Raw genomic sequence first — 134,060 nt, 5'->3', positions numbered from 1 at the left:
GGCCACCAGCTGATTAGCGATTATCAGTACGGCTTTCGTCGTGGTCGTTCGGCTGGTGACCTTCTAGTATACCTTACACATAGATGGGCAGAGGCAATTGAGTCCAAGGGGGAGGCGCTAGCGGTTAGTTTGGATATAGCGAAAGCCTTCGATCGGGTGTGGCACAAAGCACTGCTCTCGAAGCTTCCAGCCTACGGGCTTCCCGAGAAATTATGCGACTGGGTCTCCAGCTTTCTGGCCGATCGGAGCATCAAGGTCGTCGTCGACGGAGCATGTTCCGACCTTAAACCCGTGAATGCTGGGGTCCCACAAGGCTGTGTTCTATCCCCGACCCTGTTTCAACATGTTGCAACTTAGCAACATTCATTGCTATGCGGACGACAGCACTTGGGATACTCGTTACACTGGCCGGGCAGGTATTTCTCGGGCAGTTGTCGATGAGTACCGGAACAAACTTGTGTCTGAAGTCGAAACTCTACTACGTGGAGTCTCGGACTGGGGTAGACTAAACCTAGTCCAATTTAACCCCAAGAAGACACAAGTTTGCGCGTTTTCCGCGAAAAAAATACCCTTTGTCGCTACTCCTCTTTTCGAAAACACTCTTCTTGAAGCCACAGCCAGCATCGGAATACTTGGCGTTGACATATCGAACGACGTTCAGTTTCGCGGTCATTTGGAGGGAAAGGCTAAATTAGCCTCCAAAAAGCTTGGTGTGCTCAGTAAGGCGAGACGGTACTTCACTCCGGGCCACCGCTTGCAACTCTATAAAGCGCAAATACGGCCCCACATGGAATACTGTTCTCACCTCTGGGCGGGGGCTCCCCAGTACCAGCTCCTTCCACTTGACCGTATCCAACGAAGAGCGGTTCGAATCGTCGATGACCGATCCTTCTGCGAGCGGCTCGATCCTTTGGCGTTGCGTAGAGATGTGGGGTCACTCTGCATCTTCTACCGCATTTACCATGGAGAGTGTTCAGAGGAGTTGTTCGGATTAATACCTGCAGCTGAGTTTCATCTTCGGACATCGAGGCAGAATACAAAATTCCACCCGTATCACCTCGACGTCCGCCGTTCCACGACTGAGCGTTTTTCAAGGCAATTGTTGCCGCGCACCACCGCTATGTGGAACCAGCTGCCCACTGAAGTATTTCCGAACCAATTCGACTTAGGGTCCTTCAAGAAAAGAGCGTACAAATTCTTAAAAGGCCGGCAACGCACTCGCGAGCCCTCTGGCATTGAGAGTGTCCATGGGCGGCGGTATCACTTAACATCAGGTGAGCCTCCTGCCCGTTTGCCCCCTATTTTATAAAAAAAAAGTATAATAAAATAATTAAAACATTATAGACAATGTAAACACATAGACATTTATTTACCTATTTCTATGGCCGTATTCCCAAACGTCAATCAAACTAAAATCTAGTTTCAAGATCTATATGAAGATTGACATATGTGACAGCGTCCAAAACTATATTGTGATTTGAGATACAAATTAGAATGTACCCAAGAGGAGTTAACACGTTTATTCATTACAAATTACTTAATATTAACTGAACGCTAATATTCTCAATTCGTTCTTTCTGTCTTCGAAAAGATGGAGATAGCAAAAAAATATATTTTTTTGTGATGGTTAGAACCGGAACCCCCGAAAAACAACATTGTGTGTTCACTATTAATCTTATCTGTATGTGTATTTTTATGTAATAAATTTAATCTTTAGTGGGCAAACATTACCTGTACACATCGTATCCCTAACTTTCGTACTAACTCATGTGAAGCTGATCGAAAATTATCGTGATTCATGTGCAATTTTTTTACATGTGTGCTTTTTTAAATATTCCTTTGTTTTGTTCCATTAGTTTTGTCCAAATAACTATGTGTTATGTATTTTTGAACTCCTTCCTTACTTTACCTAAAAAAAATTTATTCTCACAGTAGTGGCCTGGTAGAGATTGCTCGAATGTAATAGCACCGCCAATTGCCCTCCTTTTCATTTAATTATGTCAATTCTATACTTATTGCTTATTATGTAAAAAAAAATATATACTAGAACAATAAGCCTTTAACTAAAACCCTTCAAATTATAATATAATAGCAGTCCCTTTATGTAAGGTTCCGAAGATACTGGAAGCGTTCCCTGTTTAAATAGCTAGACTAATGATTTGTCCGAGGTAGCTGCCAGCTCTTCGGTCTCCTGTTACGTCGACTAACCTTTTTGCTATTCCCTTTAAAAGCCTTTTAGCGTTAGGACCCATGGACCAAGGGTCTCGACACCGCATGGGACAAAATCATATTCGAATCCTAGACTCTACATGTCCATGCTTTAGCTTTTTAAGCCGTTTCACAAGCCGCACCAGCTCTGTTCTTGGTTCGGCTAGCATTTCAATTGTATTATATATCTGTATGCAACAAAGTGTTAATAAATAAAAAATTAAAATAAAGCTATATTATTATTATTATTAGTAACTGTTTGAGTTAGCGCAAGAAAGTGAAAACAGTTGTATCTTGTAGAAATTTGCGGGTCATTCTTGCTGTAGATAAAATTATTTTTAAGGTGTCTAACTATTTCATAGATTCGTGTAACTGTTTTGGGATTATTATTACTATTCTCAGTTCATATAATTTTGTCTCAATGTCCTTGGATATCCAAAAAATTGGAATAAAAAATATCAGATCCATATTACAAATGAGTGAGCTGCAAAAACCATTCAGCAAATGACTACATTCAGGCTACGTTCGCGCGATCAGAACAGATCTGATGAGGGATTGTCTCATAAATCTTTTTTTATATTTTATTTGACGTATCAGTCTGCTTTCGACTTTGAGGCTACAACGGGACTTAAAAAAAACCATAAATCGTTTGTATCAAATCTCGATTTATTTTGTTAACCTATACCTAGAATTAATAACTAATAAAATAACACGCAACTCCATTGTGAAGTAAGACTTTATTGGTCAGTTTCCTTAATAACTTTTGTTGATATTTACGAGGTGAAAAGGCAATCACACTACTACTAAGATGGGCCCAGGCGTTCAACCGCAGAGGCAGAATACGAAACACCAGTCGTATTATCTCGACATCCATAACTGAGCGTGTTTAATGTTAATTGTTCTGCTATGAGAAACCAGCTGCCCACTGAAGTATTTCTGAACCAATTCGACTTAGGGTCCTTCAAGAAAAGGGCGTACCGATTCTTAAAACACTTGCGAGCCTTCTGGAAATGTGAGTATGAGCCTGGTAAAAAGACCATGAAGGTTGCTTGACCAACCAACAGTGTTACTTGCATAATTATTTTCCAAAGCAAATACCAATATAGTAAGATATATATATAGTATACATCGTTATAGAACTCGGACGTAAAACTTTACAACAGAATAAACTTGATTCACTAAAATAAGGCAATTCGTACAATTCACTAGAGAGTGATGCCGCACACAATCTCCTCAAAACGAAACCTGCGTACGGAATACGAAGCGACAAGACGAAATGTCGAATCCGAAAAACTGCTTATTTTATTGGGGAAAAGCTGTTACAGGGTCAGACCTTAGATTGCTGTATCCAATTAGGTGTTCCTCTCTCTCGACATTTTCGTTTGGCAATATTAATCTATTCTCGTCTCGGGATCAGTATATCGAAACAATTTATATACTATCGTTATAATAATTATAAAAATACATTTACATTTCTTAACCTACATAGTAATATTAATTAAAAATGGATAAATAGACAATTCAAACAAATTTTTAAAAGTTTGGTCCCTAAGACTGTAACGCTGGAAACATTTTCTCGCTGTATTGCGATACTTATTCGTTGAGTGAGGAAAGCATCAACTCTGTGGTCACTGGTCATACTTAAACCCTTAATTAGTGCCCATGCACTTGAACCCCACGGCCCAAGAGTCCACTCCAAAGGTAACAAAATCGTAATAATTATTTTATAATAATAAAGCCTGTAGCAACAATTTGAAATTATATGTATAATATACCAAATGTATGTTAATGGATACGCTATATAACAAAAGGGTATGAATTATAATTTTAAATATATTATGATTCGTATCGCAAAAGGCCATTATTGTTTCCTAATATTTCCTATCCAACCAACTTCCACTAAATAAAATAAATAAAATTTCATCTTGTTTAGGTCTCTAATCTAAAACGTAGATCAGACCTAAAAGGTGTAGCGTCACTGGTTTGTTTGTTTTTTGGCACAGGTCCAGGTTTGATTTCCGGTGAATCACGCCCCTTGTGAAATTAAAATTACATTTAAAACTTGAAATAATATAAAATACCTAAGTTAAGGTCAAGTATTAAAAATGGCTAGATAATGTCCGAGGCATTCTTTATGTAATAAGAGGCAAACCGGCAGGAGGCTCACCTGATGTTAGGTGATAACCATGGACACATTGCCAGAAGGCTCGCAAGTGCGCTGTCGGCTTTTTAAGAATTGGTACGCTCTTATCTTGAAAAGCTTCAGCTTCAAACTTGTTCAAAAATTTGAGCGCGACAAAAACTGCCCTAAGAAACGCTCAGTTGTGGAACACGGACGTCAAGGTGATACGGATGGTATTTTGTATTATGCCTTGACGTCTGATAATGAAACTCAGCTGCAGGTATTAGTCCGAAAACTCCTCTGAACACTCTCCAAGGTAAGTCCGGTAGGAGATGCAGAGAGATGCGTCTCTACACAGCGCTAAGGGACGGAAAGTTACTGGTCGCTGACGATTCGAATCTGTCTTGCAACTGTAAAATTGTCTAAACCGCGATAGATTGATAGCAATGAAGTGAATTATAATAGTAAAAATTATATCATAAACTTATCCCAACGATGTTAGCCCTCTTAGTTGGGGAAGTACGGATAAGGTAACAGCTGTGTTGTACACGTTGCCGTACAATGTACATAAATTAAGCAACTCATATGAACATGCGTTACGGTTTACATAATTAATTAAGGATTATTAATTTATCTAATGTAAAATTGCACCTGAAACGATGAAGTTCTTCCTTTTTAAAGTATTTTACTTTCGCTAGGTAACTAGGCTTATTAACAAAGTTTTTTTGAGAAAGCTGACTCTACGAATGTAATTGTACGGTTCCTGATTGAGGATTTTAGTTTTACTCAATATTAACTACTGAAATAATGAAATGTTAACTGCTATTTAACGCATAAATGCAAAGTAACAGTTGAAGGGAGTGCTTACGTCCAGCTAAACTCTCGGGGTTTCCGACGATTTACTTATACTTCCTACGACTTATACTTATATACTATACACATATATACCATATAATACTTATCAACTTTTCTAAAAGATAACTACGAAGTGAGCAAAATGTATAGCCTTGGCTCGTATAATAGCGAAGATAATGTATGTTTACACGTTATTATATAATATTACAATATTAATCAAAAGCTGACAGTATAGTACTGTTGAAAGAAAACACATTTTAACCGGATTGAAGCTACGAATAACTTGTAATTATTTTACATAATTTAAAATAATTTCTTTAAAGTCTTTTTTTTCATTGTGTAAAAGCTATGTTAACAAAAGACAATACTAAGTATAGTACTGTATTTTAACTTTCTAAAATATCCCGAACTGATCAAAGAAAGCTATGCAGAGGCCAAAAACTATGAGGGGTTGTAGATTGTGATCTTTATAATTCCGACAACAAACTAAAATTATTTTTCTGCAAAAGTCAAAGAGATTTTGTTAAGTATACTTTTGAAATGTTTTATTTGATATTGGCCCCGTTATTCTCACGAGCCGAGTTTTATTTCAATTACTCAACTTCTTTACTCGAGTACTTTGAAACTTTCTGCGGTTCGCCTTTACTTAACGTTACATCGTTGTCAATATTTTATGAGTATTAAATATGAGTATTTGAGGTTATCAAACACAACATTTTAAATATAATGGATTGCAAAGCTCGCAGACGACTGATCCAATTTGAGTAATTATTTTCAATTCCTTCAACTCTGAGAAAGGTTTTTATAGAGAGAAATTTAAAAAAAATTATAAAGAATTTAGTTACGTAGCCACTAAAATGGTAGTCAAAACTCATATTAAGGCGAAACGAAGTTCGCAGGGGCAGCCATTTATAAAACAGAGCTTTTTTGCAAAATACCAAAGAGATGTAGACGGTGTACTTAACAGATTTGGTGGTAAATAAAATATAATTTACGGCTGTAAATGACGAGATTAATTCTAAATTAAATACTACTGTTGGCGAGTTTTTTTATCTAGGAGTAAAAATATATTATCTAAACGGTAAATAAATTTTGGTTTTTAAAATATTCGATGATCAATACTAGTTTAGCTGTATACAAAATCTTTGAATACTAAATTGCAAGCGTATATTTATTATTATTGGTAAGGGAAAAATGAAGACAGAAGTATACACAGAAAAAAAGCCAGAGATTACAGGTAAGACGTTGGGAGGACGATCAGGCGTATTGGTATAAAATAGCAAGGGACAAATCAAAATGGCGATTGGAGCCGGCCTTTATCTAGAGACAAGCTCAGTGGCGTAACAATGGATGGCAGGGCTGGCAAAATGCTACGGGCCCCCGACCCAAGAGGGCCCCTGTCCAAGAGGCCGCGAGCTCAAAAAATTGGTATTGTTATTTCATTGTAAATGTATGCAGGTTTCCTCACGGTCCCCTTAGCGAAAAGCTAGCGAATAGATGATGAATGCATTGAGATATTATGTTCTATGGATGAATGCAATACGCATTGGGCTAGCGCGGGGACTACAAACCATTCCCTCTCACCTAAGAGAGGAGTTATTATTGTGGCATTAGTGGGACATATGCAACGTATAATTGAGTACGCTGAAAATCTAGAAGTTTATTAAAATTAACCTGAGTACAACGTGACAATTTTTACTGATAGGGCCCCATCAAAAGAAATTGCCACGGGCCCCAGATGGTATAGTTACGCCACTGTCGAGATATAAACTTTATTAACTTGAGAATTAAAGCTTATAAAAATTGAGATATAAGCTTTATTAATTTGAGATATTTTTTTTTAAATATACATGTGTCTTTACTACGACATCATGGAACATTACAATCTAGCCTAATTTAAGACTAATAAGTAATTTAAGTCTAACCTAATTTACTAAAAAGGATTGTAATAAGTAAGTGTCCAATAACGCTACTTATAGTCTCTATTAAAGGGAAGACACTCTGTTCTTGTGTTTTCATTTTTTCATTCACTGTTTAGCACTTAATATTAAAGTACACTAACACTAATTCAAATGGTTTTGTCCTTTTCAATCTTCTCACTAAGCCCGTGGTGTCAAGGATTTGAATAGCCTCGACATTCACGTGATGGTGAAGCCTATGTTCGTTTCGTGTGCTCCAGCAGTCTTTTTTATTAATGTGGAGACGTCATTAAGGTCCCGAAGGAGGTCGTAATTGCGAATGTACCAGGGAGCATTGATAATTCCCTTGGGCACTTTGTTTTGGAATCGTTGGATTACTTGGATATTACTATTACTGGTACAGCCCCACAGCTGGCAACCATAAGTCCATACAGGACTTGTTTGTAGATCAATAATTTATTTTGTACTGATAACGTGGAATGCCTTCCGAGCAACCAGTACAATTTAGAGTAACGGAGATCCAACTCTTCGCGTTTCTTTTTAACATGGACCTTCCATCGGAGTTTGGTGTCTAGCGTCATACCTAGGTACTTAGCTGAATTTTGGAACGGCACTTTGACGTTATCAATATATACTGGCAGGTAATTTGATGTTTTGTTGGAAAAGTTTATGTGAACTGATTTAGACTGATTTAGTTTTATCCGCCATTTTTTGGTCCACAAGCCAACAATATTTATGGCTTTTTGTAATTTTACTACCGCTTCCTTTTCAGTAGTCGCCGTAGACATGATAGCAGTATCATCGGCAAAGGTCGCGATAACGTTATCTTTTAGATCAGGAATATCGCATGTGTATAAGAGGTACAGGACCGGACCTAATACACTCCCTTGCGGCACCCCAGCTTTTATTTCTTTTGGTTCTGAATAATCATCATCTTGTCGTACTCTAAACATTCTTTGTGTTAAATATGACTCAAGGATATTTAAAAATTGACGAGGCAGTAATTTCCTTAATTTATGAACAAGTCCTCGATGCCACACTTTATCAAATGCTTGAGCTACATCCAGAAAGACAGTGGAGCAGACTTTTTGTTCTTCTAGTGCTTTTTCAATATTATTTGTGATTCTATGAACTTGCTCTATGGTAGAATGTTTTTCTCTAGAACCGAATTGGTAATCTGGTATGAGCTGCTTTTTGACAATAATAGGGTTAAGACGTTTGAGAAAGATTTTCTCAAATAGCTTTGCTATAACAGGTAACAGTGAGATTGGCCTGTAAGACGTGACTTCGTGTGGAGGTTTTCCTGGCTTGGGAAACATTATAACTTCCGCAACTTTCCACATATTGGGAACATATTGAAGTCGAAATGAGGCATTAATTAAGGTTGTCAATTTAACTACGGCTTTACGGGGGAGATGCTGAAGGACTTCACCCGTAATTAGATCAAAACCTGGTGCCTTCTTTTTAGTTAGACATTTAATTTCACTTAAAACCTCTTTTGGTGTGACTAGACGGATGTTCAGCTCTTCTGACGTTATTTCTTCGAAGTTAAGTAAATCTTCTTCATCGATTTGAAATATATTTTCTAGATGATCAGCAAACCTCTTAACTTTTTGTATGTTACTTGCAACCCAATTCCCATTAGACTCTCGTAAGGGAGGATGTTGTAGGTTTTTTGATATTCCTTATCGCTTTCCAGATGGAGTAATCGGTGGAACCATCAGAAGTTAATTGGTTTAGGTATCTCTTTATTGAAGTATCTTTATGTATTTTAATCTCTCTCCCCAGTTGTTTAGTGAGGTTATTCAGATGTTTTTTGTCTTCTGGACATCTTGTGGAATGCCACCTTTTTCTTTGAGTTCGTTTTGTATTTATCAAATTTTTAATCTCTTCTGGGAAGTAGTTGCTTTGTACCTTTTTCTTAAATTTTGGAGTATTACTCCAAGCAGCTTGTTGGATGTTCTTTGTAAATCTATTTACTTCTAAATCTAATTGTTCCTCAGTCTTTAAAGGTACTCTAAGGTCTACCATATTGACAAGATAAATTTTGAAGCTGTCCCAGTCCGTATGCGTGTTCACGAGAGATGGATTCAGTTTTCGCTTTATAGGGTCTTCGCCAATTGTGAGTAAGATTGGTGAGTGATCTGAGTTCATATCATAGGCTTCCTCTATTTGGAGAACATTTGGTGATACTTCTCTAAATATGAAGAAATCTATAAGATCTGGTATTTTATTCTTGTCTGTTGGCCAGTATGTGGGCCTTCCTGTGGAAATTGCATCACATCTCAAATTTTTCATAGCATTGAACAGTTCTTTTCCTTTGGTCGATATTAATCTTGATCCCCAGTAGGTATGTTTTGCATTGAAGTCGCCTCCCAACACAAATCTTTTTCCAAGACTTTCTAGCATGGTTTTGTACTGGTCGTACTTAAGTGCATGTCTTGGTGGGCAGTAAATAGATGATATTGTTAATGGATACCGCTTCATTGATAGGCTCACAGCCACAGCCTGTATATGCTCTTTTTCATATTTAAAGACCTCATGGTGTTTTAAGCTATCCTTTATTATAACTGTACTTCCCCCACTGGATTTATTACTTGGGTGAAGGGCATGGTAGGCATTATATCCTTTAAATTTAATGTATGACTCCCTGGTTAAATGTGTTTCCGATACCAAGCAGATGTCAATGTTTTCATGTTTAAGAATTATCAGAAGTTCTCTTTGATGTTTTAAAAGCCCATTAGCATTCCATGCCATTATTTTTAAAGCCATTATTGCTTAAGACGTTTAGGAGCAGCTATTTTGCGGCCGCTTTCTAGTTTTTTAAGTCTTTCATCAAAGGATGTCAATAATGAAAGTATGGTGTTAATCTTTTCATCCATGCCTGTGCTAGCTATCTCATTTTGTTGTGTTGGGGATGGAGTCTTAGGACCTTTAGTTACCTCGGCAAAGGAAACAGTTTTGGAAACTAATTTTGCTGGTTTTACCGATGTGTAATTTGAGATATAAACTTTTTTTTTATATACAGGGACCCCTACATCCTAGCCTATCGAGCACGCAGGCAGATATGTGACCAACTTGCTAAGCAGCAGGGGAGTGTCGAAGTCTCCCCTTTCTAAAAAAGGGACATCATTAACTAAGAGGGTTGGCGTTTCTCGCTGGGCCCGGGCAACAACTTCCCAAAAATATTGTCATGATATGTGTGGGCAAGTCAGAGCCTGCTGCTCGGTGCTACCCACGTTACCTCTCGTGCTATTAATGTGAGTATGTCACTCAATCAAGTATGTTTGACAATCTTGCCGCAAAATTGTTTCAGCTGCGATCTGTGCTTAAGCAACATGTCGGATAGATAGATAGTTAGTAACTTGAGATATATACTTTATCAACTTGTGAAACAAACTTAATTAACTTGAGAAATAAAGCTATAAACTTGAGATATAAACTTTATCAACTCGAGATAAAAACTTTATTAGATTGAGATATAAACTTTATTAACTTCAGATATAAACTTTATTAGATTGAGATATAGACGGCAGTTATTATTGTGGAATTAGTGGGACATATACAACGTGTAATAGAGTACGTTAAAAATCTCGAAGTTTTAGACTTATTAAAGGCTTATCTGATTTATTATATTTTTTTATTCGTCATTCGATAATTGAGGTACATTAGTTTGCGTCGAATTTCAATGACTGTATAGTTCCCGTGAATAATATCAATATTTTTATAAATCTGCGACAACCCTAGAAGAGTGCCTTAGGGAAATACCATGAGGTTTGACAAATCCTCATACAAAAGTACAGTTGCCATTCATAAGCAAATTATTCTATAAAGCAACTTTTGGAGAAAGTGAACTTCAATTTACGTAATGGATACTGCAATTGGGTCACTTCAAACTTTGTCAAAGGAAATTTTATCCGTTTGTTAAAAGCCACATGAGAAAATGTATTTTTATATAATGAATCCATTTCAAAAATTATATGTGGATACGAAAAATGAATTGTTTGTAAATTTTATAATATTGGCCTAGTGGCTTCAGCATGCGACTCTGAGGTTAGGTGGACAATAGACTTTCTGTTAATGTGCACTAACCTTACTTGCTGGAGGTAAAGTAAAACGCCGTATGGAAATCGGCATGCCTTAGACCAAAAGCTGAAGCTCAAGCACGGAAAGCTTCGTCCACTTGTCTATTAGACAAAATCAGACCAGACTAGATCTTAGAATAATGTCTTATTTTTTGAATAATTTAAAATATCAGCTTAACATTAAACGTCTTTCTTGCTTCCTTTGACTTAGCGATGTGTTGTGAGATTTTATCTATCGATAATAATCTATGTTACGAGGAGTCAAATAAGATTGAAATATTGCAAAATATTCAGCATGATATTGCGGGGTATAATAATACGGTTGGAAGAGATTTAGAGGCACGATCGAGGCGAGGCGGACCAATCCCGGAAAATATGAAAATTGGAAATACCTACTTTATTCAGCCAAATAAATTTCGATTCCATTTGTAGGTTTGATGCAGGTACGCCGCACTTACATTTCAATAAGCATTTTGATATCATATTGTCAGGGTAGTTAGCAAATGTTAGGGTAGTTACAAAATTATTGTGACGTCATCTGATGAATTGTATATAAGCAATGTAACATCACAAGGTAGGGTAATGTCCCTCAGACACAAGGTGACCTTGTACAAGGCCTGCATCCGACCTTGCATGACTTACGCTAGCGTTGTCTTTGCGCATTGTGCCCCCTCCTATATCCACCGGCTACAGGTGCTTCGTTCTACGTGAGAAACGTAGATCTCCACCACGACCTGGAGATCCCTACCATAGCCCAATGGATGAAGTTGGCGTCCACACGCCACTACGACAAGGCTAAACACCATCCCAATCCGCTGGTGCATCAATTTAGTAATTGAGGGGTAGTACCCCTTCCTGACAAAAAAGGCTCGTAGGAGGCCTCGACTTACACTAAAGGATCCGGACGATCCAATTACCGTAGCTAACAATAAATTAAAAGCCGCCCGCGCGGCTGATAATACTAAAAATAGCCAAACACAGATTAGGGTAAAAAACCGCCTTCATCGGGGAAGGCGAGGACCTTTACTTCGCAATTCGCTCACTCCAGTGAGCTTCCGTCCTGACCTTCAGGCGATTGACCACCCCGCGACGGCCCAAGCCGAGGTTCGAGTCTCACAGGAGACGCCCTTGCGCTAGCCGCGGGATAAAACGCAATTCTGGCCGAGCTATGCTCGCCTAAACAGCCCGAGTTGAGCTGTAAAGGCCCTTAAGGCCAACAGCGGGGTTCCATTAAAAAAAAAAGGTAGGTAATTTGCTTTCTGGCGTCTGGAAAGGTTGTAGTAGTGTCGGCATTAAATTAACGGCTGTTTGTAATTTGTTATAATTGATTAGAAAAGTGTTCTAAGTTTATTATGAATTATATGTTGTAGTTTAGTGTTTAAATTGAGTTTAATTGCAAAATGATAATTAAACAGTGTAATTTGTGTAAATTGTTTTGTGCGAGGTGAAATACTTGGCTCAAGATCGAACGCGATGGAGACATGGAGAGGATGTGGACACCCTGTTTGCCATCTAGGAGTTATAGGACTTTAAGGTAAGTAAGTCAGGCTGAGAGGTCCAGGTAATAGTGAACCTGAAATCAACTTTAGTTTTGATTTTTGATTGATTGACATACATTACCGAGGAAATCCGGTCAGAATTATAACAATAATATCTTGTAATGGTAATGGACAAGAACAGACACATTTCTGTGACTGATATTCTTTCAACAGTATTTTAGTAGTTTGGTATTTGGAATCTATTATTTTTTTAACCGGCATTGAACCCTACTGTGCACAGGACGCATACAAATCTCTCGATTAAATACTTAGCGGAATTAATATACGTATATTTTATTGTAACGTCGGAAAAGGATCAGCCAGTTTTCAGTTGGAGATTTCCCTTTCCCAAAGTTTAATATGTTTCCAAAGCTATTCCGCCTGACGCATTTTGTAATTAGACCTTCCGATACATTTGGGTTTCATTCTGTTTTGCTTAATTGTTTCGACGTATACTTTCTACTAAATGAGTACAGTTTAATTTACTATGATTTGGTCCTTCTATTTGACTTTATATTGAAAGGCGCTTCGTGCAATATTCAATATATTTTGTACTAGCGGACCCGATAGACGTTGTCATGTCTTAACTATGAATATTGATTACGAATTGGTATAATTAACGAAAACTGCTTTATGATAACATTCTTTGTTTGTTTTTATGGCGTATATAAATAATTTTGTTGGTAAAAAAACATGGATTTCCAAGATTAATGCCACAAATAATTAGCGACTGGAATTATTTTACATGTATTTTATCAATAAAATAACTCCAATCGAAGCATAATGTTTTAAACGATATTCATTTTTCTTACATCCTCTTTGACGTTATTTGTAGCACGCATTCTGTCAATGCTATGTCAAACGCCATAAGGTTACATTAAAAAAAGTTTGAATATAATGAAAAAAAAAATTGTTATTGTAATATAAGTATTCTTAAATTTTCTAATTTTCCGCGCAATTTTCTTATTTTTTCTCTTATAAGAACCTTTTACTAACAATAACAAATACAACAAGGTATAAAAGATGTTCTTAAGATTGTTAGTGAATGTATTAATGTATGTTTAATCGATATTTTTTATCGATAAAAATTGTTTTTGAGAAAGTGCTTAAAGAAAGGTCTCTTTTTGGGCGTTAAAAATAAAGTACGATTTTTGGGCATTTTGCCAATAAGTATAGTGGACTAACCGTTAAAAATTTTCTTTCATCGTACAAATTCGAGTTATCAAAATAAGTATTTTTAAACAACTTCAAAAATACCGAATAAGGGAGAGCAGGACATGTAATAGTTATGTATATCAAAGCTTCAAAGCTTCTTCCCATTTACAGGCTAAGAAATTAAACCTACAAACCGAGCTTCCGTCAAGGAAAATTAACCGGAGAAAAGAGGTCATTACCTTATTACACGCCTTGAAAATTCTTCTAAGAATTAAGGCGCTTGGTATTTTAAAGTTATACCTTTTCATCAGTTTTCAATACAGATTATTGCAAAAATTCTTAAGGTCCTATGTCCCCCAGGTGGGCCAAAAAACTAGCCTGGTCCGTCCAGCTCTCTTAATTTCACTCTACGTCACTCCAGCTTCCTTCGTTTCTGCAATGATGCTTCGTTGCCAGATTTGTTTTGGGTGGCCACGTTTCCTTTTGCTTTGAGCGTTTCAGTCGAGGACCTGCTTGGAAATGTGACTTGGATCCCACCGGAGCGTAAGGACCACTCACTTCTACTTGCGGCGTTTAGTTTAGTCCTATTCATGGTGAACCTCATTGAACTGAAGTTGTTGCTTGGTGCTCTTGATAACTTGATAACTTATTAAGGTTTTGCAACCATACAACAACACGGTCTTTATGTATATTTTTTATTTACACCAATAACCATATAGGTTAGGTTATATATTTATTTGAAATAGAATAGCAAGTATGGGAACAGCCTTCTGTGGCTAATACAATAAGTAGACGATTTTGGTCTTAGGGTAAGATTCTGACCGTGTGTCAATGAATCATGATCATCATATCATTTGTTCATGTAACTCAATGTACCAGTTATCAAACTGAACGGACGAGAAGAGCTGGCAATAAGCTCTCCATTAGTCCTTAATCGCCAAGGTTTTTATATCAAAATCTTTGTTAGCAACCTAATGGTTGCTAACAAAGATTGCGTTGTTGTAAGAAGCAAGATGTAATCATCTTGCTTCTTCATACGTTAAAGTTACTTATGATAATTGAAAATTAACATATAAGAAAAACAGATGTTTAAGTTCTTACTATAGAAGTAAGTGTTAATTGGCGACTATGAAAAAAAAAACAATTGTAAACCCAGGGTTATCCACGTACCTTAGGGTTGAGAATTGGTATGTTACAACGCTATCGAATTGATTGAATATGTCTGTTATATTAGTGAGATAGCAAAAATGCATATTGGAATCGGCAATGCATAAACCGTGACTCGGCAATCTTTTGCGGCAGCTTTTAGAGTATTTTCATCAATATTTTTATAAAAAAATTTATTCGAACGAATTTTTCCAATGCCGGCGAGAATTGAAAAGATATTATATTGATAATTAAGGCCGTGAAATTCTGCTGTATATATATATTGTAAATAAAAAATGTTAATTGGGATTTTGTTCTCATTATTTGATTTAATATGTTTTTCTCAAAATGCCTAGAAAGACTTTTTGTTCGCGGATAGATATTACTCGATAGATGTACTGTTAGATATTTTCGATAGTACAAATGTTTGTCTTATTAAAAAGTATTGTTTTAAAATAATAGGCTTTTTAATATATGTTCTGCTGGTGGGGTAGTAATGCTAATATATTACAAATTAACCTTTATTTTTTTATAAATTATTTTATATACTGTTACTCTAATAGTATTTATCTAAAACGTTTATAAGAATATTGTACTATACATAAAAACGACTAATAAAACATTTTGATTTTACAAAGATCTAAGATTTTCTTTGCCTCAAGTTATTCGAAATAATCGAAATGATTTATTTCCTGATGAAAGTATGACGGCTTATTTATTAACTGCCCTAGGCTTTTTTTGGGAAGATGTGATCCATCATCTTCAGGCGTCAAGTTTCGATCTTGAAAATATTTGTTTATTCCTCGATATACATTATTATGATAGTAATTTAAAGGTTGAATTGATTTCTGAAGATTATAACTATTTGGTGCAATTAGTGGTGGTGGTAAATTTATCTGTGGATTAATGGTAAAATCTTTTGCAGGACTCCTGCCAATGTTTTGATTAAACGTTCGGTTGTCTCTTTTTGATGTTAGTAAAGCAGTGACTCTCTGTATATTATGCATACTGAGAGCTTTAAGTTCTGGCATCTTATCATTACCAACAGCTACATTGTTTTGTAAATTAGGTGCATGTAATGGTTTCATCATTGCATTATCGTGATTCTGTAATTGATTTTCCGACGGCCAAAGTTTGAAGTTAAGGTTATCATTAGATGGCTTATACTTATTTAAGTCTCTTCGTTTTTGTACCATTTTGCTTTGTGCTTTCTCCATAATGTTGACGATGTTTTCAATCTCTTGCAAAGATAGCGTTGGTGCTGTAGATGCAACTATAGACACTTTGTTCTCTATATTAAATAGAACTTCATTACTTTTCTTTAAGTAGTCATATTTATTTTTATTTGATTTTAAATATTTTAAAGGTGATCTTACGGAGCGTTCCCAAAATGATCTATGCGAGTTATCGTTAATGAAGAGACTTTTATCGTTATTTTGTCCCGATGGCTCTATTTCGATGTCAACCTGATTTTGTGAATCAACATTACGTATGATAGATGCGATTTGTCGTCCGAGGTTTGTATAGTAGGAGTCATCGGAGTTTAGTCTTCTTGTTCCAATAGGTGGATTAAGACCTGGTTTCCTCATTTTATGTGCCTTTCGTGGCTTATAAAATTCTAATTCTTCTTCCTTAGAATTATACTCAATAGGAGGCAAGTCACGTGATTTGTTAAGGTCAATGTGGTGAATAAGTTCACTGATGTACTTAAAATCGACATTATCTGCCTTTGCTGCATAGCGTTGTGGGTTCGACTGGATTTCGTTATTCAGGGTTTCGTCATACATGTTTTCTTCTGCGAACGGTGTTTCAACAATTTCGTCATCATTGGCATTTTGGGGTCCATAGGGAGCCCTCAACATATCTGCATTGTTTACCTGTTGCCGTGACTTCTGTAAAACCATTTTTTAACTTAATTATTACTAATCTAATACTAGATTAGTCACAGTCTGCTTATCGCTAGCTTTGGTTGAATACAAAAGGCTATCGATTATTAGACACAATAAAATAGTTGTAAGGAAGAATCGATGTCTAATCATATTTATTCCTAAGGGAAAAAAATATACACATTTTTCTTTATCTATGTAAAAAAATAAAAGAACTTACCATCTTTTGCCGGTAAGGTTGCATTGGTTTTCTGTTATTTACACTGAAAACAAAAATGTTACAGTGAAATGTTTAAAATACAAATTACATCATAGTTTTTTTGGAATAATAATTATTATGGTTAACAGTATTCTTACCCCATGAAAGGCCTACTTTGAAAACTTGGCTTTGGTTTTTTTCTTTGTCTATAGTATCCTGCTCTTTCTCTGAAAATGTTTTTTTTATTTAAATTTTGTATACGTTTTATTAATATGTTTTATTACTACAAGCGATAGTGAAGTCACCAATTTTCCCAGATGAATCCGCGAATTAAAGTTTTCTTACGGTTTTGCTGGATCTTGAGGTGTTTTAGCGGCAGCTTCTGTTGCTGGCTCTGCTGTTGTGTCTTTTATAGGAATCTCAGAAGTACCTAATTTAACTTCAGTTGTTCCGTGATCGGATATGTGTGTTGTTGCTTTCTCTATTGTACTTTCTTTCGCGGTAGTGATCGTCGGAGCCCTAGTAGGCGATGTAGCACTACTACCATCTTGTTCTGAAATATATGATTGCATTGACGAAACATTTCTTGATAACTTTTATTTTGTTAGTATCAAAAAACTTACCAGGACAAGGAAAGACAGGCATTGGCGGTACAGGTACAAGGGGATACATAGGCATAATAGGTGGTGGTGGAAGTCCAATTGGAGGATAGAATGGAGTGTCCATATTTGGCAAGAATATAAAGGATGGCAACGGCGGTCTTGGTTTCTTATTTATAATAACTATTTTTTTGTGTCCATGCTCTTTGTCATCTTTGTGTTTGTCTTCCTTATGTTCAATTTCGAAAGATGAGTCACTTTCTTCAGAACTACTGGAGTCGCTGGAGTCCGAGTGTCGTTCCTCAGAAGTATCGAAAGCACTATCGTCTGCAGTGATTCGGAGTAATTTACGCCGCAAACTTGATTTCCTGCGCTTTTGTTTTAATTTTTTATTCCTTTTCGTAGACGATCTTCTTAAGTCCATATTTTTAATAGGTGTCCCACCGTTACGGCGAGTGGGAACAGCTTCCTTCGTATTATTAATTACTTCGTTTTCAATTGTTTTAAAGAATTGATTGTATAACCAGTCACCCAAATCATCGGCAGTTTTTGTTATTTCATCAACTTGGTTATTAATTGGGTCCATTCTTGTGACTGGTGTGAGTTCAGTTACTCCCATTGTTACGTATTCTATATCCGTCTGCGTGGGTTCTATATTATAACGTCTTCGATAATTTTGAGTTAGTTTTACGCTGCAAAAGAAAAATGTATTCAACATATACCAACAACATAAATAATTATTTACAAGTAATCATAAAGTATACCTAGGTTCACATATTTTAGTATCTGTATCAAAATAATATCCAGGATGACAGTGACATCCTATGACACATCCGGGAATTTCGTCAATGCAATATTCAAACCTTCCGTGCTCACCACATTCTAGGTAACATGAAAATTAAGTCAACCAAAATTTAGGAAATGGTGAACCATCTAAGAAAAACTGTTAATTAAGTTAAGGAACACTGCGACAGGGATCAAACTTTTCAAATATAATATAATTTTATTATTACTATGTAGGTTAAGGAAATTGTAAATACTATATATTTGATTATCCTTACTAATAAATCTAAAATTAACTGAATAGCAACTGTTCGTTTGAGAAAGAAAGTTTAATGAAGCATGTAATTTGTATTAAATTACGTTCACCAATTAAATTCCAGTGACACACAATGCCTAATTTTTAATGACACAACTGAGTCTATTTTAATGTTAAGAATTATTCGATTCATGTAAGTGCCTGTAATTTGTAAACATTTTGATAAAATTTGTTGTGGCTTTCTAACGTAACGCCGCGCGACATAACACCTACACGTAATAAAATAGATGTACAATAAAACGAGAAAGTGCACTAGAATTCCCTGTGTCGTGGGCAGTTATTCTCTTTCATTTGACACACTTATTACTATAGTGAAGTATTAAATTATACACAACTATTATTTTACTAATGTTTGACAACACATATAGTTTTAATTACAGCATAATAGACGTTGCTTAGGATTGTTAATGAGATGAGAAGTAGAGGACGTTAAGTCAAGTAACACTTTGTACTTACCATATTGGCCTTCACACGTTACACAATTTAACCACAAGAATAATAAACTAAATCCTCTTTTCTTTGACATTATATGCAAATATCAAATCTAAAATAGAATTAAAAATGTTGAATATCGAATACGGTTTGTGAGCCCGTCAACATGGTAGAGTGACGTGCACAATGAAAGTTTTGTTACTTGTTGCAGATTACTAAACAATAGTTTCAGTACAGCTGCAGTAAAAAACAATTTTTCTGAGTGGTTTTGAATGGAAACTACATTTTCTACTATGCCATTTTACTTTAAGTACTATTCACTAAAATAAAAAGTATTTTTTGATCTCTTATTTATTTCATTTATTTTTACACATCATCACCCAAGTCTGGTATGCCTTTCAAGCCCCTGAAAAAAAGATTCCATAATAATTAAAGCTCATTTTCACGTAATCCCCAGATTCTTTACTTAAAATGGAAGCTATAGAATCAAGATGTGAGGTGGAGTTCGTCTCATGGCTCTTACTATTCTGAGTTCGATCTCATAAAGTGGCGGTTTAAAATTTTCACTTTTTTCAACGGAAATGTACCATATTCTGAATATAATTTTACGTACTTAGTGCAGTCCTCAGGTAGGACACATTTGTGAGTTCTATCATCGCGTACATATGGTTGTGTACAGATACATCCGGACTCACAGAACGGATAGCAAGGCCGGAGTCTTTCTCGTGGATTGTCACAGGTTATAGCAGCGCAACCAGAAAAACATGCCTCGTACCTATATGTGTTACAATATAAATTAAAAAAGTGAGTAACAAAATAAATGTAAAGTGAAAGTCGTTAAGTCGAAAGAGATTTTTAATTTGATCCAATCAAATCCATAAAATAATATAAAAAGACCGATCAACTCCTAGTTTTAAAGAAAGAAAATTTACTTGAATTTACTGATTTTTGTAATAATAATTTATTGCAAGGATATGGTACAAAAATGTGGTACAATAGTAATTTCGCATATTCTGCCACACACAATGGCGCGCAAATTTGTCTTTAAAGGAGTTTTAAATTTTACGTTACTAGTCATATGAATTTGTCAAATCTCATATTATTTTTATCGTACCTACCATATCATTAAATTTATATCAACTATAGTGTCTCACGCAAATAATCATTTATTGAATAATACATTTTTTCCAAAAGTAATACACCAGGTCCACTCTTAAAGATCTTTTAATTCTTTGGGTAAATTATTGTAAACCTTAATTGCCATACAAATATATCATGTATAAACTACTCACCGTTCGTGAGGTCTTTCACAATTCATTGAATATGGCTTCCTTTCTATCTCCTTGTCTCTGTCAATGTGATATCATTAATATTTTTATAAATTTAGACTTTAATAGTATTAAAAAAAAAACATATTACGTTTGTAAGTGACCAATTTCAGTACTCCTATATCTTGCTTTATCTGTATCCTCTAATTGTTTACCAATTCCATAACCAAAACTATCATATTCCTTTCTGTTTAAACCGGCCTTGTCATCTGTATCATCCAGATATCTAGGACTTTCTTCATATCTTCGTCTTTCATCCCAGTCCTTATGATCTTGATCAAAAGATTTTAAAAGTGCTTTCTTTCTCCAATTTCGTCTATCGTCTATGAATGAATGTCGTTTACTATTGTCTATGTCATCGTAATCATAGCTTAGTCTATTCGCATCTATAACGTCATCTGTAATTAGTTTGTCAGGTTAAGTTCAATTTGAAAATAAATATTTCGTATCGTGGAATCGTTTTTTAAAATTAGAACTTACAAAATAAAAGGGCAAAGAAAAGCAGCTTCCTCATGTTACTTGCTTATCACAAACTGGTAGCGTGTTTGTGATTACTGTAGCTAACTGCAATGTGTTTATTAAAGGAGAAAAACCAACGGAAGTTAAAGCATAAATCGTATAAAACTTTTTTTTATAGTTTTGGAAAATAAAATAAACAATATTTTACGATGTAAAGCTTGTTGATGAGAATGAAATACAAAGATAAGATTCACTATGTATTTTAAATTATATTTGGACATTTATATAGTTTTGGTAGCCAATCGAAATGCGTCTCCCGGTACTAATTTCCTCGGCTGCAATGCCCTGATTGGTGGAGGTGCAATCACGATGTTAAAGTAATTCCCCATCCTGGATACATCAGGTTTTTGTTTCTCATCAGGATGTGGAGCTTCAGTCTCGTTTAATTCCATTTCATCGCCTCTACCTTGTCGTCTTTGAGACTGAGATCTGCTATATTTCATAGAAGATTTACCAGATCGCCTTGTTGGCACTGGTATACCCATTTGAGTTCTGAAATAAAACATATTTTTTTCTATTGAATTTTGATATTCCCGTCACGTCATGGCTTGTGTTGGAGGGTTATGTGGAACTTGCTATGGTGCATACCCTGAGTGGGTACCACGCGGTGCCACCAGCAATCGCCCGAGGCTGAACAAGGTTACTTCGTAGCCTTGTCTGTATACTACCATGTGATGTCACCGTCACTATTGGCCTTTAAAGGTGTGGGGATCATTCAACCCATTTACAGCAAAAGTTGCAACAAAATTTTGTGTAATACTTCCTAAAATCGTGTCTACTATACAATATTTATTCAGTTCACACATATGAACTCACGGTGAACAATCGTGTGGTAGAACACATTGGTGGGTACGGTCATCCCTCACGTAAGGCTCTTCGCAGATACAACCAGGCTCGCAGTAAGGGTAGCAGGGTCGTAAGTGGTTTCGAGGGTTGTCACACGAGATCTCGGCGCATCCACCGAAACATGGTTCGAATACTTCGTTGGGCCAGTAACAAGCTACAAAATACTAAATGTGAAGTTATATATATGACTCGATGTATCTATTAGGAGGTGATGGTGGTAACTATTTGCGGTGTTTTAAACCCTTATATGCAATATGCTAAAGTGATTATAATAATAATCATAATTAGCTTTTTTCAATACAAGTTAAAGTAAATTAAATTGTTTTTTTCTTCTTCGGATTGTTAAAAACGATTGAACATAATTTATCAACAATAAAATAACGGTACAAACTTGGAAATTGTAGACGAAACACTACATTATTTTTAAAAAATCCCGTAAAAATCGGTATGAAACTTGGCTTGTAGATTGGCTTGGCTTGTCTATTTGGTACGAAAAAACTTAAAACAATCAAAGGATTTTTAATGGAAATCGTTTATAATGTCGCATACTTTAGAAAACATTTTACAGCTAATATACTTAAACATTAATTATTAAGCTGTCCAGACGGATAGACAGTCACTAAACGTAGTGGTAGAATCAATGAAATCTCATTTACAAACTGACGTTCCATTAAAATAAATGTCTATAACATCACATACATATTCGAAGCAAACAAGGAACAACTAGCGGCTCATTTAACTAACAAAACATCTGAATAAATTAGGCTTCGATTTTGAACATATTTCTTATATTTAATACCGACAAAGATCATAATATAATTGTCAATACTCACCCTTCATTATCTTTTCCTCGTCTCTGCAGTGAACACTTAAAAACCCCATAAAAATAATGTACGCCCTCATAATTAATATTTGTTAACTAGCTCAAATAAATGTCCTTAATACCTCAGTCATATGAACTAAAATGGCGTTCAAAATTAATAATTAAGACAGTATGATAAGGGTACGTGTTTGGTAAACACGACGAAAGGCTATTTAAGCCGCTTTTGATTGAATTATAGCCTTTGCTACCTGCCTCTAGTACGGTCACGTTTCGCGAAATTCCGAGATAATGTGAACATAATAAAGAGCCACAAAATTTATAAGGTAAACGTGATGTTTACTGGCAACATTATATTATAAGAATATTGTCGTTGTTTTAACATTCATCTATTTTTGCTTCTAGCTTTGAAGACTATGTTAGCAGTGTATCAGTGTTGAAATTGAGTACATTAAAAACCTCGACTACTGCTGTTTCAGCATAGAGGACCGACACACGTAGTCTTGAAATGCGTGGCTGTGGCGTTCCAACGAGCAGACATCTTTGGGGCAGTGAGGTGTCTCCGTGAAGCCTGTGAAGTGCCCAGGAAACTTCTGAGCTTCTAAGGAGCTAGACTGAGTTAATTAGCCAGGACTTTACGCACATCGGACCACATATATACTTGCCTACGATCATTATAAATTCATTATTAAAATAAAAACTAATTGATTTCTTTAAAAAAAGAAATTGCCTTTAAATTTTCAAATGACCCAAAATAAGCAACAAAACACAGAAATGTTAATGAGTTTCGTGAGACGGGGTTTCTGTCATCGATTTTTTGCTATCTTGCCTATGAACTATTTCAGGCAAGTTCGTAAATATCTGTAAATTTTAGTAAGTAAAAAAGCAAACATTTTGCGAAATTGCTTACTATCGTTCGAAGAAAATGTGTTGGTCCATATCTTTACTTTTATGAGTCGTCGTTGCCGTGTTGGGCCCAAAACAATGAAATAAAAGGACGTAAAAATTATGGGAAAGTAATTTTTATATCACGATATTTTTGCAATGGGATCTTTCCTGAGCGATATGTCACTTATACAGTAGTAATAAAAAATGGTGGCGGCAAACTTTGTATTCAATAGCAAGCAAGCCACGACCTCTATATTATGTGAAAACCCATATAAAAACAAAGTTTTATTGAATAAATTAACAATATATATGTTAAGTCGTAGAGATAGCTGTACTAAATGGAGGTATGGGGTAAAAAACAAAAAAAAAAGGTTAACCTCTAAACAAAAATCGATCAGCAGTTCAATATTTTCCCAAATACAAGGAAGTGAGAACTTAAGCAAAATATTAAAGTTATCTACCTACTAGCAACTCAGTAACAAGATTCAAAGAAATCTACAACTATTTAGATTCTTATATCTTCAAGCAGATGAGAGAGAGAGAGAGCAAAAACAAAATTGAGACTTACATTTAGACTACTGAATCAATCATAAATTTCGATGGCCGTTATTGATTTGTTTATTAAACATAACTCAAAAGACTTCCAATCAGACAAAGATAGACCAAATCCAATATATTTATGTTAACACGTCGTTTTATGTTGGACGATGGAAATTGAGATATTTCCAACCGTATCCGCCTGCGCAAAATAGCCTTCCCGATAAAATATGATTGCCCGAGATCTTTTTTATTACTTACACCATTCTCAGTGAAATATTCGTCCTGTTGTTACTTCCGGTTCGCTCGTAAATACGTAGTAACAATTTTGTATTTATTGAAAAGTTACTACTTGATATTGTAGAAAAACAATTGTTTTCTTTTATTTATACGTAAATGCCTCTGTTGTATTTAACTAAGATGTCTAAAATGTAACCTCCAATAGGGCTTCGGAATCCTAGAAGAATTTTGGTGATTGTACGACTTGCGAGCTAGTAGACTGTGAAATATGTATTTAAATTTAAATGTATTCAAGAGTATCTGTATTGTAACTACATATACGTAGTTTATAAGCCAAGCTGCACTAGAAAACTGAATACATATATGAGAACGTAACCCTAAGCCCTACAGATGTATAAAAATAGTGTATGTATATAATGTATAAACAAGTATGGGATGTTTGCACCAAGAGACCTACTGTAACAGACGGAGCCGAACGAGTAGGATGAAAGGTTCAAGGTTGTGGGATTATCTTAAGGCTATCGGGCAGAGTCACCAAGATAATTAAGGGCTTGAAGAAGTCTTCACCACTTTGAAAGGAAGCGAATTAATAAGACAGGGCACTTAGATCTGATTTATTGTTATAAAACAATATCTAAAAAACTACTTACACCTACTCACATACACATAATATTTTACTGATAAGAACAACCAAGTAAGCTCTATTATACAAACTGTTCAAGTGAAATCTGAATAGTTATTAAACTTATCCTTGACACATGTGTAATTTATTTTATCTTATAGTTGAAAAAATATTGCTGACTCAACAGCTTCTCTAGTGCATTATGTGTTGACAGTTGAATCGCGACTTAATACGTCTTAAATATTTGTCCAATCACAATCAAAAGGATGCTTTCATTTGATTAAGAACAACACAATAACAACAACAGATGCATGTAATACTGATGTACCAGAAAATTTGCCGTTTGAGGTAGACTTTCATTTATTTACAGGGTGTAAATAAACGTGTGTGAAAAACCCACATTGTAACACCCACAATCACTTTAATTTTATTGTGCTTATTATTTTAATTTAGTCATAGTTATCTTATATATATCGTATATTTTCAATCTCAATAATCTCATTATCGTCCACGACCATTCCCTCGTTGCGTTGGCGTTGCATAGAGAAGTTGTGGAGAGTGTTCAAAGGAGTTGTTCGGAGTAATACCTGCAGCTGAGCTTCATCATCGGACGTCAAAAATACAAAATACCACCCGCATCACCTTGACGTCCATCGTTCCACAACTGATTGTTTTGTTAGAACCAGCTGCCGACTGGAGTAGTTCAGAAACAATCCGACTTAGGGTCCTTCAAGAAAAAGGCGTACTAATTATTAAAAGGCCGGTAACGCAACTCGCGAGCCCTCTGGCATTGAGAGTATCCATGGGCAGCGGTATCACTAAGCACAAGGTGATCCTAATGCCAATTTGCCTCTTGTTCTAAAAAAAAAAATGTTCTGTCCGGGGTGGAAGGCTGTTACCACAAGACATATACGAGAGGCTTCTCAAAAAGATTGTGAATATGCAGCGCGTTAACCAGTAAATGCAATTGTGAAGATTCAAATAAAGTTTATAAATATTTATTAATACGATTATAACTCATAATAATGCTTAATGACTAGGCTACTATTAGAAATATTTTAATTTAATGAACATAAATCTTAATATTATACTAATTAATTTTTTCTTCAATTGTATTCTTATTTAAATTTCCTCATTGCAAAATGATTTATAATTGCTTTTAGGTTTATACGTGAGTAAAACACAAAACTTAGGTAGGTTAGGTAGTCCAGCCATAAGTTCTGTTACAAATGAAAATGCAATTTTTTAAATTGAATTAATGTAATATTTTTAAAACGTATACCTACATATTTATTAAAGTTTGAACAATAAGTCAAACAATATTCTATAAGAGATGCCACTGCTTGTTCCGAAGATTCTTTAACAGACGTGATCCGCAATAGGATGTTGATTTTTTGGTTCAGGCCTTCACGATTTTTATCTTAACGGTTTTTTTTTGTAACATGAGGCATGCGGGCAGGACACACATTGCCAGAAGGCTCGCAATTAGTACGATCTTTTATAGAAGGACCTTAAGTCGGATTGGTTCGAAAATACTTTAGTGGGCAGCTGGTTCCTCATAAAAAATGTCCACATTAAAAGAAGATTTTATTGATTAAACATTAATACTGATGTTCATAGTTTCCCAATATCTTCAATATAAACATTTCTTAACCATCCTTCACAATCGTGAGTTTGTTAATACTTGTATTTGAAAAAAAAAAACACTTTGTTTTATTAAAGCTTTGTATTATTATAAACTTATAGATATGATTTGTCACCGTGACCGTGCACGCTGTAAATGACGCGGAAAAAAATGAAAAATAATTCTAAGCTTATAATAATACATAGCTTCAATCCAGTAAAAAATGTGTTTTTTTTTCATTGTGTAAAAGCTATGTTAACAAAAGACAATGCATTACATGTATTTGTTATTCTTTTGTATTGCATCGGAATTTATTCATACGTGAGATTAGCTGTTTAGTTTTTAGTTTATTTCATTAATTTGTTTTGTATAATTTAAGATTAAGGCTGGTGATTCTATAATATGTTTTATATAAGATTTGGTTATGCACTTTACCCAAGTTTTTTTCCTTACTAGGCTTGCCTGGATGAGATCGCTTAATATTGATAAGGCCGTACCGTATCATATTAATATACTTTGTTTTTCTATAAACGTAACGAAGTGTAAATAAATAAAAATTATGGTTTTAATAATTTAATCGGAAATTTAAGCTCTTAGATAAACAATCTCATATAAATACTGGCCATTTTTATTCGAGAATACAATTTAGATTCTAATCTAAACTGTCAACAGTCGATTTTCATATGAAAATCAGACCCAGATGCAATATTTGACAAGTGTTGTATTATTCTTAACACGCTCCACACAAATTACTCGTAAAACGATGTATGGTCCGGCGGATATAAACGTTGATAGTTCGTTCTTACCAAGTTGTTTTTAACGCAATTCGTTTTGAACCTTATTGAATCGTATTAAAGACAGTTTTTATACATCGAACAAGAATTTTTGTAACCACGCACTTTTCAGTCTCTTGGGCCTAGGATGTCCAATATATTGGGAACCTGGCAAGCGTTCAAGATAAGTCAGCGAATTGGGGAATATTTCGTTTAATATAATTAAAATATATATTGAATTATATAGTTCTTTGAAAAATATGTTTAAAGCATTATATTGAGTTTTAGATTATTATTTTACAATGTACCTATACGTAGGCGTGTTATACATGCTGTGTTGTTCATCTTTATGATTAATTTTTTCGATAAAGAATAATAATAAATGAACGTTTATTCTTTTTAATCACTAAATTACTTAAAATCAAAATTTAACCAAAGTTTAATACAATTACTACGAATATATTTTGATAAATATCTCTAGAAAAAAATATTTATTTCCCAAAACACTTTCACAATTCATAAATTAATTCAATCAACGTCAAAAATATTCAAGCGAAGAAAGCCGGTTTAAATAATGAGGCGAAATTATGGGTGAAAATTAACGGGAGATAACATTAAATTGGTCCTGAAGGGAGGTTGCGATAAGGCTCCACACATTTCACACCTCCAAAAGAACGGAATTCGGAGAAAATACTTCAAGAATTGTGGGTTTTATCTTAATGTTAGCGATTGCAGACCGCGGGATGTTTCTATCTCGGGCCTACATTTGTTATTTGAGAGGACATTCAAAACATTTTGTCTTCTATTGTCTGACTGAAGTATTTCGGTTCTCTTGTTTAATAGAATAACATTTATAATCGTATTAATGTATGTATATTTATCAACAGATAAATGTTACAAGAAAATTATTTATTTATTTGAGGTATGAAATACATAACATTTTTATATGCCAAATAATAAATTATGGGTTTTATGACACAATGTGGGTCGCAGAGTCAGCGGATTGTATGTATGATGCGACGTTTACTACATCTCATTTAACTTCCTGTGTTTCAACGGTCTATTCGTGCAACAAACGAAACACACTTTGTTTCTAAATTAGGCATATGGATCCCCTAGCATTACTCCACAGTCAATTATATGACTCGATCCCGTGATACAGTTGGCATCTTCACTGGCCAAAAACGAAATGAGCTTGGCCACATCATCGGATTTTACAAGTTTCTTTAAAGGTAAAAGTTCACTTATTTTTTCAAGGAATTGCTCTTTCTGATCGGGGCTGAGCGAGTTAGCAGTGAACAGGTTCGTATTAACTGGTCCTGGATTTACCATATTCACTCTCACACCTTTCGGGCCAAGTTCCAAAGCTGTGCACTTGGTGAATATATCCATGGCTCCCTTCGTCATGGAATATGCCATCATACCGGGTACAGGCTTCATAGAGACGACGCTTGATACGTTTACAATGTTACCTTTGGTTTCCAGCAAATAAGGTACTGCCTTCTGAGTGAGTAGATATGTCCCACGGATGTTTGTTGCTATCATTTTGTCGAAGTTCTTTATATCGCCTGTAATACCTGACATGATGAGAATTCCGGCGTTGTTAACAAGTACATCTAGCTTTCCATAGCGATTTATTGTATCTACAATAATCCGTTGGACATCTTCATCTATGCTAATATCAGCTTTAATTGTAAGGGGTCTATTTCCTTTTAATTCTTCACATTTACCAGCAACGTTGTTAAGATTTTTCACGTTCCTACCGACTAAAGCTAAGTTGGCATTTAATGCAGCAAATCGAAGAGCACAAGAAGCACCAATGCCGCTGCTAGCACCAGTTATTAAGACAACCTTATTAGTGAAGACCATTCTGCTGAGCGTCAGGATAAAGACTGAGTCGTTTGTGCTTCAATACTGCGCTAATAATTGCGAATAAAACACAGAGAAGGATTTATATAGAGGTAGACAAATGAATTTATATCATTTAGATTTTTTACTTTGCAATACTGTAGTCAGTGCAATATTAAGGAAGATGAGTATTATGATTGCAATCGTATAAATTTTCTTTTTCATGAAATATTTATTTATTTTTCTTTAAAAAATATATAAATTGATAATTTGTCTGTTGAGTTACCTGATCTTTGCGGGAGGCCGCACTTTGGCATTGGCGGTTAGCTTCATATTTCAGTAACTTATATGTTTGGTTATATTTGGCATGATTTAAATGATTTAATTCTCTCCATCTAAATAGAAATATAAATTTATGTTATGTAGATATTGTATAGGTAAATACAGTTTATATGTTAAAAGGAAGAGAGTGGCTGCCCACAACACAGGGAATCCTAGTGTGGGAGCCAGTGCATTTTACCTAAATATCCTGTATATTGTGAAAAATAAAGTTTTTCTTTCTTTCTTTCTACAATTTTAGTTTAATTTTTTAATAGAGCAGTGTTGGCCTAGTGACTTCAGCGTGCGACTCTCATCCCTGAGGTTGTAGGTCCCCGGCTGAGCACCAATGGACTTTCTATGTGCGCATTTAACATTAGCTCGATCGGTGAAGGAAAACATCGTGAGGAAACCGGCTTGCCTTAGATAAAAAAACGACGCACAGAAGGCTGATCCAGGCCTACTTGCCTATTCGATTAACAAATGATCATGAAACAGATACAAAAATCTGAGGCCCAGACCTAAAAAAAGGTTGAAGGGCCATTGATTTATTTCATTTTTTATCTACAATTTTTATATGCATACAATTTGTATACGGAGTAAATTTTAGTATTGTCTTTTGTTGAAATATAATATAATAATTAAATAGCTTTAATCCGGTAAAAAAAGTGATTCCTTTCAATGAGTAAATTTTGTTATTTATTTTTAAGTTATACACAACGTGTATTCATAAAATTGTACAAGAAATTTTGGCATCACAAATTTTGCACACGTACACACACATACACTACATGTCTTATATTAGAAAGTAAGCAACGGAAAAATTAAACAAGCAACGACAAACTAAACAGAAACTAAAACCTCATCAAACCCATTCTGTTCTATAATAAGTATGGGTTTAATAAAACTATAAATTTTATTGTACGTGGGTTACACTGAAAGAGTTTAAAACTGGCCAGTTAGAAACATTGCTAATGAAAACTTTTTTTGAATTTCAATTTTAGAACTATTTGGTAACCTAATGTAGTATATTGCATTCATTTGTCATTTGTTTTTGTGAATTGGCGGCAAATCTAAAACTCTTGTTACACGTGAAAATAAACCTAACGCGAGAAAATTTTCGGTCAATGATTTATTATTACTTTCGTTGTGTAAGCCACTCAACAAAAAAGCTATGATAGGCTGCTATTAGCATTTTTTAATGAAGCCGCATCTTGTGCCACTATTTACAATTGGTTTAACGAGTCTAAGCGTGGACGTAGCAATTCCAATGACGATCCGCGTGAAGGACGTCCTTCAACAGCGACTACTGAAGATGACATCAGTGCTGTCTGACGCATGATAGAGGAAGATAAGCTTTGTACCGTTGTTTAACCGGTGACCAGAAACACCTTCGCATGGACTGGTGTCGCCAAATCTTAGATAACTTCAACGACGGTGACTCAAATGCTGTATTTGACATCGTCACAAGTTACGAAGCTATATTGCTACGTACCCGAAATCAAAAGACAATCAGCTCAATGGGTGTTTCCTTTCGAGGATCGGCCAACTAATGTAAGCAAAGGAAGAAGTCAAGGAAAAAAGATGATTGCCTCATTCTTTGGTCGGAAAGGTAATTTCACGTCAGTTGTGCTAGAAGATGGAAAGACAGTTAACGCAGACTGGTATGTCAATCGCTGTTTGCCTGTTGTCTTGGAAACAATTTGACAACAGCACCCTCGAAGCAGATCCTCGATCCTCCTTCACCACGACAATGCTTCAGCGCTCTCCGCTAAACGGACTGTTGAATATTTGACTAAGGCAGGTGTCCAGATAATGAGTCATCCGCCATACAGTCCTGACCTAGCGCCCTGCGACTTTCATTCATTCCCAATAACTAAAGATAAAAGTCGAGTTATTCGCTTTACGGGCCCTGAAGATGCGGTGAAAGCGTTCGCAAATGCCATGGAAGAATGGGCCCACCGCTTTTCTCAGTGGTTCCATCGAATGCGACGATGTGTAGAGAGGAACGGAGATTACTTCGAAATACAATAAAAGTATTGGCAACTTTCTACATTAAGCCGTTTATCATTTTCTTAACATTTTAAGTGTTGTCTAGGTATATGACGCGTTCAAATACTTTAGCGAAAGTGTTTATAATTTAACTAAAATATTCGAGATACAAAACGAGTATGTAATTGCCCAAAAAGAAATAAAGATTTGATTATTAAATCAAATTAGATACTCATAGGTAGCATATCTTTTACTTAATATCGAAGTCATCTATAGAAATTATAAAGATTTAAGCTACTTTAAGACTGAGGTCTAATTCGTAGGCCAAGACACTACTTATTCTTGAGCGCCGTCAAATATGTCAACAGTCATGGATAGTTCAGCAACTTCAAATAAGAAACAGTGAGCCAGGTGGTTTGGCATCCCTTCTCACCAATCCCAGCAAGAGTACATAAAGTAAATAAAAGATATAGTTTAAAGCTCTTCCGAGTTAGGGATGCGGTACAAGTAATAGTTAATGAAACAAATCTTATTTAACGTAACCATGAATCAATATTGGGAGGCAATATAATCATGCTAGATTCAATATTGCATAGTTCCTAAAATAGGTTGGGGCAAAAGTTTCTTCGATTTTTTAAAGAAAATTCACAACATTGCTTAATATATTTTATTTACATTTAACTAAAGTATGTAAGTACCATTTTGTTCGATAACTTTTTGCCATCTTGTAGGTAGGGACATGATCCCATTGCTATAGAAATTTTAGGGCTTGTGTTCAAAATACCGCGACAATTGGTTTTGGCAGTCCTCTCGTGGTGTTAACCGGACACTGCCTTAAGAATTCTGAAGAGACCGAAACAGGTGGAAATCTGAAGGTACAAGGTCAGAACTATACGGCGAATGCATTAATACCTCCCAGCGAATATTATCGGTTATAGCGGTTATATATTAACGGTTTATAGACCGGCAATGCACTCGCGAGCTTTCTGGCATTGCGAGTGTCTATGGGCGGTGGTATCACTTATCATCAGGTGAGCTTCCTGCCCGTTTATATTTAAAAAATCTAACCGTTTCTTTTCTGTATAACTGTTGACATATTTGACGGCGTTCGAAAATAGGTTGTGGGATGCGAAATATAGAAATCAGTCTAAGAATGGCTTTGGGTAGATTAAAATCTTAATAATTTCTACAGAATGTTATCATTTCGACCACTACATTGCTGTAGATCTTCGAATTTTACGTGCTTTTTTCTGTCCGGTTTACAATTAAGGTTAAATAAAACTCATTAAATAAATGAAATATTTATTACCTTACGTATTAGTTGAAGCATTTTATATTACATAGGTATGTACAATTTTGACACATTTAACATCCAAGCTCCTAAATTGGCACATCAAAAAAAGTTAAACTAGTATACTAATTATTATTATATTTAAATAAGCTACTACAACCTTACTTTCGCCCAGAATTTATTAAAAACTATTCAATCAGTTACAATACGTACACATTCTTATACGTAAAACAAACGATAACATTTTCGTCTTCGTCCAATGTACTTTAAAAGTGAAACACTTTTTTTAAACTTGAAATGTGTCATCATGTTTTATTTTCATTTTAAAATCAATTTTCTAATCTTTAACAGTATTCGTAGACCCCTCGGTCAGGTTGAGTTCGCGTCCATGTAAAACAAAAGAACATAGTATTTTGTTTTGTACATTGCATTATATTTAACATAATTACAAAAATGGTTTAATTAAATAAATAATAAGTAGGAAAAGGGGCGCTCATCGATTATTTCCAGGCAATCTTTTTGATATGGACAAATATAGTTATTAAAAAATGCTCGTACGTTTTAGATTTATATTTCTGCTACATCTTTACAACAGTTTTATTTAATTTGTTAATTGTATTGCAACCTATATGGGTATCAGTTAGAGACTTCTATAACCAAGTGACATGAGCTCCTTGTGATGTTTTTGGATTGACGAGTCGTTAAGACACCAGGCCAAAAATGGTTTCACTTTATTTCCAACGTACATTCTCTGTACACAGCATGGAACAAACTGCAGTATTGGAAAGACAATTAACGGCCAATTACAATAACTGCTTCAATTGAATAAGTGGATCTTTGCCAGTTGCTGTCGCATTTTTTTTATTAAGTTTTCTTACATTATCGCCCTTATAGTAATGTTTTCTGGACATTGAATAGAATATTCGCTGAGGACGTTAAAGTATTACGTAAGCACTGTAGCATGGGTCTTTGATATTCTTATTTGGTGATTACGTCAAGAGTTATTATTTACTTTTTACTCATATTATCCACACATGCCTATCTATACTTGAAAACTAAATGCATTTCGAGGATTATTACGTTTATGTATTATTGAGAGCTTTGTTTACTTTTTATAAATTGCAGTAAATATGCTTACGTTATACTTGAACGGCCCCAGTATCAATTCCAGCTTTATTAGCGAATATGATTTACATAGTTTAGGTTTTTCGATTTATATAAACAATACTTTACTGGCTACCTCTGAGAAAGAGCAGTGTTTGACGAGTGGCTTCAACGTGCGACTCTCAGCACTGATGTGCATCCCCGGCTGTGCATCTATGGCTAAGGAAACCATCGTGCAAAAACAGTTGACAGTGTGTATTAGCCCAGACCTAAAATGGTTACTGTTATTTTTCTATATGTTTTTCTATAGCGCTTACAAATATTGAATTGTATTTAACCAATGAAGTAAATTAATTAGACTAGTATCCACTTTATTATAATTATGATACCTAATTATACTTAATTATAAATATGACCTAGCTAGGCTAGACTTAGCGTGAGCGTGATGCAATACGTTTTGAAATACCTGTCTAACGTCACCTTTCCGATACAAACTGTTGAAACGCATGACCGTATAAACTTCTTGTTTTATGTATATTTTCCATAAAATGATACAATTTAAATAACTAAGAACTAATAAAAATGTGTAGCATAAAACGATTCAATTTCTATAACTCTTTTTTAACATTATTTAAGCCTATAAAAGAACTCGGTAATAACAAATACAAATGCATATGTTAATGATAGTTCATATCACACATCATCAAAATTCAAACATATGTTTTCAGGCTGAATTAGCCACGGGCTCATCTCTATTGAGGCTATGTTTGAAGGAAAGAAGATAGTGTACAAATGTCTCTCTCTCGTATCTCTCTACGGTGGGAGACGTCCGAGTATCACGGCAGCGAGTGACTAATGACTGCGACAGATGACATGAACTACCAAATGTAGGGTAATTTACTTTCGGGATTTCAACCCGAGGTAATATTAATGAAAATATGATAACAAATGAACACGATAACCAATGAGACAAACGTTTTGGCCTCTGTAACCTAACATTGTAACGGAGGTTGACTTTGAAGTTGGTGAGATTTATCATAGAAAGATGTATTTACAGAAACTCTACTTCTAAACATCTAGAGAATCTAATAATAATAACAATCTAGTTGCGCGTCATAATTAAATTTTAATTTCATAGAGAAGTAGGTGTCTGAAACATCGTTGACTTTTCACGATGTTTTCCTTCACAGTAGCAAGTGGTGTAACCGTGGTTCAAGCGCACAGCCGCTAGTTTCAGGTCGCATGCTTAAGACAGTATCAACACTGCTTTTCTCATAAATCTACTATAACGAATAATAATAAATTAATAAAAAAACCGTCGAATTGTGAACCTCTTAACAGCGTAAAAATAAATAAAATTAATCAATGGCGCTACAACCTTTTTAGGTCTGGGCCTCAGATTTCTGTATCTGTTTCATGATCATTTGTAAATCGAATAGGCAAATAGGTTGCCTTCTGTGCCTGACACACGCCGTCGACTTTTTTGAGTCTAAGGCAAGCCGGTTTCCTCACAATGTTTTCCTTCACCGTTTGAGCTAATGTAAAATGCGCACATATAAAGAAAATCCATTGGTGCACAGCCGGGGATCGAACCTACGACCTCAGAGATGAGAGTCGAACGCTGTAGCCACTAGGCCAACACTGCACTTAACAGCGTGAACCTTCCAGAAAAAGACGAACAACTTGAACAGTACAAACCTGAAGAATTTTATATGGATAAATGTGGTTTAAAATATTCACCAAACATATTTTACGATTTCTACCGAATACTAAAGATTTTAGTATAGAAGCTTAGCGTTTACTTAGATGCTATATGGCAGCGAAGCCTTTCTTTGTACAAAACGTGTAAAAACACTGGAGGGAGTGCGACACTGGACGTTTGTGTTATCCTAGTTATAAATTAATTTAATTAACCCACAAATCCTAAAAGCAAAGAACTATTTAATTGGTAAAGTTAATAATGTTCAATATTTGCTACTGTTTAAATATTCAGGATATGAAAATATCATCGATTATTCAATACAGAAATTACTTATAAATCAGTTTTATTATACTGTTTTGACTGGTTTCTTTCCTTCGTGAACTAAAAAAAAATTAAATTAGTAAAAACAGTTTAATGAGACTCATCTTTTCTAATATTATTCTATTTTAACGCAGCAATACAGTTTACGAATTATTTTCACAAATCTACTAGATGCAGTACTTCCTACATACGTATGTTTCATAAAAGCCTTTCTATTTATATAATTGGCAGTTTTGTGTTATTTATTATATACTAACTCCATGCCAACACCAATCTCCATATCAAATACCAATTTATACACTCCACTATTACACATTTGCACAATTACAACACAAAGAATTTTGGATATTGTGTACCGCAAGTATTTTACTTTGTTACACTTTGTCATGCATTAAATTTTTTTTTTAATAAACCATATACCAGAGGTGTTGCATTCCTCGCTCAACGAGTAAATATCGCTATACATCGATACAATGTTGCCAGAATTAAAGATACACTGCCACTTTTTAAATTTGTATAAAATTTTTTTAGACTATTTTTTTTTAATCACAAAAGTTCAAGTAACAACACAGATTAGACATTCAAACATACTCGGTACAAGTTTTTAAATTTATAATTACGTATTATAAACTGTTTGTTTTCGGTAATTTTGGTAGTAATACCACTATTACACTATCTTACGTTATTCAACAGGTACATTTGACTCTGAATACAGCAGCAGTATAAACATACTAGCTTGCTCGACTTCAATACGTTAACATCGAAATTAGTATAGCAGTGCAATAACAAACGCACCACACATACGGGTCTAATTGAAGCAATCTAATACCTACGTTATATAAAAATAATTATCTACATATCACTACACCTACAGAGATTGAAATAGTACGACTAGAAATGATCGGAAAGCCTTATTTTAAATCACAATATCGCTTGGCAATATAAAACCTTAACCTATTTCGATAGAATCACATTTCTGCATAAAAATATTTTTGCTCTGTGGTTTTGATGGCGGCAATTAAATTGTGACAAAGGCTTTGCATGAATAATACGAATTGAATACGAACAATATACGAAACTTATTTCGAACGGAAGCCCAACTGCATTCTTTAGTAATTTTAGTGAAATATCAGCATTGGGGAAGTCAAAAGAATATTGCATTGACGTAAATATTAATTAAGAACTCGTTCGTATTAAAGTTATCAAATGGTTTACGTAAAAAGGGCGGATGCAGGGATACGTGGTCATGTTCCTTCTTTGGACAAAAGGAGAAAGAGTCCAGCTGTATAACGAATCTTTGATATTATTACAAAATAGTTTGAGACACAGATTCTGTACAAGTACGATCCCAAATAGTTACTTTTCTAGTATAAAAACACAAACTTGTAATTCGTTTGAATGATTGTATGATTATGGATCTGCTCGTCGTGAAATAACACTTATAGCGCCGTTTTTTTTTTGTTTTTGGCCAATATTTTTTTAGTGCAAAACTAAGACTTCATACAAATGTTTGGATACAAAAATACTTCGCCAAGCACAGAGCAACAATGAAATAATAAAACATTTTAAAGCTTTCTTTTGCTTTTTGCTGATAACTACTGTTTTAATATATGATACAAAAATTATACTAGCTTATCATCGCCGAACCAGCTTAGTTTAGTAAGCTCAAAAATAAGCTTTGGAGTATGGCATAAGAAAATATGGTATATCACGGAACAACGCCGTGTTATGCGGTTTTCAAATGGTGTGTTTCGTGGTCACACCGGCGTAGGACAGCGAAATGCGTCATTTGGAAGGTGTTTGTTGAGCGGCTGCCTCTCTCCAGGGTGCCTGTCATTGTGTAACCCATGTTGAAGTCCGCCTGGGTAACGTTGGTTGTTAGGTATAGCTGGAAATAAAAGAAAAGCTGTAAAATGTATATGAATATCCGAGATTATGATGCGGTCTAAGTGTGTGTGTAAAACAACCTCCTAATAATATCTAAAAACTATAGTTGTTTATATCAACTTTAATAGAAGAGGTTCTTTTAAAAAGTGGCAGTGTGAGTCCATGGGCGTGTCAATCACATAAAATTTCATGATATTGTGTTTATTAGTTCATAACTATCACATATAAAGTATTTACAATTTTCTTAACCTACATAGTATTAATACAAATTGATAAAAAGGAAATTAAAACAAATTTAAAAGTGGCAGTGTATCTTTAATAATAATAATAAAAAATAAGTGGAAAGCACAAGCTCTGCGGTCTCCGGTACTATACATCAGTCGCCAATGTAACTCTTTAATCAGTCCCTGTGCACTTGAACCACCAAAAAACAAAATCGAAGTTAAAGAAAAGACTCTAATATTGGAGCCGTTTATTATTTTTCACCAGCTCTGTGACCTCCTCAGCTTTTTTTCTTGTTCCAGGGAGGTGAAACGGGCCTAACGTGTCCACATAAGTAGCATGATTAATTTCATAATGAATTATAATTTATTATATAAACGAAATATAAAATGTTTAATCTTATTATAATGACCCTTTTCCTTACTACTTAGTAATAATTGGTTAGCCAGTAAAGTGCCTTAACAATCGCTAAAGTAAATGGTACTCAAAGCTCATTGCAGTAATATTATTTTATTGTAACGGTGTACGTATGGTAGGAGAATTCATAAAACTAATAATATCAGAAATATTGCCTGAGTACATACATTATATTTAGTGTCCTTTAATAATTATGGATTGAGTCTGAAGGAATGGAAACAAGCATCTTAAAATTGAGAAGAAAACAAAACATTCGTAACAAACCAAAACTTAAAGATACGCTTGTACACGCTCTAAGGCTTAATTGGAAAGGAACATATATCTAGAGCGCGGGATAAAAGATGGACACTTGAAACAACAAAATGGGCTGGACCTACTGAAACGAGATGTATAGGACGACTAAAACGATGGACAGCTGATTTAATAGAACAAGCGGGGGAAAACTGGATGAATGTAGCTCAAGGCAAAGTGAAATGGAATATGTAGGTGGATTTTAAACTAGAGGCAAAATTTTAGAACTTATACTATCACAACTAATGCTTGTAGTAAGATATGTAAAGTTAACAATTATTGTATGTAATTAATAAAGATTTAATACAAAAATTTATGTTACACACGGGCAGGTGGCTCACTTGATTGACACTCACATTGTCAGAGAGGTCGCAAGTGCTTTGCCGGCCTAGAATTAGTACGCTCTTTTCTTGAAGGACCCTAAGTCGAATTGGTAAAGCAACAATTTGTTTCGTTTATTGATACAATTTTAGTATTAGTTGTATACTCAATAGTCAAGGATGGGTAACATTGTTATTTATGTAACAGGCATACAGACAGAAGGCACATAAGAAGGTGTTAAGTAATACCGCTGCCTCACTCACATTGGCAGAAGTCTTGCAAGTGCATTGCCGGCAAAAACAGTAGACAGCAAATGTCAATTTTCAGTGGCAGTCAGGTATTTTATGTATGAAACCTGCCAATTACCAAGTCGTGACGTCTCAATTCAATATTAACGTACTTGCAGTATTTGTTTGTGGAACTAGTAGCTTGGTATTACAGGTCACTACAACAATATAGCCTATAGTGTTAAGTATTTGCGTGTAGTTATCGATAGTAACTTGAGTTTTAATTCCCACGTGGATCTTCTCTCATGCAGAACTCGTAAACTCATTTACATCTTTAAAACTTTAAGACTTATAGCAGACAATAGAATTGTTAAAGTAGTATATCAGGCTTTATGTCAGTCAATTTTAAGCTATTGTATCACTGTGGGGAGGTACTTTCAAAACCAATCTACTAAAACTTGAAAGAGCCCAACGAGCAGTGTTAAAAGTAAGTCATTCCTTACCGTTTCTTTTTCCCACTAAAGAGCTTTACGCCCTAGCCGATGTGTTAACAATTCGTCAATTATTTATTCTCAACACAGTTTTAAAACAACATTATAAAACTAGTTACGACCCCGAATTAAATATAAACAAGCGGATTAAACATAAAGTTTGCTGTCGTATTACACGATGGACAACTTCTTTCTCGCAAAGATTCTTTGGTTTCCTAGGCTGTTACCTGTATAATAAATTAAATGAAAAAAATAACATTTACCCACTATCGAAATATGAATGTAAAAAAATGGTTATCATCTTAGTTTAATCATAATAACCTTCTATGTATGTATATGTGAGAGAAGAAATAAAGATTATTATTATTATATTATTATTATAATAAACGCGTAAATAAATATATAATCCTTAATAATAAATAAAATTATTCACACAAATAATTACTTATACTGGCTGCCCCCGCGAACTTCTTTCGCCGTAGCCTACCTGTTTAGTAACTACATACCAACATGCTATGCTATGCTATCTCATATTTTTCAAATTTTTCTCCCAGTAGTAAATAAACAAATTGAATTGATCGAGCCGTCTTCGAATTTTGCAACAACAACATATTTTGCGAAACGTTTTTATTGAACTAATTGTTAAGCGTTTAGCACTTCAGGTACTGAAAGCAAACCCTTTGTCAATTGACAATTCAAAAGGTCCGTTATTTTATGTATTTATTGTAACATTGTATGTAATTTTTTTACAGTATGGAGTTAATGTGGATTTATTATTATTTAATATAGAACATATTCTCTCAACATACGGCCACTCTGTAACAACGCGAACTCATTGAACGAGGCCCAAGGGTGAGATTATTAGGTGTAGGAAGAAATTCAAGACGGAATTCTTCGTATCGATCGGATGATGAATAATCAACTCAGCCATGTTTGCATCAGTGTGAGAAGAAAAGATGGTGTGGTGGAAACACAAACTGGACACAGTTTTTCTATCCACCAGGAAGAACTTATTTAAATAATTAACGTATATACTAAAGCCATTTACACTATAATATTATAACCATCAAAATTGCACGAAAAACGTCACAAACCAATTGAAACATTGACGCTTCACAGATAGCCCATCCAAGAAACCCGTTCTTGACGAGAATTCTCATTCGAATACAGGATGTATTGCTATATTCGAATGCATCATATCATTTAATGTGTAATCTTTCATTTGACTGAGACATCTGAAAATATAGATACCTTGAAATCAGCATCGGTCCCAAGATGTTTAAAGGTTCCAACTATGTAGACTGCGTTCACGCCGCTGACCACCATTCTCGCTTGGGTGCTGTGTCTGCAAAGATAAAGATTGATGAGTGTTCGGTGTCTCAAGTTCATCTTAGCGTTTAGGACGATATTCTGGTGAACGTTTAGGGTCATACAATTTATTAGTTTATCAGGAAATGGCTCAAATATAAGTCTTTCCTCCAATTTCGCTTGAACTCTTTTTGGAGTAGAAACTCTTTGGCCGTGAGGTTCAAGTGCACAGGCGCTAATTAAAGATATCAGTTGGCGCCTGGTAGTTAGTCACTGTGACCACAGAGATTGTGCTTTCCTTGCTCAACGAATAAGTAATCGCAATACAGCAAGGCAATGCTGCCAGCGTTAAAGATACACTGACACAGGGACTTTTTAAAAATTGTTAAAATTTTCTTTTTATTAATAGTTATTTATTTTTAGTATCATCTACTATGTAGTTTACCTTAACCTACATAGGAAATAAATTGTAAATACTGTATATTTGATAGGTATGTTAAGGTTTCATAAATAAAAATTAATCACAAAAAAAATAATACATCACTCATGTGATGTTAAGTCATTCCGCCGCCCCTGGTCACTCACATTACCCGAAGGCTCGATTCACAAATACCACAGTAGGCTTTGGTTAGTCTAACCCGGTCGAATTCTGTTATCTTTTCTGTTGGCTGGATCCGCGCTTGTCAGCGTGCTTGATGAGTGCCTTGCACGTCGTTATATAGCAGTTATTTTTTTTTGAGCCAAAACGCATCCACTGTGCCCTTTTTGTGCGTCCCATATACTCGTTTGCCCCAAAAAACGTGATGGGTTTAAGGGAAAAAATGAAGAAAAAATATATTCTTATCATTGATGTTGAAGATACATTTTCCTTATATCATTAAGACATTGTATGTAAAATAGTCGAAAAATTATACAATAAACGTAATTTTTTCCTAATTTTTCATTGTGACCTTATTTTTATTTTTTTTCGATATTTTAATCGCATAACTTACCTTATAGTAATTTTTTTATGCAAAACAGGGGGCAACCGGGCCAGCTCATCTGATGTTAAGAGATACTGCCGCCTTTAGACACTCAATGCCAAAGGACTAGAAAGTATGTTGTCTTAAGAATAGGCACGCTCTGTTCGTGAAGGACTCTCATTTCACAGTAAAAACACGATTCGTATCTTGTAATACCAATTTAAGAAAATCATTCTGCGCACGTCCAGCACGTACACCTAACATAATAGCCCTCGTAACGGCCCCAAACATCTTAACACATCACAAATTAAAACCTTTGTTCCCTTCTGTACTTTGCAGGTGTAATCGACCCATAATGTTTGCTTTCGAAATGTACGCTAAATTAGGTTCTATTTTAAGATTGTGTAAAGGAAAGAGCTAAGGAAATTGTTTTTATAATGTTAACGGTGTACTCAATATTACCAGCCCTATTTTTAACCTACTTTGCGTAATTATCATGTAATAGTAACAAGTAGTGTAGTATGTTTAATAAAACAGAGACACAGAACAAGACAGAGAAACAAATGTTTGATATTCATCACAATACAAATCAGGGAATTTTCACTGTAATGCGTGAAATATATATATATATATTGTATTGTTTGTATATTGCAATAAGCCATATGGTAACAAACAGATGGCGTTTATATGTAGGCCGGTAAATTTATAATTTGGTAAATAAATAATTTTCACCACTATTCAATCAACCCCTATACGTCATTTGTTAATTAAAAAATTATGACTTGAAATCGGAGGTTTGTATAGAGAAAAATTCACAGAAAAACCTAATAAGTTTTCATTCTGGAAAATCTAAGTCTCTGGGGTAGCATAGCGAAATGTTCCATGTTGGTATATACTGAGAAAGTAGGCTAAGTAAAATCACAGTAAGGAGAAATGAAAAGTTCGCGGGGGCATCTATTTATTTATATATTAGTAGTATTCTACTTTAAGAAATGGACTTTAACCTCTACACATACTATTTTAATAAAACATAAGCTTCACTATATTCCTTTGCACTGCCGTAAGTACTCCGAACTTGCAGAAAGAGGAAATGAGCTTAAACTGAAATTGCTACAGAGAAAACCTTATACCGCTGCTGTAACTTAACACTGTACCACAATTTTATTTGTGAAAGTTCTTTATTAAAACACTTACGGTATTGCATTTTGAAATCTAGTTTTTGATTAGTTTTATTATCGTTTTTATTATGTTTGTCGTGCTGTTTTTTTATTGAAAATTTAATAAAAGGAATGTTCCGTTCTTATGAAACCTTAATGATATTTCGTGTAATTGAATTAAACTTCACTTTTAACTTTTAATCGAACAGGCAAGTAGGTCAGCCGTATGTGCTTGACGCACGCACTTACTTTTTTGGGTCTAAGGCAAGCCGGTTTCCTCACGATGTTTTCCTTCACCGTTCAAGCGAATGTTAAATGCGTACATAAAAAGAAAATCCATTGGTGCACAACCGGGGATCGAACCTACGACCTCAGGGACGAGAGTCGCACGCTGAAGCCACTAGGCCAACACTGCTCTTATAAAAGTAAATAATGAAAGTCAAAATTATAATTGGATAGAATAATATCTGTATTATCATGAAATACGGGTCGTTTAGGCAAAACAGCCAGTAATCGTTAGCGCTAACAGTGGCACTTTAATCCTCCTATCGTTTCGAATCTTTTCCCCTAACGATACTATTAAGCTTGAGGGAAATTGAAATCACCTCTAATGCTACAAGCCAAATCGCCATATTAATGACACGATAGTTGGCGTCTATTATTTTAGTCGTAGCGTTTAAGTGTGATAAATTTTGTGAGTAAATTTAACGTAAACTAAAAGTCATTATAGTGTCTTGTCCTATATATCCATATTCCATATCTATATATGTCGCAGTCAGCTTAATTAGCCGTACAACTAGCAGCCTAAAAAACGTGTTCAATGCGTAGCGCATTCAATGACTTCTAGTCGATGTCTTAACATTACTTGCCTATCCTGTTTATTTAAAGATTGTTCTACTTTTAGTCACGTACTATAAATTTAATGACAAGTAGTATGGAAGAGTGTCACACAAAGCATAAGGACACTAATAAGTTACATTTTAAATAAAGAATATCTTATTTTTTTTTATTTCTGTCACATGTTCGCACGAATGACCTAAGCATTAGCCAGCCAGTATTTTAAATGTTGTAACAAATGCTACGGCTGAATATAATTCAGGCCGCTAGTTGAACTGCGCTATTTAGTAAAGAGGCTAGGGTGTTGATTGAACGGCTAATTAAGCTAGTTGGCTGCGACATATACATATTCCAATTTAGGTTACAATTTGAGTTCAAATTCTGGTAGTTATGAAATGATTTTAAATGATGCTAATCCTTGGGATTGATTTGCTCCAGTTCAAACAATTTGTATGACTCAAAAGTTAGCGATTAAAAAGAGTGGCGGAGCTACTTGCCAGTTCTTCTTGCCTGCTATACGCTTTTCACTTGCGAACTAAGCAAATGTAAATTTACAATTAATTTAACTTCTTTTCTGACGTTCATAAGTGTACTTGATTTCCTACATGAATAAAGTTATTAAAAAATCGACGCCTTTCTGCCGGTATTTAGGTAATGTCATTTGATTGACATTGAATGTTTACAGGCGTTTGAAGTTTAATAATACAAAATTACTTTTATGAACTGGTATAGTCATATATATTTATAATTAAACTAATTAAAATTTATTACTTATATATGTATGGTAGAACTTGGTAGATCACCTGTGCGTTATAATATTGGTCGTTAAATAATTTGGACTAAACGATTGTTAATTTATTTATAGAATAACATTAAATCGTTTTTTAATAAATATTAACGTTTCATTCTAATGCACTTCATGTTTCTATTCTCTGCAGGTTTGAATTCCTGGTAAAGTTATTGTTAGATGCCAAAACAAATAACATTCAACGCTTTTTGGCGGGAACTTGATTTTTATTGGCGTCACGTTGGCGCCACTTCTCCGAACCTTGATATTCGAAATTTGAATGTTGACATGCCATTACCATAGAATATCAATGTATGGAAACAGATAACGTTTAGAAACATTAAATAGCGTTACTCATAGTTAGTAAATCCTCTCACTGTAGGCGATCATAGTAAATCAGTTATTTTCATGCGTAAATCATATATAAGCAAAATAAGAACTATGATAAATTATAAATCGAACTATGTTTTGAATTAAATCCAATTTATTGCATTAGAATTCACAATCCCAATTACCAATGTTTCAGCGTAAATACAAATGTTACAAATGATACATTTATATTAGTTAAGGCACTTTCCCTAATTATTAATTCATAACAAACGCCATATCGTTTTAATCAGAAATTTATTATAATAGCTAGGTAATTCGGGATTTCTCGTCCCATTTAAGACCCGTCTTCGTTAATTACGTGATGCTAATGTTTTACTTAAACCTAAATGTTGATAGACTGCTTCCTTTAAGCGAATGTTTATAATTAATAAAAATGTTTTATTTCTAAAATAAATTTCGGAATTTAAATGAAGAACGTGAACGCGATAACTGTTTTGGGTTATTAAATAAACAGAGATGATTTTATTATTGAACGTCTTTGACCAATAGACTTGTAACCAGGTCATGTAAATAAAAAAAGTCATACTTTAAATGAGCAGTGGTAGCCTACTAGTACAGCGTGTGACTCTCATCCCTGAGGTAGAAGGTTCGATAACGGCTGCGCAAGGACTTTCTTTCTATGTCCGCATTGAACATTTGCTCGAACGGTGAAGGAAAACATCGTGATGGAACGGGCTCGCCTTAGACCCAAAAAATCGAACGTGTCCTAGGTGTGTTAGGCACAGGAGGCAGATCCCCTACTACCCTGTTAGTATAACAAATGATCATAATACAGTAATCGGTAATCCAGGTCGGTAATCAGGTCCAGACCGAAAAATATTGTAGCGCCATTATTAGTATAGTACTTGTATTCCTAAAAGTTTTATTGTGTGTGTGTGTTAAATGTGTGTGTGTTAAAAGACTTACAGATCTTAGTGGCTATGATTTCGTGTTTAGGGGATTAATTAATATAAAACAATTTACCTTCTAGTTCCAGCAACTTCCACGACCTTGCATCGAGACCGGCGCCACCAACACGGCTGCAGTGTCCAATAAGATGAAGAGGCACTCCTCGCCCACCCTTCTTCAGGGAATAGTAGAACCTGTTGGTAATTGACATGTTAGTTCTGGTTGATACCAGATGGTGTCCGCAATTGGAAGCAGATGCTAATGATCACATTATTCTGCAGCACCTGCTTCCAATTGGGGACTCCAATTTATTCATAACCCAAAGGTACTGATCTATGGCTTAGTTATATGCAGGTGTAACATGGAGGTCCTGCGTTTGATTCCTAGCGTAACTATTTCACTTGAGAATACGTAGATGGATTTATTTAAGAAATGGGTAAGAAGATATAATATGTATTTATTTTTAGCTATATATAATGCGATATCCTTTACATTATATATGATAGTCCTTAAAAAAATATGACACCATGGCCTTCATTGCCAAAAGAGTGCAGGTCGTTTGTCTCTCCATGCCGTGCCTCGAACGACCTCAAACGCCGCTCTCTTGCCTCTGTCAATGTTTCAGCCAATTTGGAGCCAACAGTCATCTCTAGAGGGGATGGAAGTTTACCGACCGCCTGGTCGGTAAACTTCAGTGGGGCCCATAGGGTACACATAGAGATTCCTTCGAATAGGCTGAACTCTGCAGCATATGCAGTAAAGAAAATCCGACAGTTTAGTGGTAAGGAAACGGCTTATATTGTGTACCATAGCTACTTCTACTTATCTACTAGCCACCGCGTCATGGCATACGGTATTCTACTGTGGGGTGCTGCTGTAGAGCTTCAATCCATATCGTGGTATTTGTTCTGTTTCCTCAAGGCAGTCGAAATAAGTTTAAGGAATTAAATATTATGACACTATCTGTTTAATGTATTCTTGAAGCCTTGTTGTATGTACAAGAAATTATAACAACTGGGGACTTTCACCGAATATAAATAATACTGGGAACAAAACTAATTTCAGAGTACAACCAACCAGGCTCCAGAAGATAAACCACTCTTTATATGGAAATTGTATTCGTTTTTACAACAAACTCACAAGCGAAATTAGATAATTATCACTAAATAAATTTAAGGAGTAAACGTAAATTAATCAATAAAGCTTTTTATACATTTAACGAATACCTAAATGATCCTAATCCTTGGGATTGATTTGCTCCAATTCAAACAATTGTATGATTAAACTTAGCGATTAAAAGAGTGGCGGAGAGTTTCTTGCCAGCTTCTTCTTGGCCGCTCTACGCCCTTGACTTCCAAACTGGTACTAAATGTAAATTTAGAATCAATTTAACATCTTTTCTGCTGACGTTCATAAGTGTACAGCTTTACTTATATTAATAAAGTCATTTTGAGATTGAGCTCGCCTCTTTTGGATAAGGAAAAAAGCTGACGCGGCCGCAGCGCAGGCGTAAAATAATAAACAGCTCAAATATAAGAAGTCTCATCTTCGATTTTGTTCCCAAGCGCTAATTAAAGATTTAAGTTGGCGCCTGGTACCGGTGACCACAAAGCTGGTGCTTTCATCGCTCAACAAATAAGTAACTCAATTCAGCGAGAAAATGCTGCCAGTATTAAAGGTACATTACCACAGTTTTCTATTTATTAATTTTTAATTATTATAATACAATTTTGTTAACCTACATAAGGTTAACAAAATTCTAGATACTGTATGTCTGTTTGGAATAAAATATTTTAACAAAACAATTGACGTTAGACATCCAAACTGAAAACTCAAAATCATTTCCAATGACATTGTAAAGTCCATTATGTTAAGAATAAACTTAAATCGAAGCCCGGAGCGTCTCACGAAACGGAGAGAAAATTTGCTAAATTAGAAAAGTTCGAAGGCGTTTCGCGGGTTGAAAAATAGCTTTTTGCCTAAAACTAATATTGCCAGAAACAAAACAGTGGAAGTTCTTAACCGCGGGCGGGTTATCCTTTTGCCAACGTCAGCGGAACGGAATATTGCCTTGTACTCGATTGGCTTTCGACATTCTGCAACCCCGAGATGAGCGATTTATTATTTTAAAGTAACGCCACTATGTAACGGCCATTTTAAGGTCGATATTTCTGAAGTCAAGTAAAAAAAATCAATGGCGCTACAACCTTTTTAGGTCTGGCCTCAGATTTCTGTATCTGTTTCATGATCATTAGTTAATCGAATAGGCAAGAAGGTGATCAGCCTTCAGTACCTAAGGCACGCCGTCGACATTTTGGGTCTAAGGCAAGCAGGTTTCCTCACGATGTTTTCCTTCACCGTTCGAGCTAATGTTAAATGCACACATAGAAAGAAAATCCATTGGTGCACAGACGGGGATCGAACCTACGACCTCAGAGATGAGATTCGCACGCTGAAGCCACTAGGCCTAAAGTAAAGGTTTAATAATAAGTAAATAGGATATTACACGTTACTTGCATTTTAATTTCTATTATTAAACTAACCTTACTAATTCTTTTAGTAAATATTTAATCTAGGTAAATAAATTATTATGATTAAATCGTATGATATCGTGAATGTAAAAACAACAGGTATTTTAGAGGTTTGTTTAGTTTTATTAGTCAAGATTGTTATTTGTAATTTATTACTTTATTACTTTAGTTATACAATTTGTATGCAGAACTTCTTTCTACTCATTATGGTTGCATGGAAGAGAATACTTGGTAGCCGCACGTGGGCGCCTTAGTCTTAGTCCTTGCCGTTTAACTAAGTCCTAGAAAAATTATAAATAATACCTTTATACTGTGTTTGTCTTTATCATTGAATTTGAGCCAGCAAACTGCACCAGGACACAGTCAATCTTGTGTATGTCATCATACAGAGATATATATTAACTCTTAGAGTAACATTTAGTAACTAAGTAACGAGCCTAAAATTGATAATGTACTTGATTTGACAAACGGAAGTTATACTTTACCACTTGTTAACTAATATTTTGAGAAAAACAGTCTGTAAGAATTCAACAATTTCTCAATCTCGTACTTCTAAAAATAACGTTTCACAACATTTATCAATTGTTTACTTAAGTCTCACGAATGTCTCAAGCCGACCATCTCATCGTGGTTAAAGTATAAGAAGCCTTCAATATTGCGGTAGTTTCAAAGGCTCTGGATGAAAACGGTTTCACGTTGAGTGAACACACTAATGATTAGGTTCCTGTCTGTACGTATGTCAGGATGCAGGTATTGTCCCCTTGGACTCGTTAAACGAGCTTAAAAGCTTTTCGCTGTACTGCTTAAAATGCAGTGCATTTTTTACGTTTTTGAAATTGGAATTATTTTGATTCAAAGTACGCAACTACAAATAGATTTTAATTATAAAAAATAACTGTGTAAAGTTGTTGGTCGAATTGTTAGTTTGGCAGCACTGGGTTACAGGGGCTTGAGTAATAGAAATACCTATAAAACATAGTTCCTAAAAATTGTTACAATTGAGGAGGTCTATATATATTTGTGTTTAAAATGTATTATTATTAAAATTTCCTTTTTTTATCTTAGCTCAGGATCTCATGCTTTGTTGTTTCCAGGGCTAACTTGGGGCACTATCTTTTTCATAAATATCTTATTCGTGCTGTATATATTGTAGGGTAGCTTGATGGTTCGGGATTATTCTAGTATAATTTATGGATAGTTTGAATTTGTGCATAACTTTTGCCGTACGCGTAAAGTTTTTTTGCACAAATAGATTCAATCAAACCCTCAGTGTTGAACGTCACTTTGCACTGCTTGACCAACACTTTAAATTAGAATTATTTTATTAACATAATGATTAATATAATACAAGTTTTAATGTAACAAACTCATATCGATATATCTATCTATATGTATAAAAATGAATCCATATTTCCCTTGGTCACGGCATCACGCATGAACGGCTGGACCGATTTCGCTAATTATTTTTTTGTTGCCTTTGTTATTGTCAGGAGAAGGAAAATGAGAAAATTTAAAAATACCTAACCACCATATTAAATAATCGTGACTTTTGTTACGATAGAATTTTTTTTCAGATTATAGAGTTTTTACAATTCAAACTTTTTCAAGTTATTATGGCGTTTGATATTACATTGACAGAATGCTTGCTGCAAATATCGTCAAGAGGATGTCGATTCGATCGGAGTTATTATATTGGTAAAATACATAGAAGATAATTACAGTCACTAATTGTTTGTGGCATTAATCTTGAAAATCCATGTTTTTCACATGGCCAGTTATTTGTCGCCTGTTCCAGTGTCGGAATGCCAACAAAACTATTTATATGCCCGCCAGAAAAACAAACAAAAAACATAAAGCTTTAAAATAATAAACACTTTTTTTTGAAATATTTTTTAGATAATTATACCAATTCGAAATCAATTTTCATAGTTTTTTTTTTCGGAAAATTCGGAAGGAATTGGCAAATTCAAAGTTTGAGGGGAGTAACTGTGAATCTTCAGACGTAGGTCGTTTATCAGATTGCTCAATCTGGATGTGGAGTTTTGGCCAATTATTTTGAAAGGTATGACAAATGGGATGGTATGCGGCGATGGCGAAAATTAAATTCAATTAAAAGGTTGAGGCAATCAATCCTATTTATAATATCCTGCAAACATTTCTGCGATTCTCCAATTTCAATCTTAATGTATTATAACCTAGTGTCGCATGTTGGCAACTCTTTTTTAGAGATGCCACTGGAGAAAATTAAATGCCAGGTCATACTTTTCTATAACGCTCGAGTCTTCTAAATTTTCCAAATAATCACTAGTTCTCGACGAAGTTTGGGATATTGTATCAAGCACATTCGAAACAATATGCATTGTACTCTATATATTAAAAAAGCTCTTAAATCACCAAACATAGCCTCAAACAATTAAAACTCAATTCCATAACAAAGGTGTTGTGAATAAAATTATTTAATATTCATTATATTTCCAGACGAAAACTCTCCATTTAAAATTCAAATGCCATCGAAAACCTTTTACCACGTTATCACCAGACGTCAGATCGAGAGTCATCCAATTACAACCCATCATATCGTCAATCAATTAAACGGCAAATTGGAAGCGATTCAAATGACAAATGAAAAATAACTGTTTAGAGAATGTATGATAAATCTCACGTAACAGTAATGGTGGACTCTGTACGTAACTGCGTCAACACTTGGATTGAAAAATACATATAAGGTTTAAGAAAACTAAAAAAGGATCAATGTTTTTGTTGTTAATTATTAAGTAGATTTTATAACTTAAAAGCCTTATAAATTGAAACTAGTTAAAATAACAAACAATTTACATTTTTGTAAACATGCAATTAACTGTTTATGTTGAGTGGGACTTTTATTTAAAAAAACACTCCTGCCCTAACAGGTGACCCTAAATTGAAAAGAGTGAACAATAAGTGAATAAATTTTATAGACGAAACAAAAAAAAACAAACCTACGAAGTTAATTAGGAAAAACAAAATTACATACATACAAGAAACTAACTTACTACTATAGGCACTAACAAATAATATAACTTTTGCCAGTTCTCTCAACGGACAATGAAAAAGGTCCGTTAATCTATGTATTTCGTTAACTAACTTAATACACCGAATCATATGTTAACTTTTCAGAACGTTAGTACTAGCGGACACATGAACTAACGGCGGACGATGTCGCTTTCTGACGTACTCATCATAGAAGCTAAGATACTGAAGTACTGCTAAATTGCTTTCCTTGCCATGTAACAATTTTATGAAGTACATGACAAGCGCCTACTCTTACCTCGTTGTAGCCCACAGAACCAAGAATAAATAAGATCGGATACATGAATGGATAAAAAGGGTACACACTGTACATCCTAAGATAGATAAGACCCGCTCCAACATTACCTTATACTTTATTTGATATGGAGCCCAAATCGCTGAATTATCCTCCATATGACTTCTCACAAGTGCATCATATAAGACTGCAGTAGTGATGTTCATGAAGTCCTTGACTTCTCTTAGTACAAAACAATGTTTTTTATAAGATTTTCGACAAATCTGTCTTATGTAGTCACGAACAAACACAACGCTGAGATCGACTTGTATTTATCTATCAGAATATAAATGTATCTTCTTATATCTAATCGAGGTCTAGTTTTTTCGAATACTAATAACTCGAGCACGACTGGACCTTTACGTGGTTTATGATTTGTTGTATATGTATTTTGGTGAGCGTTGCGAAATTCTATACAAAATATTTACGGGTGTCTCAGTGAAACATTTAATTTATCGTCGTTGCACATAATATAAAAAGTCAACATAATTAAATTAAAAAGAGGGCTACAGACGGCCTCATCGCCTTCGAGTGATCTCTTCTAGACCATCACTGAGAGAAGAGAAAAAATAATGTATTAAATTAGATAAGGTAGGCAAGATTTGCAAAAATACATAATTATTAAGACATAACTAAACAGGAACAAAAAAAGCAATTAATATTCATTGATAGGGTAAACTCAACTCTTAAATTAAAGAGCGTATTCAAATAAAGGTTTCGAATCAACAAGATATGTGCACAATATTGGGATAATAGTGTATTTTAAGATTTAAAATTAGGAAAATCATTTCAGTGAAAAAGGAATGAAAAATATATTAGTTCTAAAAATATTTTTAGGCTGATTAAAAACTTGAGTAAGTACTATATAACACATTAGATGTACTTAATAAAGTAGTGAACATAATATTAGTTTTGTGTTCATTGTATTACTTTCATAAATAAAGTTTAGCCAATTCGTAAAACGACGAATTGACTTTTAGACGGTACGAAGTTCAGCTGTCCCAGCGAGTACTTTTATAAATGCCTAGCGTTGTAGAGTTAATAATTGGATTCATTCATTATATTTTGCTCTATTGTCAATGGCAGATAAAGATTTTAATTGTTTAAAGATATGAAGACATATCACAACTAATTAAGTGTTTAATGTCTTATTATTAGCATTAAACTGGTGTTTTTCATAGTCGTTTTAAGGGAAAACTTTTATGTTGTAACAAGTAGGATGACTAGACAACAGTTGATAGTGAATTCGGGTTGGGTAGTCCTTGTCAGCAATACCTAGACCAAACCCAGAAGGTACTAGAGAAGGGATAAGTTATGAGCTTCTATAACTGACAAGTATAAATGGTGAATGTCACATGCGGATGAAGCGAGAGAGGTATGAGGTAGTAAGTGGATATCAAAAGTGTCTGACTACCGCTTCAGAAAATAGGTGTGAAAGCCGCCTTGAAATTTCATAAGTTCCGATTAAAACTTAAAGCCTTGTACCGATGGTTTGAAAAAATACCATAACTTACGGACATAGGTTCGTAAGGTGCTGGCAGGCGGTTATCAAAAGTATTAGATTTATAAGAAGATATATAGATTAGGTTTATAAATACAGGTGTTAAAAGTACAATCGCAAAGGGTTTCAGTCTGAGTTCGATCACGTCCCACCCCTCGACACCACTCATGCTGGGGACTTGCATTCAAGACTCTTACGCTAAATGATCAAAAAGGAAGTGCTTATGTCTTTAGTTTTCATTATATTAGCATTTTACCTTGACTAGTTTTGACTGAATCACGAATGATCTAGAAAATTACTTCGTGGTAATTTATGTTAAAGTAGCAAACCTAAAATAAATTGTGCTGTCCCCGTACACCTGTACCACCAGAAAACAAGATCTACAACATTATAAAAGTTTTTTATATTCCAATTTGTGTGGTCATAATTTTGTATGGTATTTGCTACAAACCACCTGCAACGCCGAGGCCTTTGAGGACATGGTGCACTCTTTCATCGAAGGCCCATAAATGATATCAGTTCTGTAATAACTCTTTTGTTAGTTTCATAAAAAGATGGTGCAGTAAAAACCAGGCGTCAAGTGCTGCGAAGGACTTCTGATGATGAATTCATCCCAGAATCCTTAAAAGTTAATCCGGAAGTAACACATCCCTAAACGCTATATCTGATAAATGATATAACAGATTAAATTAATTATTTAGCTAGCGGTGTCTCTTTCAGTTCGTTGGTCGTAATTCCGCGTCAGCAGCTAGCATGCGGCCTTATAATTGGATTATGGATTTCGACTGGACTATGAATACGCGGGGATTAACTGTTGGTACTATATGACTGATGACTGCGATGTCTGCGTTAAATTAGCGTTTAATAGTCGTTTAAAACATCGAACAGCATGAATTACGTACAATATGTATTCTTTTTCATTAACAAATAAAACCTGGAAGAGATCGCTCGTATGCGATAGCCGCCAGTTGCCGTTTTCTTTATTTAATTGTTTAAATTGTAACGCAGTGTAAATAAAAAACGCATTAAATAATATTTATATTCGGATAACTAAAATTACTACACGCTACTTTGCGTAAATATTTAATATTTACAGATTAAATGCCAATATTAATGTAAAATAATTCTAATGTTATTGGGATTAAAATGAATGTATTCAATAATTGATTCTTATAAACGTTCAAAGCGTAGCTTCGCAGTATATATATATATAGCTATTACGAGATAGTACACAAAGACTCACATTATACTCTTATATTTTTCGAGGCAGAATACGAAATCCACCCATATCATCCTGACGTCCGATAATCCACAACTGGCAGTTTTTGCCGCTCACAACCTCTATGTGAAAACACCTTTAAAGGCCTACCATGCACAAGCGAGCCGTCAGACATTGATCATGTCCATGGGCAGCGGTATCACTTAACATCTGATGAGCCTCCTGCCCGCTTACAGCCCTGATCCATAAACAAAAAAGAAAATACTCGTAATATTCTATATATATAGTTACTTGTTAGCTTAGGACTATATCGTAAAACCTGATCTATTGTGTCATACATGACAGGTCATTAATTATATTTATCAAGTTTGATAGTAAATATGCTTGTGGGATCCTTTGTGTAGTCTGTGCTAACAGAACAGTGCTGTAATAGATCTTATAGTCAAGATTTTCGACTACGCATAATAGTTGTATGTAGTTCTTTGCTTCACCATCAACGCTGTAGGACGTTTTCATCAGACGCAAGAAATTTGTGTATATCCGGGAAAAAGATGAAGACATGGAATATTACGACTATAAAACTAATAAGTTATTTAAGCATAACACAATTTACTGATAAGTATATTTAACATAGGAAAGTGTTCAATACTAACAGTCTCTAATAAGAGGAAGATATTTTCTTGTGTTATATTTTTTCACTTACCACTACTTCACTAATTCAAATGGTTTTGTCCTTATCAATCTTCTCGTTAGGTGTCAAGAAGTTATACGTTATAAGACAATATACTCACATATAGTAAGACCGCCGCGGTTCGATATAAACGCGTTTACGTTAAAACTACTGAAATTTAAATTAATTGATAATGTAATTATATTATTTTTGCTCTGAAGTATTACACATGGAAATAATGAGATACCTATTTATGAAAATATCTTATAGAAAGGATATACATGTGTAAAAGTAGCATGAGAACTTATGAAGGCGCATCACTAACCACATCCATGCAAGTTGCATAATTGACTAGCCCGCGATAGCGCAGCCTACAACTAACGAGGGGATTCTTTTTATTAGAAGTTGCATGGGTCCACCAAGCGTCGCGAATGTACAATGTTAATACATAATTATGTAGGAATAAATAAAGTAAAAAAAGCAAAAGTGTCCAAAAAAGTAATTATTCATAACAGTTTTTTAATAAATTAATATATAAATGTTTAAGGTCCATTTTCATATCTCAAGTCACAATCTCATAGGCTGTAAAATATCTCAAACCTTATAACATCAAAATGGTTCCTTGCTCTTGAAGCTAGATTTAAGTTAGACGTTCTAGAATTAATGAAATAAGACGATTGTTATTCAAGAGGCCGCAAAACATATTTTACAAATAAATGATGTCTAGATTGTACAAAGATGTGCTTAGATATATGTCTTGTATAAATCCAAATTATTTAGGTATAAACCACGTAACTTAATTAATTAATATATTTATTTATTAAGTTCCAAAACGGGGGAAAATAATACAAGCAACTACAAAACAATAACTGAAAAAGTTTTAATAATAACTAAAATTAAATAAAAACTTAAACCTCATTAAGATGATAAACAAAGTTTCGGCAAGCTCGATGACTGTTGTAAAAAATATCAATATTTTTAATAATCCGCAATAAGCCTTCTAAACATTATCACCATTGTATGGTTTATATAGAAAAGATTTTAATGTAGATGATTTTCTTTAATAATGAATCGCTTGGGGCAAAAAAGTTTCTTAATTATAGATTTTTTACAAAGCTCTCTCCAATGAGATAAACAGGAAGTATCCAAATGAATCCTCATTTTCGTATCTTTTCAAAGATGACATTTCTGAACATAATTGACAAATGAACACAACGCAACGTATTCAAAATGTTTTTCACTGGGACGTCAATGATATTTACAGCGCTAACACGTGGCTTAGTGGTTATTGTTATTGCTTCTATACCCGGCCAAAACGTGTACGTACTAGTAAACTTCTGATAGAGCTGATAATCTAATTGGAGGTTAACATAACAAATTATAAAGTCAACTGACAACAGATTTATAAGATATATTTTTATTTTGAGTACAGAGCAGTGGTCGGTAGTGATCTCAGCGTGGGACGGGACGCTCAATCCTGAAGTCTTAGGTTATATTTAACATTCACTTAAACGGTGTAGAAAAACATTGTGAGGAACCGGCTTGCCAACGACCCAAAAAGTCGACGGCCGCCTTGGACAGGAGACTGATCACCTACTTGCCTATTAGATAGACAAACGATCATAAAACAGATACAGAAATCTGAGGCCCAGACCTAAAAAGGTTGTAGCGCCACTGATTTATTTTTACAGAGAAGTGGGACCGGACTATACACAGGGTTTTTTCATTTTACCCAAACTGGCGCTAAAAGAAAAATGTGGAGCTTTCCCTAATCGTTACCTTTATTGCCACTGAAAAAAAAATGATTTCCTTTTCAATTTTGGCGTGAAACGGACGCCCGCAGCGTTCAACTAAACTGGCAATTTGTAGTCTGATGACACGACAAAGGGTCAGCCAGCATATCATGAAAGTAACTCGATTCCTCATACTCGTAAATTTCAAAGACCTGTGTCTATTGTTTTCTTTCCACTAAATATTATTCTCAACTTTATTACGAGCAAATTTGATATATTATTTATATATAAAAATCTGTTACTTTAAATAAATACATTTATTTTTTTCTATAGTGGACCTAAATTGCACTTTAGAACCAAAGTTCTTACTAAAATTGATATTCAGATGTACATAGTCAGAAAGTTCAATACGCACGTGCGCATCTAAATTTTTACAAAGTCTATTTAAGAACATAAAATAATGTCAAAGTTAAATTATTTACAATCGTTTTCAAATCTATGGTCCAAATACTCGCCTACGTTATAAAGGCAGTTTGCCTTTAAACATTTATTTACCCTCCCCTTGAAAGAATTACACCGCAGTCTATAACTTCTAGGAAGGTGATTAAACAGTGTTATAGCCATGGCGTAACAATTTTTTGTATACATCGTGGTGGAGCATGCGAGGCCACAGCCGTTTTGCACCCCTTGGTATATAAAGGCAAGTTTCTTTGAATGTAAATCAAAAACAAAAAAATTACCTTTTCAGTTTTTTTTAATATTTTCTTCCCGGTCATGTTATTAATTTTCAAATGTATATTAATTAACATGTTATGCGTATTGCACGCATTAAAGCATTTGTGTGAAAGCCAGACTTCAAACACGTGACTAATATTTTCACATACCATGTATTTTTTTCACAGAACAGGGGGCCAAAACGGGCAGGAAGCTTACCTGATTTTAAGTTATCTGTCATACTGTCTGAAGGCTCGCAATTGAAGGACCCTAAGTTGAATTGGTTCGGAAATACTTCAGTCGGCAGCTATTTCCACATAGAGGTGGTAAGACAAAAGTGCCTTAACGCCCAGCTTTGGTACGACGGACGTCGAGGAATTTTGTATTCTGCCTCAGCGTCCGATGATGAAAGTCAGCTCCAGGTTAATTTGAACAACTAATCGGAACACTCTCCATGAGATGAATGCTGTAGAAGATGCAGATAGACATATCTACGCAACGCAACGGATCAAGCCGCTCGAACGACCAATTAGTCGTCAACGATTCGATTCGCTCCTTCTTGAATACGGTCAAGTGGAAGGAGATGGTACTGAGGAGCTCACGCCCAGAGGTGAGAACAGTTCTCCATGTGAGGCCGTACGTGCGCTTTATATAGTATTTATAATTACAATCGCATTTGTAGTGTAAAAAGATTCAAAATGTAAAAATTGTCGACTACTCAGTATGTAACTGCGTAGTCCGGAATAACACTCAATTTTCTGATAAAGCCTGTCACCCCTGTCAAGTTAAACATGTTATCCTCGTTGCCATGGCAACGCCGTAAGAAAAATACTTAATATACGGGTATTTTCTGTACCAATCGGAAATTGGGCCGCAAATTAAATTACTCTCCCATATAACTCGGTCTACTTAATAACCTAAAAATAATTAAATTAACTTATTAATGTATAAATGTTTTAAACGAGCTATAGTGGATAACACATCATATCATATTTTTCTTAATATACATTTTGTTAAAAAAATAAATTAACGTTCGAAAAATCAAGATGTATTAATATAAGATAATTTTTTCTAGCAAGGAATTTTCACAAATAGATATTTTGTTTCTTGCTAAAAGGTGTATCATTAGAATTCTTTAGGTGATGTTTAAAATTGCTTTAAGTTTTTTAAATAGTGTAAATGTTTGACTTATAATAATAATAAAGGCAAATAACATCATACGTATTCAGATGAACATCCAAATTTACATGAAACAGAGATATTATAATGATTCTACAAAGCAACGCCTTGGAGCGAACTGAAAACTAATATCGACTCATCAGAAATGCATAAAGTTGCCAAATAGTGGGGTCTCGCGAGGATTATACACTTATTCCTATTAGGGTTAGAATACGGTCATAGAAAACGCGGTAGCGAGTTATATTTCTTAACTATAAAAAAGTAGTATAAACAAAAATCTAACTTTTTATTAGCATAAAAAGTAATTCAATGAAGAAATTTTGCTAGGAACCTTCGTCGTAAAGCGATTTGTACTAAAACACGAATAAAACTCGTATAACAAACTCAATACTAGAAATAACTGTAAGCATCACAAATTATACGTAAAAGGTTGTTAAAACCTAACTGTTTTAACAAGCTCTCTGCTTATTATTAGTATTACTGTAAAATAAAATATATTTTTATCGATATTCTTCTACCTAGAGTAGAAGACCCAAGGGTCTCGACCAAGGTCCGGCTAGGACCCCACGGACCCCGCTAAAAGGCTTTTTAAGGAAATAGCAAAAAGTTTAGTCGATATCACAGGAGACCGAAAAGCTAAAAGCTTCCTCCGACAAATCATTAATCTAGGTATTCAAAGGGGGTCTCTGCCAGCTAAGGATGTTAACATGTTTTAGTTATTATATTTTAAGGTTGCAGTGTTGGCTGAAGCCACGGCGTGCGACTCTCATCCCTGAAGTCGTAGGTTCGATCCCCGGCTGTGTACCAATGGATTTTCTTTCTTTGTGCGCATTTAACATTAGCTCGAATGGTGAAAGAAGACATCCGAGGAAACCGGCTTGAGGAAACCTTAGACCCAAAAAGTCGACGGTGTATGGCTGATCACCTACTTGCGAATACAATTCACAAACGATGCACGAATGGATTTTCTTTCTATGTCCGCATTTAACATTAGCTCATGAAACCGATACAGAAATCTGAGGCTCAGACCTAAAAGGTTGTAGCGCCATTAATTTATTATTTATATTTTAAGGTTAGATTTTATAATTAGTTAGATGTAGGAATACTTTATTAAAAATCCTTGTCACAAGCTTTAATAAAAATATGTATTAAATGATGGCCCATGAGATTTAAATCGCTGCTGTTGAAGCCACGCCCTTACTCTACTTTGTATTCTACTAAAGTTTCTTAACTAGTACGGATGAATTTTAAGCAAGTCTATATGAAGATTATTAGGAATAATTATAATTATAATTGTTTTGCGTGTGCGTATCATTGTTATTCTATGTACATTCACTCGTATAACAATTTTGGATATCTCTGAATAACTTGAAGTAATTGAGAGTATCTTAATACTTATTTAGTATCTCCAACTTAATATAACCTGAGGTTTTACCTGTTAATAACACGGGTCGTCACAAAATTTGAATTTGACTTTAAACGATATAATTTCTGTATTTTCGATTGTAAAAAAGTCATGAAAAATGCTCTATTTAGATCTGATGGAACGATATTTTTTCAACATCTGTGGTGTCAAAAATTTACATTATATACTATAACTATCACAAAAGCAAACTTTATACCAATAAAAGGCATTTTATTTTTATTCATCTTAATATTGGAAAAAGGCTTCCGTGTCCTAATATAAAATATAGGACAAAGAAGAGTCTTTGAATTTCTCTTCTACCACAGTATTACTTCTACCATTAACTACCGCGAGGCAATATCTTTTATACTATGAAATCATTATTTTATTGTATTCATTATAATAATAATAATAATAATAAACACCTTTTATTTATTATATTATATTTTTTTTATTGGGGGAAGAACGAGAATACGGGATGCCCAAAAAGGGCAGACATCGCAGCCCATACACCATTTTAGTTTTAGTTTTTTTAGTTGCGTTGCCGGCCTCATGGTCCTCCATCAGGCCAGCAGGAGCGGTACTCCTGTACTACTTTGTTCCCTTTTTCACTCCTCCAAATCCCGCCATTTCTGTCTGCACTGTGCCACTATGCCTGCTGTTTCCTTAATTTGGCCTATCCACCTTGTAAATTATCTTCCTATTACCGTATCTTGAACCTTGGTCACCAGTTTAATACTCTCTTGTGTCACTTTACTGTTGTGTAAATATATACGAACTAATATTTATTCAGTGGAGTGAGGGCCTCAGATTGTATTTCTTCGTTAATTTTTATTTTATAGACAAGTAGATGATCAACCTTGTGTGTCGACGCATGTTATCGATTTTTGGGTTTGAGACCGGTTCACTAATAGGAAGTGCTAATTGCACATTTAGTAAAAAAAACGTTATTAAATATTTCTTACCAAGCCTTTTTCTTTTCAATTATATTTTTGTACTTGTCGGACCTCGAATCCCGAATCGCTGGACGACTCTTAACCGCATCGATAAGGTTTTCAACGTGTTTTTTAACTCAATAATATAAACTGATGCGAGGCCGCCTCTGCCACTGGAGACTCTGCCACCGCGCCGTAAACCCTGATCTACTATAACCGTACTATACATGTTAAATAGATAGATTTCATATATCAAGGATATCGGTGAACATCTATGAATATACAGAAACTTCAACGCAACCAACGGGGATAGTTTAAAGTTACCATCATTTAGTGTATAATATCATTGTTCTACTGCAAGTAAAAACACAGACGGAGGCTAGTGAATTACACTTTTGCAAGGTGTTAAGACTGGGGTGGATACCCCACGCCCGAGGCATCCGGGCGTAATGCATAAAGGGCGTAAACTCGAACCGCATCGACATGTACAGATATTTCCGATTTTCAAATATGGAAAAGGATTATTTAGACATGGGTGTAAGGATGTTAGCGGAGAGTATACTTGTTATACTACGAATGTGAAATCTTCTAAACAGAGAGGAAAGATCGCGATTGTGATAATGTGGATGTAAAATAATGCATATCTAACTGAGGATATTTATAAATGGAACCACAATCATCTTATCTAGTTTTGGTTTATCCTACAAATCTTTTAATTATTATCTTATTGTTATTTTATTATACTAATAATTGGTCATCTAATTTGAGGGCATATGCCGGAGCTAAAAATACATTTCAAAAAACTTCACAACAAAATAAAAGTAAACCCTAAAATAATAATTAAAGAAAATATACGCTCACAAAGTTATAACATCCCAAAATTTCATGCAACACAAGGAACAATTTATAACTCAAAAGCAATCACCGATCATATCTGTCGTTTTGCCCCTATCCTCAAGCTATTAAAGGTGAGGCGTATATCAAATCACAGGTTTTAACACTAGGTTTCGCTTGAGACGTGTAAATACTAAGTCCCTCATTTGAGCACGAAGGCGTTTGACGAAACCCTTGTAAATTAATTTCTACCTTATCTGGCACTTCATACGGCAGCTATTTCAATGCACAACACGAAATATTCTCAAACGTGAGCCTATTATAACACGTCGTTGCAAGAAATGCATTATAACGAAAATAATTAAATAATATGGAGTACAACCGGATACCTTATCGCTTTCACATGTGATTTTCCAAGCAACCACTGTAAGGAAAATTAACTAAGTAAGATGTGCGCGTGCGCGAGGTATGAATGGATAACATACCTAGTGGTTACAAGACATTATGTTCAGAAAAATATATTTTATAAGTAAAAGTCCTCGCTTGTAAATTTGTTTTATTCAAGAAAATTACACCTTTGACAAACGTTGATCATGAAATTTATCTTTAATAAATATGGTTCTTAGAAAAGTATTTCATGCGGCATATGTCAAAATATCTTAAGAATTAAGATGTTTGGTTGGGGCACATGCATATATCAATATCACCTACGTCATGACCGTTTATCATATACATTGTAAATTAATACGGATTGATTAATATTCAAAGACTTACTTTCATTGCGTATAAACTATATATGTATATGGCTTTATTTTGTTATCGCGTTTTACACATGTACAACGCCATCTGTTGGTTAATAAATGAAATTAAATTAAGACTTCATCAAGACTGTAAATTAAAGGGGCTTATCAAAATACATATACCATATGTGCCTATTACTTTGACCATTGTATGAACATCAGGCAGTTGATATGAGGAAATTGGAGGAGGAGGATACATACAGAATTGATCGTTCATATGTCCGAGACGATGTGAATTGAACAGCTCGACAATTGAATTATGCCAGTTTGCTAGACTATGAATCTGTATACAATAATTTCATACAATTACGTCGCCTACATATCACATGGTCAAATCACAAACAATGTTCTTGCTTAACTGCACTGTTATAAGTCTCATATTATCCTTCGTACGTACGAAAGTAATAATTTTTAAATTGCTTATATTTCTACATATCACGCCGTAATTCAATTTTGTTTCCTAAAATAAATTACAATTATTAACACCAGGTACCCACCAAAGTATTTCAGAACCAATTCGACTTAGGGTCCATCAAGAAAAGAGCGTACCAATTCTTAAAAGGCTTAATTATTTTAATGTGATAGGATGCAAACAGGAATAACAAACGAACGAAACAGGAGTCGCAAGTGCGTACCTGCCTTTTAAGAATTGGTACGCTCTTTCCTTGTAGGACCCTCGCTTAACATCAGATGAGCCTCCTACACGTTTGACTCCTGTTATATTTAAAAAATAAAAGTAACCTTCAGGTCAGCACCAGTATACTGTCAATCCCAATAGTTTGTAGTGTATAAAATATGTAACTTTAATACTGATACTGACCTTCTTGCAAAATTTTCCTTAATTATTTTGCGTACTTTGAACGGTGCGTAGTATTGACAATATAATAAATATTTATAATAATAATAATTTGTTAAAAATTATAGGAATTATATTTTTTTGTCTATTATATTTAACGACTGTTAGTATTACTTAATTTATTTAATCTATTTATTGACGCGAGCGGCAAATAAAATGATATAGGTATCACGACTAACACGAGCAACTAACTAAAGAAACAATGGTATGCTCGACGATACAGTGTTCCTCGGAACAAAAATGAAGTAAACGCCAATTTTTTATTTAAATAACACGTAAAATCGCTAGTAACAGCTCTCGGCCAAACTAATTTTCTGGTATTCAATGAATTTTTGTCTCCATAATACACGCCATGAATAAAAACAAAATTAGTCAAAAGTTAGAGATGACTTGTTTATTTTTTGTATCGAGGTTTTTATATTTTATTATGTTTTTAGTTAGAGTCAACCATTGAATTTATAGTAAAGAATCAATATATATGATTTTTGATGTGAAACATCTATAGCCGCACGTAAAATCGATTTCGCCACACCGTACACACTACTGCATAGACTGTATATATATACCATCGTATATATATATCGTATATATTGTTACAATAATAATTATTATTGTAACAATTAACAAAGAAATTTATTGTGAAACATTCATTATTGATACTTATAATTTACGATTTTAGTAATATATTGAAATAACTAGCTAAGATTCTTGAGTTCACTAATATATTGAAGCCAATTAAAATTTACTAATGTTATGTCCAATACTTTTGTAACATACTTCAGTTACCATCGACCAATTGTCTCAGAGGCAACATCGAATATAACTATTACCGAAGTCACTGATTAAACGAATTAAGTAGTCACGATTTGAAATAAATTCGTAAATTTTTGTATTTAATGAAAATAAATGTTTATTCAATAAATAGTCATCGATATCTGGAAAAAAATCGTAATATTTTATTTTATCATTATGACATATTTACTTCCTATCACAATATGTACTTTTCTGCATATTACTTTTACAAAATAATGTCGATGTTTCACATCTGCCAGGCGTCCCGTGACGGCTCACTTTTTTTTTTAAATTCAATACACATAGACTGACCAAATCAAATCTACAATGAATAAGACTCGCTCGAACATTAATGACAATATACACACACTTACAATAATTTTGCCTTACTCTTAAGGAGGTTTATGTTTCTTTTTAGTTTTACTATTTGGTTGTGTTTTTTCTGTTAGTTTAAAATTTGTATGTCCTTATAAAATGTGTTTGTATGTTAAATTTGGGACGTCATATTTTCTTGTATCTTACAAGAATACGTGTTTTATAAATATATAAATAGCGATATCAAAAATAAGCCTCAATAAAGGACTTCATTATAAAGAAGCTTTCTCTGCTCTGGAGGAGTGTTGGCCAGAGGCTCGCGCTTGCGCCTCCCCAAGGTCATGGGTTCGAAACCCGACTGTGCACCAATTGTATTTAAACATTACTCGTACCGTGAAGGAAAGCCTTAGAATCAAAAACGTCGACGTCGTGTGTCAAGCACAGAAGGCTGATCGGCCACTGGCCTATTAGAAACGTGATCACGAAACAGACACAGAAATCTGAGGCCTAGACCGAAAAAGTTATAGCGTAGAAAAAACATGTTCTAGTTAATCTCACAGCCTAACAAGGCCTTGCACTCAGATTCTATCTTGAGGCCAAGAGCAAAGGTTGTAGACCATTTTTTTCTGTAATACAATTGAGTTTGTTATTTTATTTACATCGCCAATCAAATGTACGAAGTATACTCCCAGACAATATCATTAGTGGCGCTATCATAACAGAATTGCCGATGATGAATCAAAATATTCCCCGCTTGAGGAAATGTAATGATCTCTCATTTCTATTTCAAATAAAATTTTCTCGTATTGGCAATGCGGGACCCCTGGTGGGCAATTAGCGTCTTTCAAAATATTTGTGGCTCAACATATGAAATGTGTTGCAAAGAAATCGTGTGTAATGTGTAAAAGTAATTTACGGATAAAGTATCAACGCACTCGAAAATAATGTCAAAGACAGGGCCGAAAAGCGAGGCCCCCACAATAGACTTCGGAAATAAAAATGTTTAAAATTTTGACTAGAAAACACTTTTGATAGGTTTTATAAATATCAATAAAACCTACTTCGTTTCACAATATTTGATTAAAAATCTCGACTGAATTTTTTTTTTGTTCATTCTATTTGGAGTATAATTTGGCCCAAGGGTCCACTTCTTAATAATTCCCTGAGCCTTCCGGACCTCTTAATCCGGGCCTGATCAAAGGCAAAACAATTGTTGACGTTTCAGGTTGAAAAATAATAAAACTGTATAACTAATATGAACGTATTATTTTATTATATCGATATAAACACTAACTATAACTATAACATAGTTTTGTATTTTCTATAGAACTGGGGGCAAACGTGCAGGCGGCTCACTGGATGTTAAAAGATACCAAGGACACTGAGTGCCAAAGAGTTCGCGAGTGCATTGCGCAGAAGAATTGGTACGCAATTTTAAGCTGGTTCCAAATAGTGGTGGCGCGGCAAAAACGCTTAGTTGTAGAGCGACGGACTTCGAGGTACAGGTTGAATTTCGTATTCTGCTTCGTTATCCGATGATGACACTCAGCTGCAGGTTAATCCGAACAACTCTTCTGAACACTCTCCATGGTACATGCGGTAGAAGATGCAGAGTCAACCCTCATCTATACGCAACGACGAGGGGCTTGATCCCTCGTCGTTGCGTATAGATGTGCTCGGATAGTGACTGGTCGTCGACGATGCGAAGCGCTAGAAAATATAAGAGAGAGAACTGATAACTACAGGAACTAAAAATGGAATAATAGAAAATTAGAATATGTATTACGTTTTACATGAATTTTTATTTAAAAATGTGTGCGTGTGTACACACGTAAGAAGTCAAACTTCTTAATGACCAAATTTTTCGAAAAATGATATATTATATGCAACTTTACAGAAATTGGTTAAATAAAGTTAAATTAGATAAAGTTTAACAAAATGCTTTTATTATCATAGACATGAATATAAATAATACAATTATTCCATTTTACATTATTACTGGAAAGATTATTACAAAATGAATGAATTAGGGTGAGGGCACGTTAGTCTTAAGTTTTAAATAGTGGTGAGTGGGTGAATGGGTGAACACAAGAGCAAAGTGTCTCCATTAATAGAGGCTGTAACTAGTGTTATTGAACACTTACTTGTGTTAAACAATTAAATTAGTAAATTACTATGATTACTTATTAGTCTTAAGTTATGCTAGATCGTAATGTTAAATTTATAAAATCAGAATCTTGGGTCTACCTTGTTAGATCAGTTCACAGGTCAGATATATATTTTAACTGTGTAATATAAATATGAGTAAACATAAAACAATAGGATTGAACGGTTAGTTAGGCGTGCAGCCCTACGGGAGGTGTAACGAGTAATGTCCAATTTACAATTCACGCGTTCCTAATGACATTTGTACCCCTTTGTGACTCGAGTACACAATTGAGCATTCCCGGAGGTGGTTTTTGTGCAATTTATGAAATGTACACTGTATTGTTAAGTAATAAATATATATTTGGACATTTAAAAGCCGATACCGAGTAAAATCTTAGGCGTTTTCGGAACGCTTTTTCTACAAACAAAATTAATTTGACGTATATTTAAAAAAATACATATTTCCCTACACTATACACAGTATTAATGGCAGACTATCTCATCATATATTAGATAAAAATAGGGTATTATATTACATAATAATGAATTAACTTTTGAAGCAAAGATTTCCTTATTTAGTTATTAGGTACTCTGAGTCCGAAGTACAAATTAATATAACCGGAGACTTGCGGGTACATTTTCTAACTTGCCGAGGATATTTTAAGTAATTTTATTGTCTCGATTAACGAAAGCGCCACTTGCAACGATCACTTCATTATAAAGATAGAAAACTAATTAGATAAAAAGCTAAATTAATAAAGAATTGTTCATTCACAGCAAATAAGCTATTAAATATGAATAAAAATGTTATATTACTTAATTGTTTACAAAAAAACGTGAGGAACATATAAATATAAATTAATGAAACTGTTTCAGAAGTCTAAGTATGCTTAACGTAGCTTAACTTGTATGGAACTTGTTCCATATTCTAATAATAATTTAAACTATTACTAACACTGATGCCTATATTTTTAGGCCATATTGGACCGGTTAGAAATAACAATAGTCAGTTTATGAAACTGATGTCCAACTAGGAGGCATTTGAGGAATATTATGAGTAAATATGAGAAAGTATGAAATTCCAAAATATTTGGGCAAAGCTTCCGTTTTAAGGCACGAGTGGAATTCGATTTTGTCCCCTCGTAGCGTCCATTGCGAATTCAAATTAGAAATAAAATACCATTTCATTCAGTTATCCCTACATTTGCCAGTTCTAATTCCATTTTTAATTTTTTTCAAAATGAGCTTTAATAAAACTATTTATAGACTTGTCGCGTTCATTTATTTTCAGTGTCACGAGTGTCAATGCGTGAAGTTAATACCTGTTATAGTAGTACATTTACGAATTACGTAATTCCATTTTTAAAATTTTTCAAAATGTGCTTTAATAAAACTATTTATAGACTTGTCGCGTTCATTTATTTTCAGTGTCACGAGTGTCAATGCGTGAAGTTAATACCTGTTATAGTAGTACATTTACGAATTACGTAATTCCATTTTTAAAATTTTTCAAAATGAGCTTTAATAAAACTATTTATTGACTTGTCGCGTTCATTTATTTTCAGTGTCAATGCGTGAAGTTAATGCCTGTTATAGGAGTACATTTAGGAATTATGTAATTCCATTTTTAAAATTTTTCAAAATGAGCTTTAATAAAACTATTTATAGACATGTCGCGTTCATTTATTTTCAGTGTCAATGCGTGAAGTTAATGCCTGTTATAGGAGTACATTTACGAATTACGAGGTTTAATTACATACAGTATTTATTGTGATGTCATTCGGGTTTATTTAATTTATTGACTTCTCGGCTTTTCTTAATCCATCCATTTGCAAACATACTCGTACATATAAAAATACTTTGCTTAGCTACAATTATATTTAACTCTATTTTGTCAGTAACTAAATTTATTAATTACATAAAATGATGATTTATTTCAAAGATAAGCTACATAGGGGATAATTGTTGGTGTTAAATTCCGTTTTTTTCTGAATACTTATCGTGATTTTTTACATTTTACAATTGGCTTTATATATGACTCTTTAATGTATATAAATTGTAATTTATCACACAGAATTGTATTATTATTTAATCAAATGTAACTCAGCATCAATTTAAAGTTATTTCAATAGAAATAATAAAAAGCTTTTCAAAACATATTTTCGTTCTTGGTACCCGTAATAACCGATGTTTTTGCTAACATTGAATAGAACAAACATGTTTACAAAAGATTCAAATACGTCAAATAACATCTTTATTGTAAAATTGTGAATGCAGCAATTTGGTGTTTATCCTCTGTCTGATGAAATTTGTATTTCGAGACAATTTAAGCGGTTCAATTCGAAGGCTTGTCTGGGTTTATGCTTGCGATTCAATGTTATCAACTAAGTAATATTTTTCTTATATGTATCACTTATATATTTTCGGGCTTTATTTTATTTATTTAAAAGAAGAAAACAAAAATTCATGTGATGTGATGATGGAACATAAATTGGTCATAATTTTTCATTCCAATGAAGTGTCTATATTCATTACATTTAGTTAATGGACTGACCTTTGTTTCCAATTGACAAATAGTGATGGATGCCCATTTCCTTATATAAATTCCGAATATTATAAATAATCTAAATTTGTGTGTTATTAAAGAAAGACTTGTTTATTAGTTAAGATAAATAGATACTGAAATCAGTCTCCCACATTTAATTTACATGAAAAACAAATATTTTTTACGGCATAATGTCACTTTTAAAAAAGTTAATATCGATATTGACTAAATATTTAATCAAAAATTTCTCGATCCGTTCACATCCGGCTCGAAGGACTAAACCACTCTTCAAGAATTAAAAAAAAAACTATCAACTCGAAACAATTCAATCAAATTTAAAGCAAGACAGTTACACACAGCCTGGGTATTTTACTTAATACTTTAAACACAAATTCAGACTTTAGAGTTCCGGACTCCAGTGCAATTCGTGATCCAATTATGGACTCAAGGTAAATAAGGAAATCTATTTAGGTTAATCAAATTAATTAGCAAGTCTTCAATGGCATGAACTGTCGATACTTTTCTTTTGTTCAACTCGTATTCGCTATAGCCTCCATTGAAGTGCAAAGCGGCGACGTCCTGAATACATTGTTTGAATTTTTCGGATACAAATTCATCTCACGTGGCGACCGCTAATGAAAGACTTAACTGAAGTAGAGAATTAAGTTTGAAATACAATGTAGCCTTGCGAAGTTTTAGACGGTAAAGTGGAAAAGTTGGGCCGTTTTTTTCTTTTCAAAAGTTTTATGTCTCTGACAACCCCTTTACGGGATTTACATGTTAAGACATAGATCATTATATTAGAATGTACAGTGTTGAAAGTGTTTTTATGACGTAATTTTGGATTTTTTTGTGACGATATTGGTTATTTTTGACATATTTGGTTTGTTTTGGTACCTTTGATTGTATTAGAGCATAATACAACGATTACAATGAGCAGTGTTGCCCTAGCGGCTTCAGCGTGCGACTGTCATCCCTGAGATGGTAGGTTCGATGCCCGGCTGTGTAATAATGGACTTTCTTTCTATGTGCGCATTTAGCATTCGCTCGAACGGTGAAGGAAGTTATCGTGAGGGAACCGGCTTGAAAAGTCGACGGGGTGTTTAGGAAAGAAGGAAACATATTTAGAAATCTGAGACCCAGATCTGAAAAGTTGTAGTGCCACTGATTTTTTTAACTCAATGCTTTGCAGGGAGCAGTCTTAAGTGTTGAGCAGCACTTCCAAGCCATAGTAATCATTGGCAAGTGTCGGCCCACAGACAACGGTTCACCTAAGTATTTATTAAACAATATTCTGAGAAATACTATGTACTTTGTAATATTTGGTACAAATTTGTACGTTGATAGTTTTTGTTACGTTTGTTTATATTTTATTGTCTGAATATTTAAATGTTTTTGTTGTTCTGAATATTTATATGATTGTATATTGTAATGTATGTACGTGTTCTTTCTGGTGGTTCTACATCAACAAATTAAATAGGATTGTTGGCCTTTGAAAGCTTTTGTTACTCTATGTTATGTTACCAGTAGGTTTGGTTCCTCCTGTTAATTTCGCCCAAGTTTCACGAAACCAACTTTCTAAAATAGGATTTGTGAGTTATTTTAGTTTTAATTAATCAAAATTACTAAAATTTACTTAATGATTCTTTATTGAAGTCGTAAGGAAATGATATCAGACTGTGTCGTTGTAAAGAGTGTACTAAAACTTCGAGGTATTTTTCCCCGTTGCCTCGGCTAATTTCAACGACAAAGTGCCCTATTATGAAAGCTCTTCGAAGTTTCTAATATTCCTTACTAGCTTTGCCTGTGACTTTACGTCCCCTAAAGCCTTAATGAAATTGTTTTATGTCTCTTCTGCCATACTATTAATTGTGGATATAAAGAAAGAGAGTACCAAATTATAAATTATTTGTTCTAAAATCTAAATATAATTTATACAAATATTCAAACGTGTAATTGAGAGCAGTGTTCAACTTCCGACCATCATCCAGGAATGCACAGGTGCACCAATGGACTGTCTGTCTAACGAAAACACGTGTGCAATCCAGCCAGAGACCCATAAAACGACGGAGTGTCAGGCACAAGATCACCTACATGCCTATTAGAATTACATAACAGATATAAAAAAACTGACGCGCAGAGCTAAAAGGTTGTAGCGCCATTGGTTTATATATAATCAACTAAACGTGTTTACGTAGAAAAATATGTTGTAAACTAAAAATGCTAAATAATCCTACAACCTGTATAGGTTTTAGACTCAGATTTCATCTACTTTTTTTAATTTACCCAAAAAAAGCACTACCAATTCAACATGTATTTTAAACTTTAAACCCATACACAGCTCCCGTCTGGCATCATCGGTCGCTACACATACACGACTCATATGAAATAAACATAAGTATATCACTGTCCCCTTTGATTATTTTTCATGACAAGTAGGTGATAAGCCTTCTGTCTGACCCATATCGATTTTTGGATGAGACATGCTAGTTCCACACCATGCTTTCTATGTGCGAGTGTGTATATAAGAACTGATATTAAAAAAACGTTGCAGCAAACCGATTGATATGTAACAGTTAAGTACCACTTAAGTATAGGAAAAGTCCACTCGATTAAAGTGAAAAAAGAAGTTGGAGTAGTGAGACGTGCAAAACCTGTCAGTCTCGAGGACAATAGAAAACCCTTATTGATCCGTGGAATGCAAAGCAGGGTGAGTTATGTATACAGGTATAGGCGATGTTTTAAACTAATATTATATAGAGACTTGTGATATTCGTAAATCAGTATAATTTAGAATTCGTCCCTTTTTACCACAGCGTAAACACAATTTGATAGAAAGAGCCGAAAGCGTAGATACTTTAGTCAAAGTGCAACTAGACGATGAATATTTACAAAATTCATTTTATTAAGAGAATATTGTCCGCCTCTAACAAACAAATAATTATAATGCCTCCTTAGTTCGTGAATATAGTTATTTTCAGCAACGATTTCTTTTAATTTTCTATGCTAATGCAGCTTTTAATTGTCAGTCTCGTCATTAAGACGTCTAACACAAGATGAATTTTAGTACCGTAACCTAACACCTCTACAAAAAGGACGACTGCACATGTAAAAAAATACTCCTACACATTATTTTTAAGATTAATCAAGCCCTGTCTAACCACAAGGACAAAAGGCACACATGTCCTCATGTAAAATTATAACTTCTTATAGTCAATATGTCAATCTTGCAATGCTGTATATAAGCACTTTATTGGTTACTGATCAGGTGTGAATGGCAACTGGGCAGACAGCTATTGGAACATGATAGTGGATGGATGGTGGTGGATGGATGGTTGAATGGTGGTTTGTATTTTTAAATTATGTTAAGGCTTACTTATGTTAATCTCTTAACTGCTGGCCATGCACGCTCTCAATGCCACCGAACTCGCAAGGCCTTTTAAGAATCCAGAACGCTCTTTTTTATGTTCATTATTAAATTTTTAATGACACAGTACGGTCGTCTTTATAGCGTGGGTGAGTATTTCGACCATACGTTTGACAACAAAAGTACATAACTTAACTTTTTATTGTGGGATTATGATGATTAATATGACATTTGCATGCGTATTTTTACATGGCCTATTGTTCGGATTTTTACAATAATCAATTGGAATGTACCACAATGATTCATTTATTAATATTTTTAATATAACAATATTATAAAACATTATTAAAATTTGTGCATGTACTAGTGTACACACGTAAGAAGTGAAATTTATTTTTCGAAAAATGCTCTACTGTATCCAGCTTTACAGAAAATGGCTAAATAAAGTTAAATTAGATAAAGTTTATCGAAAGGCTTTTATTATCATACATGAATACAAATAATACAATTATTTCATTTTATCTTATTACTACTAAGATTATTACGGAATTTCATTTATTGTAACATTACTATCATTGTTATCGTTATTATATATTTTTGTTGTTAATGGCTTATAATATCTTTGAATCAATGGTATCGTGGGAGGGACAAAACAATTCGACGGTAATTTTTTACAACGTCGATAAAATAAAAACCATAACAATAACAAAAATCAATAACAGGATGCATTTCATTACAGTGATCCACGCTTTTAGTGCAATTAAGTGTCGCTTTGTCAGTTGGATAAAGGGTTCTCACTTCTCGCCTTAAATTAATGAACTTTCTAGTCTGTGATTGCTCCGCTGTGCACAAGAAACAAGATAATGCCTGCAGCGTTGTGTGGTCTTCTGAAGGTAAAATGGAATGGAACTTTATTTGAATAATAGTATTTTTATGATTTCACTGGCAATTCAACGTACAAGATTTCATGTCCATGATCTGGTTAATCATGTTTTGCGAAAGGAAACAAAATATTAACGCTCATAAGTTTTTTTATTTTGAGCAGTGTTGGCCTAGTGGCTTCAGCGTGCGACTCTCATCCCTGAGGTCGTAGGTTCGGCTGTGCACCAATGGATTTTCTTTCTATGTGCGCATTTAACAATAGCTCGAACGGTGCAGGAAAACATCGTGAGGAAACCGGCTTGCCTTAGGACCCAAACACTTGATGGTGTATGTCGGTCACAGAAGGCTGATCTCTTGCCTATTAAATTCACAAACGATCATGAAACAGATACAAAAATCTGAGCCCCAGACCTAAAAGCGTCATTGATTTTTTTTTATAAGTTTTTTTATCACAACGTTTAATAAAATAGCATATAAATTCTAAGTCCAATTCTAAGTCCAATCCAGTGTTTAATTTTGGCCTAGTGGCTTCAGGGCGTTCCTCCCTCAGGTTGTAGGTTAGAACTCCTAATGTTTATTCTATGTACAGTACAGCATCTCCCAAATTAAAGGTTGATCACCTATTTGTCTATCACAAGTCAAGTCCCCAAATCCATATTGCGTTGTCAATAATAATACACAGATTAAAACAAAATTTTATTTATTAATATTGATGATGTAGACCATATGAACTTCAATAGTAATAAAGGAACAAATTTACATTTACTAGCAGCTCCCAAATCAAGGGTGAAGGGTGAGAAGAACTCTCCACTCCTCTTGTTCAAGCCTAAGAATTGAGCTTACAAGGAAATTGTAACTGTATATATATACTGCGACCACCAGCCAAATAAGACTGCGTACTGCGTTTGAAGCCACAAGCCTCTAGCAAGCTAACAAACTAATTTACAATTTTACAATAAACGATTTTCGTTGAATAAAGTATAGACTTTATTTGACACGAACACGCGGTCGGAATGTAATTGAACTTATTTGACAGGCGAACGCCGTAATGAAAGAAAATGCATCTAGTAATAAACTGAGTTTTATTTGTCTGTTGATAAATAAGAACTATTCTATTTATATCCTTCTAACTTTGATCGAAGTACTCTTAAATCATAAAGGTGCTAAGTACAGTCGTTATTGACAGTTATTAATGTTTCGTTATGCAGATTCTTATATATTTATAGATATATTAGATTTAGGTTAGATGCTGTCGTTAGTTTCTCTATGAATCCCTTCACCGTATGTTTGATGTTTCATTATTTATAAAATAAATAAAGGTTTTATTTGGCGCCTAACAGTACTGGGGACGACGCTGTATATTATATTTTATATATATATAATGGTTAGTTTCTCTATGAACACCTCCACCGTATGCGACAAGATACTCACAATTATTCTCTTTGGCTCGTACGGACGAATTAAATGCATGCAATTCACTAATGTTTCGGGTTTTAGCTAACTATAACTAATTATGACGATGTTGATGTGATCCACCTCAGCAAAGAGTATGAAGAAATATTTGACGAGGCGGGAAGACTTTGACTTTGTTTAACAGTAACAATTTGGCCTTTTCTTTGAAATATTAAGTGTTAATTGTTGCTTGTTTCATGTTAAATTTCATATGCTTTCTGTTTAATTTTTTATAAAATAAATAAAGGTTTTATTTGGCGCCTTACAGTACTGGGGACCACGCTATGTAATATATATAAGTTAAATGTATGTTTCTTATCTATCTTATATTTTTTATATAACATAACAGACGCAAACGCAGCAAACGGGCAGGAGCCTCACCGCATGTTAAGTGATTCCCATGGATACTTACATAGCCCGAAGGCCTTTTCAGAATCTGTACGCTCTTTTCTTGCAGAATCCTATGTCGAATTGGTTCCGAAATAGTTCAGATGCCAGTTAGTTCCACATAGTAGCGAGGCAAAATCTTTTTTATTCTTAATAATTTGTGAAACAACAATGTGATTAACAATGGGCCTATCGCTTAACATCAGATGAGCCTATCTGTTTGCCTCCTATAGCTTAAAAAAAACTTAGAAACCCAGACTCTGAAGCGACGGACGTCGAGGTGATACACGTGGTATTTTGTATTCTGTATTGACGTCCGATGATGAAACTCAGCTGCTCCGCTTTTCTTTAACAGTGTAAAAATTACTCTAATAATGTTGAGTGTTGTGCAGAAGACTTAATTTACCCACTACCAAGACCTTTGATAAAATAAAAAAATAAAGAATGAAAAGAATTAGAGATGAATACCAGGGAACCGACTTGCCCATAAAAAGATTATCTATGAAAACACAAAAGGAAAACTCTTAATTTTTGTTACATTCGCAAAGATAAATATTATAATAACTAAATTCTTCTTAAAAACAAAAGCAAAGCGAAAAAGCGCCCGATTTTAGGCGAGGGTATAACTCAGACTCAACCCTATTTAACCTCTCGAGTTTTCATATTTTTTAAGTTACATTAACATTTTCATCAAGGATAACCTAATTTTGGTTAAGATAACGAAAATTCATTTATAATTTTAGCTTTATTTATATAGTTTGTTTTAAAATGAATATTGATACAATTAAGATAAGATTCTAAATTCTTATTCTCTAATCATATGTCTTTGACACAGATTAGAGTTGGCGCAACGCGCGGCGCAATATGTGTCAAAACACTTGTCAACTGTCACCATCACAATAAGAACTTATTACACATATTTATTTACATAAGGAACGACCTTATTAGATTTATTTTAGTTTTCTGTCTATCCATTTTTAATTTTTATCACTATGTAGGTTAAGAATATTGTAAATAAATTTATTTGTGTGTTATTTTGTGTTTAGTAGAAGAGAGCACCAGATCTCGAAGACGATCCCCTACCCGATACCCCTTACCGATCAATTAAAGGCTCTTACAGGTCTTACCAGGGCAGATGTAGTGGCTTGCCGAAGACAGGAAGGTGGAGGAAGTTGTTTGGCGCCTAACACGACCTTCATAATAGTAGATTTTGCAATTTGAATTACGTGCGTCGTTCAACTGCGTTGCTTAAGGTACCCAACAAACACTATGTCGCCCCGTCGAGGTGTTCCGATCAAAAAAAGTCCTTCTAGAAAAGAGCGTAACAATTCTTAAAACATCGCCAACGAAGATACGAACGCTCTGCTATTGCGAACCATGGCATCTGATGTGAATTAGCCCGTTTGTCACTCTTATTTAACTCATAAAGCCTCTGTATGTGAAATCTATACCTAATGTGACGTGAAACACAATAGCAATTTCAATATATATCTGGTGCGTGACAAGAGGTGCTTAAAGAGACAGGGTGACATTTGGAGTGTTTACTCAACGCCAACTACATCTAGCCTTAATGGCCATGACTTGTAGAGATTAATCGAAGTTCTAGATTTATTGTACCTTTATTCAACCTACTGTGTGAAAACTGTAAAATGTACGGAGTTATTATAGTATTTCCAAACCAATTCGGCTTAGGGTTCTCCAAGAAAAAAACGTAGCAATACTTGAAAGGACAGCAACGCACTTGCGAGCCACCTCAATTTGAGTGTCCATCAGCGGCGGAACAACTTAATATATATATTTTTTTAATGTGTGCGTACACACGTACTATATGCAACTTTACAGAAATTGGATAAATAAAGTTAAATAAGATAAAGTTTAACAAAAGGCTTTTATCATAGATATGAATATAAATATCAATATTATAAATATTTGAGTTAATAATTAGGTGCGTAAACAATTAGTGTCACTTAGATTAATTAACCATAAGTCAAGTTAGTTTTTTGTTAATCCAGTGCTGCAACCCCCCTAAAGTTATGATAGTTATAAGCTCATATTTTAAAACATTAAAGTGCTGTTACCTAGCTTCAAAGTGCTTTATTTCAATATCATATCATATATCTTTATTTCGTATACAATAACCGCTAGCGAAGTGAATTCTTGTTTCATCAAACTTTCCCAATTGCTATTCTTTAAAAAATATTACCAGCGCTTCTAGTTTCGTGTCGAGCAGTTTTGGACTAGTGGCAAAAGCGTGCGACGCTCATCCCTGAGGTCGTAGGTTCGATCCCCGGTTATGCACTGATGGACTTTCTTTCTATGTGCGCATTTAATATTCAACAGCGTGTGACCACTATTTTATTTGTTTTTTGCGTAGGTTCGTGCGATGAGACATTCTACAGAGCATGCATCGTAAAACTACGTATACAAATATTTGACACAAACGTGTTATGTTAATAATCTTTAATATTGTTGGTTCGGAAAGAAACGATTTGTGGACAAAGACGATACTTAGGATTGTGTTCTTTATATATTCCCCTATGCTACATGTCCATAGGGACATAGGGTAAAGATCCACTGTTTACTGATGTGATGTTTTTAGAACAATACGTAGTCTTTTCTTTGTGACTCTAGCTTAGATTTTTTATAGATGTCTAGATAAGTTTATTATGATAATAGTTTAATAAATATGAAGGAGAAATAAGTTATGTTCACGAGAAAAGTATTTATTTATTTGTAAGTAATATTAAAGCTACACATATATATATTAAAACAAGAAAATACTTAGACAATATACAGCCAGGTACTAAGATGATTACAGAATTTCATTAATTGTAATAAATTTATTACTGTCATTGTTATCGTGATTATATATTTTTGATATTAATGGCTTCGAATCTCTTCGAATCAACCGTGGCGACAAGAAAAAGATGGCATGTAACGGAAAAATGTGATGCGTAACCCAAAAATGTGACGGATTTTTTTTTCCAACGCCGATAAGGAATATTCACTTTAAAAACAGAACCTTGTCTATGATAACCGTCTGTCAGTTTGACGCGGTGATTTTGATACGGGGTTGTTTATTTTGATTTTCATTACCAGTTTTAAAAGATATTAAAATGCTAAATAATGAAAAAGGTCGCTGATGGGAGAAAGAAGAAAAGAGTATGTAGAATTAAAGATTACGTATCGCTCCTAAGATTTCTAAATTACAAAACAATAAATACGAATGAACGTTTATATAGCCGTCTCTATCTCACTCGTGTATATAAATAGATTTGGTATTAGCAAAATCGAAATAGAGCTTATACGAAAGCAAGGTAAATATCCTACAACCTCCGATCGGTTTTAAAGTCACGTACCAGAAAGTGATTTCAATTTCTCCTACTCGCGCCAAAGACATTCTTAGGAGCATTGCGGTGTAAATTGTCTTTTATTTTTCGTGTAGTTTTCATTTGTTGATTTTATACTGAGTGCTTTGATGTTTACGGTACACGGTTTTTATATGTTGTTGTCTAGAATATTCTGTGAAGAAAATTTGCGTGAAACATATATAGTATGACTATATTCATTAGACGTATAGACGTATACAAACAATTAAGGAAATTCAGACGGGGTGACAAGGGCCAATGGCTTGCTTGCTAGGTAAAAGAAAAATGAATGACTTATAACACAAAGTATGTCGTTTTGGGTGAAAGCTTCTAGGCAAATAGGGCAGTTCACACGGGGTCACAAAGGATGCGCCAAAATCTTGGATTCGATTTTAGCACGGACAGTTATCAGCTCGTGATGTATAATCTACAAAACTAGATTGGCAGAGCCTATATGTACCATATTTTTTTAATTACTACTTTAATGACGTCCTTGTGGTCTTGTATATATAATTTTAATACATCTGTAAAATCATATATCAAATAAATTATTATAAAAAATAGCATTCAGGTACATAATATAATTGTCAATTTACTGTCGTGGCTTATTTTCTGAATCCTAATTGATAATTTTTTTTAAAGCTACCGTCATTTTGATAGCTAAGCGCCAGTACTATTTTAATAATAATAATAATGTATTTGCAAGAATATGGTGGAAAATGTTATAGTGGTACAATGTAAAGTTCGCATATAAAGGCCACATATAACGGCGAGCAAATTTGTTTTAAAATAAATTTTACATAGAAGTTACATACATTATGAGTCATATATTATGACGTTATCTAATTGATATTTATTATAATGTTTAACGCAAATAATCATTAATAGAATAATATTTTTAAAGTAATTAAGTAATTTTTAAAAACTCAAGTAGAAAGATATTTTAATTTTTTCGGTAAAATATTATACACCTTGATTGCTATACAAAAGTTGTTTTTCCTATACAATTCCCGATGTCTACTTCGACAGATGTCTATTCCCGTTGAATTTAAAAAATATTTATTCAAGAGATTTAATTTTGAGCTTCTTAAACGAAGGTACGAAACTAACAAATATATAAGATATAAGGCTCAAACTTAATTTACCCTAACTTTATTTAATATGATAAATAATAATAACGAAAATATATCACATATATACACAGATTACATAAAACACAGATATTATCTTGAACCCAAACAACTGACGCTTTCATATTATACAGATACGAAAAATATTGGGAATGAACCTTCTTAAGATTTAAACAAGCTAATCTCCAACAAAGACGCAAAGGGTTTGGTTTAGCATTGTAGTGCGCAATGCCACAAGGGAATAGCGCGTAGAGCATCGGAAACAGGATAAATATGAACAGTAGGGATTTAAAATAAACTCTAAATCATTAATTGATAATGATATCTACAATTATTTATTTATAATGAGGCATTAAATGTCAACTTAATTTTATCAAGAGATTCAAAGCGATTTCAAACAAACGTAACTGTGTAATGTAGGCCAGCCATTATTTATAGTAATTAATTAAATAAATCCTTTTGGTTTTAATAAACTAATAAGTTGATATTGAAAGTAAGTAAGTATGTATATACCATTTTTATGGGATAGAGGGGCAAACGAGTCTACAGGCCTAAAAAGGGCAGCCATCGCAGCCATAGACATTAGTGGATACGTTGCCGGGCTTTGAGGGAGGAGTATGCTTTTTCTTTAAACTATTGGAGGTCGTATCTACCAGGGAAGACCCCACCGAGAGTCGATTTCATAATTCGCAAAGTATATTATAATTGATATATAGCTGAATTAAAAAAAACGGATACTCAGACAAAAGTTTAATATGACTAAGATAATGTAAATACGCTAAAATATCGTTAAATTAATGATAGGGAAATATTGAGAACTGTACAACATCTAATATATACTTACCATAATACCACACAAATTTCTAAACATTAAAATAAACGTTCGAAATCAAGACGATAACGCCCTAAAATTGAAAAATGGAGCGTTTTTTTTTGTGTTTTACACTCTGTGTCAGGCCACAACGCTTTTTATTCTAGCCTCGTCCATAGATATAGATAGAGGTATTGATTTTACACGTCGAGTACTTTATGTATGACGATCACAGAATTCTTTTTTTCGTCTGTCTGGAAATCAAATTGAATTTGTGAAGTTGACGGCTGAAATATCAAGTAATTATTATATGAATTTTCTTATCTTTGAAAATATATTTATCCATTTTTTTCGATTCAATATTTTCCATACATCGTAGTAATATTTACACAATAAGTATTATTGCTTCGTTATATGTATTTTTTTCTATCAAGATAATTTCACAATGTCGTCGGCCATATATACAAAGTGCGTACTTTTCCTTAAAATGTCGGCAATGCAGGATATATATAGGAATGTATGAATAACAATAGAGCATCCACAGATTAGTAAAATCTGAATATCCAACGAAAGAGGTTTCTACGTGTCATTGTTTAGTTTAGAATATAGTCTATATAATTTTTAAATTAACCTAACAATTATAAGTCATGTATTTCGATTGCGGTCTGACTTCAATCTTTTATGTATTAAGCTATTTTCGTTGAGTCTGTTTAAAATTGGATCAATGTGTCAACGAGTCAGGCGTATTCTAATAATACTTACTTACTTTAATTTTTTTTTTATCTTTTACAATTCGCTTATGATCTGTATTGCGTGATTTTTTACTTCCCGTGTACACATGTAAATACGAAATGTCAGGACATTTATTAAAAAATAATTGTAAAACAAACGTTCTTGTTATAAACATATTTTTGTGTGAATTTTGCATAATAAACCAAACTTACTGATAATTAAACTACGTGGTACTCCCGGGCCTCATTGCTAAGTAACCGAGCATCTTCGAGTAACCTGACAAGAATTAATGAGCATGCCTAAAGGAACCAATATCAGATTGTATTTAAACTTACGGACATGTACTTTTTACAAAAAGAACAGAACAGAACGTTATGTCATACGATATGCGATTTTATTATCATTGAAGTGAAACTTCTCTATCGGCGTTGGAAAAAAATGTACCGTCAAATTTTTCGGTTACGCGTCACATTTTTCCGTTACGCGTGATCTTTTTCGTGTCCCTACCACGGTTGATTCAAAGGTATTCGAACCCATTAATAATAAAAATATATAATAACGATAATTATAGTAATAATTCTATTACAATTAATGAAATTATGTAATAATCTTAAAAGTAATGTATGAAATAATTATATTATTTGTATTCATGTCTATGATAATAAAAGCCTTTTATTAAACTATATCTCATTCAACTTTATTTAACCAATTTCTGTAAAGTAACATACAGTAGATAATTTTTTCAAAAATAAGGTTATAAAGAAGTTTCCCATCTTACGTGTGTACACTAGTACACGCAAACATTTTGTTTTTATGTTGCAGGAGGCAGACGGGAAGGAGGCTCATCTGATGTTAAGTGATACCGCCGCCCGTGGACACTCGCACTGCCATACGCTACGGACATACGCTCTTCGATTGAGTCGAAGTGGTTCGGAAATACTTCAGTGGGCAACTGTGGAACTCCACACAGTGGTGGTGCGCGGCAGAAAATGCCTTAAGAATCGCTCAGTTGTGGAACAACGGACGTCAATAAATGTTTCTCGCGAAATTGCCCTGCGAATTAATAATCACATTGTTTTTAAGTAAGCATACTTTTATCTTACTTATTTAATATGTAAATTGTCAATTTATTTTCACAGATTTTAATTGATATACAAGAATGCAGAACCATATCTTAGTGTTTTTTACTGTCAAGAGTTTTTATAAACAAGGAATGAGCTGCAGCCTCACATACTTATAAGTCCAGGGCTCCGTACCATCTCGACGTATATAACAAATTAATATCAATAAAAACAAATCCTTAATCCTTATAATCGATTTGTAGCGACGTCTACCGGGCCTTCGGGCCGGTAGTCAGTTGTTAGACTTGTCAAGGTCCTCCCTTTAGGTTGGGCAGTACACACATAGGGTAAATGATACCCAGTCTACGATAGGGTTATTCATCTTACTCTTAATAAACTCGTACTGAAACACAAAATAACTTAATTCATATAGGCAAACAAGTACACTTATGAACGTCAAAAGAAAAGATTTTATATTGATTCCAAATTTACATTGAAATAAATGTAAATTATTTTTATTAATATTATCAGAACCTGTCAGTCTCGAGGACAATAGAAAACCCTTATTGATCCGTGGAACGCAAAGCAGGGTGAGTTATGTATACAGGTATAGGCGATGTTTTAAACTAATATTATATAGTAATTTGTGATATTCGTAAATCAGTATAATTTAGAATTCGTCCCTTTTTACCACAGCGTAAACACGATTTGATAGAAAGAGCCAAAGCGTAGATACTTTAGTCAAAGTGCAACTAGACGATTTTGGTTTAATGAATATTTACAAAATTTATTTACTATTGCACAAGTCAAGGGCATAGAGCAGACAAGAAGAATAATTTAATAATACAATAATAATCTCAATACTGATTTGTTTTTTTTATTAGTACGTCAACTAGCTACTGGCGTATGGCAATAATGTTTTAATTGTGGAACAGATATCGAGCTGATTCGTAATTTCAATAAAAGTTAATTTTACTAGAATAAAATGTAATTAAAACTACTTTTACGCTAAATAAACGTTTTGGTCTGTAGTGTGCTATTTATCGTGGGAGGTCAAGCGGTGGCTTCAGGAGGATTAAGCAATGTGACCTAGATTTAGTGTAACTGACTGTACTATTAAATTAATCCCGTAATAAAGTATTAGTAAGTAGACAAGTGCATATTAATTTTATACTAACTTTGATCAATCATTTTTCATTGCGCGTGTTTAAACTTACTGAATTTATGATTCTAGTGAGATTAATTACCCAATAACATAACTTGTGTAAAAAAACATGTATATCTCGCAACTCTTGACATACATGTTATATCAAGTCAGTTTATTCAGTCCCTAGTTAAAAGACCTCTCGCAAGTTATTACGCAATTAGCTCACCTAACAACATAATTACAAAATCACAATTTTACAAATCTTTCATGTTTTAAATATATATTGGCCATCGCAGATTTTGACTTTGAAATTTTACTCTAGGGGCTGTACCCGTTAAACCCCGGTTGAGCATCATTCTATGCGTAATTATTATCGCAACATCTCGACTTAGCCACTGCGGCCTTAAGGCCGGCCAGTTAGTCACCTTCCTTCTTCCAGACTTCGACAGGTATGCTGTTCTTAAAAAAATCCAATAGAGTTACAGAAATCTGGGGCGGCATTTTTGTATTCTATTCATACTTTTTAGTCTAAACTATAGGAGATATTCTCTATACTAATGATATTTATGTAAATGATTTTGCCGCCAAATGACACTTTAAATTCGCCATGTACAAAACGAAACCGCACCAGTTGTGTGAACTTAAAAAGAAGTTAGAAGTAAGAGCTCTGAACTTAGTTGTATACAGCAAGAACTTCCAACATGTAACATTATCTAGACAATTTATAGACTATACAGAACATTTTCTCGAACTTGAACCATCTAAACAAAGTGATCGCCGAAATTTGTTTAAACAATTTCCACTGAAAAATTGTTTCTACGTAAAGGTTGGTTGTAAAACACGATCGCACATTTTCATCATACACCGTTAATAAAACAGATAAAAAATTAAATTGAAAATATAATTAAATAAAATAAAAAATAAATCAATGGCGCTATAACCTTTTTAGGTCTGGGCCTCAGATTTCTGTATCTGTTTCATGATCAGTTGTTAATCGAATAGGCAAGTAGGTGATCAGCCTCCTGAGCCTGACCCACGCCACGTCAACTTTTTGGATCTAAGGCAAGCCGGTTTCCTTACGATGTTTTCCTTCGCCGTTCGAGCTAATGTTAAATGCGTACATAGAAAGAAAATCCATTGGTGCACAGCCGGGGATCGAACCTACGCCCTCCGGATGAGAGTCACACGCTGAAGCCACTAGGCCAAATCTGCTCTGCAAATTTAAAATATAATAAAACTAATAATAATTAATTGTTATACATTGTTGTTTCTTTGTATTCTTGTGTATAATGTATCCGGTGCGATCAATAATCTAAAAATGTATTTAAAAAAATCGTAAACGTAATTCAATACCCTTAATTAACATTTTCATTTCCCAAAAATAACACGCTATACTCCGTATCCATTAAAATTTCTTTGTATTTGCACTTAATTGCACGAAATTTTGTTTATAGAAAAGTGACATTGTACTTGAGTAAAAAACTAGTCAATTAAACTGTTTTTATTATAAGAATGATTGTATTTGTACGACTACTATAAGCAGTTTTAGGCTTCAGTGTGCGACTCTCATGAGGTCATCAGGTCGAATCCAGGCTGTGCACCAATGGACATGCCTAAGGCCAAATAGTCGTCAGTTTCTGTCAGGCACAGAAGGCTGATTATTTATTATTTATTTATTAACACTTTGTTGCATTTCAATATCAAGCGAGCGACCTCTACTAGGCAACCTGACTGTGATAAAAAAATGTATTAAATGAGATAAGGTAAGCAAGAAGTTTAAAAATACATTTTACATATTATTAAGACAAAACTAATCAGGAACAAAAACAAACTAAACTAAAAAAGGATACATGAACAATAATCAACACATGAATCACGATAATTTAGTCAGTCTCAAATAAGTACGAAAATTGTGGACAGGTAATGTTTGTACAGCAGAAATTTACAGGAAGATAGAGAAGCAGCTAAGCGAATAGGGGTGGGAAGTGAATTCTATAGCCTCACTGCAGAGACCTTAAAATATTCGCCTAAAAAGGAGGAGTTATGAGATGGGATTTCAAGGATATAGTTTTTTGAAGAGCATAACCTAAATTTAGCCTACTTGTCTACTAAACAATCATATCACCAAAACAATACATAAATGTAAAACTGTTTATACGTGTCAGGCTTATAAAACTGACATGCAGCAAACATGCAGAAATTGAAGTCATAAGGGGTTATAGCGCCACTATTTATTACTATCAAACTTATCTGACGTATTAACACTGTATTTACCGTGAACGGATCGTTTAAACGCCACTCAAGGTAAGTTATTGCTCTCAGCGCTACTGTTTTCCGCACAATTTACTGTCTTACAATTACAACGCTTATATATAATGCATACTTTACAACTACTAATGAGCGTACTTAGATATTCTACAGTGAGGAATCGTATCCACATTGCATTTAGCTTCTTAATAAATTACCATTAAGGAAGCTGAGAAGGTCTTGTTAAAGCTTTTTTTTCTATATTATATTTGATACCCACTTACTTTTTAAGTTATAATGTTAAATGAAAATTATACTATTTTTTGTATAATATTAGTTTCGACACTTTCGGGTAACCTTGTGTTTTTTTTTAACAGGACAGTCAGGTCACACGGTCTGGACACAGCCGGTAATCAACTTGAAAATTACGTAACATTAAAACTGGGTTTTTATGAATATTTTTATTGTATTCTCATAGCCGAATAAAATTGACTCAAAAGCGATAACTAATATTATAAGATTTAATCTTATATGTTACCTATTTCCCAAAAACCACACACAAACACATAAAGTGGGTCCTCTGTGTCAAACGGCAACCGGAAACTGTTTGCTATTTTGCAATTCCGAGTTCGTAAAAGAGATTTCAATTCGACTAATGTATCGTGTGCTATCTTATTCAAGGCTGGTCTGCGATGTAAGATGCTTAAAGATATCAAATGCTGAAGAAATAGGCAGGGTACACAACTACACTTTTTATTAGTCGAGACATTAAATTCGTTTAGGAAAATATAATGTTGCCCTAAAAATCTATTAAAATTATTTTGGTCAGAAATTATTTTCGTGTCACGGCGTCTGGAAAAGTTATATACTAAACCTTCCTCATGAATCATTCTAGATATTTGTGAAAACCGAAATAAATTCCAAATTTATTGCGGTTTTCAAATTTTATATTAAAAGGCCGGCAACACACTCGCGAGCCCTCTGGCATTGAGAGTGTCCATGAGCGGCCGTTTCACTTGATACTAGGTGTATAATATTTATAATAATAGTATAATATATAGTATAATAATACCTCCTGCCCGTTTGCCCCCCGTTTGTTTTATAAAAAAAAATCCGTGCTGTAGCGTTTGAGTTTATCGCGAACAGACATACAGACATAATGACGCCGCGGACTATGGAACGTTTTTAATGTAATATCAAAGTTAGACATATGCTATATTTGACTTTTTTGTTGGCATTCATATCATCGTTAAGGCAACATTCGTAGGAAACGATTTCGTTCGACCGTTTTGCCGACTTTGCAAATCCGCCTACAACGAAAAACTCTTTTTAGTTTACGGGTGAATTTAGCCTATGAAACTCACCAATAACGTGTCTTTCCATTGCCAAAAGAATTTCCAAAAACGGTTCAATAGATACAAGTATTACAACTTCACAAATTTTACCTCGTCAAAGCAGTATTAGTATAGAAAAAAATAGACTTTGTCAAAGTTAGTTATTGTTTGAAGACACTTTTTTCGTTCAGATTAAAACATTTAAATGTCATTATTTACATTTTAACGTCTATCAGCTTCTTTATATGCTGAATTCTGAAACGACTATGATTGATACCAAACTATTTTGTTTCGAAAACGACGACGTTACGTTATACGGGCGCGTTAATTCGACCGAAGCGGTAATATTGCATAGCTTACAGTATATAAATAATGTGTATTTAAAGTAGGTCCGAGATAAACGTGTTCAAACAAACTTTTAAGTTTAGAAATACAGGAACCACGTCTGAAGCCCCAACACCCAAATGGTGCCTCCATTGATGAGGCATGCGACAGGGACATATATGTTTATGTTATTTTATGTCTTGCACATGGATTTTTATGGCTATGACCACCTGGTTTACCGATGACATTTTTTTAATCAACTAGCGGACCCGACAGACGTTGTCCTGTCTTAACTATGAATATTAATTGCGAATTGGTATAATAACTAAAAAATACTTCAGAAATAAAGTGTATATTACTCTAATGCTTAATGATATACAACATTCTTTGTTTGTTTCTCTGGCGCGTATATAAATAGTTTTGTTGGTATTCCGACATGGGAACAGGCGACATATAACTGGCCATGTGAAAACAGGGATTTTCAAGATTAATGCCACAAACAATTAGCTACTGTAATTATTTTATATGTATTTTATCAATATAAAGAGTCATGACACATTTTTCTTACATTGTTCGTTCGTTTACAACATCATGTTCAGCACGCATTCTGTCGATACTATGTCAAACGCCATAAGGTTACATCAGAAAAGTTTGAATAAATGAAGAAAAAAATTGGTATAGTAACAAATGTATTTTTAAATATTCTAGTTTTCCGCGAAATTTTCTTATTTTTTTCTTTCTCCTGACCATAACAAACACAACAACAAAAAAAAGAGCGAAATCGGTCCAGCCAAGGGACAAAGGGAAATAGGGATTCATATATATATATATATGTAAGTAATAATATACACATAGAAAGATTACACAGTTTACATCAAACTTTAGGGTAGAGGCTTTTCATTTATGTTATTAAAAAGTTGTATATGTTGCAATGAATCTATACAAGAGTTTAAGTGAAGTACATACCTCCAATTAATAGAAGATAAATCAATTTTAATGTACTCCTTTTTCTATAGTGGTCTTTAGGCCTGTTTACGCTGTGTTAAAGAAAATAATAGTATGTATGAATTTCAGATTTCTGTATCCGTTTCGTGATGAATTTTCTAGATAAGTAAATGATCAGTCTGTGCCTGACACATGTCGACTTTATGGATCTAAGACCGGTTTCCTCACGATGTTTTCCTTCACCGTAGGAGCGAGTGTTAATCATAGAAAGTCCATTGGTGCAGTGCTGGATAACTAACCTACGACGTCATAGATGAGATAATAACGATTAAGATTTTGTTTTATTGTCTTATATTAACATAATAATAAAAAATAATACAGTATAATTGAACCAAACCAATTCCAAATCACCAAAGACCATTACTTGAATTACATTGAAGGACTTAGTGTCCTTAGAAAAGAGCGTACCAATTTTTTAAAGGCCGGCCACTCGTGAGCCCTCTGGAATTGAGAGTGTCCATGGCCGGTAGTATATCTTAACATCAGGTGAGCCTCCTGCCCGTTTGGCCCATGCTCTATAATTACTTATTAGGGAGGATTTCACCCCAAGCTAAGTAACAAATCTTGTAAACCATATTATGTAAACTAAGCCGTCTCTATAATTGTATACAATTAACTCCCATCTCTAATTACCTATGGATTGCTTGATAATCATGATTGTAGCTAATTAAAATATAAGTATCTATGGTAGACTATGTACTATTGTACCACAGCATAAACAGTGATCTTCTTTTGTTTTTAAAAGCGTGTAACGAAATATTTAACAAATAGTGATTTTTATAATAACGATAAATTTTTGATATTGTATTTAAAAGATTGTACAAGCACATCGTGGCGAAGAGGTGCAGGGCTAGGGAAGGCATATATAGAATTACTTGACCATAAAACTGGTTGCTAAATATATTTTTTTATCTAACGATGTTATTTTATTTATTAGTAATGGTCAGAGATTGGTTTCATTTATTATTTATATACCGTTAACATTTGTGAAAAATATAAATCGCGTAACCGATTTGCTACCTCTTTCTTACGTACTCAAATAACTAGGCTCTGTATGTATCCTATTCCTTTTTTTTATTCCAAACTGGCAGGCTCAGCTGATATTAATAAAATAAAAATGAGATAACAAAAAACACACTCACTCCGCTGAGTCTGCGAGGTAAAAAGCGCTTTGCCTTCGAAACTTCCATAAACACTCAAATTGCCAAAAGGTTCGCGAGTGCGTTGCCGACCTTTGAAAAACTGGTAAAATATTTACTTTATAACATACTTTTTTTGATGGCATAAATACTTTTGAAATATTTAGTAACCCCGTAAACTTTTACGTCCATTTCTTTTTATAAGTCTTCCAGCATTTTCATCGAACCAAAAAACCCCTATGTCATGTGTGATAGATAATAGCCTCACAGATGAGAAACTTAAAATATATAGTTTAAATACATCATTCGAATATTGTTGTTCTGTATTGTATCATTTCGTTCGGCTCGGGGCGGTTAATCAAACTCGAAGAAGTGGGCGTTGTCAGCAGAAACTAATTTGATCTCAACTTCATCCAAGCCTATTTGCAATACGAAATGTACAATCAGACGAGTCAGTTATTTTTGTTTATCAAATACGGATATAAATATGTAGATCGTAAGAAACTTTCAAACAATTTCGTCGAGAATCTAACTTTACACGTTGTTTGTTATGAAAGACTTACGTAGTATAAACGTGTAGCACGTAATTTAAGGCCGCAGTTGCGAGCCTTCTGGAAATGTAAGTGTCCATGGCTGACATCAGATGAACCTTCTGCCCGTGTCCCGCTGTTCAAATAAAACAAGTTGGGCATACAGAGCCATATCGTGGAAAAAGCCAGCTTTTCGTTTTCCAAAAATGTGAGCAGTATCTTCCCGTAAGGTTTTCGACCTGCGTATTTGAACATCGACTAACACTAATAGATTTCAATGTCAAAGCACTATTAATACTTGCTTATATAAAATAAATTAAAAAAGTGCGTGCATACAAAGTACACAAGTCAGTGAAACTTCTTTGTAAATTAATCATTACTAAGGTAAAAGCCCCAATAGATAATCATGTACCAGTATATGATCACTCCATATATATATCTATATTCACACTGTCTACACGGTATACGTGCTAATGATAATGTAAATAAATAAAAAAATGCGTTTACTTCATAAAACGTTATGCGACAGAATTGCCATCTTAAGTTCTAATATGTCACTACTAAACAAATACATCAACCAATAGCGTCTATTTTTTCTCGATCTCCCTTTCTCACTCTCTCTCTAAATCGCAATTCGCCAAAAACGCTGCACATCTTCGTGACGTTCATCCGTAAAAAAATTACCCTCATGCGCCTAAAGAAGTTTCACTTCAAAAAACAAAAGCCAACGGTATGTCAAACACAGAAGGCTGATCACCTACTTGCCAATGACACGGAAACTCACTCACTCCGCTGGCTCTGTGGCCCAAAAAGTGGTTTGGTTTCTGAAACGAGAAACTTCCATGGAAAGAACATATATAAATGTGATCTCCTAGAGTTCTTTGATGCCCACATGAATCACACCAAGCATAATGAGACATGTATGCGAAGTCTAGCATATTATGCTGATGGTACATTGGAACTTCTGAATTTGTAACTAATTTCAAATTACAACCAAATATTCTCCAATTTGCCCGATCCGATGCAATGTCACTAGTCAACCGCCGTGACCGAAATTCGGTCCAAACTTTGATTATAAGGCTTATGCGCGCTCTACCTTGAAATATGGGATCTTAGGTAGTTCCGACTTCCGGTGGCATTGTAAATTTTCCGATAACTTTCACCTCAAAAGTGCCTGTTTCTAAAATAGTATTTAAATCTAAACATAATTGAAAATAACTAATCGTATCGTAAGTCAGTATTGTTTTTATGTAGATAGAAAGAAATTAAAATCAGAATTCAATACGTCTTTAATACACAAAAAAAAGTATTCTAATATGACTCGCGTAGACTATACACAACATTATTGATAACACCAGCGCCACAGACTAAAGAAAAGTCAATTTCAATTTAAAAACAGTACCTTAAAACAATTGAAAGTTCATCAATAATGTATGGACTTACCTTTTTCGCCTTTCCACTTTTCCTTAAAAGTTTTGCGCAACACAGTCCCCTGGTGTCTGGTAAAGGGGCCGGTGGGCGTTTGGGCCAGCAGAGCCGTTTCGGAGTGACCTCTGGGCCCGCCTCGCTCCTTACTTCCTCCTTATCACACATGTTTACCCCCAAACTACCCCAGATACCAATGCTTTATGACACAAACTAGCATTTTCTCGTGATCAGAGATTTATAGTAAACGTTGAGAATTTTTGTACTTTCGTTTGGATAAGCTCTTATATATTTGCACGTACGATTAAGCATCTGAAACAAATGTATAACAATAAACGCTCTTGATTGACAATGTCTTATCCATACATTACAGAAAAGCTTTAAAAATCAATGGACACTACATCAAATTTATTTTTAGACATACGGCTATTTATGAATAATAAGCTATTTTAGTAGATAATACAAGATACAATGCGATCCTAAAACGGACGAAGCGATGATGAACATATATATTTTTTATAGAAAAACCTTTATCCCCACTAACATTTGATATCAAATATTTAACTTAATAAATACCAATAAACAATTTATATAGGTAGATGGAATTGTAAAAATACCATTAAAACACAGTTTACTTAAAACAGCTGTATCTGCTGTAGCTGTATCTATTGAGGGTTGAGAGAGGCAGATTGTAATTTCAGCGTCTGTTAGCTATAACGATTTCCGAACAAATACAACTTATGTTCCTTCAAGAAAAGAGCTTACTAATTCCTAAAAGGCCGGCACAGCATGTGCGAGCCATGTGAGAGTCCTATTGGGACTTGAGAACGACGCATTTATGCGTCTGTTATTTATAAAAAAGTATTTGCGAATCCATTCGACTCAAGAAAACAGAATAACATTTTTTTAAAGTCCATGGGCCGCGGTATCACTTTACATCAGGTGAGCATAGTACCCGTTATTATATAAATAAAGTCAGAAAAAGAACATGAATACCTCATCAATAAAAATAAGAAAACATTTGCCCTTGAACTCGTCATTATATTTATTTATTTACCAAAAGACATACATTATCCTTACAGTACTAAGCCAATACGATAATGTCGTAAGAAAGGATTTCTAAGAAGTGTTGGCCTAGTGGCTTCAGCGTGCGACTTTCATCCCAGAGGTCGTAGGTTCGATCCCCGTCTGTGCACCAATATAGTTTCTTTGTATGTGAACATTTTACATTCGCTCGAACGGTGAAGGAAAACATCGTGAGGAAACCGGCTTGCCTTAGACCTAAAAAGTCGACGGCGTGTGTTAGGCACAGAAGGCTGATCACCTACTTGCCTTTTCGATTAACAAATGATCATGAAACAGATACATAAATCTGAGGCCCAGACCTAAAAAGGTTGTAGCGCCATTGATTTATTTTTATTTGAATCAAGTTTAGACACTCATCTCGCATATTCATTCTTTTTCGAAAATAGCTTTAGACGCGATCGAAACAGTGTTGTTGAATATTTAATGGCGGCTAACGAATGCAGACTCGACATTACGAACTTCTTTTCAAGCTTTGTCGTCTTGAGTGTCAAACAAATCATTACTGTTTTTAAAACAGTGACGTGTAATTATTTGTAGGGTGTTCTAATGAGGTTTTCAGTTAGAATTGTATTGTATTGTATCAACTTGCTTCTTTATGATTTATAAGCGATACATTAAATGCTTTGCAAATATATGCGAAGCGTTTAAGGTATCGCCTTCGTGGCTTAGTGAACAAACATAGAAAAGCTTGAATGTCAGTTTATTCCGCCCACCACCACTATGAGGAACCAGCTGCACACTAAGCAAAATTTATTGATATACGTAAGCCTATATGAAATCTACTTGCAAAACGACGCAATATTTAGCCTAATTCTACGCTGATTAAGTCAAGTATCTACTTAACAAATTCACAAAGTTTCCTTGCTTAGAGGATCCTCACACCGCATCACTGAATCCATTTCACCAGCTAATATACCATTCTGTTTGTCTTTCGAGGCAATAAAATGAATTTTATGCAAATTATTGGAATTCTATACATTTTTGATGAGGCGCTTGCCAACATATTCGCGGCGTTTAATTAATATATTTTTCCATCAAAACTTTATTCCCCTGGTGTTTGGTGTCTACACAAGTTTAATAGACCTGACTGGTTTATTAAAAGCATACTAATGGCGTAATATCTTTTTTTTATTTTGCCAAAAAATAGATAAAAATAGAAATACATTAAAATAAATAAAATATTATGGATCACTTATTCCACGTCATTAAATTTAAATAAGTATACATCCCTACTCATCGGCAAAGAAGACAGAGGGTGTAGGCCGAAAGAAAAAGCCGGCGTAAAATCAAATCTCTCGTCTTCAAATCACCAAACAACATATTTTAAAACAAATATAGCAAATTAATTAGAAGTATTTAACATCTGGAATACTGGATTTTAGCAGTGAGACCGCCCATTTACATCCCTTGTCTTTATTTATTAAAATAAAGTGTTATTATTATTATTATAATTATTAAAGACTATCATATTTTATTTTAACTTTGAGTTCAGTGCCTAATATAACGTGATTTTCAACATTATGGTCGCGCATTGACAGGATTCATCCTGTCAGTGGACCAATAGATATTTCTAGGTGTGTAATGTGAGCTCGTACTTTGAATGAAAGTATATAATATACGCTTTCATGGCTTTTCTGTGCTGACTTGTCTTGCCTTTATTATTTTTATTTATCGAGGAAAGCCGAGCGAGGCTCACTAATGTTAAGTGACACCGTCACCCATATGTCCAGGTCTTTTAGGAGTCGAATTGGTGGAAAAATGTGACATAGAATCTGTAGCCATCACCTCAGAAATAATAACGATTTCTACCTAATCTTCATTCCTATTGAAAACAAAAAGGTCGGAAGTCAAGTCAGCGAACCGTACGACCTGTAGGTATAATTTATTGTAAGTTCGGAAAATGTTTCCGCAAAGTTTCCTTATTGTTACAATATTGGCATTATTGATTTATACAGTGTAAGGCACCATAATTATTTACTGATTAATGAATGTATATGCTATAATTATCCTTTGGAACTACTCGTTCTAATTAAAAACATATATGTTGGATAATCTATTTATCGAGGAAGGTTATACGGTCACGCTACAACTAATAAAAGCGGTCCATGAAAGACTTTAACAAAAACTAGATTAAATAATCCAAAAGCATTTGGCTGACCTTATTTATTTGAACCAAATTTGATAATGTATTCGGAAATCTATTAATCCGTATCTACACCAAAATTAACTTTGCGTGATTTGATTTAAATGAACAATTATGACCAAGTACGACGCTCGCATGTATGATGTGCATAGATTTTAAAGCGGGTGAAACCGTTGAGAACTGCTAGTTTTTATATCGTGAAAGTGTCTATAATCTATTACTATTAAAAATAAATATAATTAAAAACAGGTTTTGCCTTCCAACGGATAGCAACGGTTATGGCAGTTAATACTACCGAAGACGTTACTAAACAGTTGTATAAATTAGAAAAAAACTTAAAACATTTTTATATGAATGGGACATAATGAAGCAGCTACAGTCGCTTATAATCGTGTGTGGTTTGAACCACAACATCAGCGTACTTTTTATAATCTAAGGAAAAAAATAAAAAGTAATAATAATTTTGCTATGAGCTTATTTTCTGGTGTCAGTAAGAGTGAGGAGAAATGACAACTATGTTTCGCGTAGTTTAATATGAAACGGGAAAAAAATTCACAATTATTTATTTATTAACACTTCGTTGCATGTACAGAAATATAATACAATGGACATAATTAAGTAAAAAGGAAGGCAACTGGCGACCATATCGCTTTTGAGAGATCTCTTCCAGTTAAACACAGTGAGAAAATAAAATTAAATAAGATAAGCGCAAGCAATGCCAAAATACATTTGTTTTTATGTAATAGCAGGCAAACGGGCAGGAGGCTCACCTGATGTGAAGCGATACCACCGCCCATGGATACTCACATTGCCAGAAGGCTTGCAAGTGCGTTGCCGGCCTTTCAAAAATTGGTACGCTCTTTTCTTCAAGGACCCTAAGTCAAATTGGTTCGGAAATACTTCAGTGGGCAGCTGGTTCCACATAGTGGTGGTGCGCGGCAAAAACTGCCTTAGAAAACGCTCAGTTGTGGAACGACGGACGTCGAGGTGATACGGATGGTATTTTGTATTTATAAGACAGTTATTTAGACAAAAGTAATGGTACAAAAAAAGCAATGAAGACATGTTAACAGTGAACAGGACAGTAATTAAAAAGTAAACATGAAAAATATGTTCTTATAATTCCATTATTAATTGTATAATGTAAAGTATGTCTACTCGAAATATTTGTATGAGGCTGTGATGCTCCAAATTTATTAAACAGAACATTGTGAATTTTCATAGTAAGGTTTTTCTACGAAACTAAAAATTTTCACACAATTATTATACGGCAAGCTAGAATTAACGTTGTCAAAGCCACGGTAAGGCTTCTTTTAAGTTTTTTTATTCACTACTCAGGTAAGAAAATAAAATTCAATCCGATTTTTGAATTTAGTTTATTGAGCTTGTAGAAGATGGAAGGACCAGACGTTACTTTTGCGTGATTTAGCTGAGCTAATTGATGTCGGATCGTGGACTGAACACAATGAACAATCTTATATGTTGGAAAACAAACTAAATTTCATAATCGCTCTCATTAACAAATGCGAGCTTGTAAGCGCTCGTCTTTCCAGAACTTTGTTGACACACGAATTAGCAGCGTATGACAACATTAAATCGTTATCGCTGCGTATTAAAATATTTACACTGAATGAATTAATTTACATCGTCAAGGACTTATCATTTATAGTTTGTATTTTGCATGTTTGAGGATACGTCTTCGATCGAACAAACGTTTTACAGGTTTTGTGCCAATATTGCCAGTTTACAACTAACTTTGTTAAATGATATGCGTTGTAATAATATCATTGAAGTCGCAATATCGTAAACTTGAAGTGCTTTAATAATCACAGCGCTTAAGATGAGATTTAGGTGGCGATACTTATTGGAATACGGGTTAAGTACTGATAGAAGTTTAAAAGGAATAAATATTAATCTGCATTTAAAAAATAAAAACAAATCAATAGCGCTACAACCTTTTTAGGTTTAGGCTCTCAGATTTCTAAATCTGTTTCATGATCATTTTGTTATTCGAATGGGCAAGTAGGTGAACAGGATTTTGGGTCTAAGGCAAGCCGGTTTCCTCACGATGTTTTCCTTCACCGTTCGAACTAACATACACACATAGAAAGAAATTCCATTGGTGCACAGCCGAGGATCGAACCTACGACCTCAGGGATGAGAGTCGCACGCTGAAGCCACTAGTCTAATCTGCATTTAATTTATATAATACCCTTTCGATAGGATACCGAATAACTAAGAATCAAAGGTCTATAATTATACATTTCTTATAACACAGAGGCTCGCCTAATGATACGGGACCATTTGACTCAAGTATTTTTTCCCATTTTTAAAATCGCACCTATCAGATATATATTAACCACTACAAATGCTGTTTATGCAGGGCATAGGATAAGAAAATGTTTCTATTGAATGTCCCATGATTGCTGATTAAATCATTTGATTATTATTTTTCCATGACATAACAAGCAAAGTGTAATGGTTGCAATTGCAACAAGCATGTAAAATAAAATAGTTGAAGAAGCTGAGAGAATTCTTAAGTACATTAAGTTACCTACATGAATATATTTTGAATTTTATAGTAAATATGAAATGTTATATAACATTTTCATTCCCTTTCTCTGGAACATAACCAGTTCTTCATATGAAATCTGACGCGTATGTGATATGAAAATGAGGTTGAAAAGAAAAATTAGCTTTCTATTGTTCGTGGAACTATAGAACCTCTCGTCTCCTCGAAAAATGGAATTTCATGAATACATATTGTTTTTCAGGTTACAGCGAGATGAATTTCATTTACTTGTCATTTATGTTTTCTTGACAGACTTTATTAGAAGAGTTTAATATCATTATATCTATACTAATATTATAAATAGACTTGATTCTTCGTATGTTTGTAACGAATAAACTCAAAACTAATTGAGACAACAGTGAAATATAGCCGAATCAAATCGACTTAGGACTTGAGTTAAACAGACAAACGGCTGGCATTGCACTTTCGAGCTTTCTGGCAGTGTGAGGGTCGATAGCACTGAAGATCAAGTGAACCTGCCCTGTTCTACAAAATCCCTGAGTAGCTGAGGCTACTGACCCCCTACTGATTATTATAATATATATAAAACGTACTATAAGGCTCTGTTACCTATTAGATTTTTGTCATTCCCTCTTCTTAGACATCTTATACAATGTAACAAATGCAACAGAACGTGTCTAATATGCTTGTGGTTTTTAGTATTTTTATTAACTACTTACTTTTTTGATAATCTCTTTTTGACTTATCACGCACTTATGCTTTAGTAGTTTTTATTTAATGGTATTAGTGTGTAACAATAGTTTGAATGAATCTCTTGGACAAGGAGACGGCAATGTGACGTATGTAATGCAAGCGGACGGAGTAAAACTAAAATATATACATACAATAAAATAAAAAGTACAAAAAGTCTTTATTAAATATAATGAAACTCGTCAAGTTATTTATAAAAATCGTTGAGCCTACCTAGAAAATATTTTTAATGTACCCATACAAATAGAAAGCTTACTGTGCGTGTGACTTGTTTTTCCTACTCTATATTCTCTCTCTATATTCTCTATATCTCTTAAATATTAAATAACATACCATTGGCATCATTTTTCGTGAAGCTTTTGGGGTTATTTTAGTAATTAAAGCTTTGTTATTACTTAAAATAATCTACATTACATAGAACGTTTTAAACCTTACCAATTAAGCCCACAAAACTATAGATCAACTTTCGTAGCAACCGGAAAGTTTAGCGCCGCGCTACGCGTTTGGGCGCTACGCTACCGTCTACGAGGCTGCGTGCGATCTGACTGACGAGCCGCCGCCGCCCGCCTTATATTGCTAGTACTACGGCAATAATCCTTTCCGCCGAACCTCTCATTCAGGCTCAACCTCTCGTTAGACATAAGAGGTGGGCTCTAGTCGTGATAGCGCCATACATAACTTAGTACCAGTACCAGTTTATAGTTCATTTTGATAGTTATGTATAAGCATGCTGATAATTTGAATTAATGTATTTACAAATATAAGGAGATTTAATGTTTGTTTTCACACGAAATGTAACATTCCTATGAAACACATTCCTATAATTTTAAATCAGAAAATATTACAGAATTGTAATTTTGTATCTTAATATTTTATTTGTGTCCGCATACAATATATTAATAATAATTATCATAATCTCTATAAAATTATAGTGTTTTGTCCTAATTTTGTGGTACTGAAAATCGCATTTTAATATGTGAAATTAAATTATACATATATTATTATAGCATATATAGCAGCCCTATATCAATAATATTGCAAATAGCATAATAGGGCAGATTATAAAGAGTATTTTGATTTACCTGCAAACGTATTAAATCTCGTAATGCGTTTATGGGTAACCTATACTGATTGCGTCCATTCACATTTAAATGGCTTCGTTAAGGTCCTCGTACTAAGCACAAGCGAAGCTAAAATAATTGTTTTTCTTGACAAAAACAATAAAAACGACCATCACAAATTATACCAAAGAATACGAAATGTATAAAAATACTCCTACTTATATAAATAGTATATTACTCTGTGAAAATAGAAAATGCCTCAACTGAAATAATACGTATTATTCTTACAAAGGTTCTACCCAAGGCGCCACGCCAATCTCATCCTATTGAAACATCTTAGATAAGTAGCTATATGTTTATATATAATTAGACTCACTCACCTTATACTATTTAGTCTTATCAAAGGAACACACATCTTTCAGCATCATCACCAGGTAAATACACAAATGTAAACACATGTCTCCAGCAAAGCGTCTAGGCTACAATTTTTATACACAAAAACTGTTTGTTTACATGCTCCAAACAAAAAATAAGGCATTAAACATGTGCGAGCGGAGGCTCGCAGGCGCCAACTAGCGGTGGATGATGGAAAATCGGGGGAGGAATGTCACGGGGTGAAGAGATCTGGCATCCTTTTCGCACGCATTACGCCCGGTAACTTGAATTATATTGCGTTACGCAAAAACGACGCTTTCATCAATGGCATAGGATATAATATTAGTAGCTAGAGATGTTACGTTGCGTATTTTCGTCCTTTAGTATAGGGTAGGTGGAAACAGAACTCTCTAAACGCTGGATGAACTTTTCTTGTGTATCGCCCCTGTACGATTTTTCATCGTCATCGAATTTTTCTTAATTAAGAAAATTATATTAAACTGTAATAATTTGAACTTAACTTACATTACATTACTTTCTTTTATATTTGATGTTTGTTTTCGTTTTTTTGTTTATTTAAAGTGAATGAATCAACACTCGAACACAAAGTTTTAAATTGATAAATGTTCATACTTAGGTGATTTACAATATATTTTAAACAAAAATGAAAATTCACAGAATTCCATCTCTGTATAAAAATGTTCCTATTGAAGCTGCGCGTAGCCTTGAGTGGACCTTATGTTTTCATCCCGTGCGAGTAATAAAGCGTTTAGGGAGGGGGCCGTTGCCTATCTGAAGGATTTATAGACGAATTAATTCGGACTGATTTAGCCAAGAACCATTGTGATTAACATAATTGACTTTTAAAATAAACGTCTACTCATTATAATTCATACTTAAGAGGTCATTTAAGTTGGGAGAAATTGTAAATAGAAGTCATGCGATCGACTTACATACACACATTACGGCATCATAAAATATACCTTGTAAAACGTGACAAAAAAAAACTCGCGAAATAAAAATGAATGAAGAAAATAATACTCATTAAGATTCTGTGTTTGTTAATTAATATTCCATATCAAGGATATTTTAAAACATATGTATTACGCAAAGAACCGTTTGATCACCTCGAAGGGTGGTGGGAAATCGAAGGTTCCCTGGAATTCCTTTTCGGTTCGCCATTTCTTGTCAGTACCGCTAAGGAATACAAATCCTCCCTGCATCTATTTTATGTCTACATCACATGAACTCCTGCAACTAGTAGTTTACCTATCCAACACAAACTCACTTTGTTATAATGTCAATCAGACAAGATTCTTCAAAATAGCTATCGGGAATTTATCACCCTAATCACCTTAATGTACGTTCCATCAAGTGGATTTTCATCACACCTGATGAATTTTTCTTTTAAAGTTGTCGATAATAATAAAAAATATAATTGTGCTCAAATTTATTAAAATAAATAAAAAAATAAACAGCGTAAACTGTCACGAGATTAACATTGTACTTTAACATATCCCCAACTTTATTAGTGTCTCGAAGATTGATAAGGATTTTATACTTTTCACTGCTTTTTTTCTTATCTATGATAAGATAAAGGTTACCATAAATTATTCGATTTTTATTAGAGGCACTAGTAAATTGGTTAACCGGCAAGCTTACCACGTAACTATAACATTCGGTTTGGATTCCTTTTACGTACCACACAGTTTGAAGATTGCGACATGAGCTATATTGCTTTATTTTTATGGATTGATGACATCATTAGGGTAGGAAGCGCCTGCCAATTAACAATCAAGTCAATTATAGAAATCGCTATTGGTATTAAGTGGTAAGCTGACAGTTAAGTACAAATAATTCCTAAAATATTTATCCTATAAGCAGTGGCTCCAATTTTCCGGTCTTATACAGTTTGTCGACATCAGATCCACCGCCAACACAGTTTCCATTAATGAATACTTGTGGTACCTGGAAAGACAATCTCATCATTATAAATATAATAAAGTCAGTCTCAGCGAAAGAACAATAATTACTATATATAAACAATAATATTATTATTGTTTTGCTTCAACTGTTTGCAAACATTATTAGTATAAATGTATAATAAGTATAAACATTTATTAAACACTTGTATTTATACAAATAATGTTTATTATTTAATTGCATAGGAGATACACTGCCATATGATTGTAGCAAATAGCAAAAAACAAACATTATCCGCTAAGTAGATTTTGTAAACAGCTCAGATTTTTTCACAAATACTTCTTTGTTATGTATACATATCTAATAATTCTTTATAATTAATTTAATTAGAGACTGTACTCCACGCAAGTTATAATTACAAAATTTACATACAAATTCAATTATTAATACAAATTAAATTCAATACAATTTCAAACATTATAATTGTTTGAAAATTAAACAGTAATAATGCATGTATAAAATTATTACAAAAACTAGTATACACCAAGGTTGTTGAAACAATCTTATTTTTAACTTAAATAATAATAAGTTACTTGAAATCATTTATTTCATTCAATTAAAGAAACATGTACACTTTACCTGATAAAAACATATAAAAACTGATAGCGAGACCACAGTCACAGTGAGATAAAAATTGTGGTTTTTAATGAGACTAATAAGGAACCACAACATTTTTCTAATGGAAATAGATAATAACAAAACTAATATTTGTCAAACTGAACAAACAAGGTCATTTAAAAAATCTTCTTGTTATCAACAAAATAACTCAAAACAAGTCTTACTAGACTCGACCTCTAGTAATATTTCATTTACATTTAAAATTTTAATTACAGTTTATAAAAGTGAATTATATTTTCAAAAATCAGTCATGCACCTAACAGATTTATAGAATTTTCAGTTCTTAAACCCAACAAAACCATAGAATTTGGTTTTTCTACCTGAGAGATACCTTAGTCAGCTAAGCGCCACTCACACAAGCAATACAAATAATACACAAAAATTTTGTTGAGTATTTGTTTATACTCTGGCTGATTTCACAAGAGTTGCTTGCTATATTGTTATTTAAAAGAATTAGGTATGAATATATTTTTTTAATGTTTTCTATGTAGGATAATCGGTGTGGGTATTATTATGTCATTCTATCATATTAGTAATAACTGTTAAGATGGAATAATGATGGGAAATAAATTAATTTTTAATTTTACGAAGTATCTGTTAAAACCAAAGGCTTGTTTATACTTTGTTGTTAATTTCTATCCAAAACTACATAAATATGCCAATTAAAAATTTGATATGTATAGTACAATGACATCATCTAATGTTTTAAGGTTAAGCACAAGTATCAATAACTTATGAAAACTTTTTTGACACAAAGAACATGATTTATTATTATAATTATTTATATGGGCTTTAAAAAGAATTATATATTATTCTTTATAGTGGCTAAGATTCCCTAGTAGATCTAACATTTAAAAAACATAAGTCCAATCAATGATTAAAAAAGATGCAGATAAGGAACTAACTGATATTAAATTATCAAAAAGAATTTGATAAACAAAAGAATTTTTTTGGTGGAAATAAAAAGAAATATAAAATTCACAATACAGTCAAATCCTATTATAACGATATTGACAACTACTCATATTTGGGTGTAACAGCCGATGATGTTGTTATTAAGTATCTAATACATAGAAAAAAGCTGGGACCGTTGACTTTGGTGAATATAATTAAATAGTAATTACATACCGTTCTGAACCCTGTGATTTGGTACAAGGTGTCTTGAATTGCATCTCCATCTTCACGTTGATCCAGTTCATAAACCTGGATGGGTTGATTTACTTTTGAGAAAACCTGGAATTACAAAGGACATTATTTGAAGACATTTTTTAATTAACATCCCAAACACTTTTGAAAAACAGGATCTCTTCTGCCTTATTTAAATATAATACATAAGAATAATAATGATGTTTAGTCAATCTTGCAACATACTCAACTATGTATAATTGCATCATTTAAATTAATATAATGGTAATCGAAGTAAAAAAATTAAGTCCTAAATTAACTTACATTTTTTGCCAATGTACAGTAAGGGCAATAAGATTTCGAGAATACTACGACTTTGTCCTGAGCTACAGCGCTCTTAATAAATTGTTGTATTTCGGCCGCCATGACTGGATTACTAAGAATTTTGCCAGACCGTGAGCCCATTTAAGTAAAACTATGAGTCAACGTTGTATACAATTCCCTGGAAAATATATAAATATAGTGGATATATAATAATATTGCAGAGCGGAAAACTACAAATTTGTGTGCAAATGTTAATTCTCTGTCAGCTGTCAAGTGTCAGATATCAAAGAAAGAAGAAATTGCTGTTACCTTAAGTGATGAAACTGGTGGACTAACCCTAAAGCGATAAGAGAAAAATCATGGAGTAAGAAAACAATGGAAAAATCTTTGCAATTATTTATAGCATCCGCCGTAGTCCTGGAAGTTGGAATCGCCCCCTTAGTATCGATTCTCCCGTTTCATTTTAGCATAGATCGTTTTCTTCTACGAGAAGCCCTAATATTAATATTCTTTTTTGATTATATCCCAATTAATTTTTATTTATAACTCTTTGTTATATATATAATTTTTTTTAGAAAGTTATTTTTTTATTATTACAGCAATGTATAATTGCATTATCTTCACTAAACTAATAATTCCGTTAGTAGTGTTATAAAGAACAGAAAGGTGGCGCTGTGTAGCAATAGTTAGTATTCTTTATAATTGTTTTTTGTCAAGCACAGATGGCAGTATTCGCAAAGTGCATTCTTTGCTCTTTATGTTCATTCGTGTTTTACTAGCAAAAAGAAAATTCTAAGAATGCTTTACTAAAATTTAAATACTTATTATTACTTGATTTAAGGACAAAGGTGTCAGCGCCTGGACAACATTCAACTTTAAAATTTAAAATATTTATGTCGACTTCGAACATTCGACTTAAAACATGTGCCTTGTTGTTGACTAATTGGGCTATTCATACCTGAGTTGCACCATCTTTTAATGTTTTTATCTTTTTAGATTTTTTTATTTACATATTATAAAAGTTTATAATTCTGTAACTAATTCTTAATGCGCGTAATTATTTATTTAAAATAAATGACAAGTCTAAAGGTAAACAAAACATTATTAGTAACAACATGATTCATGAAGAACAATATTTCCGGTAAGTACATGACATGAACACAAAAGGAACGCATTATACCAACATAATTACAATTGTTAAGCGTAGATCATATCAGAGCTTTACGCAATGTGCATTTAATGGGTTGTATCTCGTACATACCTAGTCCAGATATAAATTCTGTTACAAATGAAAATGCGTTTTTTTAAATGAATAATTAATATTAAAATGTATACCTACATATTTATTAAAGTGTCCGAAAACAATATTCTATTCGAAATAGCCACCTTTGGCTTTTATGCAGGCCTTTAATCTGTTTGGCCACGAATCTATGGATTTACGCACTGTTTCCAAAGGCAATTTCGCCACTGCTTGCTCCAAGGATTCTATAAGTCTCAATGTTGCCGTGACGTTTAGAGAAGGCCATGTCCTCTAAAACTGACCATAACTTATCCTGAATGTTATGTTGGCCAGGCTTGGGTAGTTCGTGCCTTGTGACCAGGTGCAGTATCCTGCTGGAAAGTCCACAGCCATTGCAGTTCTAACAGCACGCGACCGTCCGGATCTTTTCTGGTCTTTGACAGACGAAGTGTTGTTGAATCTGTTTGTACTATATAATGAATTGCACAGTGAAATGGCGCAAAATCGAAAGAAATTTTTAAAATTAATATTATTTTAATAATTCAAAATAATTTAAAAGTTGAAAAAAAAAAGCATTTTATTTGTAACAGAACTTATCAACAGACTAGATATATAACTAGAAAACTCACTAACAATAACTTATGCTACTGTTGTAAAAAAATTTAAAATACAAAAAATCAATAAAAAATATATTTCCAATTTTAATAAAACTTTGTATAAGTCAATTCAATAGTAAATACATGCATTTCTGGATACAGAGGTATATTTGTGGGGAATTATTGTTCGTATTGCATTCACAATAGTCTAAATGACATTTTCAATGACAATCTATATTAATTAATACATTTTTTTCTCACAGAAGAGATAGTTCGAATTTTTTTGAAATTCTCGGAATTCTAAGTGCAAAAGAAATTTTGAATTTCGAATAAAGGTTCCACAACTTTTATTCGCACCTCAAGTTTCAGGTACGAATGTAGAATTTTACTATTATTATTGATTTGATTGCCTAAAAAACTAAACTTTTATCATTATATTAATTCTGATTTGTACACTTATTATCGTTATGTTTACTTAATGTATTACTCACATTAGTAGGTTTCCAGTTTAAAAGCAGACGAGTCGAGTTCCTATAATTAACTAACGGGACATTTCAACTTGAGTACGGTTATTGGAACTTCCTTTTGAACTTAAAAAGGGAAGTATTTTGTTTATAATATATTCAATAGTCGTACTATAGTCATTTGAATTTATTTTCTTATTTTTATCTGTGAAATATGTTTCAGTATAGTATTGTCTTTTGTTAAAATAGCTTTTACACATTAAGAAAAACACTTTTTGAACGTATTAAATAACATAACATAATTGTAAATTTTCAATTTGTCACGGTAACAATTTAATGTAAATAATTACAAGTTTTAATAATAATACATAGCTTTAATCCGTTCAAAAAGTGTTTTTCTTAATGTTTCAGTATGTTTTATATAATTTATACTTAAGTAGAAAACTGCTCAGGTTCGCCCAAACAATCATTTTAACACAACCTCTAATCGATTTTGCGCTAATTTATTTCATTACACAGGCCGACGTGCTTATCAGTCGTGGTGAGAGAAATTTCCGTTTATATCCATAAATTATTTCATTGGAAACAATTTTCCTTCAATTCTTTACTATACAAACATTACCTATCCCTAACTTTCGTACTAACTAATGTGAAACTGATCGAAAATTATCGTGATTCATGTGCACTTTTTATTTTTTAGTTTGGCTTTCTGTTCCTGTTTTAGTTTTGTCTACGTATAAATGTATAATTTTTCTCAATTTTTTTTCACATTGGTTGCCAAGGCCGGTAGTTGCCCTCTTTATCATTTAATTATGTCAATTGTATTATATTTCTCTATGCAACGAAGTTAATTAAGAAAAAATATATTAATTTATAATATATATATATCAATGGCGCTACAACCTCTTTAGGTCTGGGCCTCAGATTTCAGTATTTGTTGATCATTTGTTTATTGAATTGGCAAGTAGGTGATAAGCCTTCTGTGCCTGACACACGCCGTCGACTTTTTGGGTCTAAGTCAAGCCGGTTTCGTCACGATATTTTCCTTCACTGTTCGAGCGAAATGTTAAATACGCATATAGAAAGAAAGTCCATTGGTGCACAGCCGTGGATCGAACCTACGACTTCAGGGATAAGCGTCGCACGCCTAAGCCACTAGGCCAACACTGCTCTCATCATCATTCATAATATACTTATATTTATAATAAACTTTTTTAGAATATACTATTATATAGTCTCCTTCTCACTAAGTCTAAAAAAAAGATAGTTACGCTGGAATATAAATCAAGATGGCCGCCATTGGAAGACGCACGGGAGCGGTGTTTACATTTTTGTGTTAAAATTCTTCCACCCCACTAACTATAATTATTGAATTCGTAATTCTCCAAGATAATATAAACAAGTTTAAACTTCCGTGTTACTTCTCAACGGTTGTTTTCAAATCATTTGCGACCACCTGCTCACATTGTACATTGTACGCTGTATCTATATATAAGCTGTGCTTCTAAAACTGGTTTAACGACATAGATAACGAATTTCGAATTCATATGACTCACATGTAAATTGAATTCAAAACAAATTCAATTAATATTAATTAGCCCTGAATTCATTTTTTTATGTGCCTATTACATCAGGCTCACTTGATGTTAAATGCCAGAAGGCTCGCAAGTGTATTTCCGGCCTTTTAACCCAACCAGACAAGTTAAATCTTTTGTGACAGACTTGATTCATGACACGAGATCCAGTACTTTCGCTACTGTATAAAGGTCGCAAAGGAAGAAAAAGAAAAGCAGTGCTTTAAAAAAAACCTTCTGTCACACACGCCGTGGACCTCGTAAAGCTCACTTGATGTTAAGTGACGACGCCCATGGACCATAGACACTCACATTTTTAGTAGACTTGCAAGTGCGTTACTGGCAATTAAAGAATTAGTACGCTCTTTTTATGTTTTAGAACTTAAAATTAAAAAAACAGCTAAAATACAAGAGTCTTTACTCCAACTTTGATGATCCCTTTGGAGTGGAGACTCTTGAGCCGTATTATTCAAATGGTAGCTTAAACATTTAAGTCGCCTGTGATCCGAGAACTGGGTGCTTTCCTCGCTCTACGAATAAGCAATGCAGCAACGAAATGTTGCCTCAAAAACACTGCCGCAGGGACCAAACTTTTTACCTCAATATTTTAGTTTTCTATTCACCCGTTGTTAATTATTATTATGTAGATAATTGTAAATATAATTCATACTTTGAGAATCTCTGAACAATTAACAAGTATTATATTACTCAGGTCCACCTGTCGGGAACTGATTAAAGTACAGAGCTGCTTGCTAAATTAAAATAATGATTATACCGACAGAATTTTGGATATTAATTTATAGTATAGTTCCTATTAATACTTAGTCAAGTTCCAAGCTGAAGAGGTCACTGCACTGCGGCGACGCAGGCGGCAAACGAGGTGTGTTTGGAGTGACCCATTGGCGGATTAGCTCTAAGAATAACGCTGGCAAATGTTACACGATTTCAGTACAGTAAAATATTGTTTACTTAAATTAAACCCATGGTAAATATAAACAGCAATCAAAGCCCTCTCGCTTCATAATAATAGTTTTTTTTTTCAAATATATAGTATCCAAAGAGATTTCAATACATTAAAATATAGCAGCAGTTTTCCTTCCTTCAGTAAATTAATAGTTTATCTTTGAAATTATTTAAATTTGCGTGTTGTTACTTGGTCACGGATGACAAAACAAACGGTAAAGCATACGGAATGTATTTTTAAACATTAAAGCTGACATTAAAAGTATTTTACAAGTTTTATATTTAAATTGTAAAATGTACGTTTTTATATGTAAATGAACCGGAAGTCCTGACATACAGTCCTACTTCGGGAGCCTTAGGCAAATGTTCGTAATGACTATGGCAATAAATTATTAATAATATTGGAACTAAACGTCTAGTTATGTAAATAATATAATAAATTCGCACTTTTATCGTCTTTTGTTTTACACTCCTAAACACCATTACGAAGTAGTTTTCCCGCAATTTTTTTACAAAAAACTAGTGACAATTTACTATGGTAAAATTTCAAAGTTCGAATTTCAATTGAATCAATGACATTCAATATTGAATACCTTCTGTATGTCCTAATTTAGATTATCTAAGATCATACTTTAGTATGTCAAGCTCAAATCACTAAAACGCCATCGTGTGTGATAAGATAGACTTGACAATGATAAGGTGTTATAATATTTACGTTTTGGACAAATTATTTATGTATATATTAGGGATAGGATTAAACTGAGAGATTTAACCGGTTTAGATTAGTAAATTTTAACAATTACTTTTCAGTATTTCTTATCTTAAGGTTCTTTATTACTAAAGATTGGCTGTTAACAACTTGAATTGCCGGGTATCTTATGCCAGTCTAAACATTTCCTCGACAGATGTGATGCCGGTTCACCCTTATGTTCCACAACCATGACTTCTTCCTCCTACCAGCCCGTCTCCTGCCTTGAATTTTGCCCATCATTATAAGCTGCAACATGTCGTTTTGATAATCACGCGAAAACGTGTCCAGATATGCGGCTTTTCGTGTTTCAACAGTCTGCATAAACTTTCAAATCGACCCGTTTCGTTGAAGGATCCCGAAAGTTGCAGGGGTATGTCTCAATTCACACTACAATCTCTGCTTCCTGATCACCTAAGGTTCTAATATATCTGTTTTAAAATATTGTCTTTATGATAAGTGGAAATGCGTTACTGAATCAAAAAGAAAATATACTGAAGAAGTTCGATTAGTTAGAATATCTTCTTAGAAACACTTAATAGATTTCTACTTCCTAAAAGGTCGTCAACACACTTCCCAGCCAGCTATGTAGGTGCGGCGGTTGCCACTAAACATCAGGACAGTAACTTTTACTTTTTTAGTAATTTAACGCTATTTTTTATATTTTGAAATAAATCGTATCTGTTTCATAGTCATTTGTTAACCTAATAGGCAAATAAGTGATCAGCCTCCTGTGCCTGACACACGCCGTCGACTTTTTGGGTCTAAGGCAAAACCTATATATAAACCCTCTAAGGTTTCCTTGGGACGTTAACCTTCACCATTCTAGCGAATGTTAAATGCGCACATACAAAGAAAGTCCATTGGTGCACAGCCGGGATGAGCCAGTAGGCCAACACTTATCACATGCTTTATATGACACTTAAGTTATAATATCTTTAACACAAAATGTAGATTATAAAATTAATGTGAGGTTAATAACGTTCATACAATAAACGTGAAATATCTATAGATTTAAATGGAAAACTTCTCTACGTTTTAGCTAAAAGTGTTGAGTAACGTAGGTTTATTTGAGGGTTGCATTTATGTTTTATTAAACTAAACTGAAATGCCTATATTTATTCAGATACTACGTACATTAAAATACATTGAGCATTATATTATCTATGTAACACTCAAATCTACTCTCCGTCATGTGCATCATGCACGCCTCAAAACTGGTCTAGAAATAGTTTTTCTCTTCAACCTTTATGTAATATTAACAATATATAAAGTTAGCCCAACACAAAGGCTGATACAAAAATGCACAATGAACGTATTTTTATTGTTCGTTAATTCCACGAAAGCGTGCGCAGGCGTCACGTAAACACCTTGAACCGAAATAAAAGGTGAACGTCTCAAAATTTCAAGTAAATCTTATTTAATTTTTAAATAAAAGTTTTAACTGATATAAACAATAACAATTTACTTGACGTTTCGAATGTCTTTCAGAAATAAGTCGTGTTGACTACGATTGCTTAATTAAATGGTAAAAAACAGACAGTTGAAGCCTTGCGACTAGGTCTTGGCATTAGATTTTTGTATCTGTTTCGTCTTTTTTCATAATATCTGCCCGTCTGTGCCTGAAACACACCTGACATATCATTACTCACAGTGTTTTTCTTCAATGTGCGAGCCAGTGTTTATTATGTACATATTAAGAAAATTTATGATTGACTACTGAAAAGTACACACTCAAGCTGAACCTGCTCAATTAATGAACATTGTATCGCATAAATCAAAGATAACTATTATTTAATCAGAAAGTTTCACCCTCAAGATTAAATTTTGTAAGAAAACAACATTTTTTTTAACATGTCATAAATTTCCCTGTATTACGCATTATCATTTTGTGTGTATTTGCTTTTTAAAGTGTTGCACTTATAATGTTTATACGATAAATAAACATTATAAATGAAGTGTGTAAGTATTATTGAATAACAATAAACAAATAAATCGTTTATTTGCAAAGAGACCGTAATTTCAGATTGATCAATTATAAAAATCCGCACAATCAACCATAAAAAAATAGGCACCCAGATGTCATATTAACTATCATATTAATAATAAGATAAGCTATATATATTGTCAAACTTATGGTCAACGCCAGCCACGCTATAAAGACAACTTGCCTTTAAAAATTGCATCACCTTTCGCTTGAAAGCATTGATCTATAACTTCTAGGAAGGTGATTAAATAGTTTGATAACCATGGCGTAACAATTTTTTGACAGATGCAGACTAAGCCGTGTTGGATCTCTCGGTATATACAGGTAGGATTCTTTAAATGTTTTGAACAATTTCGGATGCTCTTTTATAATCATAAGTGCATCAAGAATATATAAACTTGGTACAGTCAAAATATTGAGTTCGTAAAAACTACACTTGGGCTACAGCTTACAAGAGAAGCGTACGCCCATAAAAGCCCTAATACTGAATAATAAAAACTTTATTCACATATAACGATATTTTAATCAGATTGTGTAAATAATTGTTAACATATTGTATGTCATATAATTTGTAACCATAACAATTATATTTATTGTTTTGACACAAGAATAATATTAATTATTGTTTGGACGAAATGAGAACGCAGTCTGTACGAATTTATGTACAATTATTGTCATGTACGAGTAGATAAATTGGCGGGAAGTCGCACAGGGGCCTTGGTCAAGATGCTTAACAGTTGTATATGTAGAAAGACGAAAACTCAATTTGTCTATTCGAACTGTCATTCTCATACAAATTTTCGACTTTCTTCATACACAACTGTTAAGGCATCTTGATCAAGCCCCTTGAAGTTTCTAGTTTCAGAGGCCAAGACACATTTTGGGTCACAGAATCAGCGGAGTGAGTCAATTGTCATATCTTGTCAATTTATGTTACCTTTACTTTCCTTGTACATACATTTTGTTTTATTTAATTACTAGTACACCGGTATTTTGTACATATTTGTGTCAAAACTTTATACATTTTTTTTTAAATAAAGAGTGACAACTAATTTTATATATTTTTTTAATTATAATATATCCCAGCTGGGAACAGCTTTATTGGAAAAATAAATCGTCGTTTTTATTTTTGTTTCCCGTTTAAACCTTCCCTGAACAGCCACAAATATTTCAAGATCAAAATTAGTCAAATCAGTCCAGCCATTCTCGCGATATAGCGAAGACAAACAGCAACTATATAATCTTAATTATCATAATAAGCTTTCACATATCGTATAATAAATATTAAAATCATATACTGATATTACAGTACGATTAATATGATCGCCTTGTGGTATTATCGAAATCGAGATTTCTCGTTATTCCGCAAGCCACAATACCAGCCAAAACTAACCAACGGGTATATGATACATATGCGTCGTGTCTATGTTGCTGGCTGTTATGTTTTGTTCTGTATGTTTTCTCTTAATATATATATACATATACATAAACATATATATGTATGGCCAGTGTTTTAATTATATTGTGTTGAACAAAATTGTAAATTTTGCGTTTGCGTTGTAAATTTATTCGACGTCCTAGGTGGACAGAAAATCTAGTCAGTAGTACTTAGCTTCGTCGGTTACAAAACCATCTTCCTCTATACAATATAAGTGTAGAATACTTAAACGATCCTATTATCTGAAAGTGAGCTTAATTCTCAAATTAAAAAGATTCGAATAGTATGAAAAGTTTTAAGTGAGGATCGCAAACATGAAGGCACATGGGAATTAGGTTGAAATCGTCTAAAGAGCCCATCGCAGGGTGGAGTATAGGCCAAATAGCGAGGACTTATCGGAAGTATCATATCTCCGAGGCCTAGATGAATTTCAAGACGTGAATATAATTACGCGGAATGCCGTTTATTACCAAAGGAAGATCTCCTCCAAATTCTTTCTCCTTTAAATTTCTCTCTTCTGTCGTTTGGGATTACAAAAACTCAACATTGAAATCTCAATTGGGGTTAAATGACCGTTGAGGCACTGAAACATGCTAACAGTAAATCGTGAATGCAATTGCCGTTGGCGTAAATGCAAATAGATCGTCACTGATATTCATTGGTGGTCTAACGTTATTTTTATTACCGGTCCATATATAAATCACTTTTATTACCTAAGATAAGAATACGGTCTATGAACTTGTACAATTAAAACACAAATTGAGGATATAGTAACTATAATTAATGAGAGCATTAAGCCAATAGTGTTAATGTATATAGACGAAATTCGCGTATCTAAATTTAGTGGGCGAAAAACAAAACAACTATTATTTGGCGGGAATTATATTACCTTGAATAATCTTACCGTTATAAATATATCTGTCTCTTTCCATCACAGCGTATTAGAATTTGACGAAAGAGACAAAAGAGTACTTTAGTTTTTTTTATGAATAAAGAGGTTAGTCTTTATACGTTGATAGAGTTAAAAAAGTTATAAGAACCGTTAGTAAAAGGGTTCTTCAAAACCGTACAAGTCAGGCGAAATAGTGTTAAATTACACCAAATCGATTCATTACACGTTTATGGATTAAAGTATAAGGTGACTATAGTTCTTCCGTTGCGAGGGACGACGGAAATGAGCCTCGTGACTCACTTGTAGACGTAGGGTTGTCACAACATGCACAATAAGGCACAAAACGTAATATAAGTACACCATACCGACTGTTGTATAAAACATTCGAAATTAAATTGTTCTCCTGCGCAGTCCATTTATGATTCCTTATTCAAATAAATGTAGTATATACTTCGAAGTGAATGTTTGTTAATTTTCTTCGTGAAACTTTATAGAATTCATCCAATACTCTATAAAACTTGGTATAAAACACCACTTGAAAATCAAATAAGGACAGTGTTAGCCTCTGAGGTCGTAGGTTCGATCCCGGCTGTGCACCAATGGCCTTTATGTCTTATATTAACACTCGCTAGTACGGTGACGGAAAGCATCGCGAGGAAAACGGGATACCTTAAATGCAAAAAGTCGACAAGTGTCAGACACAGAAGAACCTACTGTCTATTAGAAAATAAGAAATAATCACGAAATAGTTACAGAAATCTGAGGGCTAGGTCTAAAAGGTTACTAGCGTTTACATAAATTGACTTTTATGCTTACAGCAAGCAAAGATTTCAGAATCATAAATATATTTTTATTAAATGAAATGGAGGATTACGATTATGTTCTTAGTGAACAAGTTTTGTAGAATAATAAAGTATCAATAGTTATAATAGCTTATAATCTTCTCCACCACCGGAATAATTCCAAAACGGTTACACGAATCTAACAAATTCTTAGACCTCCTGAAATCCATTTATCAATGTTAATATCTTTAAAAAAGCAGGTATATTAAATACTACAAGAATAACCCGCAAAATTCTACAAGATAACCTATAAAAAAGCTGTGTTCACTTGGATTAGGTCCGTATGCAAAAGTACCAAGATTTATTCATTCAATTTTAAGCTACAGTAAACAGTTACAAAACATAAAAATAACTACTTTGATTCAAATACAACAATCTAATATACAGTATTACAATTTTCATAACCCACATAGTAATCATAAAAATAATTAACAATTTTTAAAAATAAAATTAATACGAAGTTTGGTACCTGTGGCAGTGTACCTTTAACGCTGGCAGCATTTCATTCATATTTCAGATTATAAATATATCAAGATTTTTTTCATGTTAACCTGATATGCCCATGGACACCCACTATAAGGATTGGTTCCGCTCCTTTCTTGAAGGACACTAAGTAGAATTGGAGTTAGAGTTAGTAACAATTCGGTGTTATTAAACATAACAAAAAAAAAATTATAATTCTAAAAAAAATATATATATATAGTCTATCCGTAATACTGACGAGTAACTCTATCTAGCCAGCCCTAGTTAAAACGCTCATTGTACTTTACTAGCCATTGTCTAAAGCGCATCATATGGAGCCATTCGCGATCATAAACAAATTGTAATACAATAGATAAACGTCAATGTATTCATGGCTTTGGCTAGAAAAGGTTTGCTAAGTTTTATATTGAGGTGGAATATTAAATACCTACTTATCGTCTAAATGTAAATTTTATCCATCAAACAACGGCTCAAATGTATGAGATATTTTCCAGCTTTCATTTGTTTCCTTTGGAGTAGAAACTCTTGGGCCGTGAGGTTCAAGTGCACATTCGCTAATTAAAGATATCAGTTGGCGCCGTATATATAGTACTGGTAACTCCAGAGCTGGTGCTTTTCTAGCTCAACGAATAAGTATCGCAATACAGCGACGAAAAACCAGCTTTACAGAGAGCAAACTTTTAAATTTTTATATTTGTTTCACATTTCTATTTATAATTTTTTAATTATTATTATTACTAAATCGTTTTGTAGTTTTATCCATATAAGTTGATTAAGCACGAACATGGATAATCAAAGCTGAACGGCTGAAGCAGGAATGGATAATAGCGACTTTTCAAAATCCAAATAGATATCTTCTATATCTGTTTTACCTTAGCCTACACTGGGAGCCTTCAATCCTCTGTTGTCCCGCTTCCAGACTTCTAAATCCGTTCTGGGCTGAAGCTGTTTGAAATCGGTTCTATGGGCCTTGAGTAAAACGTAACAAAGAAAACATCTCTATATATAATATTTGTGTTGAACGATCTTAATACACACTTGAAAGTAAATGTCCTCAAATCAATGCAAAATTGTTCGTTCTTCAAGGTGTGTTCCCGGACGTTAAGTGAACACAAACGTGTAGATGTATGATAATGGAAATTCGGCTGAAGTGGACTAAAGAGCCCATCGCATTCTGGAGAATGAGCCAACTGACGAAATCGAGGAGGAGATAATGGAGGTCGAGGATAAAAAATACTGAATTTTATATAATGTGATTCATAATTGCGTGTTGGTCCCACGAGAATGTAAATGAGTGCTATTATTTCACCATGCCTCCTGCTGATAGTGTACAAATCTTTGTACGTATCTTATTTTATTATTAATTACTAAAGATGTCATGTGGAACATGGTGTAATGGTTGCAGCTCCTTACAAACGTTGTGTAAAACAAACAACTTGGCGATTAAAAGAGTGGCGGAGAGTTTATTGCCAGTTCTTCCTTACCATTGTACGCCCTTGATTTGGGAAAAGGCTGTAAAATTAAAAGCATTTAATGTTTTTTTTATGTTCATAAGTGTACATTGGGTTACCTATATGAATAAATGATTTTGAATGTTATATTATTGTAAATATCTGTTTTTATAAGGAAATACAATGAAAGTATCAAGTAATGACAAAGTTTTTTATAAAGTGACCTGGAATATATGTAACATGTTTTTGAATAATTCCGTAACAAATACACCATCCCTATTGCAGAGGTACCCTAACATATGATCAGCCTCCCCAGGTCAGGATACTAAATATTTACGAAGGTCATAAGTACTGTGCTCCGCTTTCGAAACAAATGAATTATTAATTGAGTACCTGAAAACAATCCAGGTGGTACTTTTATAGTCTGTGTTGAGTGATAAAAAATATACTATTCTGAAGAACTTTAAATTTTATTATTTTCAATGAATGACTGTAACCTTATATTAACATTAGGATAGTTCAAGCCTGGCCTTTGAGTCGTTGTCCCAGCGCATAAATAATTGTGGTTAACTCGTACTGTATTTTCTTACCAATTTATTAGCTACAAAGCCTCTTAGTAATAAAAACGAAACTTTTAACTTTATCTTTAATTCTCGACTCTATTAGACAGTGTATATGCTGTCATAAAAAGAAAATACGTAGTCCAACCCAGCTTCGAATCCCGTCCGAAATCGTCTCTTTGACAATCCTTGAAACCATTACAGCCTTTTAGGTCACCAGATTTATGTATCGTGATCATTTGTTTTTTCAATAGACAAGTCTGCTTTCTGTGACACACAACTTTCTCCCTCTTTCCGTCTCTGCCTGTCTCACGATGTTTTCAAACAACTTACGACCGAGTGTTAAAGCACACATAGACAGAAAGTCCATTGGTGCACAGCCGGGGATTGAACCTATGATCAGGAATGAGTCATACAAATTCAACACTGCTCAATAAATGACAGTGTCAAAAAGAGGCCTAAATATTAATGGGAAACGATCATTGCTTAGGGGAAAATACATTCTTATCTACCATAGATAACACAGTTTTATCTGTTCTGTAGTTTTTCATACAATCGATACAGAGCGATAAGGCTTATCTTATGTACATTACATAAAGGTTTAGGAAATACTAATCATGTTAATAGTGTAATAGGGAAACTATTGTTTCAAGTAGTATTCACTATTAGGATGATTAGCAAGAAATGTGCAAATAATGCCTTAACCAGGAAATCGAAGAATTTTATTAATCCAAAAATCATTTGGAAAACATTAATTCCTAATAAATCCACGCGGCGCTACAACTGATTGTTTACCTCGTGTCTCTTATATATTATCATTCATTATATAGGACGAATTTCAACAAGAAATTTCATCAGACACCGAGGCAACGAAATTCCAACCGTATCACTCAGATGTCACCACAACTAAGCGTTTTTAAGGCACTCACCTCCAACCATCACTATATGGATGGCCACTGATGTATCTCCGAACTAATTCTTCTTCAAGACTCAATTTTTACGTACCAATTTTTAACCGGCAACGCACTTGAGAGCCCTTTGGCAATGTAAATGTCTATGGATATCACTTATTGTTAAGGGATATCCATAGACTCCTCATGTCAGTTTGCCCCTGTTATATAAAAATATATATTTATATTATAAGCAAGACGGTGTGGCCTTTGATAACTATTTCCCTGCATTATAGGTATTTAAATTAGTCTATTATTCTACAGTTCCATAGTCTGTGGGTCAACAGATCTTACATATTATTCAAACTGGCCGCTTCCGTTTGTCTGTATGGACGAAATACGAAAACTAGCGAAGGAATTTTTAAAAGGGGTTTATCAATAAAAAATGATTCATGGAGCAGGTTTGTGTTTATGTAAATTAAATGACCTATATTATTGAAAAGGTCACACAATCTTGCTAAAATACCCGAAATCCACGCGGGCGAAGGAAACAAAACGTCTTAATTTTATCCTCAATTTTGCGAAAGTTTTGTTTCTTAGTAGTTTATTTATTACACAGAATCGATAAACCGGTTTATATTTTACATACCATAAGTATATCGTATTATTTAACCTATCAACGCTTTAAAATCACGTACTAAATGAATTCATGGCATATATTGAGACAGCCTTTATATTACGAAATAAATTACAATAAAATTCAGAGCACAGTTAAAAAGTTTATTGCTTCAATATTTATAATTAACAATTAGACATCACAATGAGTATCTTGGGTATACAAAGATAATAGGAAATTTGGCTCGTTTTAACAGCCCTATTCAATTCTACGGACTACAATGGACGGGAAGTCTATGTCAAGAGAGTTCTACATCACAACGGCCAACGGGTCAGGACAAAATTTAATACTGACATAAATGTACTCCATATGACTATTCCAAAACTTATATTAATAAATGCGAAAGCCTCACAGAATAAGCATGCTATCAAACATGAGATTGTCCCCGATTAGCGCATAAATAAATAGATCTTAAACTATTTATCTTAAAGTTAATACAGACGCACACGAATCGTATTGAGAGCTCGAAACCGTTACTACTTTCTGCATAGGGATGAGCCCACCTACAGTTTATTTCGCTTGACTCACATCTTTAACGAGCGTGAAGCGACGCCAATAATTAATTTGAACACGTCGAGCAATTTTATCGCACAATACCGAAAATAAGCATAAAAACATCCTCTTAATGGCTAAACTCGTTAAAATATACACTTCATATCACAAAAGGCACGCGTAGCACCAATATGGGGCGACACGCCCCAGTGAAATACACAATTGTCCACTGGAACCAAGTAGTGAGGCGTTCTTTGTCACTATCAATCTTTATCGCGTAGTAATTCTGACTTTGCACTTTTTTCATTGCCATGAAATGAAAAGTTCCCATTGTCCTTTTGCTTATACGCCTTGTCCACTTTTGCCGCTGGAAGATCTTTATCCTTGGCCACCTTCGTCGACACTTGAGCAGGTGGCGTGTCTATGTTCTCGAATCTACAGAATTGTTGCAACCATAGCTCCGAGTTGTAGGAAGGTCCTTCACCTCCCAATTCCGCTGGGAGTATATCCAGCGGTAAAGAGTCGTGCAGGGTCGACAAGTTGTTGCCATGAAGCACTATCCGTTCTCTCGTCTTTGCTTTCAGGTAAGGTTTTACAACGGCCAATGCGGTCTCCACGTACCAAGGTTGTCCGATAAAATGGATACTTTTGAAGCGCACAGGCAGGCAGTCTTGAAGACAATCGATCATCATTTTCAGAGTCTTCGCTTGTAAACTACACGATTGTTTGAATGTAAACTCGGTCCAATCAACAATCATAACATATCCGTTTGCTTGGTTTTGTGTCTCGACAAGAGTGCGTTCTAGTGTTAGTAACAACGCCCTGAAAACGGAGACTAACGGGCAAGCGTGGGGTGTCCAGTTCGAGGCAAACATAAGTAGAACACAGCGCCCCCTCCGGTCACGTTGTGCAAGCACGCCTGGTAGGCCGTCAGCGAGGGCTCGGAGCACGCCCCCGTCCGCCGGCGCCCACAGTTCAGGGTGCTCCCGGCGATATTGATGATAACGAACTAGTAACTCGAAACTCTGCTGGACGTCATGCTTGCTGGCATAAAGGAACCGCCGCAAAAAGTGGTCGTCTTGGCATCGGCTTTTATCGCGCAACGCGAGGTTGAGGCTTGAATCAACGGCTTCTTTGAGACCGTCCAGGGCGCGTTGCCTGTCACCATCGGTGAGCCTTTTCCTGGACACGTCACAGAGACGCTCGTTCTGCATTTGGTGCACCCTCCAATCGAATTCGGCGTACTCGTTCATGTCTGGTGTGAGTCATGCGGCCTTTCACTAGCATGGGTTGCGCGCGCGCCGCGTGAAGCTCGGGGCCGACTGTGCGCCGCGCGGGGCGAGCGCCGCCGCCATTGCTAGGCGTTCATTAAACCGCACTGTGTTACGTTCACACCTACTTGCACGGGCAGTACTTGTAAGATAGCGACTGGTACTAGTTTTATCAGCTGTCGATATGCCAAAATTTGTCCTCAATAAATGAACGTGTGGCATGATTTAGATATTTTGACGCTGCTTTATCAGTAACTGATATTACTACTTATAGCTAATTAAGTATAAAGTAATCACCCACTATATCATAAATTCTATGACACATAGCTATTCAACCATCCGAATAATTAAGAAATAAAATATGTCTATAATAATCTTTTTTTTTTTAAATAGACTTTAAATTAGACTTTAAATGTAATGTTTATTAAAACTATATATATATATATATATATATATATATATATATATATATATATATATATATATATATAGTTTTAATAAACATTACATTGCATCTATTGACATTGACGTAATAAATACTTCGTTATGACAGTTACTGGCAAGGTACAAACGAAGCATAACTTACACAGGCAAAGCGAGTTATAAATAAAGAAAAACTGAAGGTTGGCTGTATACCGGTCAATTGGCTGGCTGGCCGGTGACGTCGGCTGCGCGTGAGTAAGAGATGGATGTATGGTGGGACAGAGATAGATGGTCACAGTGTAGTGAATATTCAGTGAAACATGATGACTCATGTGCAAGTAGTATTTACAAGTTGTGATATAGGTTAGACCTTTATAAGGAAATATTTGTGCGTGTGAGACCTATTTTTTGTATTTAATTATCAATGCGCTTAGTAGTGCTCAAAAATAATTGTGATGACAACGCTCTTGTTTCTTTGAACTAAAATTTAAATCACAAACACGTAAAAAACAAGTGTACCATAACAGAATTAAATACTAACGGCAGCAATTTATGGACTAATTTCTGTATTTTTTAACTGACCTATAGACATTTTGAACAACTATGTACATTTAATAAACTGTAGTGCATCCATACAAAACCTTATTCGTATGGTATCGGTTGCCCGAAAAACGCTCGCACTTTGTTCAATTTATCGTAACAGCAACTGGTTACTCACATACATTAATCCTTAAATGGTTCACTATGTATCAACGGCATCGATACATACTTTTTACTATTACGCAATACATGATTTTATCGAATATTAAGTAATAAGTATAATATAGTTATTCTCATCGAAAAATAAAATTCAAAATACAAAAAAAAAACAAGAATAGAATAGTTTTTAATGGATGATTAAACGTAAAAGCTGGCAGGATATAAAAGAAAAATATTTTAAATAAAGAATAAATATTTTAATAATAATCCGGAATTCCAATTTCAAATATAAAATCAATAAAACGTATTGACGTTGTTATGGATTATATTATTTATTTAATTTTACTAAATTCATTTCATTTTAAAATTGAGAAAACATCATTAGTTATAATGATAACATTAAATTGTAATAACAATTTGTAATGACATAGCATTAATATTATAAAACACGTCACGTAATAAAGATTTCAACGGTCGCGCCGTCTCTATAGAACAAACTCCTTTGGGATCGCTTTCTCTTTGAGGATACCTTTGTAAGCCACTTTCTTTTATATTTAAACTAAATAATAGTTAAATATATAACGAGTTTTAAAATCATAGGAAAATAAAAATAAATCAGTAGCTAGAACTTTTTGAGGTCTGGGCTTCAGAGTTCGGTATCTTATACATGATCATTTACCAATCTAATAGGCATAAGTACCTTCTGTGCCACACACCGTCGGCTTTTGGGACCTATGACTGTTTACTCAGGATGTTTCCATGGCCTCGTTTTTTTTTTGAATGGAATCTCGCTGTTGGCCTTAAGGGCCTTTACAGCTCAGCTCGGGCTGTTTTGGCGAGCGTAGCTCGGCCAGAATCATGGCCTCGTAGAAAGAAAGTCTGCTTTTTTAGGTTATTACTAATCATATAAAAACAACAATATAGATATTGAATATACAACAATAGAAGTCCGTTAATTAATACATCACAGAATTGATTTTTAATCTAATCTATTGCGTCAAATAAACGTGTTTATTGGGTTGATTCATAGCTATTAAAAAATGTCTTTAAACACAAATAATTTTGACATATAAACATGATTTTAAAATTTTAGAGCAGTGTTAGCCTAATGGCTTCAGCGTGCGACTATCATTCCTGAGATCGTAGATTCAATCCCCGGGTGGCACCAATGGATTTTCTTTCTATGTACGCATTTAACATTCGCTCGAACGGTGAAGGAAAACATCGTGAGGAAAGCGGCTTGCCTGAGACCCAAAAAGTCGATGGCGTGCGTCAGGCACAGAAGGCTGATCACCTATTTCTCTTCTATTTGATTAACAAATGATAATGGGACATATACAGAAAGCTGAGGCCCAGGTTGATTTACTTTTTATTAGTTAAAAATGTTTTTTTTTTAAATATATAATGGTAACCTCCTTCTAATATAAAATCTAATTGAAAAACCGTGCTTACGAGTTTCTGCGTAGAAATTCATTTGGATCGTGGAGGTCCTGTTCCCAATTAATTCTTATTCATATACATATCCAAGCACTTTTAACAAAGTATCAAAAGATACTTGACTATCCATTTTTAATAGGGGAGATTGGGTCCAGTGCTTACAGTTATGCATTACCAACCCATCTTTAAGAATCATATAGTGGGGCAGCAGACCTCAATCAATCAACACATTCAATTCTATGCCTAACGATGCATCAAGGCCAACCCTTTCCGAATGATGACGTTTAAACCGTCAATTCGGGTCTCGCCAAACATATCTGACGCATTGCAGAACCTCGGCAAGCCTATGTTTATACTGAATACGGAGCATTTTCTTAGTAAACAGGGCCCCATAGGCACGAGTGAAAAAAATATATATAAAGATTTTTTAAGGAAGACTATTCTAATCAAAAAACTCTCGTGTAAGTATATGTGAGTGTATGAGTATATGAATGCGTGTGTGTGCGTGAGAGTGTATTTAAGTATGGCTGAGAGATGTTATAAGCGTGCGTCAGCTAGTGTAGCTTTATTTTATTGTTTTATTATCATGTTGTGTAAATAATTAAATAAATAAATAAAAAATCTCAATTAGAAAGATTATTATATATCTAAAGTTATTTTATAACGAAATAAAATATCTGGGATTCAAACATCCGTTTATTAATGACCAAAATAAATTATTAAACGACGCAGCGTTTATGTGATATAAATTATACCTTAATGTCCACGAAAAACTACTCATATCAATAATATTTATATTATCCTGATGAAAATGATTTTTACTACATCAAATGTGTGATATTTTTACAAAGATTTTCCTAAAGGGGTCATAAAATTGAATTTCGTTTTAACCAAAATACAGCAATTAACATGACATGCTGGCTTTTAACGATTATTTATTTTACATTACTTCGTTTATTTCACTATAAATATAAATAATTAACACAACCCAGTCATAACCCACGACCATAGGTTGGAGAATTTTGCTTTATTATAAGGTATGTAATTACGGATTGTTTGTATGTCGAAGAGGAGGTTCAACGGGCAGATCGTCTGGAGCGTGATAAAATGGATTCCTTCATGCTACCATCATAAAAAACTACTAAGCTACTATTTCTCTTAAATTGTAATGAATGTACTGAACTGACCAAAAACCCAGTGGTACTGCCTTGAGATCTAGGCTTCAGTTTTTCGTATCTGTTTCGTTTGTTTAACGGGCAAATAGGTCAGCCTTCTGTGAGCCCATCGACCTGGTTCCAAGGCATGAAAACTTCCTCGCGATGTTTTCCATCTGTATGATTGTTAAATGGAGTTCGAACGTACATCTTCTTTCAGTCACACCCTGAAACCAAGATTGCTAACACTGGCCAAATACACAATCATTTACATTTACATTTTGTTTCATCATTCATAAATCCATAAAAAGCCCCTAGTAATGAAAATTGAAGAAATAAATCAATGGTTCTACAATCTTTTTAGGTCTGAGGATTTCTATATCTGTTTCATGATCATTTGTTAATCGAATAGGCAAGTAGGTGATCAGCCTTCTGTGCCTGACGCACGCCGTCGACTTTTTGGGCAAGCAGGTTTCCTCACGGTGTTTTCCTTCACTGTTCGAGCGAATGTTAAATGCGCACATACAAAGAAAGTCCATTAGTGCACAGCCGGGGATCGAACCTACCTAGATGGGAGTCGCACGCTGAAGCCAATAGGCCAACACTATCCAGAGTAATTATCTGGACCTTTATAATTAAATAAAACATAATATACACAACATTTTTGTCGCATCTTTGACATATGTATCTTCTATATAAAGTATCTAGAAACTGACCTTGACTCACTTATATTGTAATGAATTCAGAATTCACTTGAATTGAGAATTCATGGATGTTTGATACATCAATAATAATAGTACAAATTCTTAAAAGGCCGGCAACGCACTCGCGAGCCCTCTGGCATTGAGAGTGTCCATGGGCGGCGGTATCACTTAACATCAGCTGAGCCTCCTGCCCGTTAGCCCCCTATTTTATAAAAAAATTTAAAAAAAAACATATATTCTTTACCGTGCACTCTGTGGACATTTTCAGCAACTCCATGGAGACCTTTCACCGAGTCGTTTTAGAAACCTTGATATGTTAATTATTTGCTATTATTACTTTCTTTATTCCTACATAATTATTTATTAACTTTGTATATGTTCGGACCCAAGCGACTTCTTTAATACAAAGAGTCCCTTCGTGAGATGTATGCTGCGCTATTGCTGGCTACTCGATTGTGAGGAAGTTGCATGGATCTGAATTGCTGTGCCTTCTAAGGTTCTCCTGTTATTTCGACACAATGATAACATATTTACATAAGACGTACTTGAGAGCAAAAATAATTCATATGCGAATTTATATTAGCCGTTAAGCTAGCCGCAAATTGTACTTTAACTACAGTATCCTTTAATTCCTTAGAATTTTCTTCCCAACGGCACTAAAACCTCACTGGCACAATATACTAGACTGAACAAATTAATTTCTCCTTCTGCTATTAGACCACGCCGATTCTTGGTTTTCGGATCTAAGCTAGGCATTGCATAATAAACTGTATCGTCTCCAAAGTTTCTGTATCCGTTTTATAATCGGTCTAAGAATGTATGACAGATCTCTGTGTTCTGTAAGCGGCTAGGCTGGTTACCCATTTCGTGATTCTCAAGATCCGGTTCAAGCTTAAAACGACTATCTCAAAAAAAAACAATTTTTGGGAGTCCATAGCTATATAGTCCTATAGCTTACGTTCTTCCGAATACTATATCCTTGAAATCACATCTCATACCTCTTCCTTTCTTGGTAAATCCTTTAAGGTCTCTGCAGTGAGGCTGTGGAATACCCGTCCCTATTACCTATACACATCGCGTCCCTAACTTTCATACGAAATTATCGTGTATGTCCTTTTTTTATTATTGTCCTGTTTCATAAATTGCTCTGTTTTGTTCCAGTAGTTTTGTCTAAGTAACTATATGTTTTGTATTTCTACACTTTTTGTACACAGTGGTTTCCTGGAAAAACTCGAAAGCGATAAGGCCGCCATTTGTCCTCCTTTTTATTTAATTACGTCTATTGTATTGAATTCCTCATATTGTAATCATATTCTATTTTTATATCATGCACTTACTCTAATATGTCGCTATCTTTAGATTTCTTGTACACTACATGTACATTGTAAATGTTCTAAACATATCTTACTATATAAAGCAAGGTCGGGGTTGTTAGACCAATAACGCAAAAGTGGCTGGTCAGTTTTTAAATTGTTGTATTTGTTTCAATCCGAAAACATGGGCAAATTTGCGAAAAATAAAAAAATAATCCAATCCGAAATCTTCATGGGCTTCCTCTCAAACATTTACTGTTCATCCCGTGGATACGGTAAACTCTCCACGCAAATTACAAACGTATGAGTATTGAATAAAAGTTTCGGATCGACAATATATTTCCTCAATATTTGGATAATGGCGTTTAGATTTAAAAAAAAATAGAGTAATGTCGAAGAAGAACAATTGTGTTTCTTTTTGTGTTAATTTCTTAATGAAGTTGTATCATAAATTAAACTAATCTGTAACACGACATTCATTGACTGTTAGGTACCAAGTGTTCTAGCAATATTATGTATAGGAAAATGTGATTTTATTAAGAGTTTTATGAGAACTAATAAATGTTTTAACATCGTGTCCACGTTAAACTGCTCTAAGGCCAGCGCATTGACTTTTTTAAAATTAACAGGCTGCAAGGTCGTTGCCCCTAGACCGTGCTCGATTAAAAATAGACGCAGTGCATGTCTCCTGCTTAGATTACTAGTCGAAAGAAACTAAATAATAATAGGAAAATAGAACCTTTTCAAAGCCTTTTTTATTAGAATAATCCCGATACAGATGTTTATAAAATAAAGACATTTTACTATAGAAAATCATAGGCAGCTATGCCTATTAGTATCGTTGGGCTAGTGGCTTCAGCGTTCGACTTCCCTGAGCTCGCAGGTTCGATTCCCGGTTGTGCACTTGGACTTTCTCTCTACGTGCGCATTTAACATTCGGTCGAACGGTTAAGGAAACCGGATTGCCTTAGACCCAAAAAGTCGACAGGGTGTGTCAGACACAGGAGGCTGATCGTCTAATAGATTGACATATCATCATGAAACAGATGTACGTAAATTTGAGACCGCGAGCTAAAAAAGGTTGTAGCGCCACTGATTTATTTATCAATTTATGGCTAGAATGAGTCAAAAATGTATTAGATACTTGTACGCTAAGGCCATACGTACCAAATACACTTTTGATTCTACTGCGTTGTTCCTTCCTTGTCTAAGTAATTATTTTATATCCAACACACAGATGGATAATATTTGCAATATTAACAATTTCTTTAACCTACATAGTAATGATAAAAATTAATTAAAACAAATATTGAAAAGTTTGGTCCCTGTGGCAGTGTACCTTAAGAGCTGGCAGCATTTACTGTACTTATTCGTTGAGCGAGGAAAACAGTTCTGGGGTCACTGGAACTATCTACCAAGCGCCAACCTAAATGTTTAAAAAGCGCCTGTGCAGTTGAACCCCACGGTCCAAGGATATCTACTCCAAAGGGAACAATATCGAAGTTGGAGTAAAGAATCTTCTTATATTTAACCGTTTATTGTCTATGATTGTATATCTTGTAGCGATAAGGCGGCCTTATTACATCATTATTTAAATGTATAACTTGCAACGAAGTGTAAATAAATAATGAGAGATGACAAATTAAAGAACTAACAGCCATCCGAGGTCAATGTCAGATAAGTAAGCAGACAAACAATGTTGAGTCACACATCTTATGCAAATGGGGACGATACAAAGAAACACTTTCAAATGTTTACATTTTTAACGGACCGTTTTAGTTTATATTACAGCTACAGCTAGTGCCTGCCTACCAGTAGTTTGATTCCCATAATCCCAAACGGTATGTGGGGCGGACAAGGTGCAAATATATTGATTATATATTGGGTATTTGATATATTTTATGTACCTAGCGTATTTATATCGCCCACTTTTTATGCCTCGACTTTTTTAAGCGATCACGGAATATGCTTAGAAGGAGTATTAAGAATATCCATAGCGCTAAATAAACTGCATCATGAGCACATCCCACATACACACCCTGACTAACACACGACAGGTTGGGTATTAGTTAAATGTAATTAATAATTTTTATAAACAAAAAATTCGTAATTGTCAACCATTTTGTATATATCATGTACACCATTTTGGGCTATATATTTAATATTATTGTTTTTTGTTAATAATTTATGTTAGCTGTACGAAATAAATACTACTTTGTCGTCAGTACGACACGTGGTTGTGTCCAGACAAATTTTGAAGTTCTGCACAAAAGTTTGGGAGTTCTTGAAAGTTTAACTTGATACTAGCGCGTTATATCGCAAAATGCTGATGTATATGTCTGGGACCTAACTTGCATTTCGTTATAAATTTCACACAGAAACGAATTGTACCTTTGAGCGAAAACTTTATTTTTATATAACGGGACAAACGGGCAGGAGGCTCGCCTCATATTAAGTGATAACATCCGCTGCCGGGACTCCATTCCAGAGGGCTCGAGTGTGTTGTCGGCCTTTTAATTATAGTCAATTCAAATTATGGATTACAACGCATTCTATGTATTATGCAAGGGGTGTCTTATATTTTGGATTTCAAATAAAGAAACAAGTGTCGAAAAATAATATTCTCGCTCAAGCAACGATCTAAATACCTCAATAATGACCAGTACTTTTAATATAGTTTTATAGATACTTTAGATAATCTAATTTCATATTCCCATCTTATCTGATGCAGTTAATAATTGGTTTTGTATGCACCGGCATGCAAATGCCAGAGAAATCAGAGAGAGCGAGCGTTCAAGCGTTTAAAGGCAACTTACAATGTTCCAATACGTCAATATACGCTTGAATCTATCGGTGTTATGTGACAGTTATTCTATTTTTGAATAATCAAGTGACGTAAAATTATGTAAAATGACAGGCTGATTAAATTCTTCATGCAATATTGTCGTAATTTTTATCTGTGACTGTTTACATTCTGCTTTAATATTTAATTGTATTTGTAAACGAATTAGGTGGCGTCCTCACTAATGATACGATCAGCTTACTGGAGAGAAACGGACGAACCTTGAACTCATAATGCCGGTTGAGGTGGTTGACTTTATTGGAAAATAATTAATTACTACAATTAATTTAAACTTCATTTAATTGTACTGGATTATTATGGATGTGGATATTGATTATGTATGGATGTCTTCGTAATACCCTTTTTAAACTAATCTTTACCTAGAACTAATAGGCTTCACTAACATTTAGCTATTTACTAGGCAATGATTATGTTAGTTAGTAGGACACATCTACTGTTAATTAAAATCTGGTCTAATGTACGTCTCCTAACAATTACTGATGATACTTTGCATCGGATCATTAAAATATGTGTTATAAATATACTCTTAACAGATAACGCATCTACAAGCCAATTTTTTTTTAAATCCATAGATAACAAACGAACAAACATAAAAGCAATTTTATGTTAAATGTTGAGTCATACTCCAAAGGGCGCGTCGCTTTATAAAGCTGTAGCTTTTTGCAATAAGGTATCGACTATTGGCCATTTAATTGACGCACAAAAAGTGGCCTCGACAGTTGCAAGGCTGTCAGTCCGGTTTGGCCAAGTTTTAAGCCCTAGTACCATGTTTTACAAGAGCGTTAAGAAACACAATATAGCCATTTAAGCTAATGAAACATTTCACCATAGTAAATTGTCACTGGTTGTTTTAAATAGTAAAAAAACTACACAATTGGCGGGAAAACCTCTTAATGGCGTTTACAATTTATACTCTGTAATAAAATAGCGGGAAATATATATATTTGTTTTTTTTTTGCTCACAAAATACTAAACAATACAAGGTTTAGTAATTTCCTATTTCTGGTAAACCACATTTATACTAACTCTTATTCTACAACTGATACTAAGTATTACGTAATAATCATATAAAATTTTGTACTTTTTCAAACTCCTTAAATTAAGTTTTGTGTAACATAGCGTTTGTAGAGTTCCTTATTAACAGGGCGTCGCTGTGTTTATGTTAAATAGGGCATATTATAACGTTTCTTTTACCATCAACAATTGTCAAAAACAACCAGTTTAAACGCGCGAAATCCTTAATTGCCATTTGTCGCGCGTAAATTGACGTTTTTTTTACATCTTATTTTTAATTGTATATGTTAAGTATGATCTGCATGAAACCTATTAAATAATTTTATAAATAACGTATAGAAAGCTGTTCAATTATGTAAGACAGCTGTATGAGGAAGAAAATCTTTTCATCGACACTTTCTTCATTTCCAATATAGACAATCTACTAGCGTTTAACAGCGAATCTTTTATTTATCTGTTGAGATATCTTGTATCTGTTTTCAAAGGAATAGAAAGTATGATATTATTTGGATTACGATAAATATTTTATTTTTTCCGAACTACTTCCCAGCCATAGTAAAATAAAAATATATCAACCCTACAACCATTTTAGGGTCGAAAATTTCTGTATCTGTTTCATGATCATTTTTTAATCGAATAGGCAAGTAGGTGATCAACCTTCTGTGCCTGACGCACGCCGTCGACTTTTTGGGTCAAAATCAAGCCGGTTTCCACACGATGTTTTCCTGCACCTGCCTGCCATAGTATCCAGGGATATTACCCCCTCTCATTAAATAGTAATGCGAACTACACGTATAATAAATCAAAGTTTTTTCTCGATTATAGTTTTTTTTTTACCCGTGATTAGCACGCTGCCAATCTCGTACTATTCAAAATGCCTGCTCATGCGTAATATTTTCAATAGTTAGGCATGCGGAAAGTGAATTAAGAAATTGTGATCGAAATCGGAGACGTTTGTCAATTGTTTTTGTTACTATCACGTAATAGGTAGTTGCGAAACTGGTACGTTCAACTACTTCTTGTATGTTTATTTAACTTAAATAACAATAAACTATAGATAATTGCTGACTAGTGGTCGTAATTGGTGCTAAACGGAAGCAGATCAATAAAATAAAATACATACAGAAAATTAAACAGCTTATATGGAAAATGTCAGCAGTGTTGGCCTAGTGGCTTCAGGGTGCAACTCTATATTGACATATATGTATAACAATAGAATATGAGCGAAATAATTAAGTGCTGTGTACCGGGTGAATGCAATTTAACAGTCAAAGAGAATGCCTACGTCTCGGGGTGTAACTCCCATGATTCAGTTAATTGCTATGAAAGGAATAACTGTAATGTAGAAGAAAGTGTCTGCGTTTGGCAATACTCTTGGGGCGTAACTCCGAGGCTTTAGGAAATCGTCACGCTTATAAAACTAAGAAAAGCCAAGTGAACAAAAGGTACAGCCTTGGCTGGTACACCTACTTTAAAACAAATTAATACGATATAGAAATCTGAGCCCCATACCTAAAATGTTGTAGCGCCATTGTTTTTTTTTATAATGTAGGAGATCCAAACCTCTTTTTCGTAATCATTCTATTTAAATTGCGTATCCGAAATATCAGCATTCTGTGCCATTTGGCTCGTCTTTTTGGAAGGCATGCCAGTTTCCTTGCTTGTTTTCCTTCCCTGTATAAGCCAGTGTTAAATGTGCAAATAGTCCATTCTTTCACAGCCGGGGCTCGCACTTCATGGATGAGAGTCGCGGAGTCACAGTCGGGAACATCGTGCTAGTGTCGTTCATCACGTAATCTATTTTAATCCTAATGTAAAATGTTTTGTAATTTTTTTACAGCATTCCATTTAACTACTAAAACGTTCAGGGTCGCTGCGCCATTCTAATTTGGTAAAAAACTTTTTGTTTTGTAAGTGTTAAAAAAGGATGTATATGTTATAATAAGACAAAACCTAATTAACATTCCAATATACTCAAACTTCCTCCATAAAGGAGTAGTTTATAATCTGTACTAGTTATACGGATATAAAGAGGTACAATTATATCTTTATCTGTAAGGTTCATTTTTGTTCTTTCTATTATCTATACCCCATTTTTTTAATAAAAGCGATTTCCAGCCATGTAAAGCCAGGGCTAGCTCAATAAATTAAACCAATTACATACTTTAAATGATGAAATCTGTTTGAACGCAATAATTGTGTTAATAAGCCACGTAATTATTATTACATTCAACATTTCTGATGAACAAAGCAATTTATGAAATGTGAAATTAACGAACATAAACAAAATGTTGTTTTACAAACTAAAACTGTGCTTTGCGGTTTCTGTGGCGTTAATAGGCTAATTTTACTTTACTATTTACTATGGTAGTATAAAAAGAAAATGTTTGTAATATATTTATAATTGTGAAGTTTTAGACTTACAAAACTTTAAATTTGTTTATGTGTTTACAACGTGACGTAGCGTCACAGACTAGTGCGACGCCATTTTGTCAACAGAAGGGTCAACAATTTATCTAAGCTTAAAGTATAAAAATGACAATTTGTTATCAAAAAAATCTGTGGCACTAAAACCTTTTTATGTTTGTTGATAATAATGTTTGTAAAAATATTTTTTTTGATAATTTGTCAATCTAATAGGCAAGTAGGTGATCAGCCTGACACACGGCGTCGATTTTTTGGATCTAAAGCAATCTGCTACCTTCACCGTTCGACCGAATGTTAAATGCGCATATAGAAGAAATAGCATTGGTGCACAGCCGGAGATCGAACCTACGACCACAGGGATGAGAGTCGCAGGCTGAAACTACTCAATCAATCAATCAATCAAAATATCTTTATTCATATAGGTAAACATGTACACTTATGAATGTCAAGAAAAACAAATTAAATTAACTGTAAATTTACATTTACAACCAGTTCGCAAGTCAAGGGCGTAGAGCGGGTAAGAAGAACTGGCAAGAAACTTTCCGCCACTCTTTTCAATCGCCAAGTTTTTAATACAAAAGGTTTGAACTGGAGCAAATCAATCTCAAGGATTAGGATCATTTAGGTATTCGTCACATTTATAAAAGGCTTTATTAATTAATTTGCTTTTAACAAGGGCTTTGAATTTATTCAGTGACAGTTCTTTAATTTCGCTACTACGCCAACACTGCTTATTTACGTTCTATAGTTGCTTATAAATAATCTGTAATGGTTCTTAAATGGCGTTGTCTTCTCAAAAACTATTCCAACCAAAGAAATACCAAAACCTAAAAAGAACAGGATAAATTGTTATTTATTTCGTAGGAGAAATATGTTTAAAAAAAAGACCGAAAATAGAAATGCAAATGTCATATTATTTATCATGATGTCATAATAATAACAGTTAATAACAATTGTTGTCAAAACTTATGATCTAAATACTCTTCCACGTTATAAAGGCATCTGCCTGTTGAGAGCATTACACGGAAGTGATCTTTAACTTCTACGAAGATAATTAAATAATTTGACAGCCACAGCGTAACAATTTTTTTAATAGAACGTGGTGAAATTTTAAACTCTATACATCAATAAACCCATAACTATAGCTTACGCTCTTCCGGAAACTATACCCTTGAAATCCCATCTCATAACTCCTCCTTTCTTGGCGATTCCTTTAAGGTCCCTGCAGTGAGGCTATATAATTCACTTCCCGTCCCTATTCGCTTAGCTCCTTCTCTATCTTCCTTTAAATTTCATATATATATATACTATAACATGTATTTTGCACTACTTGCCTATCTTATGTAATTTAATACATTTTTTTTTCTTGACTCAAAGTGGTTGCCTAGAAAAGATCGCT

General features: G+C 34.0%; 6 protein-coding genes across 8 annotated transcripts; all 6 read right to left on the bottom strand.

Moving 5' to 3' along the window:
- Positions 1 to 15,316: 15,316 nt before the first annotated feature.
- Positions 15,317 to 19,400, bottom strand: LOC123713492 (cyclin-dependent kinase 12-like). Of its 3 annotated transcripts, none has more exons than XM_045667182.1 (7): positions 19,268 to 19,400; positions 18,477 to 18,594; positions 17,737 to 18,404; positions 17,459 to 17,666; positions 17,272 to 17,340; positions 17,135 to 17,177; positions 15,317 to 16,920 (listed from the first exon to the last, which is right to left on the bottom strand). In XM_045667182.1, the coding sequence occupies exons 1-7, from the start codon at positions 19,335 to 19,337 to the stop codon at positions 15,691 to 15,693; spliced, it is 2,406 nt and encodes an 801-aa protein (XP_045523138.1). In that variant the 5' UTR covers positions 19,338 to 19,400; the 3' UTR covers positions 15,317 to 15,690. The 3 variants fall into 3 exon arrangements, with proteins under 3 accessions (XP_045523138.1, XP_045523139.1, XP_045523140.1); XM_045667183.1 differs by having other exon boundaries at positions 18,244 to 18,404; XM_045667184.1 differs by lacking the exons at positions 15,317 to 16,920; positions 17,135 to 17,177; positions 17,272 to 17,340 and having other exon boundaries at positions 17,350 to 17,666.
- A 133-nt stretch (positions 19,401 to 19,533) lies between these two features.
- Positions 19,534 to 21,288, bottom strand: LOC123713493. The gene is made up of 5 exons (XM_045667185.1): positions 21,052 to 21,288; positions 20,663 to 20,969; positions 20,536 to 20,592; positions 19,857 to 20,018; positions 19,534 to 19,649 (listed from the first exon to the last, which is right to left on the bottom strand). Exons 1-5 carry the CDS (start codon positions 21,083 to 21,085, stop codon positions 19,610 to 19,612), a joined length of 600 nt encoding a protein of 199 aa, XP_045523141.1. The 5' UTR covers positions 21,086 to 21,288; the 3' UTR covers positions 19,534 to 19,609.
- A 5,991-nt stretch (positions 21,289 to 27,279) lies between these two features.
- Positions 27,280 to 29,346, bottom strand: LOC123713721 (glucose 1-dehydrogenase-like). The gene has a single exon (XM_045667543.1). The coding sequence runs from the start codon at positions 29,307 to 29,309 to the stop codon at positions 28,539 to 28,541; it is 771 nt and encodes a 256-aa protein (XP_045523499.1). The 5' UTR covers positions 29,310 to 29,346; the 3' UTR covers positions 27,280 to 28,538.
- Positions 29,347 to 37,662: 8,316 nt separating this feature from the next.
- LOC123713386 lies at positions 37,663 to 92,230 on the bottom strand. The gene is made up of 4 exons (XM_045667013.1): positions 92,081 to 92,230; positions 46,277 to 46,395; positions 41,124 to 41,217; positions 37,663 to 37,904 (listed from the first exon to the last, which is right to left on the bottom strand). Exons 1-4 carry the CDS (start codon positions 92,228 to 92,230, stop codon positions 37,743 to 37,745), a joined length of 525 nt encoding a protein of 174 aa, XP_045522969.1. The 3' UTR covers positions 37,663 to 37,742.
- A 9,215-nt stretch (positions 92,231 to 101,445) lies between these two features.
- On the bottom strand, positions 101,446 to 104,314 carry LOC123713677 (glutaredoxin-C3-like). Its single transcript, XM_045667480.1, has 3 exons — positions 104,061 to 104,314; positions 103,740 to 103,844; positions 101,446 to 101,978 (listed from the first exon to the last, which is right to left on the bottom strand). The coding sequence occupies exons 1-3, from the start codon at positions 104,199 to 104,201 to the stop codon at positions 101,880 to 101,882; spliced, it is 345 nt and encodes a 114-aa protein (XP_045523436.1). The 5' UTR covers positions 104,202 to 104,314; the 3' UTR covers positions 101,446 to 101,879.
- A 14,640-nt stretch (positions 104,315 to 118,954) lies between these two features.
- LOC123713604 (clavesin-2-like) lies at positions 118,955 to 120,726 on the bottom strand. The gene has a single exon (XM_045667355.1). It carries the CDS (start codon positions 120,607 to 120,609, stop codon positions 119,620 to 119,622), a length of 990 nt encoding a protein of 329 aa, XP_045523311.1. The 5' UTR covers positions 120,610 to 120,726; the 3' UTR covers positions 118,955 to 119,619.
- Between the last annotated feature and the right edge of the window lie 13,334 nt (positions 120,727 to 134,060).

The sequence above is a fragment of the Pieris brassicae genome, chromosome 8 (genome assembly GCF_905147105.1).
Source record: "Pieris brassicae chromosome 8, ilPieBrab1.1, whole genome shotgun sequence".
Classification (NCBI taxonomy): domain Eukaryota; kingdom Metazoa; phylum Arthropoda; class Insecta; order Lepidoptera; family Pieridae; genus Pieris; species Pieris brassicae.
This window is presented reverse-complemented; position numbering and strand designations above follow the sequence as displayed.

Coding starts and splice junctions, on each gene's coding strand:
- LOC123713721 (XM_045667543.1), bottom strand. CDS start 29,309: ATGGTCTTCACTAATAAGGTTGTCTTAATAACTGGTGCTAGCAGCGGC.
- LOC123713677 (XM_045667480.1), bottom strand. CDS start 104,201: ATGGGCTCACGGTCTGGCAAAATTCTTAGTAATCCAGTCATGGCGGCC. Junction 103,845..104,060: donor ACTGTACATTGGCAAAAAAT/GTAAGTTAATTT, acceptor TTGTAATTCCAG/GTTTTCTCAAAAGTAAATCA. Junction 101,979..103,739: donor AAATCACAGGGTTCAGAACG/GTATGTAATTAC, acceptor TTGTCTTTCCAG/GTACCACAAGTATTCATTAA.
- LOC123713386 (XM_045667013.1), bottom strand. CDS start 92,230: ATGTGTGATAAGGAGGAAGTAAGGAGCGAGGCGGGCCCAGAGGTCACT. Junction 41,218..46,276: donor GAAGTTGCTGGAACTAGAAG/GTAAATTGTTTT, acceptor TTATCTTTGCAG/ACACAGCACCCAAGCGAGAA. Junction 37,905..41,123: donor GGACCGATGCTGATTTCAAG/GTATCTATATTT, acceptor TTTTATTTCCAG/CTATACCTAACAACCAACGT.
- LOC123713492 (XM_045667182.1), bottom strand. CDS start 19,337: ATGTCAAAGAAAAGAGGATTTAGTTTATTATTCTTGTGGTTAAATTGT. Junction 18,595..19,267: donor AACGTGTGAAGGCCAATATG/GTAAGTACAAAG, acceptor CATGTTACCTAG/AATGTGGTGAGCACGGAAGG. Junction 18,405..18,476: donor ACTAAAATATGTGAACCTAG/GTATACTTTATG, acceptor TTTCTTTTGCAG/CGTAAAACTAACTCAAAATT.
- LOC123713493 (XM_045667185.1), bottom strand. CDS start 21,085: ATGAGGAAGCTGCTTTTCTTTGCCCTTTTATTTT. Junction 20,593..20,662: donor GAAATTGGTCACTTACAAAC/GTAATATGTTTT, acceptor TCACATTGACAG/AGACAAGGAGATAGAAAGGA. Junction 19,650..19,856: donor CTACCTGAGGACTGCACTAA/GTACGTAAAATT, acceptor TCTTTTTTTCAG/GGGCTTGAAAGGCATACCAG.
- LOC123713604 (XM_045667355.1), bottom strand. CDS start 120,609: ATGAACGAGTACGCCGAATTCGATTGGAGGGTGCACCAAATGCAGAAC.